General features: G+C 41.4%; 2 protein-coding genes across 3 annotated transcripts; one reads left to right on the top strand and one right to left on the bottom strand.

Annotated features, from left to right (window-relative positions):
• Positions 1 to 28,494: 28,494 nt before the first annotated feature.
• Positions 28,495 to 94,569, top strand: CPXM2 (carboxypeptidase X, M14 family member 2). Its single transcript, XM_083439628.1, has 14 exons — positions 28,495 to 29,138; positions 38,346 to 38,447; positions 53,081 to 53,190; positions 57,397 to 57,536; positions 70,530 to 70,614; positions 71,647 to 71,797; positions 73,551 to 73,639; positions 77,758 to 77,881; positions 80,166 to 80,362; positions 81,544 to 81,723; positions 82,055 to 82,352; positions 86,799 to 86,938; positions 88,921 to 89,020; positions 92,479 to 94,569. The coding sequence occupies exons 1-14, from the start codon at positions 28,814 to 28,816 to the stop codon at positions 92,748 to 92,750; spliced, it is 2,313 nt and encodes a 770-aa protein (XP_083295754.1). The 5' UTR covers positions 28,495 to 28,813; the 3' UTR covers positions 92,751 to 94,569.
• A 10,825-nt stretch (positions 94,570 to 105,394) lies between these two features.
• Positions 105,395 to 143,509, bottom strand: GPR26 (G protein-coupled receptor 26). Of its 2 annotated transcripts, XR_014511332.1 has the most exons (4): positions 142,399 to 143,509; positions 132,561 to 132,674; positions 122,867 to 126,780; positions 105,395 to 105,648 (listed from the first exon to the last, which is right to left on the bottom strand). XR_014511332.1 is itself a non-coding variant. In XM_083440690.1 (3 exons), the coding sequence occupies exons 1-3, from the start codon at positions 143,115 to 143,117 to the stop codon at positions 126,549 to 126,551; spliced, it is 1,065 nt and encodes a 354-aa protein (XP_083296816.1). In that variant the 5' UTR covers positions 143,118 to 143,509; the 3' UTR covers positions 122,679 to 126,548. The 2 variants fall into 2 exon arrangements, 1 of the variants encoding a protein (XP_083296816.1); XM_083440690.1 differs by lacking the exon at positions 105,395 to 105,648 and having other exon boundaries at positions 122,679 to 126,780.
• Positions 143,510 to 144,179: the final 670 nt, after the last annotated feature.

The following is a 144,179-nucleotide window of genomic DNA, read 5'->3' as shown; positions in this document are numbered from 1 at the left end:
GTGGTGTAGTGGTTAAGAGCGGTAGTCTCCTAATCTGGTGAACTGGGTTTGTGTCTCCGCTCCTCCACATGCAGCTGCTGGGTGACCTTGGGCCAGTCATACATCTTTGAAGTCTCTCAGCCCCACTCACCTCACAGAGTGTTTGTTGTGAGGAAGGAAGGGAAAGGAGAATGTTAGCCGCTTTGAGACTCCTTAAAGGGAGTGAAAGGCGGGATATCAAATCCAAACTCCTCCTCTTCTTCTTCTTCTTCTTCTTCTTCTTCTTCTTCTTCTTCTTCTTCTTCTTCTTCTGTAATGCTGGCATTTTCATCCAAACGGCATGACATTTGCACACTTCATCTTATTCCCTGAGGGGATAATGCCTGGCAACTTTCAGACATGCTTGACATACAAAGGATGTGACAAAAGAAGACCACCATGAAAATCAAAGTGCCCACCTTGGTTGCTATTACATTAAAACAAATGTCTATTTAATTTTTCAGTCACTTCAGACTATTTGTGTGTGGAGCCTATGTACACAGAACAGGTTTCCAGACCTTTTGGCAACAGTGTGTGAAATGCAGCTGGGCTGGACATCTGGGACATGATATATGTGTGGGAGGGGATTTATGTATTTATGTATGTATTTATTTATTATTTGCATATCTATAAACCACTTCACAACCAAAAGCCACCAAAGTGGTGTAAACAAGATAAAATATAAAAGATTACTCAATAAATCAAAAACAAGAAAACAAATTCTACAGCTGTGCAATTAATATTCTATAAGATAACTGGGTGACACGTTCTTAAACATAAATGTCTTCAATGGCTACTGAAATGTCCATTGATAACTGATTCCAGAGGGTTGGAGCTGCAACACTAAAATCCCAATTTATAGCACACAATAAAGCATACCTCTGGGGCCTGCGATTATCTCAACAATGCCTGCTCTGAGGAGTGCAATTGTCAGGCAGGGATACATAGAACAAGGCGGTTCCTGAATAGCAGGATTCTGATAAGTAGATGAGTGGTTTTAAACTTTGGGAATGCCATTGCTAACAGGTTGCATGTACACAACACAATGAAAACATTAGGCGATGAATTATGTACTCAGAATTTTTATTTAAAAAATCAACGATTTTATGGTGTTTTCTGTCAAATCACATTGATTAATAATGTATGTTTACTATTTTCCCTTGGTTGTTTCCCATTATGATATATAATGAAATTTTAATACGTCTTAGCGGAAGAATCTCCTAATTTAAAACACATTGAATATCTCACCCACCCTAAAAATCCATTAATTTGAAATGTTTGGCAGTACTGGGAATTCATTCCAAAGAATTAACCTCTAGTTTAAAGGCTGTCACACATGACAAGAGCAAATCCATCCCGTTCATTATTTGCTTTAGAAATGTAAATTCAAACAGTTGAGGTGATTACAGTTTAGAACAATTCAAAATGCTTTTCTTTTTAAAAAAGGAATGACTCCCACATGTTGGACAATAGTGCTAATATAGTTCACAGAGGTTCTGTAATGTGTTTTCATTCTGAGAGTGACTCTTACAAAGGAAGGAAGTCTCCAGCTTCTGTGAAGAACTTAGGAGCACATTTCAAAAGGATAAAAGGTTTTCCTGGGGCATATGATCAGCTGAAAGTGATTTTTTTGCTTCTTCTTAAACTTTGCACACAGATCAAGGAGAGGCAAGAGAAGGTGCAGGCCAGGTTAGGAGCTGCAGCGCAACATCAGATAAAAGATGCAGCCACAAAGGAAAAAGGAAAAGCTTTGAGTGAGCTCCCCACTGGGGAGTTGGCTCACTTTATCCATTTAGAAGAAGCATTTTAGATTCAGCTGATTGGTGGTTACACTAACCTTTTTGACACATGTGCCAATCACCTGGTGTCAGTATGGATTGCCCCACCCACCTGTCAAAGTTGGCCAATGGGATTATGTATGTGAAACAACTAGGGGTCGAGTTTCCTGCCCCATTTCCCACCTCTGGCAGAGAAAAGTGGCTCCCAGGATTTCAGACAAGATTTCTTTCAACAAAGGATGGAGAATAAATTTGATTCAGCATGCATTTAGAGCTGAAACTATCACATCTGCATTTTCCAAAACAAAATGTGAACTAAAACACAGCTATCCTTAGCTGAATTTTGCAATGCAGTTCTCTAACCAAACCATGCTTACAAAAATGCAGATATTCAGGTAAAAGGTGCATGGAAATAAAGAGATTAGTGAAACAAACAAAAATGAGTTGAATTAGGGGAAAATTCTTGCAAAAATGTGTACTTGAGTCAAAATAGTATATAAAATGTGTTTAGGGGAAATTCACACTAAAATGCTTATGAATTTTCATGAGTTGTTTTTTAAAAAATCACAAATTTCTGCAAAATGTGGGGAACTGAATTTAAGATTGGAAAAATGAGAAACAGAGGGAACTGCAATTGACAGATTCTTCCAACCCTAGCTGGAAAGTAGCAAACTTAAGTTTGATCGTTCATGTCATGTTGCAGCACAGTATATTTTGATACCCTTTATAGCAGGACTGGGGACGCGGGTGGCACTGTGGGTAAAAGCCTCAGCGCCTAGGGCTTGCCGATCAAAAGGTCGGCAGTTCGAATCCCCACGGCGGGGTGCGCTCCCGTCGTTCGGTCCCAGCGCCTGCCAACCTAGCAGTTCGAAAGCACCCTCGGGTGCAAGTAGATAAATAGGGACCGCTTACTGGCGGGAAGGTAAACGGCGTTCCGTGTGCTGCGCTGGCTCACCAGATGCAGCTTGTCACGCTGGCCACGTGACCTGGAAGTGTCTCTGGACAGCGCTGGCCCTCGGCCTCTTAAGTGAGATGAGCGTACAACCCTAGAGTCTGTCAAGACTGGCCCGTACGGGCAGGGGTACCTTTACCTTTACCTTATAACAGGACAGGTAGAAATACTTTCTGTCTAAGATGAGCTTTAACTATAAAGCAAAGTAACTATAAAACTATAAGAAATAAATTACACATTCAAAAACATCATGTGGCACATTCCCTCCTGGGACCTTTCGGATACAGAAGAATGCAATCATGTTTTGTTCCTTCGTGTCAAAAACACCTTCCTTGAGCCAAATTAGCACAATAGGGAGATTTTTTCTAGGTGTCGCTTTTGCCCTGACACTGTTGTTGTGGATATGCAGCGAGGTTGTTTTAACTGGTGTGGCCATTCAAGCATAAAACATCAAGTCTGCATTTTGAAGCATTCTGATCCCAGGAGATGGGTAGCTATTATTTGTTTTATAGCAAGTTATTGCACAGTTTCTTTTCTATCTCAAAATTGCAGATAAACTGAGGTTTCTGTTAATATGCAATGAATCATTTAAACAATCAGATGTTTGCAAACTAAGGCTGGAATCCTAACTCTTCTTCTTGTTGTTGTTTAGTCATTTAGTAGTGTCCAACTCTTCATGACCCCATGGACCAGAGCACACCAGGCACTCCTGTCTTCCACTGCCTCCTGCAGTTTGGTCAAACTCATGTTTGTAGCTTCAAGAACACTGTCCAACCATCTCATCCTCTGTCATCCCTTCTCCTTCTGCCCTCAATCTTTCCCAACATTAGGGTCTTTTCCAGGGAATCTTCTCTTCTGATGAGGTGGCCAAAGTATTGGAGCCTCAGCTTCACGATCTGTCCATCCACTGAGCACTCAGGGTTGATTTCCTTCAGAATGGAGAGGTTTGATCTTCCTGCAGTCCATGGGACTCTCAAGAGTCTCCTCCAGCACCATAATTCAACAGCATGAATTCTTCGGCGATCAGCCTTCTTTATGGTCCAGCTCTCACTTCCATACATCACTACTGGGAAAACCATAGCTTTAATTATACGGACCTTTGTTGGCAAGATGATGTCTCTGCTTACCTGTAAATAAGCCCCACTGAATTCAATGGAACTTACATTTGGGTAGGCATGGTTAGCATTAGGAATACTGAGGTCTTGTGATAGGGCACTTCTGGTGCCTCTGAAGTTTTGGCAACTCTTACCAGGGACTGAGCTATTAGTGTGGCTGGCCTTAACCTTTGGCACTCCTTGCAGGAGTCACTCTTTCTCGTGTTTAGATGTCTCCTAAAATTGTATCATTCAGACAGGCCTTTCACACCTGAGATTCTTTGTGGACCAGTTTTTACTCATTTGAAATTTTAAAATTGAGTTTCCTGGGGGATTGGTTAGGCTGTATACCAACTTGTGGCATTTCAAACAAAGTTATAAATATTCATTTGAATAAATAATGCCATAATTCACCTAATCAGCCTTCCACAACAGAACAAGGGATTGTGTTGAAATGGACACAGGCTGGATCTCGACACATCAAAGAAGCTTTCAGTTTAAAGTAACGTAAATTTAAACAGGGAAAACAGGTAAAGAAAAACGGGACTCCACATCGCCATCTGGTGGCACAATGTTAGACCACACATACAATGCCTGTAAATTGCTTTTTCTTTACCAGTCTAGCTGAGTTGTACGATCTAATACAAATCTGTGCATTTAAAAGCAGCAGTCCAGTGCATTCACCTGTACACCTGATGAAAATCAATGCAAATACAAATTGTTGAAATGTGCAATTAAGGAAAAACAGAATGATAATGAAATGCTGCAAAACATCAAGGTTTGTTATAATGATTTGGGGTGAGGGTGCCAGAGAACAGAATTACTACTGGATGAGGCTAAAAATATCATCACATTATTTCTGGAGGTTTAGACTTCACTTTCGTACAAAATCCCATACAAGAAACAAACCGTAATTGCTTTTGACGTTTCCCTTGGTATGTGAAGTGGAAATTCACAAGGAACTGCCAAAAGACAGAAATGATAAGGAACCAATCTTTGTAGATTCTCTCCTTCAGTAACCTAGTTTACCCCCTCCTCCCCCCTGTTTAAATGACCTGGAGGAAGGAGGCAGACACATAGCTAATTTTATTAGAAGAAGGCACAACAGTGGGAGAGTTCAGATTATTGAGTGAATGGATTACATATTTGTGGATTGTGGACGATCTCAGCCTTCTGCTTGCACAAGTGAGTAGAGAGATCAGGGATAAACATGCTAAGTCTGCCACCCATCACTAACCCCATTGCCCTCCAAATTGTGGATTTGGATTTAGAAAGATGCATAACTGGCATTCAAAATCACATGTGGAGCCTTCACAATTAGAGGCTCCTTGCTTCAGACCTTCACCCTTTACGTGCTGGAGGGCAATAGGGTGGTGGTGATAATTGGGGTGTGTGGGAAGGGGAAATCAGTCCTTCAGTCCCCAGCCACAGGCTCTCCAGCCAAGGTTCCCAAGCCACAAATAGGCTTGCATGTGTGGGTTTGTAAAGGGGGAGGGGGGTATTACACTGGCTCCAATGGAAGGATTTTGTTCAGATCTAATTGCAGCAGGGGAAGAGTGGGCCAAGGAATCCAGATGTGGAGGCCCAAGGCTTACATCTCACCCAGTTTCCTATCTTTGCAGTAAAAAAAGGGAAAGCTAAACCCAGACAGGATCAGCTACAGCAAGAGTTTATGCATGTCTGAAGCGTGAGTGGACAATTCCACGAGCGCTTGCACAAGCGTTTCTGGAACAGCAGCACAAGTGGCCATTTACCAGATTATTTCTACAAAACACTCAGTTTTTACATGGAAAAGCTCTTTCATCTTACATTTGAAAAGACTGTATAATTATATTGAAAATGCTTCTAATTAATTTCTTCCCTTTTGTTTCTTTTGATTGCATCTGTGGTTAATATAACACATAGCCACAGATGATGAAAGAAGATTAAAAAACATAACGTAAAGCATTTATTGGGCCTGTTGCTCATAAAAAGGCTTATGCTTTTACGAAGTGTAAAAATATGACAGGAAATATAGTAATACCACATGTTATCGGTAAAAAGGCAACAGCTGTATTTTAAGCCAGTTTTGCTTTGGGATCCAGATGGAAATCCAAAGATCTAGGCTTGTTTATGGGTTTGTGTGTGTGTTTGTGTACGCACGCATGTGTGTGAGAATGAGAGTTAGAGAGAAAATGAATGTGCGCACACCCATACCCTCAAGAAAGAATTTATTTCTTAAAGGGGAAGCAATTATATGACCTTAGTCTTTTGCAGATCCATCTGGATAATTTTAATCACTCAGACAGCATGAACGAGTCTAGTCAAATCTTTTTACAGTCAACCAGTCCCTTAAGAGTATATGTAGTTTCTTCACTCAGCCTGAGCTGCTTAGGAAGACATACTGAGAGAAGCCATAATTGCATATGCTCAGGTTGTTATTAATATAATTTTGATTTGAATTCCTACTTCTTTTTCTTCCTTGTTCAGAGAACTGGAGGAGTTGCAAGTCTAAGCTGCAGACGGGCACCACAAAAAACCCTTTTCACAAAAGCAGAAAATGTTGATACTGATAACCTCCCCTCCCCCCCCAAAAAAATCCAGGCAAGGTTCTTACATCTCTAAAAATTGATTAAAATGTAAACTACTCCCCAAACCATGCATCCCTCAGCCAAATCACATGCCCCCTCAGCACTCAATTTAAATAAAAATAAATATGGGAGGGGCAGGGGGCCTTGGCAGGTGCCAAGGGTGGTGGGTTAGAGGGTGTCATGGTGCCTACCTGCCCCATGGTGTGAAGACCAGAGGCCTAATAGCTGAATGTGAGCTGCTGCTGCTGCTGTCAGCCTGATGGCTGCATACTTAAACTTTTGATGCACACCTGTTTGGGTTTTTTTTTTTGGGGGGGGGGTCGTATGCCTTGGTGTTCTCTCTCATTCACAGGCACTCTCAATGGCTCTGACCCTTTCCTCAGCTAACTAGCAAACCTCTACAGGGGACTCCCACCTTACAGGTAGGGGAAAGAGAATGTCACTTCCAGGTCCACGCAAAATTATTCCACCAATCATTCCCCTGAAAAGATCTTTATACTAGCTTATTCTGCCTTGGCAATCACTATAGTCACTTGAGAGTATTGAATCCTAGTGGGTATTATAGAACAGGAAAGGTGTCTCCTGTAATCCTAAAGATTTCCTTTCTTTCTCTGTTCTGTGCTGTTTGTGTTATAGAGGAACCGGAACAAAAGGTGTCTTAAGGTAAATTGTCAACATAGATGTGCTGCCAGGGGTATCGTTGATTTAAGAAGCGCAGGAACAGAGGGAGTGACAATGCACAGAGAGATGCAAATTCAAAATGTAGAGGAATGTAATGAAATTGATTTAGTATTTTTTTAAAAATGACATAAGAAAATAATAAACTGATGCCATTATAGCACGGGCAATTTACTGCAGAGATAAGCATACATAAGCCCCTTTATTTCAGTGAGATTCAAACATTCCTAACAGTGCACTGGATTGAGCCATTGGGTATGTACTTTAGCTTCTCCCTGAAACTCTAAATACATCAACTGAACCTACTGATCTTCTCACCCTACAAACCTCTTTAGATTGGCTTCATAGATTCTTCCCAAGAGCTTCTTCAGCCATCTTTCTGTCATTTCCTTTCTTAAATTAGGTAAGGGTGTTGTCTCAGGTTTTTCCTTCTATAATTTGATACTCTGTTTTCAACATATTGACAGTATTGCTTCTACCAATGAACCCCCAAATGCACTTGAGTAATCCCCCCCATTCTGTTGACACTCCTTGTGATTTTTCTAATCTCTCTCTCCCCCCCCCCCATTTTCTCCTATTTTTGCCCACCCCCAAGTGCTCAATTGCTTGACTGCATTGCAAAGAGAGAATTTAATCCCTGGGCAATTAATGAATTTTTGATTTGTCTCCTAAGTAATGTATTGTTTCACATACATATTTTCTCCCAGTATAATTATATTCTGTGATTTTTCTAATCTGTCCTTTTTTCAACACCCCCTCCACCAATCCTGCTCCAACACTTTATAGCGCAATCCTATACGTACATGCCAACTGAATAGTAACTTGTACTAAATCCAAAGGGATTTAAGGTGGTATTCAACTAATTTTTGCTTGGAGTAGACCCAGTGAAATTAATGGATCTAAATTAGTCATGGATATTCATTTCAGTGGGTCAACTCTGAACAAATGACAGTTGATTTTTAATAAATATTATTTAAAACAAACCTTAATTTCAAGTAAATGTGCATAGTTGCATCTTTAAACTACTATAAGAAGATGGAATTTAAAAGGGCACATCTGTTTATTGTTTTCACATTCACATCTGTTGGAACTCCAAGTGGTTATTGGTATTTTCAGAGTGTTGACACTGAAATACAATAGGGGTTTTATGACATGTTTTAGAACAATAAATTCTGCTTCTATATATAGGGAGCGAGGAAATATTTTTTGCCAATGCTTATCCCAAACATATTTTCAAGGGTCTGAAAGAATAGATGCACTGAAATAAAGTTAGTGGCCCCTGAATTATTGGCGTGTTTCCTTTAAAATCAGCAGCATAACATTCTGCCCTTGGGAGAATTGTGCTTTGGGGTCCGTGTCCCCCATTTGTGTAAAAATGGTAGTGATATTTTAAGTTGGCTGTCCTCCAAACTAGATTCCCTCTGAACGTTTTACAAGTCACTTCCACTTAGGAACAGAGAATGTGTCTCTGCTGTAGCATTTGTGTTGCAATTCATCATAACACACAACCTAACTTCAGTATAAAGTAATGGCTCTTTGCTTTTGAGTTTTCTTGTTTGGTGGACAATATAAATCTGTGACTGGCATTCCCAGGGCTGATGCTAAGAATGAGTGCACTGAAACGATGAGGCCATGATGCTTTCTTTTTCGTTCTGTGCTATCATGTCTTTAAACAACATTTGGAACAATGTCCAGTGTAAAATGCTGCCTTTTGGTGGGGGAAGGATTCAGGGAGAAGCCATGATACCAGTTGTAGCTCACCTGTACTTGTCTTGACCTTTAAAGGACAATATAGGGCTGGTTGTAACTTTTTAAAATGCACCAGGCCTAAATGGCCTGCACCCACCATCACACGGAAAGGAGATCCTCTAAAGTGGCTATGTGGAATATTCCATTATCACTGAGTGATGAAACTATTGACTACTATTGACTACATACTCTGTGGATGTAGTACCACCACTGTGGAATAGCCTCTCCCTAAAGACTCCCTGGGATCGTCTCTTTTTATTATGAGATGCCAAGTTAAAACCTTTCATACTGTTTTTAATTTTTACACTTTCAGACATTTTATTGCATTCCCTTTTGTGCATTTTGTAAACAGTGTGGGGGATAGGACAGACAGGACCATGGTAAAAAAAGGTAAAGGTAAAGGACCCCTGGACGGTTAAGTCCATTCAAAGGCGACTATGGGGTTGTAGCACTCATCTCACTTCAGGTCTGTGTTGTCCACAGACAGCTTTCTGGGTCATGTGGCCAGCATGACTAAACCACTTCTGGCACACGGAACACCATGACAGAAACCAGAGTGCACGAAAACACTGTTTACCTTCCCACCGCAGCGGTACCTATTTATCTACTTGCACAGGCATGCTTTCAAACTGCTAGGTTGGCAGGAGCTGGGACAGAGCAACAGGAGCTCACCCCATCGCGGGAATTCAAACCACCAACCTTCTGATTGGCAAGCTCAAGAGGCTCAATGGTTTAGACCACAGCACCACCAGGGTAAGAGGGAGTAAAACCCTTTCCCTTTTTCATAAAATATCACCAACCTCAAGGGAAGCTCCTGTTGTTAGCCCTCAAGAGCAGCTGGTGTGATATGGTGGTTCCATTGAGCTTCTCTCCCAGCTGCAGCATTACTGCTGCTTCCCTGGATGGTACATGGGCGGCTCAGAGCAGGAACGAGGACAGAGCTGCAGGGGTGCAAAGATGGGAGTGAGCCCCCACAGCCCTGGCCTTGCCTCTGCCCTTCCCTGCCCCTGCACCAGCTAGGTAAAAGGCAGCAAAGCCACAGTCAGGAGGGCAGCTCTACAGCATCTCCTTCTAGCTGCTGCTTGGTGGGAGGAACAGAGCTGAACCTGCACACCATGTTCCTGATTGGGTTTTCCCACTGTAGCTACTTTTTTTTTTTAAGCATGTTAATTTCTTTTAAATCAACATCACATATAGCTGAAGGAGCACTTTATGATATTCCAATGCATGAATTTCGTGTGTGTGTGGTTTTGTGTGAAGTGCTCAGCTGCTGATATCGGAAAGGCACTATAGAAAACTCAAAAATGCACATAGAGAAAAGTTACTCAGAGAAGACACTCTGAGAGGAGACCCAGATGGCAACTGTCTATAGTCTCAGTACTGCCTGGGGCAGTGTCATAATTTCCTTGAGGGCATTCTTGCACATGAAGCAGCAACACAGCAGACAACAACACATAGCCTTTGCTGGGGTTGCAATGTTTAACACATGGTTCCTCAGTATACAAAATAAAATAAAAACATGCATAATTCCTGGCCCACCTTACCCAGGGCATTGAATGTATTATGTGTTTTATCTATCTATCATCTATCCATCAATCCACACACACAACTTTTCACCATGTAGGCTTCAAAGCAGCTTACAACAACAAAACATAGAAATTTAAAACACAGACCTCCAAAATGCTAAGGATAAAATATTAAAAGAGCCCACTGGATCAGACCAATGGCCCATCTAGTCCAACATCCTCTTCTCACAATGGCCAACCACATGCCTATGGGAAGCAAATCTCACAAGCAGGACCCTCAAGTACAAGAGCTCTCTCCCCTCTGTGTAAGCCAGGAGCTCCATATCATGAATCAAACTGATAGGAATATGCCCCAAAAGTACCTATTCCACCCTCAAATGCCAGTTGCTAATTATTATTTAAAACTTGGAAAGGGGGGGGGGAGGGTTGATGAAAGAAATAATGTGACAGATGGCTGATCAAAGAGCTGTCACTGAATAATGTAGCCCAGGAAATTGCTATGAAGGCCCTTCATTTGATCATAGGAGGTCAAATGCATTATTAAATGCTATGATGAAAGAACCACCTGATTGGTACCTAAGAGCAAGTAGCATGAAATCATTTAATGACAAACTGGTCTTTGTTCTTTTAGCTTAAATAAAAAGCAGGCACACCATGTTTGACCTGTAATATTTCCCACTGGAATTCTTTCAGGTCACCTACCCAGGTGCTTGCTATTTCGTTCGGATTTCATTCCTAACACATGTTAACGGGAAGTGAATAGTGACCATGTGTACAGGACTGTGGGTTTAATTCTTTGTGGCCTGATCTTGTGTAGTTTCTTCGCTATCTTAAATAACCATAAACTCTGATTCGTTTTTGTTTCAAGAATCCCAGAAGTTCTACCTTCGAAAGCTACTACTAACTGTAGTAAGGTGCTTGGCTTGTGAATAAATCCATGAATGTGATTAATAACACATTGCTTCTTGTGTCAAATAACTTGATTGGATTCCATTTAAAAGCACAACAAGGGCTCAATGGCCTCTGGCTGCTAATACATAATCACACACATTTAAAAGCATAAGGGATTTCCTATAAAGTGCCTTATGTTTCAAATGGCCTAGTCCTATAAAGAGTAAGATATGCTGATTGCTGAAGCTCCCTGAAATCGCGGAATTTCTGTATGCCTAGGTCAGTGTCAGATTGGTCTATAAATATACAATCTATTATGGTCTCATCCTCAGTACAAATAATACATGTATTTCTTTAACAACTGTGAAGTCCATGGGGGCCAGTGGCGTAGCGTGAGTTGTCAGCACCCGGGGCAAGGCAAGTAATTTGCACCCCCTAACCCGTGGATTTGCGCCCCCTAACCCTACCCCCCAGATGTTGCGGCCGGTGCGGCCGGCCCCCCTTGCACCCCCCACGCTACGCCACTGATGGGGGCTGGTGCCCATTGAGACTGATAGGGAAGACGCAGGGAGGCCAACAGAGCCAAGAACAGAGCCTATTAATTCTGGTTTTGTTCCGCCACCCCAACCATCTTCCTCTTTGCTGAGTTCTAGAAGGGGTACAGGCATTGCTGCCCCCTAGAATGGTTGTAAGTAAGAAGACAGCTGGTGGGGGCTGGGTGAATAACAGCCTCCATTGCAGCAGCAGCCTCTCTCGAGGGCCAGCCCAAGATGCCATTAATAGCCAGCACTTCCAGGCCACAAATTGCATCTGGCACATGGAGAACCTTTCAGATAAGTTTAAAATTAATCACCATTCAGCTGAGACAGGGAAACATCTGGACAACATTTATGATCACTTACCTCATGTTGTATGAATGGCATTTGGCAAAGAGATGCACACCAGGCAACAGCTGAAACTTTAAATATGTTTGTTCAACTATTTTTTAATTTTTACAAAATTGTCTTATTTTGTCACCAAGTGTATGTTTACATGGTTATCCATTTGGAAAGCTGTGTTCACTGGAAGATCAGCCCACAAGACTTGGACAACTTCCTGAAATTAATTGAGAAAGTACATCTTTCCTGAGATGCATTGGCTGCTAAAAAATACACTAGAATGAAAACAAATGTATTTTTCCTGCAATTTCATTGCCACCTTTCTGCCAGAAGATGCCCAAAGCAGTGTACAACCACAGCTCCCTTGAGAAATCATATGCTTGTAATAGGAATATGAAACACAGTAATATTAGATCATAAAGAATGCATAGGACAAGGAGTTCAGGAAACAACTTTAATGTATTAATTTGGAATTAATTGGTATTGTATAGTTTGGTTATAATTGAAAAACCAATAAAAGGAGTTCCTGAGTGTGGCCATTTGGCAATGAGAGTGAGAGAGAAATCATATCCTTGAAGAAAGACTTGGCACACAACAAGGTTCATGGTCCCTGCCGACAAAACCACATGGGTGGCATATCCTCTACCCACCCTGATGCCCACACACTGAGCTGCTCATAGGTAGAGGTTCAGACATGTCATCAGCATCTACTACTTCATGTGTGGGCTAGGGCTACCTAATTCCCACTTCTCAAACCAACACACAAGCTGAAACACAGCTATTCTTCAAAACTCACACCCCTCTGAATTTTGCAATGCAGTTCTCCGACCAAAAAATGTCTACAAAAGTGCACATAAAAGTGCACAGAATGCAGATATAGCCCAAACTAACAAACAAAACCACATTATATTAGGGGGAATTGCTTGCAAAATAATGCATCATTGTCAATGCTGCACACAAAAAAATTGTTTATTGGGAGAAAACCGCTCTGAAATGCTGACAGATTCTCATCAAGATTTTTTTAAAAAAAGATTCACAAGTTGAGGAGATCTGAATTTAAGATTGGAAAAATGAGAAATGGGGAGAACCGAAACTGTCTGATTTGTCCATCTGTATTGTGGACCCCCTTCACCCATGTAATGCACAATGGGGGCTTAAACAGTGAAAATATTGGGGTAATAAAAAATAATAATCCGTGGGGTAAAAGGTTTACAAGTTTTCTAAATTGTAAAATGGAAGCTTCCCTGGGGAGGAGTGGTATTCTACAACTGCCTTGTTGTTGTGGAAAAGATCCTGACAGGATGACAAGGCCTTCTGCTCTTCCCTGCTAAGTGGCACTCTGAGTGAAATAGGACTCCGCTGCAAGAACTTTCCCTCATCAACCTGGCAACTATTGGGTTCTGACCTCCGTGTCACTGCTAGAACCTGACAAAGTTGACTGGCAATTATAACCTCCCAATTGCACATCCTCTCATATCAACCTCTCTGTGAATATGAGAAGCCTCCCTTTTCCCCTGCTGCAAGAGAAGATTGTCTGAGCAATCAAGCGTCTCAGTCCTATCACTGTCGGCATGCTGTCATCTTTTGTGTTCTGTACTGAAATCCTCTTCTGACAGGATGTAACCCTGAATCAAGCAGCATTCAAGCATTTGCCTGAATGTGGGAGCTATAAAACTAGGGGACACTAGCCCCCCCCATGTCCCTGGGTATGCAGTCTGCTCTTTAGACCTTCACATGACTAGCATGAAGGCCTGAAGAAGACTTTTGATGGTGCTTGCCTGAATGCAATAAACCCTCCACTGAGAATCCTTGGAGCTTTAAAGAGCACATTCAAGAGTTTAAATTGTATTTGAAGTTATGCAAGTAGAGGCTCCCTTATTTACATAGTCTCCTCACTCAGGAAGAGCTGAAAAATGGCTAAAGTAGACATGCCAGAGGCTTGCCAGCATCCCTTTCTCACTGTAGCATCTATGTTTACATGTGAGTAGTATAAGACCTTATCCACACCACACCATGCATTTTAAGCAGCATCATACCACTTTAAACAGTCAGGGCTTCCCTCAAAGAATCCTGGGATCTGTGGGATAAATCAGCGTCCTATAACCAACATGCTTAACTCAATGCATGAAGGGGTTAAGACAGTGGTGGCCAAACTCGGCCCTCCAGGTGCTTTGGGACAACAATTCCCACCATCCCTGACCACTGGTGTGCATCTCAGTGAGATTAATCTCATTACAATGGACAATCCTTGGACGTTCATAACTTTTGAAAGGCAATTATTATTTATCAGTTATTTCAAACGCACACAGAACTCAAGGTGTTTACTGACATTCAGTAATAAATGTGGGATCCCTCCAGACACAAGTATAAATTAACATTTATCTAAAGTGCAATTATAATTTATTATGAAGGCAGCTGCATGGCATGTACGTGTGTTCAGTTACCCAGGATACCGCATAGTTCATGCTGGGAACCACCATTTGAGATACATAAGCCCAGACAGCATGCTGCTTTAAATTAATTAGTCCAATATGTGATACCCTCCGATCAGTAAAATAACAGGAAGCAGAAGAATGCAACAGAAAGCTGCTCTTTTTTACATTGTGTTTTACAGAAGGATCTTTTATTGCATATTATATATTTTGTATGCTATTGGCCTTGTTATCCTCAAAGCAGCCCCGTGAGGTAGCCTAGGCTGAGATACAGTGACGAGCCCAAGAACACAGTGAGCTTCATTACTAGGTGGTGATTTTGTCCCTAAACTCCCTGGTCCTAGTCCACCTAATATCCCTCCAACTTATTCCACATTACTAAAAGGTGACATAGAAGTGAATAAGCTGGGAAGAGAGAATAATCTTTTCCCATCGTCTGGAAATTGTTGGGGTCCCTTGTTAACAGTCCTGCATGGCACTTTTAAGACTAACCAGGTAGGTTGCAATCCTGTACATACTAATCAGGAAGAAATCCTAGAATTCAGTGGAACTCACCTCTGAAAAACGAATGGTTACATTGGAATAAATCAGCACTAGAAATCATGACAGTAGGGACCCCTTCTGAACCAAAATAGGACACTTAAACACTGCACTTTTATTAATGTTTATCATTTCAGTGTCCACTGTTTCTTTGCAAAATAGGAGGGCAGAAATAGAACCAGAACACGTTGAAGACACACACACACACACACACACACACCTTTTCTCCCACCAGAGTAGCAGCAGTGACAGTAGAGACCCCATCTGAACCAATGTAAAGATGCTTCTCAATTGGTTTGGGTGCTAAGTATTTATACAACTGCAATCTCAAGTGTCCACAGTATCTTTGCAAGGGAGGAGAATGAAGAGAAAGCCAGAACTAGGGGCGTAGGAAGGGGGGGCGACCCGGGTGTCATCCCTGAGAGGGTGACAAAATGGCACACAATGGGGGGCAGCATTTACCATGGGGCCTGGCCTGCAGCGCGCCCGAGCCATGCGTCTCTCTTGGGAGTAACGTGGTGGCTCGGGGCCCCGCGCTGCCCGAAATGGCAGCTTGGGGCTTGTGTCTGCCAGGTGGACTCCATGGGCAGATCGCCACGGCGCCCTCCTGGGAAGATCACCCCGCCCCCATGGGCGGATCGCCCCACCCCTGCTGCTCTGGGTGCTGGAGCAGCTAGCTACGCCCCTGGCCAGAACAACTTGGCTGCACCTCTGTGACCTCCTAGCAGCCCTACAAGTTCTAGTGGGCACCAACTGTTACCACATATATTGAAATTGTACACAGATATGCTCCACCTTTACCAGAACATAAACAGATTCATACAATAATGCACATACAGTGGTACCTCTACCTGCATTCACCTCCAGTTACGTATCCCTTGGGATACGTACGTGGCAAACCCAGAAGTATGCACTAAACCATGCTGTGCCGCACACATGCGCTGAAGCAACACCTCTGGATACACACACCTCGGGATCCGACCGGAGCTCCAGAACGGATCCCGTGCGCAACCAGAGGTACCACTGTAACTGTATAAAAAGACATAGGTGCTAATGCTTACAAAATTGTGCCACAGAAATAGAGCATTGCATGGGACTTGACTTTTAAAATTCTTATTATGCTTATAGTATACATATTTTGTATTTTGTATTTAGACTTTAAAAAAAGAAAAAAAATCAACAATGTGAAAGTGGCTTAGACAGAAGCTGGCACTCAATGCAAGAGCTGCTCCGACGTAGGCAAGGCTCAGTTGGGTCAGAGCAGGTACAAATGCAAAAATCCATTTGAAACTGATTCTTCCCTCATCTTCACTAACTTTGTCACTATTTGCTCATATGACATAAGATACTTTTTTTTTAGTGCTCTTTCTTCAGTGCCTGCAGGTGTTCAGCCATGCTGGAGCAACTGAGCTATCTCCTGGGGTGCATGGTCTAAAGTTTCTCTGTCAATTGCCTTCTTCAGTTCAGGGGAACACAAGGACAGAATCGGCTCTCTTGAGGTTCCCTCTCCAGGTATCAGCTGTCATGGCCACGTTCCAAGATGAATGCTAGGGCATATTTTGGTGTGGTGAAATGTAATCCCTTTTTGATTTGACAGCTTTGAGTAAACTATCTGAGGAATTAGGCTTGTTAGATCCATGCTTCTGCAAATACAGCAGATGAAAGGCCATTAAAATCCCTTTATAGAGAAATTAATGCACTGGAAGCCACAATGGCAAACATGTCTTTAAGAAGAATGTTTCAGGTTGTGTATTTTCTGGGCTTTTTAATGATATACTCATTATTTTGGCAAATGGAGCTTTGAAAAAGAGCACATGCAGTTAAGGCATGCTCTGTGTTGCAGCTGTGATTCCAGGTTCTCAAGATCCCCATGGATAGGATCACTGTAAAGTGCAAGATTAGTCTAAACTACGCTTCATTAGACTGTTAGAAAGTTAATCCTTGCAATTTAAGGTTTGGAATTTCATGACTCTAATGTTTACAGGTGATGGTGCCACTGGATGACATTGCACTGGCTGCTTAAGCTCCCATGAATCCAGGATAGCCACAAATTGCATTCTACCGATTCTTTCTTCCCTAGCGCCTCCTGCAAAAACTGCTCTGTGGGGCTGGGGGACCCTCTGGAGATGTGGGGGAGGTAGGATGGGGCTGTGGGGAAAGTTGGGGGGGGGAGAATCAGCAAAAATCACTTTCCCCCTCCCTCCAATGGGAGCTTTTGCTGGATCAGAGTCCCTTCTGCAAATGGAAAAACTTCTGTTCAGAGGATGGCATGTCTGGCTGAATCTCGTGACACCTTAAAGACTGTGGTCTGGAGTACACAAAATCTGATAAAAGTGGCCTGCAATCCTCCTTAAATCTTTAAGGTGCCACAATATTCTTGTGTTGTCTTTGCCATTGTGGCTACTGCTCTGGAAGTTCACCTGAAGCTTGTGACACCCCTCCCCAGTACTGATATGTCCAGATGACTGTCAGGACACCAGCTGTTTTAGCTGCTACCAAACCAGGAAAGTTGACAGGGCTTCTGCATAGTAACAATTGAGTGTGCAGCCGTTCAATCCACCCCACTGCTTGTTCAGTTCAGAAAAAGAAGAAGAAGAAACCTATCTAGGGAAGGCTTAATTTGCCTTCACTTTCTGGATAGCATGAATTCTGATACTCAGTGACCCAGAGGAAGATCTGGGGAATAAAATAAGAAAGGAAAAGGTTTAAACAGAAAGAGACAAATGGAAGACCTAGCAATTTGCTGCACTACCCCTGCCAGCATTATTGAATGCTTTCCCCCTTTCCCACAGTTCAACTCCCTCATCTTATATCTGAAATTAAGACATTGTGCGGGAAAGATTTTCTCTGCTACCTAAATTGAACTTGCAGGGAGGTGGGAAGTCTACTGAATCAAGCAATATATCTGTAGCTGCCTTCACCTCTCAACAATTAAGTGTAAAAGAAAGAATCCTTGACAACTGCACAGGGACTGCAGAGGCTAGTGGCTCACAAACCACAAGGAAAGTATTATTGTTGAGCAAAGGCCCTTACGTTCATTGTAGAACCCTTAAATCAGTTGTATAACCTGATGGCACGAGTATTAAAACCACATGGGCCATTATCCAACACAATTAAGTGACAAGCACAATTAATTAAAGCTAAGAGCACATTAAATTGAAATAAATTGTATTAAGCTCATACATTTCTATTCTTGGGACGCGGGTGGCGCTGTGGGTAAAAGCCTCAGTGCCTAGGGCTTGCCGATCGAAAGGTCGGCGGTTCGAATCCCCGCAGCGGGGTGCGCTCCCGTTGTTTGGTCCCAGCGCCTGCCAACCTAGCAGTTCGAAAGCACTCCCGGGTGCAAGTAGATAAATAGGGACCGCTTACTAGCGGGAAGGTAAACGGCGTTTCCGTGTGCAGCTCTGGCTCGCCAGAGCAGCGATGTCACGCTGGCCATGTGACCCGGAAGTGTCTGCGGACAGCGCTGGCCCCCGGCCTCTTGAGTGAGATGGGCGCACAACCCTAGAGTCTGTCAAGACTGGCCCGTACGGGCAGGGGTACCTTTACCTTTACCTTTATTTCTATTCTGGACAATGGCTGTGGACTTGTTTATTGATTGATTAATTTCTATACAGCTTAATATATTAAAATCTCTAAGTGGAATAGTAAACAAAACAAAAAAACCTGAAGCAAAAACAGACAACTTAAAATATTATAAAAATACAGTGTTACATATAATTTTTGGGGTGTGTGTGTTCACTTTCCTTCTGACACATCCTCTCTTTCTGTTCTCATCCAGGCTTCAAACAAACACTCAGCTCATCGACAAAAGTCTCACAATGAGAAGAATTTCTGGAAACAGCAGACATCAGCCTAGTCCAGGCATCCCCAAACTCGGCCCTCCAGATGTTTTCAGGCTACAACTCCCATCATCCCTAGCTAACAGGACCAGTGGTCAGGGATTATGGGAATTGTAGTTCCAAAACATCTGGCGGGCTGAGTTTGGGGGTGCCTAGCCTAGTCTCTCACCCTAGACTTGTTTTATTTATGGGCAGGCTCAAGGTGGTTGGTACTTCCTCAGGCTGCCTACAGATGTGTCCCATTCAGCTGAACACTCCATGCTCATTTGCAGAGATATCCAGTTAAACATTAGGAACATTCAGATATTGGATTTTAGTAGCAGGTACAGCAGAGCCATCAATCATTTGAGCCTCTGCACAGCCACATACGTATGGGGTTCATACGTACAATGGGAAAGTGGGTTTTCATGGGTTTGTACCTTTCTGCCACAATGCCTGCTGGCCTTATGTTTTTCATTGGTGAAAATGGAACATCCCAGGACTTCCTCTGTGGAGGAGCCCTACACAGACACCTAAGAATGGCCACTGGTGCAAATATGTGGCTCTCACATTGACCTTGAACATGTGGTTGATGGGGCTTGTGCAAGGGGAATGGCCAACAGCCCAAACCCTTGCTTCCCTGATATTAATTTGTGAATGCATGAATGGGGGTCATGTGAACCCTCTCATGTGACACCACAATCAGTGACACAATAATCTCAGCTGTGGTCAGGTTCATGCACTCCACATCATAGCTGTCAACTTTTCCCTTTTCTTGCAAGGAATCCTATTCGGAATAAGGGAATTTCCTTTTAAAAAAGGGAAATATTGACAGCTATGCTCCACATTGATCTGCCCATGAGCAAGTTCTGTGACTTGGTCCTAGACAGATAAAAATAAATCGTTCAAGGTTTTCTAGCTCTACATGAAACCATTTTTTTAAAAAAACAAACCCAACCTTAACTAAATCTGCATTTTCTTCTTGGTCATGCTTTGTTCCTCCCATTTCCTCTGTTTTTTCTCACTATGGTATTTCTGGACTTTTATCTACAACTCTTTAGGCTTTGGAAAATGTGATCCAATGTCTCCTGTGGAATCTTGCTACCTCCTTGATGTTCACAGAAACAGCAATCTGACTGTCTTCCAGTGGGTAAATAACAAATAACTGTCAAATTTAGTCCACTAATGGCCTGCATCTGTCACTTACATGGGCCTGCAATGTTTTTGTGTAATTCCTTCTGTATTAAGCATCAAATAATACATTAGGAAATATTTTGTCTTTAATGGACTGAATACGTGTCTGCAATTTCACCTTTTTAAAAACAACTTCATCTGACATGCTGGCACAGGCCCATGTTTAATGATTCTTAAGTCAGGTCTGAGCACATTTGTTACACAGCTGGAAAATTAAATTGTCATATAATTTATTTTGTTGTATGACATGCAAAAGCCTAATTCCCCAACTCCCTCCCACACCGATCACTTGAAAATTTCTGAGGGTCTTGGTGGAACACTTAACAATTATTATTTTTTCTGCCTGTTGTAGCAATTGAAATGTGCTGTACTCAATGTTGGGTGGTTTTAAATTGTATTTTTATTGCTTCTTTTATTTTTATATAGTATCTTATTGTATTACAATTTGAATTCCATGGAATTCAGATTATTGTGTTCTTCGCAGACACTCCATGGACCACCTGCATGAAGCTTGTGGACCATTGATGGTCTGTGAATTACTGTTTGCGAACTCCTGCCCTAATTTGCACTCCCTGCAACAATACATAAATGGAAATGCATCTAGTCTTCAAAATTCGTTCTCTGAATTTTGATATGCAGTTCTGCAACCCCCCCAAAAGTGTTACAAAAATGTCTACATTAGGGGTGTAGTCAAATGCATGTGTTGAAAATGGCATACAAAATGCATTCTATCAAGGAAAGTTACTTGCAAAAATCTGTATATTAGACATTAGGCAGCTGATGATTTTTTGAAAGCTGTGCTGAGATGTAGACAACCTTATCCAACTCAAGGGCCACATTCCCTTCTAAACACCCACCCAAGGGCCACTTGCCAGTGGTGGGCACAGCCAGAGGCAAAAGTGGTAGAGCAATGAATGCAGATTTTACCTTTAGTACAGTAGTCTAGTTCCTTCACACTCATATCCCTCTCTTTCCTCCATCTAGGCAAAAAGCCTTATCAGAATTCAGACAGACATATAAGCCAGACAAAAGCACTCAAGGAGGTTGTCAAGGCGGGAGCTGGTCAGCAACAACTTGCAAGGTGTCAGTGAAGTTAACTCTTTATTCAAAGAAATCGAACAGCTCAAGCCTAGTGAGCACAGCTCCTCTTCCCAGTAGGCCTGGGGGCCAAATCAGCCCTCCAGTGAGGCAGTTGTGGGGACTCAAGTTCCCCACCTTTCCACAGCTCTCTAAGTCTCCTCCTCCCCCAGTTCCATTACAAGCAATCTGATGCTATGTCATCTTGCCTGTCTCTGCTCCACCCTCTTCATACCTCTGTGGGTTCTGAGAGACCAGAGGGGAGGGGAGCTGGTTGCAGCAGGAAGGGGACTTCTTCAGAAGTCTGCCTCATCTCTGCCTCCTGAGACCCCTCCTCTCCAGCCTCTGGACTGCCCTGTTCCTTGTTTCCCAGCCTCTTCCTGCTCCTTAAACCCTGTTACCTCTGCAGCTTCCGACAACTCCTCCTCCTGGCCTGCTGCTCTTCTCCCTCTAGCCACTCATCATCATCCCACCACCAACCCCCTGGCTCTGAACCTTCTTCCATTGGGGGTTCCCCAGCCGATGCCTTCCACCACTCATCTGCATCCAGCCAGTCCATGACAGAGGTTGCATAGTGGGGCTTGATAATGATCGTGGCTTGTCTGTGACCAGATAGTGAGCCTGGAGGGCTGATTTGGCCCCTAGGCCTGAAGATCCCCACTCCCTGTTTGAAAAGGAGTGGGATAAAAATGAAATAAATGTCCAAATGCTTCTAAAGGTATGTTTGCTGTAGGCATACATATATATACACACTACTGTACCACAGGTTTTCCCTCCCTCACGCCTTGCGTTGTGGAAGGAGGTTTTCCCAGGCATTCACTAAGATAGGTCAATTGATTGAGCAGCGTTCAATCTGTGAAGCATACCATTCCATGGAGGAATTTGCTTTTCTCAGGATCCTAAAATAGAAACACTAGATCCCTTCAAATATGCCAGAAGAAATGTTAACTGTGTTCACAGCCTTTGTGAGGTCATCACAGGCACAGTGAGCGGTATAATGTTCCCACTCCCTTAAATGGTTGTTTTTCTTACACAGTTTGTCTAGAATAGTGTGGAATAATTAAATATAAAAATACAGTAGGGCTGTGCTGTGAAATATTCATTCCTGCTCTCCCCCAGCTGCTTGCTGCAGAGAATGACTCAACATCATCTATTAGGGGCCTCTCCATCAGGCCTTCTGGTGTATGAAAAATAATAGCTTAAATTATACAACCCAAACTATCTCTTTAAGAAAGTTTGAAAGTCAGATGGTGATGGCATCCTTGCCTAGGGTGGAGATAAAAGTACCAGGAAGTTTTTTGTTGCCATGGCAATAGGTGCTCCTTCATTATATGAAAGTAGAAAGGCAATATAATGAATTATTTTGTGGGGAAAGGTAAAGACAATGCTATATTTTTACCCAATCCGGAGTTGTGTGTCTCCTTGAATAATTTAAACAAGCTTCAGTATTAACCTAGAGGCTTAATTAAAGCAACATATGCTGCATTTCCCCCCTCAAAGAGTCAGAATTTTAAAAATAGGACTTTTTCACATCTCCTTGATTCAACAAAAGCAAACTTGATTCATGAAATTTTGGAGGATATGGAGTTATGTGATCCCTGAGCCAAGGAGACCTTTGAAGGCAGCCCTGTATAAGGATTTTTTATGCTGATTTTTTTATGTTTTATATATGTTGGAAGCTGCCCAGAGTGGCTGAGGCAACCTAGTCAGATGATGGGGTATAAGTAAAATTATTATTATTGTTGAATAACATATCCCTATTTTAATCAGAGAAATGCTGGAGGATATGAACCCTGCTCCCTTCACTCACCCATCCCAACCCTCTTCACCAAGCCCACAATCTCCTCTCTCTTTTCTCCTTGCTGAAACCTCCTTCTCCCTCTGCCAACCTTCTGTGGCTTGCCTGGACCTTGCTCACCTGGGACAGGCTTGCCAACCCCCCCTCCCCCACCAAACCTTTGCATCTTATCTCTGCAGGCTCCCAAATCCAGCCCCCCCCCCATTCTCCAGGGCCTTGCTAAAACTTTCGCTCCTTCCTACCAAACCTCTGTTGGTGGCGAAAGCACCGTCTTCTGCTGGAGTTTTCCAAAAATACCATCCCCATCACAATACCCCATTGGCTGGCATGCTTTGGCTGCTTAAGCGCCTCTGCTTGATTCCTAACTTCTATTGGCCTGTTCACATACTGATAAAACTGTTTCCTCCACTGGCTTGCTCATTCACTTACTTTCCCCTGATGTCCCCCTCCCCCCCCCCCCCCCCCGCTCTTCAGTGCATTCATATGCTATAAAACCTGCACATTGGTAAAACAGTTCCACTTCAGAAACCAGATCAGATCATGCAAACTCCAAAATCCAATGTAAAAAGTTTGGAAGCATCCCTCACATCAGGGATGAGGGAGCAGTGACATTCCAGATGTTGGATTCCAAGTCCCACCATCACAGGCAACAGTCAGAGTTAATGGGAGCTTTAGTCCAAACATATCCGGAAGTCCATCTCTGTCTAACATGGATTTTATATTACGTTTGTAAAAACTGATTAACTCAGTGATTTTTTCAGACAATTGCTCCCCTAAACCCAGTTTATATTAAAAATTCTGTTTCAATTATATTATGACAGCCTCCTGCTATAGGACATGAGTGAAAGCAACTTGTTAAAGTTTTAACTAATATAACAGCTGAAGGCAGGATTTGAGATGCTCAAAATGAAGGAGATGCTCAGAATGAAAAAGTACTTATAGTCATTTGGATTTTATTTATTAAAAATTATGGTCCCATTGTTTAAACATAGATTATTTTGTATTTTTCAAAAGCACCTTCAAGATTTCCTGGCCTTGTGGTTGGTTGTAAATTCTGATGCCATAGACAGCAGGTATACTGTAAATGGTTTTTGTGAAGGAAAAAAGGGAGTGTTTAAAAAAAATGTAATTCCATTTTTCTGTTCCATTTTATGGTCCACAATTTATCCCAGGTCTTAAGTATTGAGAGACAAAACCCTCCCTGCTTCTTCATGGGTGGTGAAGAGTTGGGTGGGGATAGGCTACATTTAGCAATACTTTATTGCTAAAACATATAGAAACCATATGTGCTCTCTCAAAGAGTTAATGTAGCCACTCTCTCTTTCTAAATCCAGACTTCATCAACTGTGCATTTTCATAACTAAGCTAATCACTGCAATTTTAAATACCTTGGCATTCTATAAGGAAATTAATCATAAACTGTATCAGTAATTTTATTCAGGCATTCATTTTCTGAACCGAAGCTGGCTTTGAGGGACACAATTTATTTTTGGCAAGGAGGGAGTGAATGTTTGAACAACTTTCAGCTATGAATGGGCTACGCATTGCTGAGAGATGTGGACAGTTGGCTCTCACCGAGTGGCCCACCATCTGAGTTTTATCCTTCTATAGCTCACCAAGAAACAAGGCGTCAACACAAAGCCCAGGTATGGCTTCAGCACCCAAGGCTAAAATCTGGTAGAACTCACTTAAATGCACACAAACAGCATGCAGTTCATGCGGAACACTTCTTGGATAATATGATTTTAGATTGCACATGAGGGAAGAAAGGGAAATCCCTCACCCTCCATGTATGTAGAAAGCTACTGTACCAGAATTTTTCTCCCTATGATATAGCACTCTAACAGTGGGGTGGAGAGACTGTGCTAGCTTCATAGCAGTGTTGGTCCTCCACTGCTGGAGAGGAGGAGGGTCAGGAACACTGGATTAGCTCCATCAGCATGCCCACACAGCCACAATCTCCAGGCCACCTCCTACCATGCCCCTTCTACCTCCTTGTACACAGTAGCAACACTTCTGTTGGGAAGCTCCACCCCAATGGGTGAGCTACTGCTGCATATAACCGTCTATATTGGTACAGGTTTTGGGAGGATGTAATTTCTGTATATCTGATTTCTACTCAATGCAGATTATCAATAAATCCAAAAGAAAAGCTGCACAGACACTTAAGTGCCTTGCAAACTTGTCAAAGTGTTGGTGCTGACCTTTAAAGCCCTAAACGGCCTCGGTCCTGTATACCTGAAGGAGCGTCTCCACCCCCATCGTTCAGCCCGGACACTGAGATCCAGTGCTGAGGGCCTTCTGGTGGTTCTGTCATTGCGAGAAGTGAGGTTGCAGGGAACCAGACAGAGGGCCTTCTCGGTGGTGGCGCCCACCCTGTGGAACACCCTCCCTTCAGATGTGAAGGAAATAAGCAGCTATCCTATCTTTAAAAGATATCTGAAGGCAGACCTGTTCAGGGAAGTTTTTAATATTTAATGCTGTACTGTTTTTAACATTTGATTGGAAGCCGCCCAGAGTGGCTGGGGAAACTCAGCCAGATGGGTGGGGTATAAATAATAAATTATTATTATTATTATTATTATTATTATTATTATTATTATTATTATTATAGCAGGGGTTTAAGTGTTCCAGCCTCCCATTGGCTGGGGCCGATAGCAACAAGCCCTTCACTGCTTGAACCAGTTCTAAGGGACAGCTGCTTGAGGGTGGGGTAGAAGCAGAAAAGGAAGACCTATTTGCTGTCTTCACCACCACGTGATAGTGTTCTAACCCATGTCCAATCATCTGATGGATGAGTTATCTGCCATTTGTGATCTGACCGTTATCCAGGTTGCTTCATTGTCCAAAGTTCCATAGAAAACCAGGTGGAATTCTGGGCTTGGCAATGCGGGAGGGAGCACTCAGGAGTGACTGTGCTGGTGCCCTTTTCATCGCACTGTTCCACAGTGAGATCTCCAGCACCCCAACAGGATGGCCACCTTTGTCCAACAGAAACTCACCATAGCATTCAGGAATTTCAGATTTCATAGGTTTTTCAGGGGTGGGTCATCATACTGGGGAACAAAGCTACCACCGCTCCAAACCTTATGAGAAAATGATCTGACTATGATAATGGGGTTGCATCTCTCCCCCCCCACCCCCATCCATGATGGTTTCATCTGGGCTGTCTCTACCACCCTCCCCTCTGGCACCACCCAAGAACATAATTCACTCCAATAAAAATCACAATATCAGACAAACATTTCTCTTACTAGCTGTAAGAGCATCACAAAGTATTTGTGACAATTAAGGTGCTATTAGTAGCAAGCAAGTAATGCACCAGTACCACGATAAAGTGTTCTAGTGCCAGAAGATTGCCGAAGAGCTGCTATATTTAGAAGTAGAGTGGTACCTTGGGTTACAGACGCTTCAGGTTACAGACTCTGCTAACCCAGAAATAGTACCTCGGATTAAGAACTTTGCTTCAGGATGAGAACAGAAATCGTGTGGCGGCAGCAGCAGGAGGCCCCAATAGCTAAAGTGGTACCTCAGGTTAAGAACAGTTTCAGGTTAAGAACGGACCTCCAGAACGAATTAAGTTCTTAACCCGAGGTACCACTGTATAGCTAGTTAGAGATAAGGGATGGGTCCATGCATGTCTCTCTTGTTGCATTTTGTAACAAGGCATTGCAAGATGCCATCTTTCACAGATCAGCTGCAAAAAAACATTTTAGGTCCCATTAGATTCATATCTGTATGCTTTCACAGTCGTGCAACTTCTTGTATGATTTACCTGCTGTTGATATAGATTGATAGAGACCATGAACCTGACAGACCAACCCTGTTACATTCAATTTGGTGGTTATTTTAATGACGGCTGTAAAGAATTTGCTGTCCAAGGTGGAGGTTAAACATGCCTGGAGGAAGGTATGTGTGTCCAGATACAGGCAGGGTGAGCCAACCACTGACATTTTTTGTGCCTACAGCTGAGCTCTGTTATGAAAGCAAGTTATATTCACAATGCACTCAAATCAAGGCAATGAATGCATGGACCAGAAATTGAATTAATCTATGTACAGAAATATGCACTTTATCGCCTCTTATGATTTTCTGGCTCCAGCTGCTGACACACCCTTTTGGCAAGGTGTTTGCTGAATTTTTGTACCTTTAAGCAGTAGCTTTATCATTGTGTTCGTTTTCCAGTTGTAGAGTGGATTGATATACTATTTATAATCTCTATTGTTTGTTTATTCATTCTGCTGCTGCAATGGAGAGCAAGTAATAAAGGGTTTAAGTACATCAACATTTGCATCATATGAAATCATACCAAAATGCATATCCATAAAATTCTGTTCTACAAGAGAGCTGATTGGTGAATTACTGGTTCCATTTTGTATTTCTAGATAAATTCAGGCGCACCCCTGCATTAAAACTCTTTCCCATGCTGTGTGTGACATAGCACAGCCTACTCCCATCACTGACATCTGGTAAGAAGCAAGAGCAAATTTGGGAAGTTGAAAGTTGTCTGTGATTATGCAATTAAAAGCTGATGTCACTTAATTTCTTTGCAAGACCATTTATACAAATTCCATCTGGGCATAGGTGGGGAGGCAGGGAGAAAGCTGAGAATAGTACTTGATTTCTTTTTATTTTGCAATTGATGAAAATGAATGTGAAAATGGGCTTGTCATTTTGGCTCGGGATTAGCAATGACACTGACTTGTGTATGGCAAAAAGTTACATGGGATTTGTAGTACCTTTCTATTACATTGGTACAGATACAGAACTCCAGTAAAGAGAAATGCCAACATTTTATATTTGCTGTTGAAATGTGTTTTGGAAGGTGAGATATCTTTCTGATGCTTTTAACTCATTCCTGTTTTGAAAAACCTTCAAGTGGAACTGTTTTACTTACTTGAAGGAGAATTTAGGCTTTCGGTAACTGATCTCTTATCCAGGGCCACCTGATTAATTGGGCGTTCAGAAAAATAATAATGCCTGAAATAAAATAACGTAAAGTTGAAAATCTACAAAAGAAAGAATCCTGATTATTAACCTTTTAGTCTATCAAGGGATTATAAATGTAAAATGTAAACTTTCTATGCTGTTGATGGTCTGCACCTGTTTTTTATCAAGAGCTGGAAGAGTAGAAGGAATTTTCACAAGCATGTTTTCCTTTCTGTTCCATAGAATCCGAATGCAATCTTAATATTCTGTAAGGGGAAGCAGGAACCCCTAAACCACAGGAGAAAACATTTCCCCCTTCCAAGTTTTCATCCAAACACACCCCACTGCATATAGTCCTGGCAAGAGAATAGAGATACATTTTTTGTACAGGGATTTCGAGAGCGAGGCTCATGGCCAGTTTTTCATTTCTTTGAATACACAGTATTTAGACTGTGTTAATATCAGTTCTCAAAACACAGCATCTTAGGTGCCAAGAGTTGGATTAAAGTTTTTAATTGCCTGGGGAGCGGGGAGGAGCAGGAGGGAAGAGAAAGGAGCAAAGATCTGTAAAGGATTCACAGAGTCCAACACCTGCCAAATGCCAGCTCTCTCTTCTCCCGTATGTCTGCATGTGTGTCTGGCTGGCTGGTGAGCCCCGACGATCACATGGACCTCAGGCAACCACCTCCCTCCCTCTGATTCCAGTCCTCACTCCCACATCATTACTTGCAACTTTTGCAAACTACTCCAAAGCAGAAGTGTTTATCCCAGACTCTGCTCTTGATTCTGGGGTTTGCTAACTGCCAAGATCTCTTTTCCCCTCTCTGCTGATCCTGCACTGGATATTCACAGAGGAGCTTTCTACTGCAAAAAAGCAAAAAATATATAATGACCTCCTTTGTCGAGAAAGCTTCTTTTGCTCAGCTCTGCCTCGCGCTGTGTGCTTTTGATCTGACACTGCTTGGGGATATAACCTGGGCTCTACCTATGGAAGAGCAGGATTACTATCTGCAGGAAATCATCAACAGGGATCATTATTATTCCTTTCCAGATCCTGAAGAGGAGTATTCGCCTTTCACAGAACAGCCAAGGGAGGAAGAAACCGAGCCCCCTTTGGGGACAGAAGAACCCCAAAGATTCAAGCTGGGCAAGAAGGAGTTAAAAATGAAGAAAGCCAACAAAAAAGACAAATCCACTCTCGAGACCCCACCAGGTAACTTTCCTCTTTCACTTCCGAAATTTTGAGATTCCAGATGGGTCTCAAAGGATTTCGCCCCCGTAAGTTAATATCCGAAGCAGAAAAGCAGAAATAGTAATTGCACTGCTAATGACGTTAAACACCCTCATACTAATCACAGCTGTTATACTAACAGAATTAGTGATCACGCTGGTCTGAAAGTCTAATTTTAACCCCTGCCTTCACTCTTTTGGGAAGACTAAAATTTGCTTCCACTTCCTTTTCTCTCTCGCTCTAAAGGTTTTCAGGAAAAGTTTTCTTAAAGTCACACATCCTGTGTGCATCTTTCTTTTTTTCCTTAGTAAAATGGTCATGTTGCCAACAAGGGTAGAGATGGGCTGAATTTTGTTCGCAGGTTGCCCAGGTTCATATAGGGGTTCTGGGATTTGCTTCTAGGAAGTGTGCACTTCTGATTTCATAACAAAGCCCTCCCCGGCAAAAGCCAGATCTCAGTGGATATAAACTAAAATCAATTTGTGATTTTTATTGTGAATCAGGACTTAGTGTAACCCAGTGATTAAAGTCTGGGCCTTGGGGTCAGGACACTGAGGCTGCAGTCCTAACTCCACTTCCCTGTGAGTAAGCCATGCTGGATTCAACAGGACTTATTTCTAAGTAGACATGGTTATGATTGCAAATCTGACCTCAGCAAACACTACTATGATTATATTATTATTACTTTAATTATTTTATAGCACATTATGTAACATAAGTTGCTTATTATTCCTGCATCAATACATAAAGTGTAGTAAGCTAAGGCAGCTGAAATATGGCCCAGAATATTGAAATATGGTCCAAATATTTGTCTAGAACTGCTCAAGGCATTTCATGGCTGAGAGAGAATTTGCACCTGGATTTGTTGCTTTAAAGGTCCAGATTTTGGGAACTGTATCAGTTGTGCCCTTCGTTTATTTGCATTCAAAACATAAGCACAGGTATCTCCCCCCCCCCTTTTTAGGACCATAAAGTGTTTGAATGCTGGACAGGAGACATATTAAGGACCTGTGCAGTTATGATATGGCTTTATGAGATAGAGGGATGTGCTCTGGGAGGAATATGCTGATACAGCATACTCTGCTAGGGAACCCTTGCACCTTAAAGATGTGTCTGCTTGCACCAGTCTCACTTCACTGAACTGTAGCAACATGACGACTACCTTTCTGCATGCCTCTTGATATACGGGACTTTTAGATAGACCTTTGTGAGATTCTTCTATGCAGATTAATTACACAGCATGCCTAGACAAACAACACTATTTTCCTACGGGCAGGACAGCATAGGGCACTACCAATAGGAGATAAGGAACCTTAATTTACAGCTGTGAATCTGCCTGCAGGAACAACAGCCTGCCTCTGTAAAATGGGATTTGAGAAAACAGATTGTGTACAGAAGATGAAAATTCAACTGGCTAGCGTTAAAACCACCTTTTGTCTTCAGTTCGGCAGAACTAAAGGCATGTGGGATTAATTAGGCGTTTGTAGCAAGGAATCAGCTGGGTCTGCACTGGAATGAAGCAAAGCTGACGGACAGGAATTAGGAACATGTGATCTGCCCTTTGGCTGAGCAGCTGGTACCAATCAGTAGTTCCTTTGAATCAGAGTAGGGCTAAAATTCATTGCAGTCTGAACGCTACGAACACTTATACACACGTTTGCCTAATGTAAACTAATGGGGATAGAAAGTTCCAATGCAGCTGTTTCAAACACTGTGCTGGATAGCTTGCCTTCCATTTCCATTGTTTTAAATCAGTTGCATTGGACCAATTCTAAGTTTCACTTAACTACAATGCATAATATGAATTGACAGAACTATTCTTCACCTTCCCACCAATGACACATCGTGGGTCACATCATATTTGATGTGATAAATGCCATACAGCCCCTGCTTCACACACTTCCTATAGTGCCTTCCTCATATTTATACCCTATAATTCACTTCTGGGAATTATACAGACGCAGATACTATAGCAGCCAACGGATTGACCTGGGAAGTTTCAGCTCAGATATTGCTGCTACCATGAACTAAGTAGGTGTCCTTCACTAATTGTGTATCTTTCAGCTTCAACACTCCATGATTTATACAGGATGCATGGAGAATCATTTGGTCTATAAGCAGGCAATCTTATTACAACACCAGCAATTGATGGCTTCAGATAGGTGTAGGTAGAGGTAGAGGTAGAGGTAGAGGTAGGGGTAGGGGTAGAGGTAGGGGTAGGGGTAGGGGTAGGGGTAGGGGTAGGGGTAGGGGTAGGGGTGTGTGTGTGTGTGTGTGTGTGTGAGAGAGAGAGAGAGAGATAGACCAGACAGACAAGGAATACACACATTGGCAAGACCTGTAGTCTGTATATCAGGTCTTCTTAACCTCACATTGCATATGTAGTGCAGAGGTTGAAAGATGGTAGGTCACCTACTAAATTCAGGATAGATGAAAAATCTACCATGGGGGGTGGTGCCTGGAACCCTGGCCCTGACCACAACTCACCTGGCAGCAAGAAAGGTCCCCAAGTGGCAGACAACATCTTTCTCAACCACAACAAAGCAGGCCAGTGCCCAAGTGGCAAGCCAGTGTTGCTACTATCAAAGCAAGGGTAGGTAGCAGGTCAGTAACTAAAGAGAGAATGACGAATGCTATGTTGCTATGGCTTTGACAGGTTTGCCACAACCACCTTCCCAAACCAGGATGTCTTGTGAGAGCCTGCAGGACTTCTGGTGACATGCTCTGCAACAGTGGTTCCCAAACTCCAACCCCATAGACCACCTGAAAATTGTTGAGGGTCCTGGAAGGGCACTTCATTATTTTTCTGCTCATTGCAGCAACTGTGCTAGATGTCTGACTTGCAATTGTTTTTTTCTTTTTATTTATTTTATTTATTTATTTTTATCCCCCTCCCTGCTCTATCTTTCTGGCCTCCTCCCACCCATTAGTGGTCTATCCTGCTCACTTAGGTTCTTTGACTAATGTTTTTCACAAACATGCTGAGTGAAGCTCGAGGACCACTGGTGGTCCATGCTAGCTCAGTTGGCTAGAGGTGTGGTGCTGATAATGCCAAGGTTGCAGGTTTGATCCCCATATTCCTGCTTTGCAGGGAATTGAACTAGATGATTCTCATGGTCATCTACAATTCTATGATTCTATATCCTACAGGGGGAATAGGGCCACTGAGTGGGCTCACATAGCATTTTTGCCCAAGACTCTGGGATGATGTGGGGCAGAGGACGAGGAACCTGGGTGCTCCCTTCAGATCTGAGGCCCTGGCAAGTACTGTGGTGGGAGAAGCCCTATGGGAATTGGGGTGAGTCAGGGTGTGCACAGCCCACTCTCTTCACTGCATCCTGAAAGGAGACTTTCTGGTTCATAGTAGCTGTGTGTGCACTTTATTTACCATTGCTCAGGCTTCCTCAAACTCGGCCCTCCAGATGTTTTGAGACTACAGTTCCCATCATCCCTGACCACTGGGTCCTGCTAGCTAGGGATCATGAGTGTTGTAGGCCGATAACATCTGGAGGGCTGAGTTTGAGGAAGCCTGCCATAGCTGCATGCATTATAAATCTATAGGCAGTGCAATATAGGATGTGAATATGAGGAGTTTGTGATGCATGTGCTTCAGTGGGTGCATGATACTTTTTGCAAACGTGTACAGGATAAGCTTCCTGTATAAATCAAGTGTAAATTAGGTAGTTGCAAGTAAAGTAAAGGTAAAGGTACCCCTGCCCGTACGGGCCAGTATTGACAGACTCTAGGGTTGTGCGCCCATCTCACTCAAGAGGCCGGGGGCCAGTGCTGTCCGGAGACACTTCCAGGTCACGTGGCCAGCGTGACATCGCTGCTCTGGCAAGCCAGAGCCACACATGGAAACGCCGTTTACCTTCCCGCTAGTAAGCGGTCCCTATTTATCTACTTGCACCCGAGAGTGCTTTCAAACTGCTAGGTTGGCAGGCGCTGGGACCGAACAACGGGAGCGCACCCCGCTGCAGGGATTCGAACCGCTGACCTTTCGATCGGCAAGCCCTAGGTGCTGAGGCTTTTACCCACAGCACCACCTGCGTTGCAAGTAGGACTGCGATAATACATGTGAAGCAGCCTTCGCCAACCTGGTGGCCCCCAGAAGTTTTGGACTACAACTCCCATCATCAGCAGTCAGGACATCTGGGCTAGCTGAGGCTGCTAGGAATTGTAGTCCAAAACATCTGGAGGGCACCAGGTTGGTGAAGGCTGATGCAAGACATTAAAGAAAGGCTAAGCATTATTATTTTTCAAATAAATAAATCCTTGTTGCACCAAAATTGTATTCCCTCCACCCCTAATATAAAGATTTTATTGGCAGGGAAAGATTGCATAGAAAGGCTTTTAGGATGAGAACTATGTTTTCCATCTAAGTAAGTCTAGGATAAAAATATCTTGCCGGAGTTGCCAGATGTAATTTATTTAAGGGAACATTCCTTATTCTGAAATGCCTCCATGCCAAACGTCTCTTCTCCATAGCATTCCTGCGAAACACAAGCCTTTCAAACTGCATTATGTTTCTAATTTCTGAAATCTTGATGTGCCAAACCAACAAATCCTGACTGTTCTGCATTTTGTATATACATCAGGAAAAGTTCCTTGGGAATGTATTCATCTTTAAGATGGTTCTGAAAGTGCTTACCTAGTTTTGTGCTCGTTTCCATGAGTGTCAACACGTGCCTCCATTTCTGGTTAATTTCTTATGAATGCTGAGGATGAAATGTACATTTTTAAGCATTTCAGTGATTGCTTGGAATAGGAATCTGCCATGCAGCTAATGCACTGTCACCACCACACACAAGTTATGCAGTCACCTCCCCTCCAGCTAGCGCAGATACTCCTCCTCATATCTATCTTGGATTCTGATCTGCAATGCTTTGTAACTAGACTTTGAAACAGACCCACAATACATTGAGTTGCCACATTATTTGCTCAATCATTCCTCTGTCTTAGCAATGCAAAGCAATTATTTTCAGGGCTGACCCAGGACATGTTGCTGGCTGAGTGGGGGCAGCAAATGGTGCCCCCTTCCTGGTCCAAGTCATGTTGGGTAGCATCCAAGGCTGGTCAAATTATGATATTTCCTCAGGCAGGAAATCCTGCAAGCACCTCCCCCCGCCCCACCACCTCAAAGGAAAAACCTATCATAGATAACAATGATTTCGTGACACCCAAAATCTGCTGTCTGAGGCAGCTACCTCCTTATGCCTAAAGGTAAGGCTGACCTTGACAGCATTGCATACGAGGCAAGCATTTTTGTCAATTTAACCTCTCACTGCTCGCACAGCTATAACTTTTTTCTTTTGACAAAACTGGATGTTTCTCCAAGCACGATACCCTCTAAAAGGTTTTGGATCAAATGTGGCTGTTTTCTGAAGCACTGAGTCAGGTTCTGAACTGAATCTTGTGGTCGGTGTACACTGTCAGTATTTTCTGCTGCTGTGGTACTCTCTTGCTTTGCTGAATGAGTGTGCGTGTGTGTGTGCGCGCACGCACACACTGTTCTTTTACTTCCTCTCTCTTCCCCATCTTGCTTTGAACTAAAGTGTCTGGCTCTGAATCAGGGCTTCCTCCTGCATCTTTTCATCGTCTCACTTTCTTCTTTTTCAGGCTTGCTCAGTGAGAACAGCTGCAGCAATACAGCAAGTGGGGATCTCTCTTCTCTTTCTTGTCTCTCGCTATCTCCCTGCTGCATGTTGTGTGTGCGGTTGGTAGCAGCAGTTCTTTCGAGCAGTAAACCTCAGCACTACAAACCTACATGATGGCAATCTAGGATTGCTGCAGTGGAAAGTATTAGCAGGGAGGCAATAAGACTTTCTAACTTTCCTAATATGGTACAAATGACTAAAGAGAGGGACTCCATTCAGAGGAGAGAGCTTAAACTATACATAAGTTCATTTATGCTCATTTAAGCTCATTCCAGCCCTGTGGGGGGAAATGGTGGAAGGGGAGCCGACGATGTTCTTCAAAAAGAATGTCAATTAGTTCACATGTGATACAAAAGCCACAGGAAACTCAAAAACTGATTGCAAATGCGCCTCCCTGCATGATAACAATTTTTAAGTCTTTTACACACAAGCTGCAGCAGAAAGTGAGAGGCTCCAAAGAGCCTCTACTGAAAGTTGGGCTGAGAGGTGTGACAAAAGTTCACATCCTCAAATTTTTGACTCAGAATTTGAAAGGGGGACAAAAAGAGGGGTGGTTTCAGGAAGCACAAAATAAGACTAAGGGTGCATGGACTGAAAAGTGGCAAAATGGCATATTGCAGACTTCCCTTCTTTTTTGCCATTGTTATTATCAGCTGCATATTCTAGTGGCATGTGTGAAATCAGTATAAATTATTCGAATAGTGGGTAGTCAAGAGGATCCAGAGAAATGGTACTTGATTCAATCTCCATGTTTGTTTCTTATTCATTTAAAATATTTATATCCTGGCGTTCCAACCTGTCATCAGGATGCCTAATATGGTTAAGAACTTGGGATTGATAGACCCATTAAAATCAGGCCCATCCTATTTCTTGGTTACAGAGAAAAGTCTGTTCTGACCTGCTTTGATGCAGATTTTAAAAATCCTTTTAAAAATGCCCAGAAACACACTTAAAACACAAGTACAAGTACTTAAGAGGTGGTACAAAGGTTGTGAGCTGCCTTTGTTCACTCTCAGGTTTTCCCCTTTAAAACATTTGAAATAGTGTATCCAATTGCCCCAAACTTGTGGGGCTAGTGCTACTTGCCGCTTTAAGTATTAAAAGTACATGAAGAAAGATCCCATGAGAATGATGGGATTTGGAGATGCTCTATCCCTCCCCAGGGGAATTATATGAAAAAATGGCTGGCTTCTGGAGCAGACAAAGCCTGCCTGGTGGAGTGGAGCCATTACACCAGCTATCAAACACATGGGTTGTTTTTGCTTATTAGGAGGAAGCAGTCCTTTTCCTAAAAAAAAATGTTTGGGGTGCTCTCATTTTTCTACTCATATTGAAATACTGCCCCTCAATGATGCCAAACTTCGATTCACAAGATGTTTAGGGATATGCGTACCTCTGTGCCCCGCCCCGCCCCAAAAGGACTAGGAGGAAGAGAGACAAGGCATCAGGGAAGTCTGCAAGTAGCAACTGGGAAGCCAGCATGGGACTGCCACTTCTGCACTGGGACTGCCATGCTTTCTTCTGTACAATTGCCCCTTGTAGCAATAGAATGCTATCATGTTCTATGAGCACCTATTTCAAAGGTTTTAAAGGGGGTGGGAATTGGCAGGGGGGCAGTGTGCTATCTTCTGATCACTGATAAAAATACACCAAACTGTGGATTCTGAAGCTGACCACTGATCTCATCTGGGTCAAGATCTATCTTGACTGGACCTGATGAGTCTGCTCTGGAATCCAAGTACGGTGGAGTCCTCCTCCCTAAAAGCAACATAATTTAAAAACAAAAATATCAAGATCAACGGGATTTACTCTCAGCTAAGTGTTTACAAGCCAAAACTTCCTTGAGATCACTAGATGTGAATCATATGCCTGTTCTGAAACTCTGTATTAGGTCGTAAGAACTTAAAAAGGACCCGGCTAGATATGGCCAAGGACTCATCTCATCTAACATTTTGTTCTCAGTCTCCAAACAAATGCTTATAGGAAACTCACAAGCAGCTCATGAGCACAATTGCACTCTCCCAAATATAGTCAAGATCCAATACTTTGGTGAAAGCCAGGATTTAAATTTGCACCTTAAGTTGTCTATGGATAATGCATAACATGTGAAAGACACTGCCTCTTTGTTTTCTGCCCCTGATGGAATTTAAACCAATTCACTGGATGTGTCTGGAAGATAAAATAGGAAGCCTGCCATGTTCCTTTACTTGCCAGTGATGGAAGAGTGTTTCCAGCTCACAGCTTGTTCCACTCTTACAGCCTTTATTAATGCTACTCCCCGACACTCAAGTAGTCAGTACCTTCATATTAAGATTTACAGCGTACTTATGGGAATTTGGGTCATGAACTTCTGCAGGAAATTGTCTGCTCTCTATGAGTCATGTCATGAGTACCAAAATATAAGGCAATGCCTACAAAAACATACTGTAGGTCACAATCAACCCATTGGTCTGTAGGGCTCTTAACTTTGCATCCTCACTGATACAGATACACTTGAAGTCTGGAAACAGAGATTGTCACTGTCAAGAATCCCAATTTCATACAGGAACCAGGTCCTGACATCTGTTGGTAAAACTCTGCCACATAAGTTAAGCAATTGCACACCACTTTGATTTTCATGGAGAAGTGTGTGTTTCTTAAATCTTCAGCTGAAAGTAGACTTAAAATGCTAGACTTGGGCTAGATTGTGCACTGTGCCATTAATCTGTCTGTGTAGATGTTTAGACTGCTGGTTGGAGAAACTGTGCATGCTTCCCAGGGAGCAAGTCCTGTTGCAATCTGTGAAATTCACTTCCAAATAAACACACACAGGATTGCACTGCATGCCCCATGGGAATTCATAAGACACATCTCACTTTTTTTGGAAGTGTATCCAGTATTAGGAACTTAGCAAACAGCCTTAAACTAAGTCAGACCATTGGTCCATCTAGCAGAGTATACTTTATACTGACCAGCAATGGCCCTTCAGACTTCTCTGAATTTTGCAGCCCAGTTTGACAGCCAAGGAATGGGTACGGAAATGCAAAAATAACCTACAGATATGAATTATATGAGGGGGAAGTACTTTGAAGTAAATGTGTATATTAGGCAAATCTGCATGCAAAAAAATGTGTTAGGAGAAATCCACAACGTCCACAATTTGCGAACTGCTTTAAGGTTTCTCTTACAACCAAGTGGTATATCAATTTTATGAAACAGTAAATAAATATGCATGAATTTTCTAGAGGATATTCCCGCCCAAATAAATAAATAAGTGTGGAGAACTGAATTTAAGGGTAGGGAAATGAGAAAGTGAGAAGCCTGTAACTGACAGGCCCATATTACCCCTACATGCAAGGGAGGTGCTGTAACACTGGGCAATGGCCAAGTCATCTGATTTTTGGGGCCCAGAACGATTTTTTGCTGTTGGCAGAAAGAGGAAGGGATTAAAATATGGGGGTCCCCCCTTCATTAAGTGGATTTTGTCTTTTATGTTCCAATAGTCTCTATTTGGGGGGAAACAATACACAATTTTTTTATTTTCTCCTTACAGTTAAAAATGGGAACAAGAAAGGTGAGAAAAACAAGAAAAGCAACGAAAGGACACCAGATGGCGACTATGAAAGACGAAGCACTTATGAGGAGAGCTGGGAAAGTAAGCTTGAATCCTCTCAGATGGCATCTTACTTTTTTCAGTGAACAATTTTGTGAGAGAAATAACAAGGTGAAATGGTACCTCCTCAAGAGAGCTCATTACAAAACACTCGTCAGTTCCAGATGTGTGTTCTGGAACCTTCTTATTAGCTGCTGACTAAAACTACAGGCTTGAAACCTGCAGCTTTTGCTGTTGTGTTTACTTTTAATTTACACCTCAGGCCACGTTGATCAGTCTTGGGAGGGATGGGAAACCTCTTTCAGCCCGAAAGCCACATTCCCTTCCCACATGGAAGTGGTGGGCAGAGCTAAGATGCTAAAGTGGGTGGAGGGGGGGGGAGAGTACTCACCCAGCCCTCTCCACATCACATCCAGACAAGCAACATGAATTATCAGAATTCAAGGACAAATTCCAGTCAGGCAAAAACAAACAAACAAACGGGGGGGGGGGGAGAGAGCTAGTGAGCTAGTGAAGGTGGTCTAGGGAGAGTTCTATGGGTCAGGTAAACAGGGGTGGAGATCCACATTTAACCCTTGAGACTATTTCCCCCACAGTTTTTTCCCATTGAACTCACAAAAAGGGAAAGGGTGGATGAATAAACTGCCTAGTTATTAGCGGCAGCCCTCATTCCTATGAGAGATTTTGTTCAACAAAACTAGTTTTCCACGAATATTGTAAAGGTACTTGATTGGTGGGTTTCTGAAACAGTAGCAGGACCGAATGTTGTCTCCATTGGGCAGTGTGGGACAGATGTAGGTGGTAGCTTTCTGAACTGAACCACTTCATTCAGTAAAGGGAAGGCGTAATATTTTTGAATGATTAAATGAAAAAATTACCTGCTTGTAATAATCCAGCATATCAGGGAGACAGAAATCAAATTGTAAGGGAAGATCATATTTTTGAATTTTTGACTGGATTAAAAGAATCACCCTGCGGGTAGTGAACTGCCGCACAACAGAGAAGAACTTTCTTCCCAAAGCGCTTATTTATTATAAGCAGGGAGGTTCTTTTTATGATGGGAGGGCATTCAAAAATATGGTCCTTCTTGCTGTAGGAAGGAGTCAGGCTCAAAACTACCTCTGTCTAGCACCTCAATCTGCATTATGCACAGAATAGCCCTCAGGAACTAGACAAACTTTTTTAAAAAACATTTGAGGTGTACTTTACATGACACTTGACATGTATTTTTTCACATTCTCCTTAGACTCCTGTAGAAAATTTGCAGAAACACTTCTGCAGCAGTAAAGTTTACTTTTGCATTAAGTAGTTCCATCAAATCTATAGAGTCTTCAAAATAAATGCCACTAGCTCACCCCACAATATAGAGTTGAACTATCTCAAAAGGTAAATTCCAATGGATGTTGTATAACCCTAGAAAAAAATATTATTTAAGTGCCATAGAACAGATGAAAATGAATCATGAAGAAATGATAGGCCACACCAGACCAATTTCAAACTATTCTCCAGAGATTTACACCGTACTGAGCAAACACTACACACTTGTGGACTTCTGAACATTTCCTGGTTGGTTTCCTCTAGGGAGCTGTGCAAAGTTCATCTTTACACAATTGTACATCTGCAGTAAAAATAGGATGAAAAAACTCCCCCCATATGCCGTAGTATTTAAGTGCATGCTTAGTACAATGCAATCTTATGTAAGTTTATTCAGAAATAAGGCTAATGAACTCCATGGGACTTACTTGCATGTATGTGTGTGGGATTGCAGCCATTATCTTAAATATAGGTCAGTCTCAGTTGTATTATCAATATACTTAGACCAACACTTATGTATTTTGATGCTTTTGAATCTCATCAGGAAATGATTAGGAATTAAAGTATTGCTAGGAGGCTGAACCTAAACATTTGCACCATCATGAATATAGTAATTGTGGCTAGCAGCCAGTGCTTTTTTCTGTCCCCTTTTTTGTGGGGGGGAAGGAGGAGGGGGGGCATTTGGATCCTGTCAGAGCATCGTGCCTCCTTCCCAAAACTGGGTAAATGCTTCCCAGGCTTGGGGAAGGCTGTGCAAGCCTGTTTTCTGGCAGCACGTTGAACAGTATGACCCTGTGGTGGGAATAAGCATGCACAGGTGTTGGGTTACCACTCCATCATCCCTGACCAGTGGCTATTCTGGCCAAGACTGATGGGAAATGGAGTCCAACAACACCTGAAGGCCCACATGTTTTCCAACCCTGGGTTAATCCTTACCTCAATTTAGGTCAGGTCGTACAAACCCAAAGATTCTCAACGCCTTTGTTCAGGAGCTTCCTTGGTTAACTTGGGATGCATGGCTCCCTAGAGCCTGAATGGCTGCTTGGATATATTCCTTCTAGTATCCAGGACAATTTTGAAGGATCATTTGAAACAGATGTTAAGGCTCGTTTGTTTGGCAATAGTGAAAGCGAAATCAAATCTGAATGGTTTGCATTTGTTCCACTCTAGCCAAAACAGCCTCACTGTTTATGTTTAAAAATCTGGCAAGAGATTCAAATTATTGCATCCACATGGAAACCAATAAATCAATCAATAATATAGTCTTAAAAATAGCCAAACACATTTTGACAGTCAGACGTCAAATTCTGAATCATGCTTCCATTTGTCACACTTCCTGGGACTATGGAGTGGGGAGAAGGACACTCTGCCCCCATCCATCACCTAGGGGACCAAGGGTCACAGAAAAGTGGTATCTCTTGCCTTCTATGAAGAATATCCACACAAGGGGGGGAGGCAACTTGGCCTCATCCCTCATCCAGAGCAGGAACAGGCATGGCAGATTTCCTTTCCCTCTGCCTGTCAGAAATTATATTTGGTTCTAACTGTCAGTTGCTCTGAGATAACAAAGTAGAAGGGAATCATGCTGTGGCCCAACCATTGGCCAGAACAATCAGGGGTTTTGGGGTTCAGTTACATTCCCTTCTGACTAAGCAAGAGCACCAGCTAGAAAATACTATACTCGTCCCAGTTTGTTTACATCTCACTGCTTTGTTCTTGCCATGTCAAACCAATCAGCCTGAAGGTCCCAGGCTCAATCCCATGAATCTCCAGTTAGGGCAGGGAGAGACTTGTCTACTATTCTGGCACTCCATTGGACACTCTGATCTTGTGACTCATGACCCCCTCCCTCTGGGAGAGACCAAGTTGAGTGTCTTTCTCATGGGGGGGGGGCAGGGGGAGGCAAATCTGCCACTACAGAGAGCAGGTACATCATTCTCAAACAGTCTGATCTTTGGAATGAAGTATTGTAAAGTAGCTACATTATATATTAGGAATAAACCATCAAGGGTTGACTGGAAAAAAGCATTGAAAGGCATGTTTAAACAAGTACAATGAAAAGGAAAAATGAATACTTTGTTGTTCTGGGCTCTGACATGTACCTTAAAAGAGACGGGGTATTGCTTTATGACGGAGAAGGGAAATAAAGTAGAATCAGGTGAACTGGAAACAAAGCTTTCATCTGAAATAATGTTTGACTAATACCTCTACAAAGTTTCTAAGCTTCCTGTTTCAATAACGTTGGCAGATTTTGAGTTAAGGCTATTCATTGCCCCATGAGATGCGAAATAGGATCAGAAGAGGTATTTTCAAAGAAAGCATTTGTTTTATAATGGAAGAAGCCAAACCATATATGACTAATAGTTTGGACTGGAGCTTTAAAGAATTTGGCCTGATAGTCATGTACTGGCACAACTACTGTTATGGAGCATTTTGGCTTTCCAAATTTCATCCTCTAGGGAATCACAAATCTTTGCCAAAGAAACCTCTCACCCAGTATAAAGAGGAATTTCAAAGCTTCTGCTCTCTAGAAAGAAAAAAGGCCATTGTCTTTGGATACGTTGATTCATTTACATGTACTAACACTAGAAAAATAACCTAGCTTCAAGGCTTAGCTAGAGATTGACTGTTCCAGAGGCAAGGGAATTTGTCAGGTTCCTGCCTAACTGAAGTGGCAGACCTCTCGCAGAGTGAGAGGTGTGGTGCAGATCATGAGATTCACCCAGCTAGCTGACCTGTGGTTCTCCAACTGCTATTGCACTACAACTCACATAATTCACAATCGTTGGCTGGGAGTTCAACAGCATAAGCTCAGCTCTATTGCAAAGAGAACACTTAAGCTATTCTTCACTTATCCTGTGTCCTGAACCCCTGGGCCTACCTGGTAGCAAGACAGTAAGCCAAGTCCAAAGTTCATAGTGCAGGAGTCAAGCCACACAAAATCCAAAGGTCAGGAAATGCAGTCCAGGGTCAATCCAAGTAGCCAAGTCTGAAGTCCAGCAGTCAGGATACAGTCCAGTCAAACCCAAAACACAGTCCAATAGAGGTCCAGGAGGATCCAAGTCAAGGCCCCACAACACAAGCAGTTGTGCAGGCACAGCACCTCAGCTCTGCTTCCCTTTTGTACTTTGCAGGCTGATTGCAGCATCTGGGCTTGATGAGGCAGGTGGGCCTCACCTGAGCCTACTTCAGCTGAGGAATCACACATCTCATCCCAGAGCTAACAAGCCCCACCTGGCCAGCTAGAGCTGGGCAGTGGTCCCTTGCCTGCCTCAGCCTCCTGGAGCACCCTGACTGCTGTTCCCTGTGCCTCAGAGCTTGCCTTGTTTGTGGGGACAGGAGTCCCTCTGGCTCTGGTGATGGGTCCTGCTGCTCTGGATTCTGTGCATTGATCCTCATCCCCTTGCCATCCTCCATCATGCTGTGAGCACTTCATTCTCCACCCCCTGTTTGCCCTGGAATGTCCCAGTGTCGGCTGCCCCCCTCACTGGGATACTTTCCCTCATTTCTTTGAAGAGAAACTTACAATTAAATCTTAAGATACAAATTGCATATTGCATTCTAATTGAACTTGATTACTGAACGTAAATCATATTTAACTAGCTATAATAACTGTGTTGGAAAATAATAGACTCCATTCTGACCATGCTATACATGGGAAGACATGAGCCAAAATCTTTGAGCAGGCATAGATATGGGCCTATGCATTTTTATAAAACTTATATAAGTCTCATTTCCTATACTCATGTGGAGGAGAGACACTATCATTCATGAGGGTTCTGTAGGAAAACAAGAATGGTTTTTTTCTTGTTGTGCCTGGCAGAATTGAAGATTTGTTAAAGCAACCTAAAAAAGAAAGCATTTGTTGGCAGAAAGCAAATGGAAATATTTTGGAAGAGGAGAAACGATCCAGTTTTTCAACTGATTGGTATATTGGTTACCTACTTTAAAAAAGCAATTTTCCTTTCCATCTTTTTCTTGCTCTGCCTCCTCATGCAGACCAGACTGCGTAAAAATCTGCTTATTTTGCTCTCCCTATATGTATGTGATTCCTTTTGTCTACTGATATTTATTTGTTTTCAAGAGGATCTTGACTTGTAAACCATTCCATCATTCATTCCATTATGAAAAATGAATATTTGGTGGATTGTTGTATGAAGATTATTATAGTCAGGGTGTCTTGGCAGGAAAAGAAAACCATATATTTAGCAATATGTATATACCACTAAATAAATCATTAACTAGTTTACATGAATGGTGACACATTTAAAAAGCAATAAAAACATATATATATTTTAAAAAGGTGACGTGATAAAATTATCAAAATAGAGATAACTTTGGAAGATTTTTTAATAATACAAAAGCAAAAACATGCATCTAATAAAAATAGCATGCCTGAGTAGATCTGTATTGTGAAAGCAATACAATGATGATACCTGCCTAATACTGTTGTTGTTTAGTCGTTCAGTCGTGTCCGACTCTTCGTGACCCCATGGACCAGAGCACGCCAGGCACTCCTGTCTTCCACTGCCACCCGCAGTTTGGTCAGATTCATGTTTGTAGCTTCGATACTAGTAGTTGCATAGCTTATTACCCCCGGACAGAGGTGCTAGCTTCTCCAGAGGATAGGCGGAGGGGGCGGGAATGAGGTTGCACAATGTCATGTGACATCCCCTGAATATTGAGGGGGCCTGGCCCCCTTATAATTTTTTTTGCGGGGGGTAGACAAAACTGCCTCAGCCCCTAGGAGTCAGTGCCTATGTCCCTGGAATAGCCCATGTGGTGTCCTCTAATGTTATTTATTTATTCAATGTATAATCTATCTTTGATACCAAGGGAACCCATGGTGGCAAACACATCCGTGTTAAGACAATGCATTTTAAAATAAAATAACATATTGAAAATGTCTAAAAACAAAGTCATACACTCTCACAGCTAGTGGTTGCCAGGACTACAGTGCCAATCAGCAGCAGCCAGCATGGCCAATAGAAAGGGATTGTGGGAATTGTAGTCCAGCAATTTCTGGAGGGCACCATTTTGGTTAACCCTGGCTTAACCCACGATTGATCTGATATTTGTCTTTCCTTGGAAAGGATCCAAAGTTCTGGTTTAGGCATGGTTGGATGCATCCAGTGGATTTTATTTTTTAAAAAATCTTTATCATTTGAGCTGTGGGCAAGAAAGTAGAGGTCACTACTATGGATTATGTGAGGATAATTTCTAAGGTGATGAACCACACTACAAGCACATATGGATTTTTGTTTGTTTGTTAATTTTGGAACTGCTCTTAGTCTTCTAACAACCTTAACCTGTCCTTGATCACTAGTGGTAAATGCTTGCTTTTCCAGTTTTATCTCTGAGATGTCCAGGGATTCTCCTAAGGTTAGGCTGCATATATGAACTCTCTTTGTATGAGGGTGTTCCTAGGGATGTCCTCTGTTCCACAGGATCAGATTGCACTGTAGTCTTTTTGTGTTGCATGCCAGTATGGAAACGCAAAATGATTGTGCTGGAAATGTTGTCAAGTTCACTCTGATCTAAAGCATTTCCCACCTCTGGTTCTACAAGGGCTAGAGACTTGGATTTTTTTCAAAAACTGGAAGTTGGAAATTTAGGTCAGCTGCGAGGGCCCAACCCAGGAAGGTCTCAAGAGCTCCAATTGCATTATTATAACCAGGGCCTTGTTAGTGGCATAGCTATTTCTGTCAATTTGTCCCAAGGCTTAGGCTATAACCCTGAAATACATGCACTAGGGAGTGAGCCACAACAAAATCAGACTTACTTCCTATTGTTGACTTAAGAGCAAATGGCTTCCTAGTGAGGAGGACATAGGGGCTCTTATATCAGAATTCTGCCTTCAGTGATAGAATTCCTTCAAGCATAGAGATTTCAGAAAAGAATTCTAAATAATAGTACATGAAAAGATTTGTAGTGGAGTCCCTTTGCTTTATTTTGAAAGCAAAACAGTTTCAAGAGCGGGCTTCTTTTTAAACAAGAAAAGTTATTAGGGAAGGGGCTGCTTACCCCATCCTTTCCTAACATTTCTCTACTCCATATTTATCATTTAGTCAGTGGTGGCCAAACTCAGCCCCCCAGCTGTTTTGGGACTACAACTCCCATCATCCCTAGCTAACAGGACCAGTGGTCAGGGGTGATGGGAAATGTAGTCCCAACACAGCTGGAGGGCCGAGTTTGGCCACCACTGAAGGTGTTCTGCTCCTCCAAGGAGATCATAGTGGTGTAACCTGGTTCTTCTTCTCCCCATTTTATCTTTACAACAATTCTGTGAGGTAGGTTAGTGTGAGATCATGACTGGCCCAAGGTCTCCCAGTGAGTTTAATGGTTGATGGGCATTTGAACCCTGGTCACCCAGATCCTAGTCTAGCACTGTAACTACTCAGCCGCACATTGTATCTACCCACAGTGTCTTTCTTACCACCTGCAATTTCTCTGCTCAAAGAATCTCTTCTGATTCTTGTTTTTTTAATAAATATATTGATGCTCCATTACATTACTGCTTTAGAGATACACATCACAGCAATATACTTGGAGGAACATGATAATAATTTACCTGCATTTTGGTATTGGGTTACCGTGCGTGCAAACAGGAAAGCAACCTCTTCTCAAGCTATGTTTTTAATCATTAGAACAGTTTGAAAACAGGATGTCCACAGGGTCTTTGATATATATACAGCGTTCATTTTATGAGCATCATAAAATTATATTGCTTAAGACAAGATAAGGCAGCAGCAGTAGTTTCAAACATACCCGTTTCAAAGATATCCTGTTGTATGTTATCTAAAGCTTAACTGAACCTCTTCAGTCTGAAAACTTGGAGGGGAAATCTCATGAGAACAGATTTACTGGAAATTCCCACTTTCAAGCCTGCCAAAATAACAGAAGCTCAACGTTAAATGTGCTTTTTAAAAACAAAAAAAGTTGGCAGCCACACAGCCAGCTGGAACCCAGAAGTGCAAAGGAGCACTCCTTTGGAGACTGATGAATAAACAATTCAGCCTTTCTAAATATCCAAAATGTTTGGTTCAACAATTCCATGTTTGGAGTAGAGGGACCACAGTGATAATTATCTCCCTGTTCTTTTGCTATCGTGCAAAGAATGACGAAATGTTCAGTGGGAGGAGAGGGCATTACCCCCAATACTGATACTGAACTCCAAAAATATTTCCAGCAAGCTGAAGCATTCTGATCTGTCTCTGTGAAAGCAACATGATGCAGCTGGTTTCAGAAAAGGGAACGATATCATTAAGCTCTTAAAAGCCATGAGTGAAGACCTATGAAATTCCAAAGACAATGGAGAGCTGAGGGGGCCCCATCCCGCTTTTGAAAATTCACATTTGTGCTTTTCTAGGGAAAGGCTTCCAGAGTGTGGCTGTTTCAGAAATATTTTTATTTAATTTTATTTATTTCAGCAATTTATACATGCCACTTATACCATTGTTTCAAAGCAGTGTACACTGAGGTCACTAAAGAGATACAAAGGAAAAAATCAATTTAAGCCATGGGTGAGCAAACTAAGGCCCACTAAGGAACTAGGGCAAACTAAGGATCCGGCCCGATCGCCTTCTAAATCCGGCCTGCAGACAGTCCAGGAATCAGCGTGTTTTTACATGAGTAGAATGTGCCCTTTTATTTAAAATGCATCTCTGGGTTATTTGTGGGGCATAGGAATTAGTTCATTATTTTTTTTTCAAAATATAGTCCAGCCCCCCACAAGGTCTGAGGGACAGTGGACCAGCCCCCTGCTGAAAGTTTGCTGACCCCTGGTTTAAACTAACCATAAAATCAGGAAAGCTTAGCTAAAATGTCTGCGATAATAAAAAGGTCTTCATCAAGCACCTGAAGTTCAACAGGGAGGGGGCCCTTCTGAACTCAGCTGGGAGCTCCAAAGAAGTTAGCCTACAACTCTAAACACATGGCTGCTGGTTGATGTGAGCCGTAAACTGAAAGCTGTTGAGCTTTTTCTTATGAAACCACCACCAAAGTTGTTGAGCTTTTCTCCCCCCCCCCAAAAGAAAATTCTCCCCATACCTCAATTCCGCCTTTGAAATCCCAGCAATGTCTGGGACAATCCGGATGTATGGCAGCCCTACCATAAACCTGAGCCAAAGGAATCCACGAATAATGACTACCCAAGGCCCTCAGTGATCAGGCAGGGACAAAAGGTATCAAGCAGTACTTAAGGCTATGAGTCCTGGAAAACCTTGCAGGTTTAGGAGGGCAGGGCCCTGACTGACTACAGCTACAAAAGCTGCTGCTGAACACACTCTTGGGCTGGGGTATTGTTTGGCATTGTTGCTGTTTTTTGTTGGGTGGGGGTTGTTGCTGTTGGGTTTTTTTTCTTTTGGCATCTTTGGTATTTTTATTTTAAATCTTGCTGTGATTTATGTGGAAGTAGTTCAGTTTGGTTGTGTATTTTCTAATGATTGTTTACGGCTATTTTTGTTATGTTGCCAATTTATACATTATTTTCATGTTGTAACCCTCCTTGAGCATGATTTGAGCTGTGGAAAGGTGGCATACAAAATTATTTATGCGTATTCATTCATTATTCATTATTATGTATTCATTCATTCAACTCTTAGAAACTGCAGGCAGCTCATTGTGGATGTCATTAAGGCTAGCAAATGGTTTATTGTTGTTGCATTTTTACTTCCAGGAAAAAGAAAAACAGTTTTTTACTCCCAGGGAGAGGCACTTGTCTTAGATACCAAAATAATTTGGCTGGCCTTAGGTATTATGGACCTTGACTTGTGTGTGATGGTGGGCAGCAAGACTGCCATTTGTTGTTCTGCCTCAGGTAGCAAATGTCTTAGGCCAGCCCTGATTACCTCAAGAGTCTCAGAGGTTTAAATTTTCTCAAGTACTTCTCACACTTTTTTGGTTGTTCTGAATTTCTTCACCATAAGGTCCCAGGACAGATTACAACAATGTAAAAAAGACAGTTTAGGGGTGTTCACAGAGAATGCCCTCTCTCCCATACTTCTGATGGTGAAGGAGGGCCTCCTCACCTAATCTTCACCCAAGAAGGGTCTGTAGGGAAGGAGGGTATTTTTTCCTGGTGTGCCATGTCCGCTCACCTTACTTAAAGGCAAAAGTTAGGATTAGGCCAAATTGAAGGTGTTCTAATGAGGATATGTTAAACAGGGTCTCCTTGTGGCTTAAGAAAGATAAAACTGCACACAGAGATCAATTTCTCTTTATTTCCAATGCTGATATTTGGTTGTTGCTTTAAAAATATAAGAAACAAATTAAGTGTTTAACTCTGGCCCATAATACGCAAAACATCATTCCAAAAGTCGACAATGGCTAAGTGTGAAAATGTTAGAACTTGATTCTTTGCTGGTGACTTGTAAGGGGTATTCAAGATGCCCAAACTTCCATGTTCGGAATTTAAGCCCTCAAAACTCTAGATTAATATACCAAGCATCTGGTATAAATTAGGGACAAATGTGGAAATATCATATAAGTGGATCCATCCTCAAGGTGGCAGAATATAGCTGCAATTTATCCTCCGCCCCCTATCAATTGTCTGCAGCTATAAATAAAACAGAATTATTTCAATTGTATGAAGTATGTTGTTCAGTCTCATCCAACCTCCACAAAGCCTGTCCACGGCAATGTTTAACAACACCAAGTGATCAAACCATATTTTCAACTCAAAAAAGCTTCATGGCAGAAAACGGTGCATCTATTGTTTTCAATACTGATAAAATCCTGTGGGTCACATGGCAAGATTCAGATGCATTGCAAGTCAACCTTTTGAGTCCATCACTTTTTTGTGTGTGTGATAGTGATGAGAATAGAGTCAGAGGTTTCAGGAAAGGCAAAGGAAATGGATAAGGATAGACTGTAGGAAGGAAATGGTGTAGGATGAGGGTTTGCAATCAGGGATGTACATTTATGTACAGCTTCTTGTATTTTACAAGAAAAGTGATGCTGCTGATATTATTTGTTTATTTATTTACTTAAAACATTTCTATTATTTCCTTCACCACTGATTCCAGGGAAGTTCACAATAGCACAAATACAGTTCTAATCCGTAACTCAATTCTGGTAATGAACCCTATCTTTTAGTATAGTCAGTAATGTTCTGTTAACTTTATCAAGAAATCTTGTCCATGTTTTCCTTCCTGATATCTATGAAAATATGTCAGCTTAGCCATGCCTGCAAAAACTAATTTTGGACCATGTTTTAGCATAAGGCTGGAAGAAAAGCCTAAAAACTCAGATATTATTCAGGTCTATCTGCAGTGTTCGTATGTTTCTATATTTTCTGCTCTGAATCAGAGCCATGTCTCCAAAACTAAACCCAGTTCCCCCTCTCTTTTTTATTTGTAAATTTGGTAACAATCAAATTTAGATCAATGAATATGGCACATTTCTGCACAACTACAAATCCAAAGTTTGGCTTCATGCTTGAGAACAGAAGGCTGAACACTGCGTTGTATTTTTTTCTAGATATGATACAACATTCAGACCTCTCCTGTCAAAAACAATGCATACTATTAAAACTTCACATCTGTACTTAGCAGAGATGGCCAATATTAGATTTTCCTCACTCTCTGTAACTTGTTCACATCTTTACTCATTGCTGTTAATGTCAATTGCATTTTCTTCTGTCCAGTATCAAAGATCAAGTAGTTAATTACATCAGCATAAAAGCTTTACTATCATTGGATTTAATATTGGCAGACCTAGTCAGATAATCATAATGGAGTTCTTGCAGAGAGTAAAAAATGTCACTGAAATGCAAAGGTGACTTTTGAATTTCTATCACTTTATGCATGTGAAAGACACTGAATAGCAGAAATCTGCAAAAAAAGAAAGAAAAAGATACTCATGATCATTTTTCTGGCACCATCCAGCTTCTATCCCTTGTGTGGCATTGCACATTTTTACTCAGCAGGTTGAATCAATTCTGTTTTTCTTATCTGAAGAGCTTGCAGAGCAATTATAAGTTAACTGTTGTTTTTTTTTTAAAAAAAAACATTGTTTGTCTTTGGGCAGGAAGGGCGGACTAGTAAACAAACAAATTCCCTGTTATGCCATCTAAATCTGGTCAGGGCGGGAGTTGAGGTGGTGGTTTTACTGCTTATTTATTTCAGCAGGTATTTTTTTTTAACCCAATAGTTTCCCATCCGATTGACACCAGTGGGAGAGAAGCTAAGTATTGCCAGCAGCAGGCTAGGTTACTGAGGGACGACAGGGTCCAATCTGTGAGCACAGGGGACTTTTGATCTAGGGCTGGTAACAGCATGGTCATGGAATGCCTTGTTTTGGCCATTACCTCATGTGGGAATATCATTGGCAACAGATTTATTCCCATAGAGCTGTCCCAGAGAGGGGCACTTCAGCCCCATCATATTGCTCTGATAGGGGTAGAAATCTCTAAATAATCATAACCCTGGGTTTATACTGCAGTTTGTTTTTAACGAGATTATGTTAACAAGTTTTTCCTCAAAGAAGAGAGGGTCAGTAGTAGATTTTTGGAAATGTAGGTTTAGGAATATGAAGCCCCATCAGTATGTTGCCAGAGTTGCAGCGCTGGCTACAATCTCCCTCCACTGTTGGAGACAATATGGGAATTGCAAATGGGGAAGATGCTCTTGTCCTCAGGTCTTGCTTGTGGGCTTCCCATAGGCATCTGGTTGGCCAGGAGGGGAGCAAGATGCTGTACTGGATTGGATAGTCCCTTGGCCTTATGCTCTGGGCCTTATGCATTTGGAGGTCCAGTCCAACACCACTCTGGTAACATTCAGAATCAGAAGCCATGTGCTTTCTTCATACAGACAACGCTGACATATGAAAGAGCCATGTTATAGCCCAACATCAATGCATATGCTACCAAAATAACATGGGAGGATCATACCACTGAGAAACATCTCTGACTCTACTTCAGCAACATAACAGTTGAGTGCTCCCCACTTCTTTGAACAGTGAGGAGTCCAGAGGTCAGCGCTAGGGTCAGTGTTCCAACTGCTTTCTTTCTTCTCTTGCATCACCGCTTACAGAGTAGACACTACCATACAGATAAATGGCCTATTCAAGAAAACATCTCTAGTCATTTGTTACTTCTTAGGAAACACCAATTGATCATCCTTCCACTGTTTCACCCAGGATGCTTTATGTAGCAACCTCTATGATGCTGGGCTGGTTGACACCTGTCCTGAATCTGTAGAGACAGCAGTGACAACATCCCAGGACGTCTCTGCATGAAGGACCATAAAATCCTCCATTCGGTTTCGCATGTTCAGTTATTTCAGAAAAAAATGGTGATCCACCACACAATCCATTGTATATTGGATTTTACTTACACCAGAGCTATTCAGACATTAGTGCCCTGTGTGGACATCCTAGAACACTGAAGGTAGGACAGGTGTGACAGGTGAGCAGGCAAGGCACTGCCTCCTCTGTCTCCTCCATGTGTATGGGTCAGATGAGAGTTGTTTTCTAAATCCAGCCAAATTAATACAGATCATTCTGCAAGTGGTTTCATTTGCAGAAGGGTGCAATAATGTGGCTGCAGTGGTGCCATGAGACAATTGTGAATAAATTACGGATAATAAAATGGGAGAAAACCTCTGTTATCATCACACTAACTTTGTTGAAAACTGTATCAAACTGTGTCCTTTGTATCTCCAGCATGTTTATATCTACTCAAGGGCTCAACCCTTTCTTTGGAAAACTTTGTGCTTTTCAAGTGGACTCCTGAGAGGTTGTGTCCTCATATGGGACTAATAAAGACATTGCTATGGATTTTAAATAGCTTTTTAGACTGAAGACAACACAGTTCTAAATCATTACTAACTCCTGGCGATTGACCTTAGAGGAATCAGGATGCCGTGGTTACTTTGAACACAGATATTATTCTACTGGTATGTTGACTAAATGCTAACTTAATAGTTGGAAGTGGATGAACTAGAAACAAAGATTAAAGAACTATGATTTGCAGTCTTGCTTATCACTTCCTCAGTTGGCCCAAAAGCCCCAGGAAGGGAGATTGTGAGTGGAAGAACTTGAAATGTTTGGGCTGTGGAAAACATTTTTCAGTCTAAATCTGGATAGATATGACTAAGTTCGTTTCAAAGGAAAAGGGAAAGAAGGATGAAGGACTTGATAATTGGTTTTAATTAAAAACAGTAACCTGGGATGTATGGCAGCTTGCTAAATTGAAATAAAAAAAAAATATGAAGTTGTAGAACTAATTAATCTATCTCTGAGATGCATTTGTCAGAAAATGTGTTTATATTTATACACATAGAACCTGTGCATATACACAATCAAATATAGTGGTTCATACACTGTTTTCTCAACTTAAGATATAAATCCTTGCTTTCCAGGTTGCCCTCCACTTGGTCTTGAAACATTAAAAATTACTGACTTCCAGCTCCATGCTTCTACTGTAAAGCGATATGGCCTTGGGGCCCACAGAGCACGGCTAAATATTCAGGTAAGTTCACCTTTCCAACGGGTCAAGAGGATGGGATTACTCTGCAATTTCCCCCAAAGGACACTTACAGATTTTGACCATACTGATGGCTAACATGTTTTGTTTGTTTTAAAGAATATATGCTAGTTAATTTTGTTTCTTTACTCTGAATGTTCTGGCATTAATGTCCAAAAGAAAATTTAACACAGATGATAAAAAATGACTTTGGGAACTATCAGCAGGGAGGTTTAAAAAAGTTAAGCAAGTTGCTCTTGGCTTCCTGTTTCTGGTGTGCTAAGAACAGAGTTTCTCCTACTAACATGGGAGAGAGACAGATGGAGATAATCAGATAATGATAGGGTTGGAAGAGGAACCAGTCTCTCACCCGCAGTTTGCCTAGTGGTCTGGCACTCAATTCCCCATGGAATGTGAGGGCAGGCAAAGGCACTGGGTGCAAGGAGCACTCTGGCTGCCACGACCCTCACCCCTAGCCTGCTCCCGTTCTTGGAAGCACAGGTCATCCTGTTTAATTGGAGTAAACTACAGGCACGTGCCAGAGACAATGAGATAAGAAACTGCAAAAACAACCCAGCTACAAGGATATGAAAGGTTTGGATTGAGAGCGGATTTCATTTGGTGAAAGAGACGATGTGGGGAAGGGAGCCCATGGTTTGCTTACTTAAGGTTTTTCTTGACATTTATGATATGGTGACAGAATGCCCCCCAGAATGCAAGTTTTATTAAATAATATCTGCACAAGTGAGGATGGCGAAAATTGGAATATTGTATGGATTTTAACAAAACTGGAACTGTGTGTGAAAGAGAAAGGAACTGAGAGGGAAGGGGGGAAGAAATGCTATTCTTTGAAAATATAGAGCAAAATCCCTAACCTCCATTATCCACAAAGGAATGTGTTTGAGATAAATGGCCATAAATGAGCGGCAGGGAGGAAAGGAGTCTACTAGCTGTGAGAGTAAAGGATACAACATTATATATGGATGGGAAAACATCATGAAAAAATTGTCACACACAGGAAAGAATAAGGATTACAGCTAAAGTTCCTCATTTGAAACTTCATAAATTACCTATTATACCAACATGAATTGAAATCACAAGATTGTAGCTGTTCCCATCTGAATGGAATGGAATTATAAAAATTTTGGAATGCAGAAAAAATGTAGAAGAATGAACTCATCAACTCTAGTATGTGAGGGGGTCAGTTGAATTAAATTGTATAATTTGACATTTGAATAATTGACATTAATAATTATACTAATTGGATAAAAATGGTACTGTTATAATGAGGCTATTATTAGAATGATATTGGGGAATTTTTTTTTTTAATTGCTCTTGGCATGAGATTTAAAGTTATACAGGTTTTCTGGTTCCAAAGTGTACTCCCACAATAATGGCAATACCAATATAGCTACTGATAAAAACTTCGAGACTCTATGTAGCCCACATATGCTGTAATAAGCTACAGGTGGGTTAACTCCACCGTCATGTGGACGTCTCAGCTTTAAGTCACTTTTTAGAATGAGGATCCTCAAATCAAAGCCTACTGAAACATTCACATCCTAGACATGACCTGTGTGTGGTCAAAATTCATGTGTCTTTTTGAAAGCCATTAGCCACAACACTATCATTTCCCATAGGATAGAGATTTCATCCAGTCTCTGTTCAGCAGTCTCTGTTGCTTCTGAATTCTAGTTTTATCAGTTTCTCTCTCTCTCTCTATATATATATATTAAATCCCATCACTCAGGAGCAGTGTTTAATCCATGGCAGTGTTTAATCATTTGAGTTTATCTGTTTGGCTTTTCCTGTTCAGACATTGCCTATTTTCTGTGATATAACTTTATCTGCAATGGACATGCCCGGTAATGCTAGAGTCCCACTTTTCCTGCTATATGGCAGCCAGATAACCAGGTGCTAATCTCATAATTCTGATCTCATAATTCATGTGGTGCACCATGACTGACAGTTTGTGTCAATGGGAGGTTTTTTGCTACTCTTTTCTTTATCCTTTCCATTTAAGATCATTCTGGTCTCAAATCAATCATTTCCAAGTCACTTCAAACTGGGGGGGGGGGGGGGGACATTTCTAGATTTTCCATTCCCTTAGGTTTGTCCTTGCCAGTTTTGCCACTTTATGATAGCTGCTATTTTAGAAGCTTAGGAAAAGTGTAATAATATTGCCCAAAGAAGAAATCACTCAAACTCTTTGCATAAACATGATTACAATGTACAGGAAACTTGTGTACATAAAGGAAACCATCATTAAGTCTTTCACTCTACGATTGTCAGCCAAATTTAAAATCAAATACACAGCATTTGTAAAAAGAACAAAGAGCCTGGTAGCACATTAAAGGCCAGCAAATGTATTGTGACACCAGCTTTCATGTGCTCCCAGAGCCCACTTAGTCATATGTATGGAGTGTTGTCCCCAGATGCCAGATACCCAATATACGTACGAAGAAGGGAGAGTGAGCCACTGAGTTGGCTGATTAGGAGGACCAGTTGCAGTATGCTGAGAGACATCCTTAGTTCTTCTTTGCTAATTATATTGACGATGACAGCAAGAAACGTGTAATTTTGCTGAGTGTTTGTGGAGCAAAGACATCTGGCTTGATTAGAAGCTTGGTAGCACCTGAAAACCCCTGCATCAAATCATCTGAGGAGCTAATTGGGATTGTTTCAATCATCACAATTCCATGCCATCAGAGATTGGTGCAATGCTTTAAACTTCTCGCTTTAAACTTCCTTTAGAACTGTCCTGCCTATCAGAGGAGCATTGTGATTTTGATGACACCTTGAGCCATGCAGAGATGATGGTGATGATAATAATTTATTATTTATACCCCGCCCATCTGGCTGGGTTTCCCCAGCCACTCTGGGCGGCTTCCAACAGAATATTAAAATACAATAGTCTATTAAACATTAAAAGCTTCCCTAAACAGCGCTGCCTTCAGGTGTCTTCTAAAAGTCTGGTAGTTGTTTTTCTATTTGACATCTGGTGGGAGGGTGTTCCACAGATGCCACTACCGAGAAGGACCTCTGCCTGGTTCCCTGTAACTTGACTTCTCGGAATGAGGGAACTGCCAGAAGGCCCTCGGCGCCGGACCTCAGTGTCCGGGCCGAACGATGGGGGTGAAGACGCTCCTTCAGGTATACTGGACCGAGGCCATTTAGGGCTTTAAAAGTGAGCACCAACACTTTGACTTGTGCCCAAAAATGTACTGGAAGCCAATGTAGGTCTTTCAAGACCGATGTTATGTGGTCTCGGTGGCCTCTCCCAGTCACCAGTCTAGCTACGGCTAGACTGGGATTGTGGGTCAATGAAGAGGTATTTTTTTGGGCGGCGGCAGATTCTAGTTTATTGTTAAGAAAGCTCAGGATATTGCACAATGCATGGTAGCAACAGCTCTGCATGCTTTAGATTTGCAGGGATCCTCTAAGCACTCCAAAGATGCCTAGTTTTTTGCATAATTGTCCAATACAACATTAGATTAAAAGAGCTCCAGGTAAACAGAGATGCACCATCCATAGTGCATGATAGCTGCCTGTGCCTCAGCCTTCTTCAACCTGGTGCCCTTTACTATGTGTTGTTGAACTATACCTTCCATCAGCCCCAGCCAGTATGGCCACTGGTCAGGGATGATGGAATTGTAGTCCAAGCCATCTGAAGAATGTATTGACCGACTTACATAATTCTGTTCTCATTTCTGTTTTGCATCCCACAAATTTATTATTGTTCTGATTCTTTTAAGTCTAAGGGTATAGCATGGGGGTTTTACTGCTAACTCATTAGCCGGAAAAGATAGGCAGAAATGTGTGTCTAGGGAAAGGAGAATTCTTGCAAAAATGTGTATAATTTGTACAAAAATGTGTTTATTGGGATAAATTAGCACTAAAATACTGGCAGATTTTAATCAGGATTTTTCTTTCCCTCCCTTTTTTAAAAAAAGCGAGTTGCTGAGAAAATACAGAAAACTGAATTTAACTTTGAAAAATGTGAGAAAAAGGCAGTTCTAACTCTCCAGTCTTGACAACTGTCTTAAACATGGCTCCATGTTCCCAGCCTTGACTTATCAGTCTTGACAAAAAATGAAGTGAGAGTAAACAATATTTTCATGTTCTCATTGTTTGTGTATTTTTTTTAAAAAACAACAACAATTCGAAATGTATCTATTCATATTTATCAAGACAGCTTTGCCTTCTTTTCAGGCAGGTGTTAATGAAAATGATTTTTATGATGGTGCTTGGTGTGCAGGACGAAATGATCCGTACCAGTGGATTGAAGTCGATGCTCGGAGGCTAACAAAGTTCACAGGAGTTATCACGCAAGGAAGGAATTCTCTCTGGCTGTAAGTGCATGGATTCTTTCTGACTTTCTACGGAAAACCCAGAAATTTGGGTGATAGTTTTGTGCTATATAAAAACAGGGCTGGAGGAGAAATTAGATTCAGAACCTATAAAGGCAAATCTACCACATTCATACTTTCTGGAGCAAGATGCAAATTGAAATACTGCCATCATTCGAAATTCACACTTCTCTGAATGTTGCAATGCAGTTCTCTCACCAAGTAATGTGTACAAAAATCCTTATACTGTATACTGTGTCCTTATACTGTACTGTAAGGTTTGCATTAAAATTCATAAAGTGAAAATAACACAGAAAATGCATTGCTTTAGAAAGAATGGCTTTGCAAAAATGTGTGTATTAGGCAAAATTGCAAACAAAAATGTGGATATTAGGAGAAATGAAAATGCTGGTAAATATTCCCAAGAACTTTTAAAATGGGGGTGGGAGTGGGAATCACAAGCTGATGCAGCAATAAACTGAGAGAAACTGAAATTGACAGATTCGCAAACCTAATAAAAAGTCAATAGCGTGCATAATAAGGATACCAACATAATTAAACACAAGAGAAATAAGCCTTGTTCGTAATGTGCAAGGGAAAGACAATATTTTAAAACAACCAACACTACTTCCCATCATGTACAGAAGTTCCCCAACTCTGGCTTCTGGGATTTGTTAGCAAATGCTCTTGGCAGGTTGCTAAGTTGGGACTGATTATTCTCTTTCACTCATGTTGACTGGAGCTTAACTTGAGAGAAATAGGAAGGACAGACAGGGCTAATTTAGCCTGTTGGCTGGAGATTGCCCACCACTGCTCTGTCTCTTTGGGAAAGTACATTTAATTGATATTAATTAATATTCTGGCAATGTGGTTGTCACCATGATTTTAGGCTGCATTTGCAGTAAGTAAACTTTCATAGGCACCATACAAACACAAAAGCACCTTCACTCACTCACTCACTCAATCACTCAATCAATCAATCACACACACCTCTTTTGCTACTGGCTACAACAGAATGCCTCTTCCAGTCTTATTTCAGTTGGCGAAGGGCAGAGGAAAGGTGTCTGTGGCTGCATGTGCAACCATGGGCCTTACATTGGTGACCCTTGTAGTGAAGCGCACCACTGCCAGGTGCTTCAAATGGGAGGAAGGCAGTGTTGGCTCCATTGTAGGCATCTGACTTCAGGGCGCTGAACCTTTCCCAGTTGCTGTAGAAAGAGAAGGAGGAGGCAGCAGGAGCGTTCATAAGCAAATGAGTAAGTAGAAAGATGGGCAGGGAAGGGCAAGATCTTTCTCTGAACCACTGTTCGATTGGCTGGTGAGTCTGTCCATCTGTTCAGTGGTGAACTGTGCTTACAGTTCACTGACCCTACCTTTTGTGATGCAGCTGACTTCACCCTTAGTCAATCGAGTTTGTATACACAGAACAAGGGATTTCAATTCATGTTTAACTCTTATTCTTCTGCAAACTTTTCTCTCACTACTTTTCTGATGTGGATAATTCACAGGCCACACAATGAAGTTCCTACCTGCCATGTATTTATGGAACAAGCCTGGACTCCCGGTAAACAAAAGATCCTGAGTCTGTAGCCAAACTGCTTCTACCAGCCTGCTCTAGGCATGATCACGGCTTACTTTCCTGTTTTAGAAGGCAGGGACGTTTTGCACTACTTGTGGCAATTGGGATACATTCCGCTTTTTGAGAAACATTTTCATAGCTTGGTGTTTGTGTACAATCTTGTGCTTTTAGGATAAGCCCTCAAGTGCTTAGCACTATCTAGTTAGCATTTGCTAGCAAGCATCACACAGATCTTCCTGACTTTCTTCTAGGCCAAGAATCAGATTACCATTTTCATCTAATGTTATTACTATTAATGCTGTCAATACACTTTCAAAGCTAGTTGCCTTTGCTGTTGAGTTGAAGAGTCATGCACTGTACCCTTATCTTGTGAGCCTGCTCCAGTGAAACTAAAACAAAGTCAAGAGAAAGGTCTGGATGATATATTCTAACTGTTTCCCCAGAGCAGATGTTGTTGCTTACTGTCAAGCAGAGCTGTTAAGATCTGTCATGTCAGTGCAAGTGGTTATTTATTATGACTCCTGCTCTGGACCATGAGTACCAAAAAAGCGAAGACATCCATGATATGAAGTGCTCAGAAGTTGTTTGTGTTATCCTTCCACAAGAATTTGTTAGGGTTTGGTAACACAAACATTCCTGGGAATTGGTTATATTTTTTTCTCTGCGCCCAATAGCATTTTAAAAGAGACATTCATCTTGTGCAGAGGTGGGGAATGAATGTTTCTCTAGTGCAGGGATAGACCACAACTCCCATCATTCCTGGCATTGACTGTGGCTGTCCTGAAGCACCTGGAAGGTGAAGGGTCAGTCACCTAACCTACTTCTCATTGCCAGCTGGTGCAAGAGGATGTGCCCTTTGGGTGCTGGAGCCCTTGTGCCCCTAAATACAGATCAACTCAACCAGTGGGGGATTCTTTTTGGTGAGTAAGTGATGAAAGGCATGGATTGGTGCTCTTCGATCTAGCTCTTTTGAGCCAGGCCGGTATTTTTCAGGCAGAAAGCAGGGAGGCTGTTCCTATGTCTTCTTTCAGGATAGTTACATTTGTCAGTGTTTGGTGCAGATCGCCAAGTTAGTGTGCATGGCCCCTTTAGATTTATTTGAAATAAGTACAAACCAGGAAATATTTAGAGCTATCATAGCACAAAAAAATAGACCAACCTACATCAAAATGCAGAAAATGTGGTGCTGTGGTCACCAACTCTTAGCCTAACCTACCTCACAGGGTTCTTCGAAGGATAAAACAGGGAGAGGAAGAATGAAGTATTCCACCTTGAGCCCCTTGGAAGGAAGTTGGAATATAAGTGTACCAAGAAATCAAACTAAAATAAAAAACATTTTCTTTCCTTTTTTAAAAAAATCTGACAACAAATTCCTATCAGGGAATAGGCTCCTCTTTCTAGGAAAACTGCAGAAAGAAAGAAAAATATTTCAGCATACAATGGAAAGTCCTGGTCATTGGTGTCTTATTTTTCAGGGGAGGCATGTTCAACAGCTCAGATGCCACTGCACTAAAGGCTCTGGGGCAAAGAGTCACAGAGGAAACCTCTGGCACATGCAGTACCAGAAGGAGGGCCTGCAGAGATGACCATAGTGATTGAGCAGGGAGACAGGGAATCTTGCTCTTGATTACTTTAGGGCTCTGTACACCAACAACAGAATCCTGAACTTGGTCTGGTGGCATATTGGCAGCCAGTGCAGTTTCCTCACCACCAGTGTCATGTGCTGACAGAAGGCCGTGCCAGCCACAAGTGGCATTGCCCAGTTCTGCACTAGCTGCAGCTTCTGGACATAAAGGTAGCCCAACATAGAGTACATAGAAATAATCCATTGTCAAGGTCACCTGTGCATGGGCCCCTGTAGACAAACTATCTCTTTCCAGGAATGGTCATCGCTTGCATATCAGCTGAAGCTGGTAAAAAGCATCTCTAGCCCCTGAGGCCACTTGAGCATCCAAGGAAAACAGTGGGTTGTGGATTACTCTCAAACTATGTACTTATCCCTTCAGAGGGAGTGTAACCCCCTCAGAATGGGTAATCGGCTTATATACTAGACTGTGGAACCACTCACCTACAGGGCCTTTCTCTTGACAGGATTTGGTTTCAGTTTATTGGCCCTCATCAGTTTATTGGCCCTCATAGTCAAGACATTTTATAACCATAACTCTGCCTCATGTCTTCACTCTAATGTGTGTGTTGGGCCGGGAGGAGCAAAACTATATATTTGGCTGGGGAAAGAAGCTTTGTTTCACGTATTATAACTTTCCAAGCATAGATTAGAGCTTTCTTTCCTATTATTGCACTCACCCAAAACATATTTTCCCAGATGCAAGTTGCTGATTTCAGTTTTATTCCAAGTAAGTATGTTTAGCATTGTAGCCTCAATCAAAATACTAATTTAAGATGCTTAAACAAAAACACTTATGGTCTATAGAGTGCTGATTAAAATGAAGCTTGTTTTATTCAGACTAATGAACAATAATGGGAAATCTTCCTGATTAGACCTGGAGAATTATGTTGTGTGCTGGTTTGGCTTCAACAGCCACATGTCAGGAGACATTTTCCCTGAGATGTAGTTAAATGTCCTGTTAAAACACCATGCCTGACATCCAATTGTTAAAGGAGCTATAAGCCATTTAAGAGGCTATGTTCTGCCTCCATGGTCAGAGGCAGTATTCTTCTGAATACTAGTTTATGAGAAAGTTGGGAGGGGGGACTATTGACGTAACACAAATACCAGCTGACAGTTTTAATTAAGAGCTGAAACTATTCATCACCACCTATGCTGGGGTTATTACCTAGGTAAGAAGAGCTTTTACTGGTCTTGTCTGTGTGGTGCTTCTGCTTTTTCCCTTTAGGGATGCATTTGTGCAACAGTAGATATAAAGAGGAGAGCGCAAAATATGGTCTGAAGCTCAACATTAAAAAAACTAAGATCATGGCCACTGGTCCCATCAGCTCCTGGCAAATAGAAGGGGAGGAAATGGAGGCAGTGAGAGATTTTACTTTCTTGGGCTCAATGATCACTGCAGATGGTGACAGCACTCACAAAATTAAAAGATGCCTGCTTCTTGTGAGAAAAGCAATGACAAACCTAGACAGCATCTTAAAAAGCACAGACATCACCTTGCCAACAAAGGTCCGTATAGCTAAAGCTATGGTTTTCCCAGTAGTGATGTATGGAAGTGAGAGCTGGACCATAAAGAAGGCTGATGGCCGAAGAATTGATGCTTTTGAATTATGGTGCTGGAGGAGACTCTTGAGAGTTCCATGGACTGCAAGAAGATCAAACCTCTCCATCCTTAAGGAAATCAGTCCTGAGTGCTCACTGGAAGGACAGATCCTGAAGCTGAGGCTCCAATACTTTGGCCACCTCATGAGAAGAGAAGACTCCCTGGAAAAGACCCTGATGTTGGGAAAGATGGAGGGCACAAGGAGAAGGGGACGGCAGAGGACGAAATGGTTGGACAGTGTTCTCGAAGCTACGAATATGAGTTTGACCAAACTGCAGGAGGCAGTGGAAGACAGGAGTGCCTGGTGTGCTCTGGTCCATGGGGTCACGAAGAGTCAGACACGACTAAACAACAAGACATAAAGCATTGCAACAGCCAAAGTATTACTTCATTTGACTTGAATGCTGAGGCCTTTATTTTCACCATAATTCAGTGGTGATTTAATTCAGTGCTCATATATTGCACACTGGCTGTTCCTTTTTTTCCTTTTCTTTTTTAAAAATCTGTCTGGAAGTGCCATGCTAGAGCTGGCACAGGGGAGCTGCCTTTCCAGCAGCTGCATCACTGCTGCTTATGGGGATGGAACAAAGGAAACTCCCTGTGTTGCAAGAACAGACTACCTATAAACAATCACAGGCATATTGCCTGTGATTGTTTATAGCTTATGCGGATGGTGCAGGATCAGGTCAAAGGATGGGCAAGGCATGGGACTGTGCAGTAGCACTGGACTGGCTCTGGCAGTGTGCCTGCGCAGCTCCAACCTTGACCCTCCCTTGGTCCTGCCCTGTCCAGGTAAGCATCCTTCTGTCAGGAGGACATTTGTGCAACCCTTCCCTTCCTTCCCATTGCCAGCCGCTCCTGAGCCTGAGAGATAATTGGACACTTATTGTTTAAATAAGTTGGCTTTGGGATGAGGTTTTTCTATAGGTTATTCAGTGCTGCAACATTGGAAAGAAAACTGGATGCCATCCAAATATTGTATTATGCAGCAATTGCTTTCTTTCTTTCTTTCTTTCTTTCTTTCTTTCTTTCTTTCTTTCTTTCTTTCTTTCTTTCTTTCTCTCTCTCTCTCTCTCTCTCTCTCTCCCCTTCCTTCCTTCCCTTCTTCTTTCTTTTCTTTCTTTCTTCAAATATATGTGTTTACTTGAAAACTTTAAGAAATTCTGCACACACACACACACACACACACACACACACGGTTTCTATTGTCTTTCCACCAATGGCACTTTGCACTTTCCTACATTCTTTTATAAGAGGCATTCATTTCCCAGTCAGATACTCAATGCTTGCTGGTGGCTCCACGAAGCTGCTAACAGACATCAATACTGGCCATGTGCCAAAAAGCCTTTCCAGCAGGAGGTTAAACCTGAGGAGGCTGTCTAGAAAAATAAAAAGAAGGCACCAATGAGAACCAGACATGCAACCTGGCTTGCAGAAATGAATGCATTTTAAACTTGGAAGGGATTACCAACCATGCCTTGAAGATTTACTAAGTCTCGAGTCTCTAACATGGTGCCCTTGGGCACCATAGTGCCCTGAGGCTCCCTTCTTGGCACCCTACCCATATGTGCCCTTTTTCTTAATTTTATGTGCAACTAGAAAAATAGGTTGTGTCCCCTTTGCTTTTTTAAAAAAATTGACAAAGCAAAACACAATTGCCCAAGAGGACCAACTTCATTTCAGGCACAAATTTATTTAAATCCCTCAGCCTATAGAGCGAGATGAGCACGCAACCCCAGAGTCATCCGCGACTGGACCTAACGGTCAGGGCTACCTTTATCTGTACCTTTATACTATAGGGATGCGGGTGGCACTGTGGTTTAAACCACAGAGCCTAGGGGTTGCCGATCAGAAGGTTGGCGGTTCAAATCCCTGCGACGGGGTGAGCTTCCCTTGTTCGGTCCCAGCTCCTGCCAACATAGCAGTTCAAAAGAACGTCAAAGTGCAAGTAGATAAATAGGTACCACTCTGGTGGGAAGGTAAACGGCATTTCTGTGCACTGCTCTGGTTGCGCCATGCTGGCCACATGACCAGGAAAAACTGTCTGTGGGCAAACGTCGGCTCCTTCAGCCTATAGAGCAAGATGAGCGCTGCAACCCCAGAGCCGTCCGTGCCTGGACCTAACGGTCAGGGGTACCTTTAACTTTATACCTTTTTCTTGTCATTTGGCTGTGCATAGGAGACAACTACCAAATTAAAGTATTAGAGAGAGAAAATCTCAACCTGGTCTTTGAGTGTGATTTGCTTCAAAGCGTTCTAGTTGTAAATGTTAGGAAGGTTATGATTAAGGTGAAAACCTGTTCTTTTGACTATTTAGAATTTCCATTCATTCTTTATGGCTTTGTGTAATGTAGTTAAATTGGGTTTCTGCGGCAATGAAAGGCGAATTCTATCTGCAGGTGCTGCATATATTGCGAAGAGCGTTTCCCTGAACTTCCCCAATGAATAATCTCCAGTATTGCTATTCGAGACTTGACCCTCTGTTGAAGAGAAACTGCCAATCATGTTGAATTGCATTGAAGTATGAGGTTATGTGGTAATAGGGACAAATCCTTTAAGTGCTTTGGGGATTAGAGCTAGTCTGACAAACTCATGAAGGCAGAAGCTTTGCTTGGGTATTCATCTCTGGAAATTCCAACATTGAAACTTCCCATGTTTTCAAATGAAGGCCCTCTTGAGAAGTTATTGTGAGCACACACAGAGGAAGAAGAAGCAGGATCATGACCCCATGCATGCTCATCATAAGGTCTAAAGGCATACAAACTATACAGGTGTGTGTTGTGCCTATGTGAACTGGAGCCCTGCCTTCTCTAGGGGGTAGACCAGTAGTGGATGTGATTGTGTTCGGAATATTGTATCAAGTGCATGACAGCATTTAATGTGTTTGTTTCTTATTTTAAAAATAGCAGCTGTGGGGAAAGGGGGCAACTGGGATGGGAACTGCAGTATGCAGGGAAGGGTATTAGTCCTCCTCTTCTGCATATCCTATGATTCTGACAACCCTCTCCACCAGAGCTGTTTTCCAGAAGGTATAGGAAGCTGCTGCATTTGACAGCCACACCACCTGAGGCAACATGGAATTTAATGACTTTATTGTCAAAGTGCCATGCAAACTGGTCACAGCATGCCTGTGAGTACACCAGAGGCCCATCTACCACTGTGACCGCCCAAAACAACTCTTTGAGGCTTCAACACAATAGCAAAGTAGTTCTCCTTTGCCATCTTCCCTGTCATTTGGTAGGCAGAATTATGTAGCCTAACAAGTGTTCAACCAGCTTTGGTGTGAATTTTCCACCACCTGAGTTCCAGTTGTCTCCCAGTTTGCTTCATTGTCTGAAGTGTGGGTTCTGCGACACCAGAGAGGACCCTTGGGAATGATCATGTCAACAGCACAGGTTCAATCCCTGGGATCTCCTGGTAGGGTGGAAACTCACTGCCAGTCTGTGTGGATATTACTCAGGTAGATAGGCCATTGGTATGACACAGTGTCAGGCAACTCCTTTTGTTCTATGTACTGAAGCTAAGCCAATTGACAAAAAAGGGACTCAAACGGAAAATAGAACTTATTCGTATCACGTATCTGAATCTAACAGGATTCCAAATGACCCCAATGGGTCAAATAGCTAAATATTTAAATATTTTTTTCTTTTTAGATTCACCTTTTTGTGCAGAATTATGAAAGTTCATGCTTGCACAAATATATTTGTGACAACATTGCTTTTTAAGCTTTTAAAAATTCAGATTTGAACTGTCTGTTCTAAGCTCAAAAATAGCCTTGATAATGAATTCATTATTCTTATGCAGATGGTTGATTTTCCCTCCTATATTTTTATATAGCCATAAATGGGATGCATATCCCTAATTTTGCATGCTACAGGCATATAGTAGTTTTGAACTAATTTAGTTCAGCCCCTCAGCATGTTTTCGGTGATTAAAAAACATCTTTCATTTTTGAAAATTACATGAAAAATCTCTTTCAGATTTTATTTATTGCAGCTTATTTACATAAACACGGGTGAGCTATTTTTGATATAGAAGACAATTGCAATCAGAGCTGGGTCAAAACCTCTCAAAATACATCCCACCCCCCTCAAAACATTCGAATGATTTATCTTTTTCGCCCTCCCCCTCAATAAAGAAAGAAAATTTTCTCTGAATATTCTCCACCATGTTTCTGTGCAATATCTCCCAAATGCCTATGGATGACATTAAGTCCTAGAGCATTGTTGAAGATCCAAGACGTTGCTCATTATGGAGAAAGCCAACACAGTACTTCTTGCTACCACTTTCAGAAGAGGCAAGACAAATAAACAGAAAATGAAAAACCAAGGAGGTGGAAAAAGCTGTCCTAATGGTAAATCCCACTCCTGATAAATTGTTGGAGAAATTATCTTCCCCCCTGAGAAAATCAGTGAAATGGTCCTCACAATTTCTCTGCCCAAAAAAGGAAGGAGATTTTTTTGGGGGGGGAGGGGTGATCTGTACACAGTTTGATGTACTTCACTGTGTGTATATGTATTGTACTTTACAAACTACATTTTTAACCATAAGCCAAACCCAAGATCCACCAGAATGGGCAAGTTTGGAATAAGCAGATCTCTGGCTGAGGTGGAAAAAGCTTGGTTCAGCTGAGGCTACACCAGCTGAAGTCCCTCATCCTGGTTCAGATGGATTTGTATTTCAGTTCAACAATTACTTTGATAAAATACATGTTTTGTTATGTACAAATGGCTTTAGATACCTATTAGGTGAATTACCATATAGCATATATTCAACACAAAAAACAGTGGCAATTTGTTGTTGACAAAGCACAGCTGGACATATAAAGGGCCCCATTACCTTCAGTAGTTTAGGGCCTCATCAAACTCAGTCTGGACTCGGCAGAATCTGATTGAACCAAGGCTGGTGTAATTCCTGAAATGGGTGTTCTGGGGCCATGGGGGGAGCTCTCATTGCTGGGAACAAGACAAGAGCAGATTTACACCCAGTCCAACCACCTTTCAGCTCAGTTACATGATCTAGCAACCCAGCAGAACATATGAAAATGGTGGTGTAAGTCAAAATAAAGACTTATTTTCCCTCTGCCAGCCTAAAGCTTGATCAACTGGCAGTAGCCCTGCTCCTGCTGGGAGTTTGGATCTGGAGCAACTTTTTCCAGCTTAGCTTAAGACAATGAAACTTCTGCTAGCTTCCTATAGTTAGGATTTTTTTTTTGCCTGCTGCATACGTGACACATTTTACATTTTGTATGTGCATTTCCAAAAGTATTTTTGGCCATACCCAATGTGTGTTTGGAAACATGGAGAGCATGCATCTGTTTTCTAATAGGTAAATCTGACCACAGATTTATAGGAAGAAGGGAGAAATAAATGAGAAGACATGATAGTGCTTACTTTTCTTTCCAAAATGCTTCACCGCGAAATATGCTATCAATCTCATGCTTTTTTCCTGATGGGATATTCAGACCTGCACTCTGATACATACACGTATTTAGGAGTAAGCTAAAGGGACCCCTGACCATTAGGTCCAGTCGTGACCGATTCTGGGGTTGCGGCGCTCATCTCCCTTTACTGGCCGAGGGAGCTGGCGTACAGTTTCCGAGTCATGTGGCCAGCATGACTAAACCGCTTCTGGTGAACCAGAGCAGCGCACGGAAACGCCGTTTACCTTCCCGCCAGAGCGGTACCTATTTATCTACTTGGATTTTAACGTCCTTTCGAACTGCTAGGTTGGCAGGAGCAACGTCGGAGCAACGGGAGCTCACCCTGTCACGGGGATTCAACCCGCCGACCTTCTGATCGGCAAGTCCTAGGCTCTATGGTTTAACCCACAGCGCCACCCGCGGCCCATTTAGGAGTAGGCCCCATCAAACTCAGCAGGACTTCCTTCAGAACTGTTATTCTGAGGATGCCTGACTCCAAAATAGACATACCTAAGACTGATGAACAACATGGCCAGATGCTTTTTACATGTTCCTGGTAATTCTAAGTTGCGTTGAACTGATATCATTGTGAGGAATGCTTATATAAGGTAAACTAAAAATCTGGACTGGCCACTGCTTATAGAGTTTTAAAAATTCCAGTTGCCCTGCTTTTAACTGATTAGGCAATTTCATTCATTAACAAATTCAGTAGTGCTGCATCTCATTAGTGGTTTTATTTTGAATGTTTAGGATAAGGTATTTGTCTGCTTTTTCTTTTCTCCTTTGCACTCTTCTACTGGCTTTCTCTTTAATTGGCATTTGGCTTGGGTTCCTCTTCTCTAACACTGCTAGATGGAATATTGTCTCCAAAGCAATATTCACCTTTCCACTAGGATCAGGTAGGACAATAATTTTCATTAATATGGTTGGGGAGCAGGGAAGGATAAACAAAGTGAGATTAGTTACTGAAGTTGTATGAAGCTTTGAAATTGCTCGTACTTGCATTGTTTTGGATCACTTTACATCTAGAAAGACTTGAGACGCCACTCTGTTTCGCCCCCTGAGCTAATACTCTATCAAAGTTCAGCCCTTAGAGATTTCTAAACAGATAGAAGATTAGGAAACTGTTTAAAGGGCTTTGGGGCTATTGATGTCAAAAGATTGTGTGACAAGCATTAAACCAGTGTATAAAAAGCCCTCGGATTCCAGCTTTTAAATACAAACATAATCCACAAATCTGTCCCCCCCCCCCCGAGTATCTTCAGCAGATTTCTTTTTTAAATACCAGATTGTTGAAATAATGGTGAAATTACCTATTCATTTAAGTGCGATCAATCTTGCTACGTTAGTCCAATGTGATATGTCAAGAAAGAGACCAAACTCGGTCACACAATAGAAAGCAGAGAATATATCTATGTTCAAAACTTACATTAATTTTATATCATTTATCCTTACTACCTGCCCCTCAGTAACCTAAGGGTCGTGTTATACTGAGAGACAAATTAGATGGCATAGTTCTGTCCTTGAGTGAACAAGATTTTTTGCTTTTGTTTCCACAGACTGTCAGTGTGGGTGGGTGACGGGTACACAATCGATAGGTAGGAGACTTTAACTCATTGCATCCTACTATGGTTCCAATTTGCATCAGGGGATCTACTGCCTGCAAATTGCATTGCAAAAAGGTTCACATTAATTTCCGAGTGTACGATTTTTTTTTGTTTGTTAGTGATTCCTTTCCTGTAGAACTACAAGGGGTGATATGGCTATGTGCTATCCAATTGTAAAATAGCAGCCAAACCATAGTATCCCAGGACCATCTCACTTTTGCAGTGTAGATGACAGATGCACATATAAGTAAATGGCATATCTGTTTGCTACCCAGGGCTCCTTGGGAAGGAATGACGGGATATAAATATGCCTACGAGCCTTTACTGGGTATGGGGAAATGTGTACATGGGGATGATTGCATTGGTGGCTGCCCTCTGTGAGTTAAAGTGTGTTCTACACCATGTGGAGAATCTACTTATTTGTGGTCATAATGCCTGAATAGAGCTTTAAAATAAGGGAAATGGTGGATGAAGGAAAGAGCGCTGATTCAGTTCAAACCCCACCCCTGTTGCTTTTATTTAAATAAAAAGATTTTGGAAGACCTAATCATGGACCTTTCCCATTCCATTTGATTGGGAGCAGGGTGTCGTTCGAAAACAGAATGATGGACGTGATGCATTTTGATCTGATTTGGAAAAGCGATTTTGATCCTGTGGATCTTTAAATGTAGTTCATTTAGAGTTTAGCACCATTAAATTCAAATAGTGTGCAAGCAAGACCATGTTCCGGTGAACAACTCATTGAACACATCAACACTTCATCTGCAAGCCATTAGTATATAAGTAAGCAGAGTTATCTACTTTATGTTGACATGCATAGTTTTTGTTGCAGTAAAGATAAAGGAAAAGATGAGAAACAAGAATGGGCAAAAATTTCTCCAGGGAGTTCTCCCACTGAAATGAATTTAAACTCTGCAAGCACTCTTGTACAGCTCCCATTTATGTTGAAGGTGCTTCAGCATGAGAATTTCCTTAAGGGATTTGTTCACATTTACTTTTCTTACTCCATGCTTCTCATAAGCTTAGGTTTTCTTGCATTGTCTGCTAAATTTACATTTCTATAACTTCCCTTGTTTGGATTTATTTTACTAGAATATTGTGTGAGTCAGTAAATCAATATTCATTATTTAACAAAGAAAACCTTTTGATTCTTTCTAGGAGTGACTGGGTAACATCTTACAAAGTCATGGTGAGCAATGACAGCCATGCATGGATCACTGTCAAAAATGGTTCTGGAGACATGGTTAGTATCGCAAAACATAATATTTTTTCCCATCACACTTGTTTATCACAGCTCCATTTTGATAAAATGTCTCAAGGGTAACACTCACTCCCTCAATTTCAGTGGAGGCTTTTCTTGTCAAGTTCTCATGAGCAGAATAACTGAAATTGGCAAAAGGCATATCTGATAGTTGATACTGGATTCCAGTTACATATCCTGTGCTTCTGGTTTCTTCATTCTGTTGGGCCAGATTTAATGATAAGAACGTCAGATGAGTCTGCTGGATCACGCCAATGGCCCATCGAAGTCCAGCATCCTGTTCTAACAGTGGCCCATTGGAAACCAGCAAGCAGGATTTGAGCACAAGAACACTCTCCCCTTCTGTGATTTCCAGCAGCTGACATTGAGAAGCATTACTGCCTCCATCTGTGGAAGCAGAACATAGCCATTGTGGTTAGTAGCCATCAATAGCTGCCTTCTTGGGTGGCGCTGTGGGTTAAACCACAGAGCCTAGGGCTTGGCGATCAGAAGGTCGGTGGTTCAAATCCCCGCGACAGGGTGAGCTCCCGTTGCTCGGTCCCAGCTCCTGCCAACCTAGCAGTTCGAAAGCACATCAGAGTGCAAGTAGATAAATAGGTACTGCTCTGGCGGGAAGGTAAACGGTGTTTCTATGCGCTGCTCTGGTTCGCCAGAAGCGGCTTAGTCATGCTGGCCACATGACCCGGAAGCTGTATGCCGGCACCTTGGGCAATAAAGCGAGATGAGCACCGCAACCCCACAGTCGGCCACAACTAATGGTCAGGGGTTCCTTTCTCTTTATCTTACTTTAAAGCCATCCAAATTGATGGTCATCACTGCCTGCCATGGGAGACAGTTCTATAGTTTAACTATGTGTTGTGTGAAGAAATACTTCCTTTTATCCGTCCTGAAAATTCCAGCACACAGCTTCATTGGGTGTCCACGAGTCCCAGTGTTATGAAAGAGGGAGAAAACGTTTTGATTTATTCCAGGTGTTGTGACTAACGATGCTCACTTACTTGTATGCTGAAATAGATTTTTGAAGGCAACAGTGAAAAGGAGATCCCAGTCCTCAATGAGCTGCCAGTACCTCTTGTTGCACGTTACATTCGGATAAACCCTAGGACGTGGTATGAAGATGGAAGCATATGCATGAGGCTGGAAATCCTAGGCTGCCCTCTCCCAGGTAAGTGACAAGCTTAAGACCAGGCTTGGCATAATAGCAAAGTTCCTGGACCAGTTCCAGTGGGAATTGCCTGAATTGTTTATGAAAACAACTGTGCCTGATGGCAAGCATCCTGCCTGTCTCCCTTGGTTCAGGGGATGTGCTGGATATGTTTTTTCAGAGCACAGAATAATTCTTCTGTATTACTCTGGGATAAAGTTAATGAAACATCCTTATTGAATAGCCCCAGAATCCCCAGAAAGTTTTCTGGAATTCCTTAGCGAATCACCGAGCTAGTTAAAAGCAGGCAATTAATGTTTGAGGTTTCTTGGGGGGCGGGGTGTGCTTCAACCAGTTCATAGTCCCAGCAGTGGAGAATCAGCAAAACGGTCTTCAAAAAGGAAAGAGGAAATATGACAGGCACAGACTGAAGAGGAAGGTAATGAAGGCTCAGAGGAGAAAGCTAAAGCTCTTCAGATTCTTCTCTGGTTTCCAGAATATTGCTGTGCAGATGGATACAGAATGACATACAGAGATTTGCAATTGCCTGAAAGGGATCAATGTACTTTTATTTCTAGTTCTCTCACAAATTGAACACAAAGGGAAAAAAGAGGGGGGAGGGAACCACCCGGAAATTACTTTCAAAAAAGAAAGTATCTTGATATAAGCAGAGAAGGAAATGTCTTTGAGCACACACATTTATTTATTTATGAGTATGTCATAGAATTGGTAGCTTCAAGGCAGGATGACATTTTTTGCAGAATGAGAATCATTATGCACCTGTAGGCACTTGGTAATGTAGCAGATAGCAATGTAGATCCAGATCGTACTTTAGCTCAGGACTCACTGGGTGGTCTTGGGCAAGCTGTGGTTTCCGTAACAATATAGTCACACAGCCTGCTACTTGTCTGAATCAGAAGATCAGAAGATGACTACTAGCATCTGTTCCTCCTCCGTAACCACATTGAAGTGCATAAGTGCCAACTCACTGGGGCCCTGGGTGCCCAAACACCCACAAAATTCCCCATGAAGGGGTCAGGCACTCACAGTTGCAGGGCCAAGTTGGCACTTCTTCTGAAATGGTACTTGGGGAATTCTCCAGTACATGTCTTGACTGCTGCATTGGCTGAAGGTGCCTATTCACTCTTGGAAAGTCAATGCAGAATTCAACCTCCCCCCTGCCCCCAAATCAGCAGTTATCGTAAGTAATACCAGCTGATTAACAGGTGAGCCTATTCTGGAGGAAAAGGCCCTGCGGGTCAAATTGCTTGCTCCAAGGGGCCTGTGGGCTACAGGTTCTCCATTTTTGTTTTTTGGTTTGTTTGTTTTTTGTTAAAAAAAACACCCTCAACCTTTTTGGGCCTGGTACACATTTGGATTCAGGTACCCATTTCACAGAAGAGAAACTGATGATGCTTATATACCCTTCCCTCCCCAAAAAAGCAGGCAAAACACTTATATCCCCATCAAAATAAGTACACCACAGACAATAAAGTAGGCAACACTTCTCTGGTATCCCCATTGGTATCTGCCATCAACTAACATCTCCTCAAGCTAAAATGTCTGGATATCTTTTAAAAAACAAAGAAATGGAAAGGGAGGGGTTTTTAGTGGGTTTCAAGGGTACCATGGTAGAGTTCAGTTTTAGAGGGGGTGGCAATGTGGGTGTCTGAGAGTCGCATCGGGGACCCCAATTTTAGATTAAAAGTATTTTACTTTTAAATTGTTTTGTGGTTCTTCATTGTATCCTCCTGGTTTTTTTTATTTATCATAGACCCGAATAATTATTACCACAGAAGAAATGAAATGACAACAACAGACAACCTTGATTTTAAGCACCACAACTACAAAGAAATGAGGCAGGTAGGACACAACAAATAGAGGTTCTGGTGCAAATGTCTTTGTGTGGTGACCTTTAAAAGACTGGATCATTACCACTGCAATAATAGGCCACCTGAATCACTTTTCAAATTCAGCATGTTCTGAAACAATATGTGGGTTTCAGAGCACGCTACATAAAAACTATTTCTGCTGAATCTTATCCCACTGAAATTTACTTATATTCATATAAAGATTCATACTGCGGCTGTCCAAATAATTTAATTTTTTGCATTATGGCTGGAGTGTGAGGTAATTACTTGTTTAAGAAGAAAAAAGCTATGTGTGCTTGCAGATTCCTCAGTTGTGAACTTTGGGTTGGATACCTATGCATGGATCTAGACTTCCATGAGCAGAATGTGGGTTAAAGGACCCTCCAGAATGCCATGCGTCTTAGTGTATGTGAATGAGAGAGAAAGGCAGAGATTGAACTGGGCCGAGGCACTTTGCGTAAGTGGTTGAAGACAAGAACACAAGTCCTCACCTCCACAAGTGGAGAACTCTCCTCACTCCACAAAATTTTTGAAACTGCTCTATCTGAAAGACTTTTGTCAGGTTGGTTCTGCACATGTGAATGGGGGATATTCATCCCACTTGTATGAGATAAAAGGAAAGTCTGCTGGCGCCAAAACCACTTAGATGTAGACCCTTGTGCTCCACACAAGTCCACTGATGAGTATTAAAGAAGAGAAGGGCCTACAATCAGAAGTATCATTTTGGAGTGGATGGGACTTCCTGTATGTCCCACACCCCAAGAACATAGCTATCCATTGGACTTCACACTACCCAAATGTTCTGATGTAGTTATTGGCTCCCAAAAATAAACAAACAAATAAATAAATAAAAATCAACTTTGAGATAAATATATACATTAACACCTGTATTTTCATGTAGTTCTTTTAAGTAGCAAATTAATGCAGAAACATGATGGAACATACTTTGGATGAACACATGAAATAGATCAGAAAAGACTGATTCATCCATCCCTTCTCTCCTTGTAATACAACACAATGTTGACCATTTATGTGAATTTGTGGCATGGATTTGGGTTAATGTGTGGAGCATCTTAGGCATATGTATTTCAGGAAGGTCCCAGCCCTACAGTTCTATAGCTATAATTTTATACCACTGTAGACATGAACAGTATTTCATCTAGAGTTGACAGGTACTGTGACTGGCAACAGAAGGCTTGTGCCACACAAATGACCAAGATTCACATAGGCATTAATCCCTGCCAGTCTAAGTTTAGACCTACCAGCTATAATTATGCTCCTTTAGCTTCAAGCACATGGCACTGTGGACAGATTTATATCACCACAGATGTAGGTGTAGAATGCGTTAAAGATATTTCTTCCTATCTTTTTCTTCAAATATATAAAGGTAATATGTTTGGACAAGAAGTATGTGAATCATTTTTAGTGTGCTGAATCTTCAGCGTATTTATACTGAATGAGTCATCATTCATTTTTTATTGAGCAATTGTGTACTGAGTCACATACTGCGCTCACAAGAGATTTCATGGCCTATATTTTCAGCAGACAGATTAGATGAGTAGAAATGCAATTGGCATAATTAGTGTCAAGAACAATAAAGTTAAATGCATTTTAGATCCTAATTGTGCAAAGACAGGTTGGTCAGGTTTGAAATATATTTGGGGAAAACTAATAGCTTAAAGCAGGAGAAAATTATTTCCTCTGGTCTTATATAATGAGCAAAAAGATATGTGATTAAATGGTAGCAGCAGCTTAACTGGTCAGTGGAGAGCAAAATCCTTCATCAGAGCCTTCCACATTCTCTGCCTCTCTGATCACAGAGCCTTTGGAGAGTATTATTATAATTGGGCCATTAAGCAGCATTTAGTTGTCTGTTTTCACTGATATTGATTCTGCACAATCCAAATATTAGCTACGGTGTAATCAAAAAGTGATTCGCTAATTGTAAGAAATGTGTGTGTTTAGAGGTAATATTTGCTTGTTTTGATTTTTAGGGCAGAACTAGATATCTCAAAGAGGCTAAAATATGTCCCACAATTGACTTAATGTTCACCTTTGTCACTTGCTAGCATTGATTTTCCTTTTGCTGATATCTAGGTGCCATTCCCACCACCACCTCTCAAAAAAGAAAGAAAATAATTGGGTCCTTTTCTTCCTTCTTTGATCACGTGGGTGATACCAGCCATTCTAGGATCACATACTCAATATGATGCGAGATTAATGTTACATAATCACTTTTGGCTAGGTGATATTTTATTTTACTTAATATATTAGTTATTATCAAAATGTCTCAACCAGCCTTCAAAAACTACCTTAAAGTGCAATCCTATCCATCAGGGATAGAAAACCTGTGGCTCTCCAGATGTTGTTGCACTACAGTTGCCATCATCCCTGACCATGCTGGTTGGGGTTGATGGATGTGGGAGTCCAACAACATTTGGAGGGCCAGAGATTTATTCAAATGTGTGCCCAGAAGCAAGCTCTATTGAGTTCAATGGAACTTACTTCCAGGCAATTATGAATATAGGTTTAGTAGGTCTCTTTCGTAGACTTGTTATAGTCTGTGTGCAGGTTCCAGGAAGCAATGCAATGGGGGGACGGGACACACCAAACAGTTTCCCACTGTATATCTAACTATATCTAAATAAATTGTCATAACAAAAATGAAAAAGAAACCCTGAGCCAAGAGAAGCCGTGTTGTGTTTTGCGACCACAATTGAATGTCAGCATGTGCTGCACGTTGCAGGGAAGAGATATTGAAATGATCTCTGCATTAGTCTCATATGGTTTGTAACAGATAATGTTGGGCTTCTTGAAAGAGAAAGAGATAAATATATGGAATGAGTCTGGCTAAGGACCTAGTCAACAACCTGAAAGAGAATTCGTCATAAATTGGCCCCACAGCACTACATTCTCCTCAAAGGTTGCGACAACTGGCTTAGATTTGCTCTCAAAATCCTTCTGCAGCCTTGGGCACCGCATGAGCTGAGATTGAAACTAATGGGTTCTCTGAGGGAATTTATGCAGCTTTTTTGCCAGAAAGTTAATAGAAGAAATAATTGCTGCATACAACTCATAATAATTGTCTATTAGCAAATTTACTCTGGGCATGATTTATAGTCTTCTGGTTGTTAATAGCTTTGACGGCATATTATCAGAGGCTTCTCTGTTTCTGCAAACACAAGCAAAAGGTGGAGGGGGAGGCAGGCATTAACATATCACATTGCCAAATATGCAATTTGTACTGCACAGCTTTGGAAACGAGAGGGAAATAGGGCAAAAAAAATGCTTTCTCTTATTTACTGCATTTCTGGAAAAAAACGGAAAAGTCATTTTACCATAAGACCAAACAATTGCTATTGTCATTTAATTTAAACATCATATATCTATATATCACCCATGTCAAAAGGTCACCCACATTTTGGCCCTGTGGGTACACTTTCAAACTGGAGAAATTGTTATGTAGAGTACACACATGGTGGAAACTGTTGTATATACTATACACACAGCCCAACCAACCACATATTTAGTCTATTAGCTAAGAATCAACCCTGAAAAAGTGGTAAGAGAACATGAGAAGAGTTGGCTGGATCAGGCCAATAGCCCATCTAGTCCAGAATTCTGTTATCACAGTGGCCAACAAGATGCTTGTGGGAAGCCCCAAAGCAGCACCTGTATGATTAATCAACGAAGCACAAAGTTTCTTGAATAATGTTAAAAACCCTGCATCCTTCTTATTGGACTATTCCTCCCTTTTACATAATTATTTCATTTTCATAGACATTAAACATAATCCTACACCAGAGGGCAATTTTTTAAATTGCATACTGCCTCAAGCTCTGGGGAACCCACACCCCTCTCAGATTAAGTTGAATTCCAGCTCCCATCAGCCTCAGCCAACATGGCTTATAGTCAAGGATGTTGACAATAGAGTCTCTCAGCATCTGTAGGGCTACTAGTTTCCCATCCCTGTCTAGTCCTATCTGTGATACTCATTGTCCCCACGTCTTACAACATGGAAACAATCATGGGGTGAGGTACACGCTTTTATCTATATCACACCTCTCTTTAATTTGTACAAATGTCTTTCTTTCTTTGATTATTTTACAGCTGATGAAAGTGGTGAATGAGATGTGTCCAAATATCACAAGAATTTACAATATTGGGAAAAGCCACCAAGGGCTAAAGCTGTATGCTGTTGAAATCTCAGACAACCCAGGAGAACACGAAGTTGGTTAGGACGATATATTCTGACCAGATAAAATCCCGGCTGGCGGACTGGTGGATGAAGTGGTTTAGAATGTTTAAATTTTTAACATTCCACATGTCTGCAGCACTTCGCAGTGGAGGCATGTGCCTACAAGCAGTCATGGTGTTGAGTACATGTGGGAGGAATTTTGATTATACTTCTTCTAATTAGAGAAGAAGAGGAATATAAATAGAAGCCATCCAAAGAGTGGGATCAAACTCCTTTATGCTAATCATATATTCTTCTTTTGCAATAATAAAAAAATGGAGCCAACTTTAATGATGAAAAGTATGCACTGACAGTCATTGTCAGAATAGACAGCAAGAGCTAGAAGACAATCTGGTTAACAATTTCTGTGTATCCGAGGGCCTTCTTAATGTTACACTTTTATGCTGCATGGTCCCAATGGGAGCTTCCCTCTAATTGCATATAGCAAATATGGGGCTACCAGATTTTGATCAGAACCATGGTGTTAAACACCACCCTACCAGGTTATGGGTCTGAGCCACCCCACCCCAATTTCTGCTTTTGATTGAAAACAGATCAGCATAGAAGGGCTATTTTTTTGAATAACATCATGTTTCGTTCTGCCTTTGAACAAAGGTATATCAAATATGTGAAAAGTAGTAATGTTGGTGTATTTGTCTCCTGTGTAGACAACAAATGTAAGTCAGTCCTGTAACAAGGAAATGACTTGTGGTTCCACTCTTGGAAGCAAAAGCATTTACCTGTGTTCTCTCTCCCAGCCTAGCCAAAACAGAATTACCATTGACAGGATTGATATTTCAAATATGGCTACACCAACTGAGTAAAGTATCCTAGCCTTTCCTCGCCCCTCCCAATATTTTTCATAGAGAACTTGTATCATCAGAGAGAGAGAGAAAAAAGAGAGAGATGGTTGCTTAATGTGATTTTTTCAAGTTTAGCGCTCTGAACTGAGAAATTCTATTATATATGCACATACATATATTCATGAATATGGATGTATTTGACTTCATGGTTTGAGATGATCACATATTTTAATGAATTTTATGTGCATATATGCAGACACACACACACACTGTATAAGGTAACTTGGCGGTTTTGTAGACTAATAAATAAAATCTAGATTATGAATGTTTGCTGGTCATATTGTACTATAATTAAAAAACTATTAATGATAATGAGGTAGTTATTAGTAACCAAATTGTTACAGTGATGTAAGAAGAAAACATTTGCCCCAGTATTTGTGTGCTTTGTAGTGGTTCAAATTGCATAATCATGTAGGGGGAATACATAAATGTGGAGAGAAAGAGTTTGTGGTCCTAGTCAGCAATGATTTTGACTGTGCAAGGCAGCAACACTGTCTGCCAATTGACTTACCAACAAACAGCCCTTTAGCCTGTTCCTCCATGTGAAGAGCAGCGGAGGCTTTAGTGGACTCAATTTGTACCACACAGAAATTTCCCTGCCTTGTGCATAGGTGTGGGTGAGAAACCTGATTCAGTTTGCATTTAAAGGTGAACCCACCCAGGTTGCCCTTTGTGAAACAATATGCCAACCAAAACACAGCCAGCCTTTGAAATTTGTGATTCTCTGAATTTTGCAGTTCAGTTCTCTAGCCAAGTAATCTGTACAAAAGTGCATAAACTAAAAGTGTGCATAAAAATGTGTATATTTAGGAAAATAACACAAAAAAGCATTATATTGGGAGAAATTGTTTTGCAAAAAATTGCATATTGGGGACAAATGTATACAGAGACAATTACCCTAGAAGAAATTTTTGCTAATTTGCGCTGAAATTTGCAATAATAATCGCAAACTGATAGGGAAATATGGAGAACTGAGTTTAAGATTGAGAAAACGTGAAGCTGAGGGAAATCAAAATTGACAGATCTCTCTTTGTGCATTGGAAAGAGCAGCTGATATATGTAATAAGGCATGACTCTGCTAAAGCTTCTCTCCTACTGTCCAAAGCGCAGGAGAGGGAATTAAAGAGACCCCTTTGCCTCCATTGCACATTTAGAGAAAAGTCACCGAGATACGCTTGGGAGATGAAGTTTCCTTGGAAACATAGCTTTGCTGGTTATAAAACTATTAGGGACTGGATTTGTTTCTTGGCCATGAAGTTTCCTGTCCCAATCATATGGTATTGAAGAGGCATGAATGATATGCTGGAATATACCAAGTTTTGTTGTGTCTTCCTTCTGTGCCAGACCCTCCAAATCCCATTCCCTTAGTTGGATTCTGTTTTTTGGTGTGCTCACATCTTCCTTTGTTTTTTGAACAGGTGAGCCAGAATTTCGGTACATGGCAGGGGCTCATGGGAATGAGGTGCTTGGACGCGAGTTACTGCTTTTGTTAATGCAGTTTATGTGCCAGGAATATCTGGCTGGGAACCCACGTATTGTACGCCTCATTAAGGATACCAGAATCCACCTTCTACCTTCAATCAACCCAGACGGATATGAAAAGGCCTATGAAGTGGTAAGGAAGAACTGCGCTGAGATGCAGCTGATCGATTAATAGAAAAGACATATGCTGCCTTTTGAGGCATATAAACATGGGCATTGCAGAACTTTCAGTTGGAGTTTTGAGTCAGAAGATTGTTTCCTGGTATTTGGTAGGATTACATGAAAAAAATAAAATGGAAGATATTAGAATAATATGTAATTCATGTTGATACAGTTTCAAGAAGTATGAGAGTATAGATACTACAAGAATACGCAATAGTGGTCATAAACTGGATTGAGTTGAAATGTTCTCCACCCCCACCTTTCTTCATCCTGTTCATGGGCAGTCAAATTCAATGCCATTCTGATAACGTTTTAAGGGAGTGCAGTGCAAGCAAGAATACTGGCAGCAGCACTTTACAGTATATGATAGGTGGCATGCAACAGAACTTGGTTAATGTTATATTATGACTTTATTTAGATAAGCAGAATGTGTGATTTCCGGTGCCAGATTTAGAACCTGTACTTCCAGCGTCATATTTTAAGGTAGAATGTCCACACCAAAATTCAGTTTTCAAAATATGAACACCCTGAAACTTTGAGAGATTTTGTTTCGGCTCTGATTTGATATTACCTCCTCGACTTGCCTTTCTTCCAGTAATTCACTTAACGTGACATCTTGATCAAAGCAGCAACATTTCTTAAGACCTAAAAGTGCCTTGGTGGCATAGTGTGCAATTTAAAAGAGTGGTCAGGAGAAGCAATAAAGAGTCTTTAGATAGATTTCAGCAGTTAAGTGATATTGAATTTATTTCTTCTCCTGCTTGCAATTAAGTTAATAACTGAAGCTGTATATAAACAATGCTTTATTGCACCAGAGTAATTTTTTAAAAAATTATGGCTCAGCACTGATTCTTTCTACAAATTAATTAGTGTTTTCTCTGAATATTATTCACTTTCAGCTTTTATAAATCTCCACACAGCAAACCACAATCTTTGGCCATAAGCCACGCAGTGGGATACATTTTACAAAGGAAACAGGAGTGCCATAAAAATTTTTTTAGAGGAAGCTTTCTAGAAAAGGGGAATACACCAAGGTCCTGAAAACGCTGCAGCTCTGCCATAATCGTAGGCATTCAGGAGACTTGTGTTATTACTATAAGAAAGGCACACAGACTTTGTCACTATAATACAACCTAACCTAATTTGTTCCAGGGTTCAGAATTAGGAGGCTGGTCTTTAGGAAGATGGACTCAAGATGGCATTGACATCAACAATAACTTCCCTGACTTAAATACTCTGCTTTGGGAATCTGAAGATCGTAAAAGGGTTATGAGAAAGGTCCCAAATCATCACATACCAATACCAGAATGGTACCTGTCTGAAAACGCTACAGTGAGTAGGATCAGTGCTACTGGGAAGGAAACTCACCTTCTGTGTTTGAAACGGTTTAAAGCAGGTCAAATGCGGCCATCCATGTTTCCCTATCTGGCCCTTGGGACTCTTTCCCATCCATACCTCTCCCATTTACACCCCTCAATGGGCCAAGAAAAAACTACAGTGTTTAAACTGGGACTACTTTCTTCTTCTGTAGATGTGCTATAAATGGCTGCCATTTGTTTAAAAATGACTTTGGTTTAAAAAAATAAATAAATGTAGCAATTGTTCCAAGATGAGTTTCTCATATCTCTTGAACTGATTTTATTTTTGTTCCTTCACTTCCCAGGTAGCAGTTGAAACACGAGCAGTGATTGCCTGGATGGAGAAAAACCCTTTTGTGCTTGGTGGCAACTTACAAGGTGGAGAACTTGTTGTTGCCTACCCCTATGATATGGTCCGGTCGACGTGGAAAACCCAGGAGCACACGCCTACCCCAGATGACCATGTTTTTAGGTGGCTGGCATATTCTTATGCCTCCACCCATCGGCTGATGACAGATGCTCGCCGGAGAGTGTGCCATACGGAGGACTTCCAGAAGGAAGACGGGACTGTAAATGGAGCTTCATGGCATACTGTTGCAGGAAGTAAGTGTCTGTAAAGCAGAACACCCCTAAACTTTCCAAAATAAAGAAGGCCGCCTGTACTATTTGTTCTAGCACCTTAACTTAAATTGAATGGCTGTCACCCACCTACGCAGCACAGAAACAATACTTTACTAACTTTTCCTCTTTGTGTTTTACAATGCATCCTGGATTGATGCAGAGCTGTCAGATTTTCACCACGGAGGTTTTGGTTTCTGTTGCTGATCTCAACAGCTGTGCATACTACTCTGCCTTTATAGTGCAACGAATTTAAATGGTACCTGTCAAAGCGATTTAATAGAGTAGGGACTACGCATCTGTTTAAGCAACCGGCAATTGATAGGAAACTAAGGGCTTGGCTACATGTTAACCATGTGACTTGCAACCAAGTTGCAAGGTTCATTCAAGGTGCGGGGGCACATTTTCCATCACAACTGCCATGTAGAGAGGGTGATGTTTAATCCTTTTCTCCTTAAACACAATCCGAATGGAATCTTTCCCCCATTTGCAATTATCTATTTTAAAAGGCCCCATTTGCGACAATGGGAAGTTGTTGATGTTTCTCAACCACTACTTATGGTGTGGGACTAATTTCCAACTGAATAATTGAGGGAGATGGAAGAGTCAAATCTCCCATCATTACTTGCTCCTGTATTGATAGAAATCAAGGAGGAGGATGCACCTAGGATGATGATGATTATTATTTTAAAAAAGGTTCCTACATATGGCCGCAAACCTTGCAATTAATGTAATATATAGCAAAGCCCTAAAGTACCTAGTTGATAAGCCATATATTCAGGGATCAGAAGCTATTTGCCTTAGGTGTATACTACTGCAGTTTATTTCTTCTCTAATTACAGTTGTACCTTGAAAGTTGAACGGAATCCATTCTGGAAGTCTGTTCGACTTCCAAAATGTTTGAAAACCAAATGCGGCTTCTGATTAGCTGCAGGAAGTGCCTGCAGCCAATCAGAAGCCACGGAAGCCCTGTCAGATGTTCGGGTTTTAAAAGAATGTTAAAAGAATGTTAAAAGAACAATCACTTCCAGGTTTGGGCCATATGGGAGCCAAAACATCCGAGTTCCAGGGCATTTGGGATCCAAGATACAAGTGTGTTATAGAATCATAGAATTGTAGAGTTGGAAGGGACCCTGAGGGTCACCAATCTAAACCCTGCAATGCAGGAATCTTTTGCCCAATATAATCTTGCCTTGCAGTGGAGGAATTTGGTGTTTAAAGCATTAAATGATATAACTAACACATACAAGTCTGGGAAGAAACCTCTCTTCTTGAAACCTGACAATACATTGAAAATCATGCACCCAACAACTAGCTGCACATATGCACCTGCTTTTGCTACCAGTAAATAAATATTCAGTTATCTTATATTAAGAAAAGAATAATATATTTATGAATTCTAACTGCATCATCATTCTGGAAGGCATTTAATATATTTTGGGATGCTTCTGTGTTGGGTATAAAGGCCTTTCCTCTCCTTGTGCTCTCCTGGAGTGTCCTTGTGATGTACTCAGAGACCAGAAATGATCAGTCACATCCAACTCTCTTGTTTCCGCCTAACAGCGAAAGAGAGAAGAGACGTTCTGTTATGCCTTTGCCTACAGATCAGTTGGGTACCCAATTAGAAGCACATGAGACTACTAACTGGCTTCCATGGATATTGTGTGCAAAGCAGAGGATTCAGGGTGGGCAAGATCTCAGTTGCTTTCAAAGCTCCTGCTTGAACATTTGCTTGGCATGAATCTCATCAAGATGAACCTTGGTAAAAACATGCTAAAAACACCTCAAGCGAATTGTGTGTGTTGGGCACAGAGTAATGAATGGCTCCATAGCATTGTATCTTTAGCAGTAATAAGGATAACAGTTCCTGCAGTCCTTTTGTTGGCCTGTTTCGTTGCTACAAGCTGCGCTTTCACGGAACAAACAGTGCACAACTTGTAAGCTAATTTTATAATATTTGCATTGGACCACATGAAGTTAATCTTGGCCTGGACATAATGATTCACATGCCAGCATACAGAATATTTCTTTTGCTGTCTGCAAAAACTCTTTGAACTCAGGAAATGGAGATAGTTTCATATGTTTGTGGTACAGCATAAATATTTTTTTTGAATAAGTTGGCCCAATACATGTCCTATTCCCCCCCCATACAATATGCATTTTAAATTCAGAATTGACTGCTTCATTAATTGATGACTTTCATTTTTTTAAGTGCTGTGCAAACTTGATAATGAATTGATCCAGAATGCTAGGGGCTTTAACCACAAAAATAAGTACTACCTGGTTTCTTAGCAGCAATTATTGCTTTGGATTTAGTTCATCAAATTCATTTTTTACAGCTATATTATACTCTGATGTTTTTTTAATAATAATAATAATAATATGCATCCTAATGCAATGATAAGTTTTGGATCATTGTGTGATGATTCTCAAATATTGACTTAAAATTCCATCTACTTACTCTTGACATACAAGAGGAATTGTCTCAGATTAATGAACATAAAGTGGAATTAGCTAAAAGGTGTTAATTGAATGAGAGCAGCTTTTACACAGCATGTGTTCAATAAATATCTGACTCTATTACAGTACTTCGCAGAATTCCTGCTACATTTTAATTATGATCTTCTTAGCAGTAATGTTTATCCAAGCTGCCCATGCAGCTTGCTCTGCCACTGGATCAGGTTTCCCAAACTTGGGTCTCCCTCTGTTTTGGACTACAGTTCCCATCATCCCTGACCACTGGTCCTGCTAGGTAGGGATGATGGGAACTGTAGTCCAAAACAGCTGGAAACTGAGGTTTTGGGGAACCCTGCTCTAGATGTTGGTAGACTTCAACTCCCATCAGGTTGATCCAGGATGGTCAGGATGTAGTCCAACAACACTAGGAGGGTCAGAGGTGCCCCATCTCTGGGTTAAAGAAAGGTAAAGGGACCCCTGACCATTAGGTCCAGTTGTGGCCAACTGTGGGGTTGCAGCGCTCATCTCGCTTTATTGGCCAAGGGAGCTGCTGTACAGCTTTCGGGTCATGTGGACAGCATGACTAAGCCACTTCTGGCAAACCAGAGCAGTGCATGGAAACACTGTTTACCTTCCTGCCGGAGCGGTACCTATTTATCTACTTGCACTTTGACATGCTTTTGAACTACTATGTTGGCAGGAGCTGGGACCGAGCAACAGGAGCTCACCCCGTCGCGGGGATTCAAACCGCCGACCTTCTGATCGGCAAGTCCTATGCTCTGTGATTTAACCCACGGCGCCACCCGTGCACCTATCTCTGGGTTAGGACAGTCTAAAAAACTGAATGAAACTTTGTAGATAAAACATCTTTGGAAAAATATTAATTCAGACTGAATAAAAATGTTTCTTACTCTTAATTGGGAAGGAGAAAAGCTTTAGCATACCAGCAGAACCCGACACTGTGATATTTTAATCTTTCCCTATCGACAAGCTTAACATCTGCATTACATAATCCTCCTACAGAGAAACCAGAAGGTGTTTTCAGGCTCATTAAGTGCTCGGTAGCAGCTGTATAGTAGATTCCTGCCCCCCACCCTCTTTTCACTTAGTTCCCTCCATGTTCTTCTATATTTGGTCATTATAAAGTAAATGAATTAAAACAATTAAAATTCATCTATAAGCTTAAAACTTGCCATATAATTTGAAATTCAGTTTGCTCATGAACAAAGTATTCCTATTCCCACTAAGAGAAATAAAGAGACAAAACTACATATATATATATATATATATATATGCATGCAAAATAATAATAATAAAAAATGAATTTTCCAGATACAGTAACAATTGTTTAAGGAATAGTACACATACCTTTGGCATCAGCAATTTAGTTGCATTTTTGTGAATAATACTTATAAATTAATTTCAGTTTGACAGTAGCAAGTGTTTCAGGAACAATGCACTTTTTTTTTTTAACCAACCATTTAACATTATCCTGATGACCTGCAGACTAAGTTGTGGTGGCCTGACATTATCCTCTTTGGATGAGAAAGTAATAATATTTACAATTTAATCACATGCATGTCAAGACTTTTGAAACTAAAGACTTTTGTAACATTGCCATCTTAAAATTCATGACTTTCTAAAAAGTTCCTGGAAGTCCATCCAGATTCTGAAACCCCGACAGAATACAAGGCCAGGCTAAATTTCAAGATGTCTGCTATATTTTTAAAAATGAATATAAATCTCCACATTTTACTAGCAGAATGTTTTATGAGTTCATTTTAATTAAATTATTGATATCATTACAAAATGCATGCATTTCCATAAAAGCTTTTTTATTGAATCTATTTTAACACAACTATTAGGAAAATTTAATTATTTAAAATGATTGTGTCTAGTTCCTAGATTAAATAAAAGCTGTATTTTCTTTTTTTATTACATTATTTTTATTTATTCTTTTCATTGCATTGACAGGTATAAATGACTTCAGCTACCTACATACAAATTGTTTTGAACTATCCATATATGTTGGCTGTGATAAATATCCCCACGAAAGTGAATTACCTGAAGAGTGGGAAAATAACAGGGAGTCCCTTATTGTTTTCATGGAGCAGGTATGAAATAAGAACACTTGGGCTGATTCAAAACTGGTTTTGTTCCAAGTTTTCTTTAATTGGGGTGTTTTACATCTGGTTACCACAACACTGTTTTCCATTACTTGCCTATGAGTTTATCAAGGGGGAGAACAGAATGCAAAGTCTTTCCAAAGACACTGGCAGTTGAGTCAAAATCTGGGTCATGCTCCACTAACTCAGAACAGAAAGGTATACATCTGGCACATCACGTTCCGAAAAGTCAAAACAAATTACTTCCGTGGGGCCTGCCCCGTGAAACTTGAGGTTGTGTCCAGTGATGTGCAAATGGAGCTCCACTCATGCAATGGGAATTCCACTTCCTCTCCACTCCCGGTGTGTCCCCAGAATCAGCTTCAGAGCATATTTAGAAGGTGTTCGGAGGCTGCAGGGTTGAGGAGAAAGTTACATTGCACAAGCAGAAGTCTGATACGTGAGCAAGATGGCAGCACTGGATCCAAGACTTAGAGCTTTCAACGTTGCTTTTGAAAAACATGCGCCACCATTTCCCTATCTTAGAACAGAAATAACTGGTAATGTATGTGTCTCTTTCTGAGAGAAGTAGACAGAGACATACGTACATGTCAGAAATAGACATACGTACATGTTGCCATCTCCATGAATCTCATGCCACCGGAACATGTTTCTAAATGTAAACAAAATACAGGGTCTTTGATTTTCTCCTTATGCTATTAAATGTGGATTTGGATGAGATGCAAAGTACATTTGGATAAACAATGACTGCTGAAAATTCTGTGAGACTCTACGCACCTATGCATGTGTCCTCGGCATTAACTTTGCCTTCCTCTTTTTCTACACATCAGCAACTCTTTCCCCCACTTGACGTATCTGCACTGCTTTTATCTTTTCTGCCCATCTACACGTAACCCTCACCCTTCTTATATAAATGATACAAATACCCATGGCCACCAGGTGCACAGGTCATGTTGTGTGCTTGGATTATTTAATGCAATCTTGCTAGAGCCATCTCCTATCCATCCGACAGCTCAAGAGGCCATGGGAAGATCTTGAACGATATGCGTATCATGCAAACCTAGTCGCTGTGTGCAAGTGCTAAATGCTTTGTGGCATTTCACCTGCCATAAAGAGTGGTCGTGTCATGCCATGTGAGATCTCCAGGGGAGGAGGACTGTGTGAAAGAAGGACACACTGTCTTTTGGGTCATGGTACCAAGGCTGTGGAACAACTTGCCTATCACGTTCCATCTGAGCCCTTCGCTGAAGGTTTTAAAACAAAGCTTTTATGGGCATTCAAGGTGAGGTAATTCCTTGCTATGGGAGGAGTTTAGGAACATAGGAAGTTGGCTTACATCAAGTCATTCCATTGGCAGCAGCTCTTTGGGATTTCGGTTGGGGATGGGCCTTCCCAGCCCTACTGGGAGATGCCATGGATTGTATCTGAGAGCTTCTGCATGCAAAGCAATTGCTCTGCTTCTGAGCTATGGTCTTTTTTCAAGTTTGTGTGTGTTTGTGCTAAATACACTTTTGGGAATGATTTTTATGTGCTTTAGTAGATATCATTTTAATAACATTTGTAGGGTTTAAGGTGTCATATTTTGAAGGAGAAAAAAGCATAAACACACGCAGTCAATAAATACCAACTGAATACATCCCACAAGATCCATGTCATGTTTGATGCTGGAAATATGGCACCACCCAATACTGATAGAAAATGATCTCATTCATAAACTTACAGTAAAATATCATTCATGGGCACCTCTGACATTCATCACTTTACTTGTTTCTTGTTTCTAAGAGCATATGTTTCTTTTCAGGCTTGTGGCCTGACGTGAATTACATAGTTTTGGAACAGCATATATATCATGCAAAAATACCATTCTCTATGATTTAGCTGACATCATTTGGTTCATCATGACTGCCATGTCTTCTCTTTTTCTGTCAATGCCTAATTTTTCACTTCCATGTACTTGCTTCTACTGACAGGTGCACCGAGGCATTAAAGGCATGGTGAGGGATCTACATGGCAAGGGGATTCCAAATGCTATTATTTCTGTAGAAGGCGTTAACCACGACATTCGCACAGGTAATTGCATGCCTCTGTGTCAGAAGAGAAGGGCTGGAAGGAGGGCTGGAACACACAATGCCAAGTTAATTAGCTGGCAACTTTATTAATGAGGCACTTTGTTGAGTTGAGCATGGGCTTTGGTACAACATCTGCACAGCATTATTGTGGTCTAAATTTGTCATGTTGGTGGAGCTGCCCACTTAACATCACAATGGGGGGAGGTATTGGTTTATTCTAGTTCCTATTTTTGTTATGGATTTTGTTTTGTTTTTATCTTGTATTTTTATGTTGGGAACCACCCTGAGAACTTTGGATGAAGGGTGGTATACAATTATTATTATTATTATTATTATTATTATTATTATTATTACCTTGCCCATTTGACTGGGTTGCCCCAACCACTCCGGGCAGCTTCCAACATAATAAAAGCACAGCAAAACATCAAACATCAAAGAACAAGGATTCCTGCAGATGTGTTCAGAAAGTGGTGTAGTTGTTAATCTCTTTTACATCTGATTGGGAAGCTGGTGGGTGCCAGTGCTGAGAAGGCCCTCTGTCTGGTTCCCTGTAACTTCACTTCTTCCAGTGAGAGAACCACCTGAATACCCTTGGAGCTTGACCTCAGTGTCTGGGCAGAATGATGTGGGTGGAGACACTCCAGGTATACAGGGCCAAGGCTGCTGCATGATGGACCCATATTTTATGCCATATGGCATAAAATAACTTGTCTAAGTATGCATGTCAGTTATCTACTGTCTTGAAAAATCAGGTTTTGCTTGTTTGTTGTTGTTTTAAAAAATGAAGCATATCTTTACAGTGCAATCCTATGCATGTCTACTCAGAAGTAGAACCCATTGAATTCAGTGAACAGCAAAACCAGGCTTTCTTGACACCCTACTTTGGACAATGTATAGCTTGTGACACCATAGCAAGGGAAGAAGTCAAGCATTCCCTGAGGCAGCCTATATTTACAGTTGCTATGTATATCACTATCTCAGAAGCATCACTGTTGCCCAGAAAGCAAAGTCTCTTCCTGAAGCCCAGACTAGAAAAATAAAAGAGGGCAGGATAACTGACCTACTGAGAGGAATTGGGGGTGGAGGCAGAATGTTTGCCAGTTGCTGCAGATCAAAAAAATACCTAGAATATTTTCCAAGTGGAAGACTGACATGTGCCTCCAGTTTTAATCTGGAAACAAAACCCCTGTGCTTCAGGTATCAAATATTTGGGCAAGCTTTGTTTGGAATGTTTACCTGCTTGCTGTGTGCCATTCTTAAGCAAATAGGTTTTGAGGGTCAGTATGAAAAGTGAGGTGAGCTGAATACCAATCAGCCTGCTCTGTGTGTTCTATTGCATTTCAACAATTTAGTATAATTTGCCAAGGTCTTTCAGGTTCACTGCTATAGTATAGATGGTTTAGTCTCAACTCTCAGCTGCTCACAGGAAGTGGTGGAGAAGTTACCCTGGATATTTGCTGGTTAAAGGTACCCCTGCCCGTTTTTCGGGCCAGTTGTGTCCAACTCTAGGGTTGTGCACCCATCTCATTTAAGAGGCCAGGGGCCAGCGCTGTCCGGAGACACTTCCGGGTCACGTGGGCAGCGTGACGAAACTGCTCTGGCGAGCCGGCACCAGCGCAGCACACAGAAACACCATTTACCTTCCCGCTATAAAGCGGTACCTATTTATCTACTTGCACTTAGGGGTGCTTTCGAACTGCTAGGTGGGCAGGAGCTGGGACCGAACGACGGGAGCTCACCCCGCTGCGGGGATTCGTACCGCCGATGATAGGATCGGCAAGTCCTAGGCACTGAGGTTTTACCCACAGCACCACCCACGTCCCCATTTGCTGGTTAGGTTAGGCTTAAGCTTTTTGTGTGTGTGTGTGTGTGCTACTCATGACCCACTTATCTTCTGGGGCACAATTCATATCCTCTTAAATATGAGCAGAACCAGCCCAACAATGATCAACATGCATTCCATTAATGTAACTTGTCTTTTTAGTATAGTATTTCAGGGCATTGTAAGTTACCCACGGGCAAGACAAATAATAGTAACGGTGTCATTTTGCATTAGTGTGAAAACAGGGAGCTGTTTTGTGTATTTATGTTTTTATGTTGCATTACATGCTCAGAAACATGGAGAAAGGCTCTCAGCGGGCTACAGGTAATCTGCGGGAGAAGTCACTGCCTTCACAGGGAATAACCCAGATTCAGCATGTTGACAATACTTCAAAACAAAGTGCAGGCAATTTACCTTTCGAAATGCCCTGCATCGTGCAAGAAATGTCAACTGCAAGAGACTTTCTACATTCTTCATAGGAACTGTTTATAGGAAACTTGAAAATATGTTCAAATATTTGCCTACCTCTTTCCCTTGTAAGCTAGTATTTTGATGGCAACCCCTCCAGAAGAAGTGCAGCTTGTATTAAGTGTTGGGAGAAAAGGCAGCTCAGTAGTAGTGAACTTGACTTTTATGCAGAATGTCAAAGGTTTGATCCCTGGCGTCTTCAGATAGGGACTGGAGAAAAAGTTGTGGCCTAAAACCATGGAAAGCCACTGCCAGACTGTAGACAATACTGAGATAGCTGAACCCACGGTCGGACCCAGTATAAGGTAGCTTCCTGTGTTCCTATTATGCACTTAGAAAAATAAAGGAGACTCTGCAGGATGCACAGATTAGGTCCTCATACGCAATAATTTATCTTATTTTCTAACAGTTAACATTCTCTTATACCGCAAAGCTCATGGTAGTTAAATCATGCATATACTGTACTAACTCCACCCCAAAAGAACCCCCGTGTGTGTATGTGTGTTGCTGTGATCCACAACAGGTTCCCAGCCTGCTAATTAGCAGCCCAATTCACAATATTTAGATTTCAGCCAATTGAGTCTCATTGGAATCAATGGGTTTGAAACAAAATTTAATCATACGCTTTCGTTTCCCAGGCAGAAGAATCACTATTGTGGAAGGATAGAATGAGACATAAACACTGTAATGGTGGCTATGTTCACATCAGTGACTTAAAACACAGCAAAGTCCTCCCCCCCCCCTGCTGAATTTCAAGCTGCATTTGCATGGTGTTGTTTACATCAAAGAGGGGGCAGGGAAGTCTTCTCCTGATGCACCTGACCTTTTTGGCTTCCCTGCCCCTGCAACTTCGACTGGAACTGTTGCAAACCTAGGTGGACTGGTGCGAAATATAGACTGGACTCCCCAGCATTACAAATTGGAAACAATAAATTGAATAACTCAAGCCTATATAACTAGAACATGAAAATGGTAGCTAAATCCCCAAGGTTACAAGCGACAAGTCTTGGAGATAATTAAGTTTTTTCCTATACCAATCCCCAAATCCCCATCCTAGAGCAGTAATTTCACGTGCAAGGATGGATAAGCTCCTTGATACTAAATAGAAAGATGGAAGTTAAGGCCAAACAAAAATGTATCACAATATTTATTCTTTCCTTCTTCAACAGCAAGCGATGGAGATTATTGGCGCCTTCTAAACCCTGGAGAATACGTCGTCACTGCAAAAGCGGAGGGCTATACTGCTGCCACCAAAAACTGTGCTGTGGGTTATGACATGGGTGCGACCCGGTGTGACTTCACCATCAGCAAAACCAACTTGGCCCGAATCAAAGAGATCATGGAGAAATTTGGGAAACAGCCCATTAGTCTGTCACTTCGGCGGAACAGACAGCGAGCAAGGCAGAGGCGCCAGCAGTATAGACAACTTTCTACAGTGTAACAAATTATGCTATCATGCTCTGCATCTAAACTGAGACCTACTCCCGTAGTAGAATGTAATATCAACCCTGTGTGACAGTATTCTAATTAGGGATCTTTTATTATAGAATATCTTGGGATTCCACTACTTAATGTTAGATTTATATTATCATCTGAAAAATGTGGAATAAAATATTGTCTTCTAAAAAGATCTGATGCGTAACAATTGCATGTGGCACCGGTATTCTCTGACCCAGAGGAGAGGCTTTATAACCAGAAGAAATTCCACACATACACAACCTCAGACCATGTACTTCCTTGAAACCATGAACTAAAGATTCTGTGAATACAAGGATTGGGTTTGGGGTTGGAAATGAGACTTCAAGATTCAGCACTGAAATACTTTTAAGCTGGGAGACAAAATTCAGATTCTGTCCAAGATACTATCTGTGGCACCTGTTCTGTCATTAATCCAACAAACAAAATGCAAAAGTGAACAAAGATGTCTAAAGCAAAATGGTGCCCATTTTTCATGGAGGAATGAAACATTAGATCGGGGTGGGTTCTTTCAAGAGTTATTTCAGATACCACCTTTGTGGTGCCAGATCAGTCCAACTTGGGGCCATGTTGGAACAGATTTCAGCATGATTTCATGAAGGCAACAGCTTGGTGGGCAAATAGCTCTGCAAAAGTGACCACTGAGCTTCACCTCTTACCCATCACCAGTCACCATATTGTTGTTGAATATTTAACAAATGCACCACCCTTGCAAATGTGTTAAAAGTGACCTTAATATTTGGTCTCACTATAAAGTTAACATCATCTTTAAACTAGTGTTCCATATTCTTGCTACTTCCAGGTTCACTGGACAAGTGAGAGGGAGAAATCTTTAGCAGATAGAATACCAGGGAAACTTCCATTCTCTAACATTAATAGTAGCTTGAGTATCCTCCTAGTGATTTGCAGGACATAAACAAGTTAAAATGATTGAAAAGCAGGCTTCTTTATAGTTAGATTGTGATGGGCCAGAAAGATGAGGAGGTTTGGAGCACAGCAACTGGGCTCTGAATCAAGACATCGCTGCCATGAACTCAACAGGTGAGCTTAGAAAATTGATTCTTTTTCATCTCTGCGTCACACCTGCAACACAGAAATAACAGTATTTACCTGCCTTGCAGAGATATAAGGATAATGTATGTGAAAATGGTGTGTTGCTACTGTCTTTATAAATGAATGAGATCAGCTTGTAAAACAACCAACCAGTCAGTACTGGACATTTTCTTCAACTTGTGTAACTTGATGTAAGCTTGTATCAGTTATATAGGGTTTGAACATTATTATGCCATTCAATGGCAAAACCTCAACTCTTCTCTTATGTCTGAAAATAAGCCAGTTGTGGTGTCACATATAGAATCATGCATGACAACAAGACTTTACTGAGCCCTCCTAAGTACAGTGGTACCTCGGGTTAAGAACTTAATTCATTCTGGAGGTCCATTCTTAACCTGAAACTGTTCTTAACCTGAGGTACCACTTTAGCTAATGGGGCCTCCCGCTGCTGCTGCGCCCCCTCCGTGTAATTTCTGTTCTCATTCTGAAGCCAAGTTCTTAACCCGAGGTACTATTTCTGGGTTAGCGGAGTCTGTAACCTGAAGCGTCTGTAACCTGAAGCATCTGTAACCCAAGGTACTACTGTACACTGTTTGTTAACCGTTATGATTTTTAATTGCAGTGGTTGTCTTACTCAGTATATACTTGTGAGACGTGTAAAAAAATAATAATGATTGTCTCAGTCACATTCAGAACTAAAGAAAATAAAACTGCTGCAAGTAGGAAATTGACAGTGGATGTGCAACATACTTGTTATATTCAATTTATTAACACTAACCAACATATCCTCTGTGATGAACAGAAGCCACAAAATGTGCAGAGTGACTAAGTCTCATTAAAAGCAAGCAGCACGTACATTCCAACCACTGCAAATCTTCACGCTGCAGCCAACTGATGATAGTGCTTGCTTACAGGTAATGAGGCTGAAGAATGTGTGCATGTATGTCATAGGATCACAAAATTGTAGAGGTGGAAGGGATCCTAAGGGGCATCTATTCCAACCCCTCGCGGTGCAGGAATCTCAACGAAAGCATCTATGACAGATGAGCATCCAACCTCTGCTGTGTGTATGTGTGCATCAAGATACCAGCACAAAGCATTGATTATGAAGGGCACATATATGCAAATTCCATTTCTTTCCCTTTAGATTACAAGGAAACCGGAAGCTTAAAAAAGGATTGTCTTCCCTTTCATATATTACTGCATGGTGAACATACCTTATACCAGGTGAGTATTTTTGTCAATCAACACCAATGTTGTCTGCTGCTGACTAGTTGTGGCTTTGCAGGACTTCACATCACCAGCTACCTACTCCTTTTAACTGAAGATACCAGGGATTGAATCTAGAACCAGTGCTGGATATAGGGTTGTGTGGGGAAGGGGGTACAAAATTGAGAAGATCCATAATGGAGAAAATCCATTTGGGTTGCCAAATTTTAGCCTTGCTCAGGGCACCATATTACCGAAGGTTACCAAACTACACCCCTGCTGGGACCTTGTGTATGTGCTGGACCACTGAGTGATGATGCCATCCCCAAAGGGTTATCTTTATACAAAATAACTGTGCTCTCCATAATGGATGGCATCTATTAGGGCTGTGAATTGGGATCCAAGATCCCAAATGAAATCAGACAGGTTTGGGTCAATCCATGGGTTGGCTGGAGCAGGTTGAGACAGCCTTGGATCACAGCAGGTCCACCTGGGGAGATCTTCTCCCCCAGCCTTCTCAACAACTCATTATATGCATGAAACTTCCCCTAGTCCCACTGACTTCTCACTGGGGTTGCCGGCTTTTCAACTGGCATCCATAGCTGTGCCTTTAATGAGAGTGTAACATAAACCCCTGGCCACATCAGGGTACTATCAAGCACTGTTCCTACCTCCTGGTCAGTTGTCAATCCTAACTTCCAGTAGTGCATAGAGTGAAAATGTTCCCATCACCCCATATCTCTCTCCCTAAGCCCTCTGCTTATCGGAGAAAGCATGCTCACATGACTGACACAGAGCAGAACTGCCACCTTCTAAGGAGGCAGCAGGACAGAAAAAATGGTGGGTTGCTAAGGAACAGCCAGCATGCTCTCCCAGAAGACTGTTCATGATGGCTTAATTTTAATCTCTCCTCTAACAACCAAGTAGCAAGTGGCATGTCCTGTGAACCAGAAGAGATTTGGCACAGGAGGAGCAGATAGAGAAACTGCTGGGCACTGACCAATGAATTGCAGAAGATTGGAATGGTTGTTGTGGTAATTAAACATGTGGTCAGAAATGGGAAGTACATCTCTCTCCCCCCCCCCCCCCAATTTGACTGCATGACTGTGCAAATCCCTCAAATTTGTTTGGGTCTTGGATCTCTCCTGCATCACCATTATTATTTATTAAATTTGTATATCGCCCTTCATCCGAAGATCACAGCACAGTTCACAACTGAAAAAACAAACAAATGGGAATACAAAATACATAATAAAATAAAAACAAGCCGATAAACCCACTCCCACAAGCACATTTAAAAGGACATAGAATGATAATCATCCAAAAGCCTGGTTATAGAGAAACATTTTCTCCTGGCACCTAAAGATATGTAATGAAGGTGCCAGAATTTCCAGAATTTCCCAGACATACCCAGAATACTGCAGTTGGAAGCAGTGTCCTGTTGGAAATCAGCAAAATGTTTTGGAAAATCCAGATGTATGGCAACCCATGTCGGTAATGTCGCTTTGGCCGTCCCCCACCCCCACCCTCAATAGCTGAAAAACATAATTTTTTGTAATTTTGCCAAGAAAGCTCAACAACATCTGTGTCTGGATTTTCATTTCTTGGGATATGGCAACCCTAATGTAGACCAAAGCATGGAGTTTAAATCTTTTAAGTACAATGCTGTCTCATGAAGTACCCATGTGGGTAGGCGCTTTTTGTGTAGTTTTTGTCATATATGAATCATTCTGAAGCCCTGGCAGAATAAGACAATGCTTTTGTTAAATGGATCTCAGTTCTCAGGATTAGGGACTTAAGGCACAGTCTTGTTCTGAACATAATGTAAATTATTGTATTGATATTTCATGAAAAGGCTGGAATCTGGAATAGGATTGTTCCACTTTGCTTTGACACAGCAAGAGAGTTTCTGAGCAATAAAACTGTGCCCAGAGGCAGTGAATCCATCACGTTTAATGCAATCTTGTGGCGGTTCAGCTATGAGACAAAAATTCAAAATGTCCAAAGACTTGCTCTCATTCAGGCATATACTTCGTCACCTGAACTGACTAGCATTTGTCAGGATGTATTATTGCTTGACGTCACTCTAGGTTTTGAATTAGATATTTATAGAAGAGTGTGGCGTGCGAATTTTGATTTATCTACAAGTGGCTGCTTAATCCACTTCTGCTTGTTGCTCTGATCTGCTAGAATGGCTAGATCTACTGTGAATCTGTTGACGGCTCTTGCTGAAGGAAAGGTATGTTTCCGTTGTGTAAATCTAAGGCTGTTTTCAGTTTTACCTCATCCGCTGACTCAAGAAGCAGGGGGAATTGAAAACTGGGACTCTAGAGGATGACACCTTATTTACACTAATGGGTGAACTTTCAATTATTATTTTTACTGAAAGTGGCATCCCTTTTGCTACGTAGGCCAAACCTCAGAGGCTCTTTCAATTTTTCACCTCACAAAAGGGGCCTTTTCCTCCTTTCCTTACTCCTACGTACAAAATAAGTCCATATTTGCTCTCTCTGCCTAGTGCCACTTTGTGGAGTACTTTAGAACAACTTTCTGATGGTAAGAGTGGAACAGACTACTTTGGAAGGTAGTGGACTTTCATGCACTGGAGCTTTTTAAACAGAGGTTGAATGACCACCTGTCAGGGATTATTTAGCTGTGATTCCTGCATTGCAGGGGGTTGGACTAGATGACCCTTTGGTCCCTTTCCAACCATACATTTCTGTGATTCTATTATAAGAAGCAATGCAAATACAATAAAAACCATCCAGCATCCAGCCCAATGCACCACAATTTCTACAACAATTTTCAAGTGATCTATGGTAAAAAAAATCTTTAGAAGCTGGCTCATGAGTGCACATAAAATTCCTCCCTAGCCCCATCAGCCAAGTCGTGCAGTGTCTAGAGGATCACTGAGTGCTGGGAGGGGTGCAGAGAGCACAACTGGATGCCTTCATCTGCCACAACTGCAGCAAAACATGTCTCTCACCTATCGGTCTCTACAGCCACAGCAGGTACTGTAGCTCTTCAACAGTTTGACTTCAGCCCTGAAGGAGCCGTTTACCATTGCCTCCCAAAACTGATGGATGGCAAGCAAAGCCCCACCAACCAGTGGTGCTAACCTTTGTCCATAGAAATGACAAACATGGTTGGGCGGAGAAGTCAATTTCTCCAGTCCTGGAGTTCTAGATAAGGCCAGTAGTGGACAGCATGGTGGGGCGGTGGGACTTACCTGACCTCCAGGCGGCTGAATTTCTGCTGCTTATGGGGAAAGAGAGGGGAGGGGATGGGCATTGGTGCGGTTAGCACAGTGCAAACACAGCAGCAGAAACACTGGTTGGGCTCCACTTGTGTGTGTGCACTTCGCTGACCTCCCTACCAACTTGGTCCTCTGCTTCTTCTCAGTAAGCGGCAGCAATTCTGTGCCCTGGAGGTCAGGTGAGGGCAGCCCCATCACACCATCTGCTACTAGGTAAGGCCTCAATGATAGCCTGGGAGTGAATCTTAAGGAAGAAGTTGCATCCACTCCAGTGTCTCACCCCTAGAGGCCTTCCGGCACAGCCAATTTGCTCTGGAGGAGAGGTATGACTTGCCAACAGATACCCTAGTTCATCACCAGCAGCGCCAGGGGCAGGATTATCTCCTCGCTCTTTTCCTCAACTGCCTCCCATGGTGAACACAATAAGGAACCCTTGGAAAGCCAGGACCAATGGTTTGATGTAAGTCAAGAAGTTCAGTTTGTGAATATGCTTAAACCCCAGGCATTAAAGTCAAATTATCTGTAAAGTACTTAACATTCCAATTTTTAAAGTGGAATATTCCTTTCAAATTGCCAGTAATTTCCAGAATCTTTTTCTGTGGATGAATTGCCTGCATTTTATTCCTGCACTTTGATTGCATACATTAAGCTCTGATTCAAAACAGATCTGCTATATTTGCAGGTGATCTAGATTCAAGAATAGGGTTTGAGAATCAGTTAATGTGAACTGCCAGTGTAAAGACTATAGGGAATCCACAAAGCATTTAGATGTGACCGCTGTGGCATCTCGTCTACTCTTGCTTACGTTGTTATGCTTCATTAAACCCATCAGTATACTTGGAGCCAATAGGTTTGAGTGAGTCATAGGAAGCCTGAGGTATTATATAATTGGAATGTGCTGTGTTCTTCTCTTAATTGAATTTTTTTGCTGAGAATAAACAATATTTGTACTTCTAATACAGTCCTGGGAAAACATTTTTTATATAATTGCATCAGGATCAGAACTAATCAACTCAGATTTAATGAGAAGCACAGTAAGTCTTTTGTGGAGAAATTTGCATATTTGAACCCACCTGAACCCTAGGCATTTGGAAGCAGTGACACTTACTTCCTAGTAAACATGTTTTGCACTGGGAAGGACTGATCCTGAAGAGAGCATACCAAGTGTTCATGGAACAGAAGATTTAGGCACTGGCCCCACCCCCCATTTCCTTGTCTTTATCCAACCTTCCCTTAGCTGTGATTCCTCCATTGCAGGCAGTTGAGGTAGCCCTTGAGGTCCCTTCCAACTCTACAATTATACGACTTCATATTGTGTGGAAAAATATGAAGGAAGATTCTAACAGTTTGTGGGAACACACATAGAAGCCTCCCCACAATTGGAAATCCTGCATTATCAGGCTTACTTGTGGGAGTCCTGAAAGTACATTCACTCAAATGCACCCCTTCAGATCTTCCTAGTTGGGGGTAGAACAGGCAGTGGGGATATTTGGGGCAGGGCTGGCTTTCATTACCCCTCACCCTCTGTTCACGGTGAAGATACATTGACTTGTGGCCAATGCTGGTCTTACTCAGAGTAGGCCCATTGAAGTTTAGAGGCATGGTCTAGATGGGCTACCTTCCCTGGTTGATAAGCCCCATCTGCCACTCACTTACCTCCACAGCACATGCAGACCATTGGACCTACTATTGGTTTCGTCTGCTCAATCTGCCAGAGCATATCTTTGCATGCAGGGGAAGTCCTTAACTCAACGAGGGCTTGACACCCATCGGCTCTCCTCACCTGGTTTAGTCGTTCAGTCGAAGCAGTTCCTGGGTGTGGCCGCTGTTGCATGGTAACAGCTTCTAGGAGCCACAGGTAGGAGCTGAGTGCAGGGTAAGTGGAATAGGGGCAGTGCTCTTGGGCCCATAAAATTATCACAAGTAGATGAAACTTAATTAAAAGCAAATGGTGTTTGTGGTTTGGCCAACAAGCAGTATATTCATAAAGCAACAGTGATATTTCATGTTCAGTGATGTAAAGGACAATGGGATGATAATAACCTGAATCTTTGTTTCTCAAAAATGACAAGTGGGTAATGGGTATTTTTCTCTCTCAGTTATTACTTATGCTGAATGTTGCAGAACATCTAGGCAGTCTGATGGTGACTTACATCTTACTTGACACCTGGTTATCTGAAACTTCCTGTTAGATGTGGTAAAGAAACTATCCAACTATGAGATACAGGTGGAAATTGCCACTGTTAATTAAGTCAGTAGCTAAAATAATTAATGCGCTGTGTGAAATATGAAATAGATTATGAAAAAAATCCTTCTTCATCCATGCCTAAATATAAACTCCCAACACTTCCTTTTCCACAGAATAAAAATGTAATCAGGGACAAAACTGTTGATTGTATGAAAAGAGCTATTATCTGGGAAGACAAAATGACTGCACAACTAGAGTAGATATTGCTTATTCCGTATATTAAACAAGAAAAATATCAAGGATTTTTCCCCCCAGTGGCATGTGGAATAAACATGTTGCAAACAAATGTCAGGGCTGTATTTTATATATATATAAAACAGACAACAGTTACACTGGGGAAATATAACTTTAAACATTATTTTCTCAATAAACCTTGATGTATCGCTTCTTGGATTTCATCATGGCGACCTCACTTTACTGCAAGGCTGGGGAATCTGCATCAGCTAAGAAAATGGGGCAGGGATGAGATCATGTGACAGGCTGGGCTTTTGGTGAGTGAGGTCCAAAGGAAGAAGAGAGGATTTTCAGCAAGGTGGTAAATGGTTTGGGTGAGGTGATAAGACAGGTTCTTTTGGGTGAGGTATCAAGGGAGGGAGGTTTGGTCAGGCATAAAGGGAGACAGGTAAGCAAGGGGTTGGTGGGTAGATGGGGTTGGCGAGTGAACAGGGGCAGCAGCTGTAGTGTAATAATACTATGTGCCCCTGCATAATCTCTCCTTTTCAGATGTGGGTGAAGCTGGTAGGCAAAGTTGGAGGTGTGGCCAGAAGGTGCAGTCTTCCTCCCCCTCCATGCGCACTGTGCGCAGTGAAGCAACATGCAAGGCTAACGTACTCTGCTAGTTATTCGCAGATAACAAATCTCCATTCAAAGAGGGGAAACAGAAGATGTTGCAGATATTAGCGACTTGGCAAAAGCAAGGCTCTTCCCTCACCTCTGCCATCATTGGGAAGTGAAAAGTATGGCTTCGACAGCAGCGTTGCTATCTCTGATTTGTGGACTATTGTGCATTGAGAAACACAGCAGATAATCAGAAATAACTGCTAAGAGGTTATAACCAAAACATCCTGGAATGACCTGTTTGCATAGCTGTCTCTAAATCATGATTACTGAAACTAAACTCAAGCCTATATTGGGCTTAAATGAAATTGCATTGGCCAGAATGATCAGAACGCAACTAGTCAATACAGCATTGTGAAATGGTTGTCATTGGTAAATAACAGCCCTTTGTATATTGTTTGGGATACTTCATGGAAAGTAATTCATACATGAAATTAATAATGATGACAACAGCAGCAGCAGCAGTAGCAGCAGCAACAGCAACATGAAATGTGTGGTGTAAGTGTTGGCAAATCTCAAGTACAACATCTGTTTCTTCATATTTAATGTTGTATTCAGAAGTACACTTTCAGCCTGAAGAAACGTAGTCTTTATTATTAATGATACCTGAAAAGTTCATTGAAAATACAGTGGTGACCTATGCTATGTTCTAGACGAAGTCTAACATGAAATATTTTAAATCTGGGCTGTAAATTTGATCGGCTCCCTTGAAAGCCATTCCTTTACAGAGAAGCTGGGGTATGTTGCGCTGGGGTGCTTAAGCAGAGCAGTGAAGAAAAAAACCTCAGAGATGTGCACCAGTGTCAGGGATAAACCATCTTCAGTGGAAAGTTATAGAATTGCCCCATTAAGGAACTTTATTTATTCATTAATTTCTACCCCATTTTCTACAAATCTAACCAAACCAGAATGCAATATAAACAACAATAATATATTAATATACAAGAACAGGACAAATCAAACTAGAAATATATATAGCGGGAGGAGGCGCATTCACACTTTTCTTTTGCCTATGCTTTGTAGGTACAGGTCAGCACTTTGTCTGAGCCCCCCCCCTTCTTTTGGCCACACCACTTTCCCCCAAGAAAACCCACTCTTTAACACTGAATCGGAACAAACAGCAATTCAAGTTTTATGTGGTTTGCCGTTTACTCCAATTCTGTGATAGCAGGTCTTCATAGGAAAAGCACCCAAAAAGGTGATGGGCTCAGATACAGAGCTTTAAAGTGCTGACCTGTGCCTAGAATATTAAGTATAATTGTTTAATTGACACTGAAATGGAGAATGGCTAAATGTGTATTGCTAACATTGGGGTTTTTCCATGGCAGCATACTAAAGGGCTCTGAGCTTCAATAGGTTGATAATAAACTGTAAATGTTATCTGTTCTAAAACTGAATGTTTACCTTTGAACATGTGATGTGGGTATTTGGTTGCACATCTCCATTTCGAAAGGGAGCTGTCTTTACACTGTGAGAGTAAGAATGTGTAAAAGACCCTCTCCAGAGAGTGAATACAGCTCCAGGCAAAATGGAGGCTGTAAAGAGAGACAGACCTTTGCTTCTAGGTTTGTTCAAAACTATATTTTATTTCTTATAAGATGCCGAGCCTGTGCTGGACATGAACAATATATTGTACGGAATTATTTGGATGTATCTTTGATGTTTTTGTTCTGTTTTGAATGAAGTTCTGCAACTAAAGTTTTGAATAACAATTTATGGGTCTGAACAATGCTTTATTCCAGAAAGAGTCAGTTTTTATGCCTCCAGTTGCTTTAAGCTGCAATATAGAAACATGAAACAAAAGAAAGTATGTGTTTGGTTGAAATAGTCGACAGACGAGTAGCTGGTGTCATGTGGGAGGCATCTCCTCGACCAAGTCTCGGAGATGTATCTATAGGAGCTGTACACGCCATGCTTTCTCAAGCAAGGCAGCAGGGACACCTCTCTTTAGAGGACGAGGCTGATTGGCTGGGGAAAATGCCGTCTGCATTTCCTATTACCTACCTGAACCCCGGCACCACACAACAACAGGTTATGTATGAAACCCTGCCCTATTCTATACTGAGAGAATTAAGGAGAGGCTTTATATAGATATAGCATCTACCTAGCTAGCTATACAGGAAACTGTTCAGATGATACAATTCTCCTCTTGCAGGATGAAGTGGCAAAGTCCAGGTACACAATTTACCCAATTATCCACTGTCTGCGTAGTTCAGGTTCAGACGTTTATCCTCTGAATAGGAATGGAAGCAAGAGCAGGTTTGTAGCCTATTAAATAGAGAAGACACAGCAAAGGGAATTTACTGGATTTAAAAAAAAATCCTCTGTCACAGTGCTTTTTGTTGTTGTTTAGTCATTTAGTCGTGTCCGACTCTTTGTGACCCCATGGAGCAGAGCACACCAGGAACTCTTGTCTTCCACTACCTCCCGCAGTTTGCGGGAGTGCTTCTTACAAACCTGCAAAAATGTTTGTGGAGTCAGAGCAGACTCCTCCCCTCCATTCACTACCCTAACTTCTACAGCGATGCCAGTGCAATGATCTTGTGTATGTAATCATTTCCACCTCTTAGTGCCCTTTAGAAAGCCTTTGTTGCCCTGTAGAACCATGGCTTATGGGTTGTCGTTTTTTTTAAAAAAATCTCATAATTTTCTTTTCTATTGTCTACATTTGTCCACGTTGTATTTTCTTTTAGATGTCGACACCATCTGCTGCTCTGTTTCACTTTGCCTGCCTTTAGAGGGATGCAATTACCATACTCCCACTCATTTCCCCCCTTGTTCCTTTTCACTGCATGCTTAATTCTTGCGAAAGTTGATGTCTCCAGCTTGCTTAAAACCTGCAATTATTAGAAGACACCAAATGAGATCAGCAGTGATATTCCATGCTGGGCAGAGAAGAGGCTCCCCCCTCCGCCCTTTCCCCCTTTTTTTCCTTTAATGGAATAAACAAAGGCAAATGATAGCTAAAGTACTGAAAGCAAATCTCCACATCACACAACTGGAAGGAAAGGTCAATCTTCTAAAAATGAACATGCAATCAATTATTATGCAGCCTGCTCCTTCCAAGGGGTTTAAACAGGCTATTTTTATTTGTCGCTTTCAAACTTTAATTGTTAAAGATCCTGTGTCGATTTTCAAGTGGTGATTACAGGTGATTTCAGTGTTGGTTTTCTGCTTCCCTGCCCTACATTCAAAGCAAGCTCACACCACACGATGAGGTGCAGAATGCTGTCGTGTTTTATCACTAGCTTCTAATTGAAACATACAGCTCTATTTTTAGAAGGTCACAAGCGGCGGGGGGGGGGGGGGGGTTTGGCTTTCTGCAGATTGTGCGGTGAAATCCAGTGACTTTTCTGCTTTCTATAATATGGTATTGTAGGATGACCTGGAAATCTGAAAAGTGCATTTATTTCTGGGAATCCCTTTGGAATATATTTCTAAAACTGCCTTTGCCAATTAGCACCACACCATATAATGTCAAGAGTTTGGCAGCTTTTGACACCAGCATAAAGCAACAGGCAGTCTTTATATATGTAAGTTACAAAAAGCTTCACTTGTAAATTTTTGTCTATTACGCAGCTGCTCAGGACACAGATTTTCAGTCCATTGAAAAAGCAAAAGTTGGGGCCATGACAAACGTTTAAGGATCTAATATCTGTGGCATGAAAGGTGGGTTTGAAGGAATTGAAATGTGCATTCCAGACTCCCTTTTCTTTCTTGATTGCCATTGTTTATGAAGCTATCTCTCTTGGTGGCAATTTTGGTGCTACATTTTGGCAGGGATGGTTCTTAGGTATAAGCCTTCATGGATGAACCTTACAACCCCCTTTGCTCTTTCACAAGAGGCCTACATTGGCATTGGGACACACTGTCTCCTTTATAAACTGCCTCTACCCTACGCAGGTGGCGCTGTGGGTAAAAGCCTCAGCGCCTAGGGCTTGCCGATCGAAAGGTCGGTGGTTCGAATCCCTGCGGCGGGGTGCGCTCCCGTTCTTCGGTCCCAGCGCCTGCCAACCTAGCAGTTCGAAAGCACTCCCGGGTGCAAGTAGATAAATAGGGACCGCTTACTAGCGGGAAGGTAAACGGCGTTTCCGTGTGCGGCTCTGGCTTGCCAAAGCAGCGATGTCATGCTGGCCACGTGACCCGGAAGTGTCTCTGGACAGCGCTGGCCCCCGGCCTCTTGAGTGAGATGGGCGCACAACCCTAGAGTCTGTCAAGACTGGCCCGTACGGGCAGGGGTACCTTTACCTTTACCTTACCCTATGCCTGGCCTCTTCTTTTGCACTTTCATGACAAATTATAGTGTCAGAGCCATGCACAATAGTCAAACAGGAAACTCACAACATATTTCCTACCTGGATGCAGTGGGGTGATGACAGGTTGGAGCTGCACAGTTGGAGTGCTGGATTGGTACCAAGAGTGCACCTGCGCTGCCCCAACCTTATCACTGCCTAGCCTTGGCCCATCCAGGTGAGTAACAGTGACACCTCTGCTGGAATGGAGACTCCACCTCACCACACACACCACTACAGGGGATGATATCACTAACATCAAGAAGCCATTCAGATATGGGTATATGACGAAAACACAAAGTCAGTTCAAAGTGGGAGCAAGGCTTCCAGCTCTCATTCTGAACTGGCTTTGTGGTAACACTATATTGCCAGTCATTTTTGGCTACATTAAATAACAAAGCCAGTTCAGAAATAGAAGGTGTTGTTCTTCTCACTCTCAGAAGCTATTTGAAGGGAACCATGTTACGAAGACTTTTACCCTTCCTTTTAACGTACCTACATCATTTTATCTGTACACTGCCTTTCCATCGTTATATAGCCTTGCTCAAGGCAGCTTACAATATGACAAAATACATATTTACAGCATAACCAATAGTAATAAACAATAAAACATCAAAAAGAACACAACCAAATCAAACAATTTCCACACATATATCATTATAAAATCTAAAATAAAGATATTAAAAATTATAACAACAACAGCCCCCCCCCATACAAAACCCTCTAAACAAAACCCTAGCCCCAAAGCCTCAGCTTTTGCAGCTGGAGTCAGTCAGGGCTCTGCTTTCCCAACCCTAGTAGAAAAAGGCCTTCCAAATGAATTGCAGAAAGGGGTGGCTTTCAAAGGTGGTGCAAATGTTTTCAGAAAGCATCCTGACTTCAGTCTCCTCAGCCGTAATGGAAGCCTTATCTCTAAAGAGTGTATGTATACGTAGATGGATATTTAGATTGTGACCTTGCCTGGGTTTTGTCTTTTTAAAGAAACATTGCATGCTGAGCCATGTTGATGGCAAAGCCCGTCCCCCCCAATTGTGAAACTTTTTAAAACACTTGGGATGCTGAGGGCTACACTTTCAATTACCCTCTGATTTGTTTAAACTTTCAAGAGGTGAATCAGAGGCTGAAATTAAATATGTTGAAAGACCATCAACAACTGCTGGCAGATCAAGGGCTCTTGACTTAGCTTTACTGAAGTAAGTAATCATGTAAATGTGAACTGGGCTTTTATCTGTGGTGGGTGGAATTCACTGTTTTACAAAGATGCGAAAACTGCAGAATAAACAACTCGAGGTTCCTGCTAGTGTATTCTATCCAAAACAGTGTGCAGTTCAAAATTTAGGGTACAACAAAACAGAAAAATGACTTACCACAGGTTGTCTTACCCAAACCGGTGTTATTTTGGACTGTGTGCTGCATTTTCAGCAGTATTCTGTTACTGGTACCAGCTCATTCCTGTGGTACCTTTATTCTCCGGATATGTCAACCCCTACATATTCCAAAGAGACCACTTCCTATAAGGATACACTGATGAGAAATATTTACAGCTTGTGATTTTTTTTAGCCCCAACATTACAAAACCAACAATGCATTGCAACTGCGTAACATTACCGTCACCTGAAAGAAAGCCAGGTCTCATCACGGACCACTGGTGAGATCAGAAATGTACCAGGATGCTTTGAAGTACCCATGTGCATATGCTGAGGTAGGAAGAAAAAGAAACAAAGCTCTATTGAGTCTTAGAGGATATTTCCATGCACAACCTACCTGCCTCAGTAAGGTGCACCCCATTATTTTTGAAAGGAACAGTAAAAACAAGAAGGCAAAGATTTTGTTTGTCTGGAAAGTCCAGGTTGCGATTGGTGTTAACATTTTCAGTGGCAGAAAATGGTTATGCAAAAGCTACATGACACTGTGATTTTTACTGAATAGAACCTAACAAAGTGATTATGCTCAACAAGTTTTCGAGCTTCAGATTATTATAATCACACACCTAGGAGGCAGGTGTCTAAAGAGAAAGTGACTCACCAGTAGCCATAGCAAAATGACAAATGATGCCCTAAAGAGCATAATTGCACCTTTTAAAAATAAAACAAAACAATATAATGTCCCAGAAATACGCACAAGGACTGTTCAGAGTGCCTGCTGAATGCATGTGCAGCATGTGGCATAATTTCCAGGTTAACCACAGAAAAACTTTAATTAACAGTGTACATTCACAACATTTCAGAAGGAAATGGGCAACCAAAGAGCTTGGATAAATGTATTTTTCCTTCCGTAGATCTCTGGTTATCATAATTCTCACAATTTATCAATCACATTTGGATGCTGCTCTTTTAATGGAAGTCCAGGACAACCTACAGATGTTATTAATGAATACTGAAAATTAAGATAGGGTGAAAGCCTTCACCCTCCAACTGCCTATGTGAGAGATGGGTGGTACCTAGAGACAGGGCTTGCTCTGCCATGATGCTTCAGATATTATTGTCCTCACACCATCTTTCTTATCTTTTTGATGCCAAAGATGTCATCTTTGTTGTTGTTCAAGTTATGATGCTGTTCACTTCCTCTGGCATGCTCACATAAGCCCTTGCTCAGCACAGTCATATGCCAAGCAGAGCTTCAGGAGTCTAGGCACTGTCTTTACATGTGCATAGTATTCCAAGCATCCTGATGACTGCGCAAAGAGGATGAAGGTGGTCACATGTGGATAAGATCTTGTGCCCCACCATGCTAGGGTTCAACATAATGTTTAAATAAAAGGCCTGCAGTTTTGAGAGTACATTCTTTAGGACATCTGAAATCTCAAGGCTTTGCCGTTTGATCATGATCATGGCCATACATGAAGTGGCTTGACCAATCTTGAACAATTTAATTGGAAGACTTCCAAACTGTTCATTTTCAATATATTTTACCTAATTGAATCTTCTTTAATTCTCAGTCTGTCATTTGATTCTGCTTCCATTCAAAGTTGGTTTTATTCAAAGCTATGGATGTGGTTAATACAGTGTTTTTCAACCTTTTTTGGGCAAAGGCACACTTATTTCATGAAAAAAATCACGAGGCACACCACCATTAGAAAATGTTTAAAAATTTAACTCTGTGCTCGGGCGGGAAGGAAGTCGGAAGATGATGTCCTACTGTGATAGGTCCAGGCTGGAGTCTGGACCAATCACAGCCCGGACATCAGAAAAGTGGAGGCTGTCCCCCTGAGGAGCGCCAATCGGCGCCCCTGCTGGCCAAGGGTGGGGTCAAACCCCCCCATACCCAGGACACAGTCCGGCGCCCGCCTAGTGGGCGAAAATTTGAAAAACACTGGGTTAATACACATCCCCAAGTATGGCAATGGAAATGTTCACACTGTTAATGATTGCAGATGTTCATGGCTGCGAGCCTGTTTACCTAACTTGATTGGCTACATCTCCTTTCCTTTCCAGTTTGGGAAAAGTGAAAAGTTTAAAAGATCTAGCTCTCACTGGCAAAGAGAAAAATTTAAAGAGCCTTATTAAACATGGCTCTCTGTAGAGTAAAATCAAAGCTTAGCTAAAGTCCTTGCAGATTTGCCATTGCTTTCATTAGAGATTGGATTACAGCCAGATGATAGTGTGATCTGCTATGAAAAGCCAGAAGATGTAATCTTTAGCACTGAATAGAAATTAGATATAATACAGAAAAGAAAAATATCACCCCAAGGCAGAAACTGAAGAATACTTTGGAATAGCAGCTTTAATTAGGGAGGAATGGGATCCATCATAACTAAATGCATTACATGCAAATGCAAATGGGGGGGAAACCAAAACCCTCTGCAGAATTAATTTGCAAAAGCTTAAGTACGCTTTAATGATGGCATCTATATGAATATTCACCAGGAAATCCTTTGTCAGTATTGAAATTTACATAAGCGATGGCAGGTTCAGTGACAGTAATGTTTTACCAGGAAGATACAAAAGGCAAAATGAAATGAAAAGGGGAGATGTTATCTCTATGAAGTGACAGACTGAGAATTAAAGAAGATTCAATTAGGTGAAATATATTGAAAATGAACAGTTTGGAAGTCTTCCAATTAAATTGTTCAAGATTGGTCAAATCGGATGTCAGACTTCATAACAAAGCTGGAATTTGGACCTTTCCTCCCCACATCCAGAACCAGCACTCCAGTAGCAGCCTCTCTAGAACACAGTTTCTCAATGCTGGGTCCCCAGATGTTGTTGGACCACATCTCCCATCAGGGATGATGAGAGTGGTAGTGCAAGAAGAGAAACAATGAAAATCCTTGCCCATTGATATTGGGCTGGCACATTCACTGTACTCTTTTGGGAACCTGCTAGAAATAATAATAATAATAATAATAATAATAATAATAATAATAATAATGTATTTGTACCCCACCCATCTGGCTGGGTTTCCCCAGCCACTCTGGGCGGCTTCCACAAAGACCAAAAATACACTAATATGTCATACATTAAAAACTTCCCTGAACAGGGCTGCCTTTGTTCAGACAAGCCTATCCAGATATTTAGAAAGTGTAGGAAAGTTTCAATCTATACTGAATTTATCATTATTTTAACTTTTTGAAGTCTTATTGGTGTTAATTCTTCTTATTGAAATTTTTATTGTTTTACCTTTTGTAAACTGCTTTGAGGTTTTCTCACGATCAAGGGGTATATAATTTTTGTATGAAACAAACAATAAATGTATATTTTGGCAACCACCTTTTCAAGGAGCATAGGATAGCTCCCTTCACCTATTAACCCTGAATCAGCATGGTTGTGGGCCATGTGAGGATTTATTTGCGTCTTCAAAGGCCTCCTCTGTCTTCCAGTGCGGCCATTCTTTTATCATATTTCGTTAGGAAACACCTCCTGAATGTCTCTCACTTGTCAAAGCCACTTATATTTTGTGACAAGCAGAATAGTTAATATATTTTAATCCTGTTTTCCTCTCAAGCATCATTTCTGTCTGCTGACAAAGTGCTAAACATGAATAAGCTTTTGTTTACTGCCACATAATTAATTTTGATTTCCTTCCTCTAATGTTCTCTGTCGTTACAGCTTGGCTGCCAAGAAAATATGAATAAATGAAAAGAAATACAAATGGTTTTGAACTGGGGTGGGGGGATGCAGAACTGTGTGTGAGAGTGTGTCTTTGGGGTGGCGGTTAATCTATCCTTCCCTTCAGACTGATTTCCACTCAAGTTGCGCATAAATCTGATTGTTGTGCCTGAGTTTCTTTCTTAACTTATTGCACTATTCTTGACATTGCGAGCTTTGGATTTTTAAAGACTCTGGAATATTCATTAGACAGCTATATCAGTGTTCTTCAACCTTGCTTGCTCAAGATGTTGTTGGACTATAACTCCCATCATCCCTAAGCATTGGCTAAAATGGCTAGAGTTTATGAGATTTATAGTCCAATAACATCTGGAGACCCAAGTTTGGAGAACAGTGGTTTAGATGCTGCTAAGCAAAATTTGGGGGAAAGTTGGCTGCTTTCAAGAATGAGCAGCTGCCTGGGCTACCTAGATAGGGATGGGAGAAACATCATGATGAATGGATTCCTTGAGAGACATACTGGATGCATAAATTGAAAGCTTTGGCAAGAGATGTAGACATATAAACAGGTAGCAATAACAAACAGGAGGAGCATTAGGGGCCTAGGTGTGTGTGGGGGTGTGTGTGTGATCTGTTGTGGGCCCCATGCAGAGAGGTGGAACTTAAGAGGTGCCCAGTGATGCCAAGCTCTGACACCATCCCTTATCTAAATGACATGGCAAGCAGAAGCAGGAGAAGGAGACACTGGTCCTCATGGTGAGCAATCTGATGTGAATGCAACCACTCTCTCCCAGCTGCTGGTAGTGAACTCTGGTGGGGAAAAAACCTTCTTCAGTTTACACAGTATCAGAGAGCTTCATATGCCAGCCACTTTGCTTTTAGAGTTGTGACATTTGGGAGATATTTGGTGAAAGCCAGCTGTTTAGTGTTCTGCCCACAGTAATTGGAAGCTGTTTTGTTTGCTTACTACAGTGAAATGAGAAAATAAACAAAGTGTGGAAAGATGCTTGTTAACGATCTTCTCCCATAGATGCTGATGGTTCCCAAGGTGCCAGCTACCAATTAGTCATTTTGCAATTAGTCATTTCATCTACCTCAGATAGTAGCTGGAGAGGAAAATATTAACCATGCCCTCCCTTCTGCTGTCATCCCCATTTGAATTAGGTTCCCCCAGTTTAGTATTGCATTTTTTATACCAAAGGGGGAGTAAAAAAAATAAAAATAGTTCCACTTCCTGTGCCAGATCTCACACAGCAAGAGATACTCAGGAAGATGTGGTTCTCTACAGGGTGGAGAAATAAATCATAGTTCACAGTTTCAACACGTGGTGTTAGTAGAACCTGAGATAAGAGCTAAAATGAACAGGCACTATCCCTCTCGTTTTGAGTGAGAAACTAACTTTCACCCTTTTTCAGTATTTTACTCCATCCACCCCCAGAAAAATTCACCCATGAAAAATTATTATAAATGTATTACTCCACCACTTTGAAAACCACTGAAGGCACCTTAGATAGTGGGATTACAGGAGAACAAATGATCACATGAAAATGAAGGTGGGATTTTGGTCTACCACTAGTTTCCAGCCCAGAATCAACCCCCTCCCTCCCACTGAGCTGTTCTTTGCTCATGAAGGTTTTGTCTGTAGTAAACAGTGCCACATTGCCCTCCCCTGAGTCTGTATTTATTTGTGTTTATTTATTCAAAACAAAAGAGGCCAGGTTTAAGCATAGTGGCTGCTTAAAAAACAAATGTCAAGGGCTAATTATGTGCTTGATCTCACATCGAGTCTGGCCCTTAATATGACATTGGTGATGATTGCCAGTCCCCACACAGGTCTGATCTATCAATCATTTCATATTTGCAATTGTGTTCTAATGGTTAATTAATAATGATATAAACTGACCCAGCATGGTTGTTGATTTTTAATGTAAACTTTTATGATAAAAATTTATCACAGAAGTTCATGTAGTTAGAACCACATTTTTATACCAGTAGAGTTTAACAAAATCCCAATACACACACACATACACACACATACATTTATATGGTCTTTTCAGCGTGAATTTTACATAAGAAAAATATCATACAACAGTTGATATGCCTTCACACAACACAAGCCATTGTAAACAGAACAGGCAACACAGGCCCCTTATTGATTTATTTTTTAAAAAATACATAATCAGGTAAATGTACAAAACAATCACTTCTTATCGTTGTGGAATCCAAGAATGACTGGAAATCAAAATAAGGATGATAATGGAAATCTATATATGCAGAAGATTCTATATATCTGAAATACAGAAGAATAGGAGAAATAATGTTGGCATAAGCTGTTTGGCCAATACCTGAAAATGAGTTGCATCTAGACTTTTCTTCCTCCAAGAGCAGCATCCCCAGAGCAGAATTCAACTCAGACAGACTCTTTAACTGGTGCAGGGTGGTGAGAGAAACTCTACTACAGTCCACACCGCTACCTCCCGCATAGTTCCAGACCATTGGCTCATAAACTGTTTCATTGAGGGAAGGAATATTTCTGCCTGAAGAAGGCAAAGTCTGATTCCAACCCGTAACTTTAGTTCTGCAACCAGAATTTTCTTATCACGTGAGGTAGGCTCCCATAAATGCTGTTCCCTTGATATGCAGAACTATGCCAGATAGTTATGGTTTCTCAAACTTTATAGGTTTAAATGTAAGAATGGAACTGAGAAATGTAATCTCATGGGATTCGAAAGATACAGCAGTAAAGTGTGGGTGGGTGGGGGGACCGGACCTCAAAGTTGCATCCTCCCCTTCAACCACCTTCTGTTTCTATACATCCTTGGAATTTGCCATATTTGGTTCCCAATAGTTTCTGAACTCATTTTCATTTCCAAACTACTGAGAAATTGATCACTTAATTTCATTATTGACAAGCTGTGATAAATGCTAGGTTGTCATAAAAGGCATTATTGGTCTAGTTGAGTGATTGACAGAGGAAGTCCAAATAAAGGCCACATTACACTGATGGATCTCTAATGTTTGGACACTTCTTTCAGAGCCTTGTCCTGCCTTTTGCTTTGCAACAACTTTCCGGAGGATATGCTGCTACTCACCACTTGCCTAGGAGCCAACACCTCACCACATGAAAATGGCATGTAAATTAGCTCCAAGATTCCTCATACCATTGACACTCACACTTGCAGAAAAAGAAGAAAATACTAGAGCAGGCATGGCCAAACGTGGCCCTCCAGCTGTTTTGGGACTACAACTCCCTTCATCCCAAGCTGTCAGGGAACAGCCATCAGAGCTGGAGGCGGAGAGAAGGCTCCAGAGGGATGCTGGAGAGGGTCCCAGCAGGGAGAGAGGCAGCCCATCCGCTGGGGAAGGAAATCAGCGTAACACCAGTGGAGAAGGGGGGCAGATGGGGGAATCGGAGAGGTGGCTCCAGGACTCCTCGCCGGAGACCAGCGGAGAGAGCACGGGTACTCCGCTGCCCACACCCACCCTGCGCAGAAGACTTCCGCGCAGGGAGAGTAGGAGAAGACTGGGTGTCAAACAGCTTTTATGCTGGAAGAGGTTCAAGAAACACCCACTGACGGATTCTGCCAGCGACTGAGGCAGCCACGAAACTTGAGGCTGTCCAGACAGAAAGGGTTCAACCAGGTAACCTAGCCAGGAGTGGCGGCAACTTATGCACAAGCAACCCCTAGAACCATTGCACTAGCTAACAGGACCAGTGGTCAGGGATGATGGAAATTGTAGTCCCAAAACAGCTGGAAGACCAAGTTTGGCCATGCCTGTACTAGAGTATTAATTATGCCAATAAATGCTGAATGAATGAATGAGTACTAGGGTATTAGTAACACATAAAGTGGGATCTTAAATCCTAGGCATGAAAGCCTTCAGTGAAATACAATTGTATTTGACTGGGACAATATATATCAAATATCACTAGAATAAATATTAAATGTTACATTCCTTTGAGAATTCTGATACGTAACTCACAAAGATATGAGTATTTCACCCTGAAATCGTCTTTACAAAAATAGCCATAGAAGTAAATGCCTTAGGTTTATAAATACAGTTTGCAAATCAAGGCACCGATCCATTATCCCCACCCCCTTTACTTTCAAGGCAATTTGTGATCAATAAATGTTTTCCTACAGGGAAGCTCACTTTGTTCTGCTCTAGCAGTTGTGCACCAATTTACTTTGTGGTTATTATGAAGGACAACTTCATAACAGTACAATGATTTCATTAAGGTCTGACCACTTAGTATCTCTTTATATCTACCACTGACGTGATACAGAAAAATGTGCCATTCTGAAGCCAGTTACCTCCTAAACAGAATCCACTCCTATAGCCTTTCCTTGCCATTGAAGCTTATAGAGCAGGCCCTATAGATGTTATTGGATTCCATCTCCCTTTCAGCACCCATTGGCCATGCTGGGGTTGACGTGAGTTTGAATCCAAATTCCAATCCCTGCAATATTTGCACCCCAGAGCTTACACAATGAAGTCCACTTAAAAAGGGATAGGCTTGGGTTTTATTCAATTTTTTGAGTCCACAGTCATGCCATCAACACAGCATTATGCTATCATGATGGTGTGTAGCATATGCCAGAACCACAAGAGCCAATTCACTATAGCCCTTTCCAGAAAATCTCTTCCATGCATTCACTTAACACAAGACGGGGGAATGGAACATAGGAAACAGACTTATACTCAGTCAGCCTGTTAGTTCAACTAGATTAGTGTTAGGTATGCTGACTGGCAGTGGCTCTCCAGGGTTTCAGACCAGAGACATTCCCTTCTGCATGCAAAGCAGATGTTCTTCACGGAGCTATCAACCTTCCCTAGCTGGGTTTGGGCCTGCTACTCATGTGCACTATCCATGCCCCCAGGAGCTGTGTGTCTGATGGGAGTGTGAAAGGGGGGTCTAGGTGCAAAGAGTCTCTGAAAAGGGCTCTTCTTTGCAAGTAGAAGCCCTGTGGGGTCAGCAGGTGTGCTCACTGGACATGTGAGGCAGGCAGTTGTCTGATGAGGGCTTGCGTCTTTAATTTTTACCTGTCATTCCCAAACTGGAGTATCCAACAGCTTATGGAGCAGGGAGTGTGGTCTGGGAATTGAGAGATCCACTACTGCCCCAGAAATAGCTCACACAGCTCTTCCTTAACCTGGAGTCCTCCAGATGTTTTCGACCACAACTCATATCATTCCTAACCATTCGCCCTGCTAGCTGGTGCCAATGAGAGATTCCAAAACATTTAGAGGGCACTACATGGAGGAATACTGCCTACCTGGCATGACTGAAGCTCTGGTGCAAGGATAGGAAGCCTGTGGCCCTACAGGTGCTGTTGGACTCCAACTCTCATCAGCCCCAGCCAGGATGTCTAATGGTCAGGGATGATGGGACAGGGAGTCCAGCAACATCTGGAGGGCCCCAGGTTCCCCATGCCTGCGCTAAGAAATTGCTTTTGCCTTTCTATGTTTTCTCCAAAACTAGGTCCTAGCATTTATATTTATCAAGGTACAATGCCAAGATTTTGGCTGCAAATGCTCCAAATAGATGTGCTTGGCAAACATATTAACAGGAGGCTTTCTGCTGATTTCAGGAAGCTGTGAACCAGAATCAATAAATCGATCAACGGCAGAAAATATAATAGATGCTAGTACATTTAGCAAAGTGAATATAGTAATTCCACTTAATTGGTCATTCTCTTTTGTTTGTTTTTTTCATTATTGAAATGTTCCAGTGAAACCAGAAAGGTTTTTATGCTTTTAATGTTTGCACATTTGGGGGATGAATCCCCTTCCTTTCAAACACAGATAGCTTTAAACTCTATGAAGAAAGACAATATTTTTCTAGCACCCCAAGAAGAACATTGACAAAACAAACTTTTTCATATAATTTTTTTTTCAGTACGTACGTCAACATATTGACTCGAGCCTTTGGGTATACAGTAGCTATGTGCAATAACATGTCTGTTTTACTACACAGAGTTACTTGCACTGGCATGCATGGCATCAGACTCATGTTATAATATCACCTGTGGATCTGCTTTTCAATACAATACAACCATGGCCCATTAGGATGACAACCTGCTGCATAAATATAGACATACTCATGACAAATGGTCACAAATATTATAGCTCATTAGCTCAATATTATTCCTCTTTCTCTCTTTTTAAAAATAATTTTATAATATACAAAATCCATAAACAAGAATTTACATGTACTCAACAATTATTATGGTGAACAGAAAATCACACTTATATATATTTTAAAAAGTCTAAAGCTGCTAAAAAAAGCTTCACCCTGCTCTTTCCTTCCACACACCCATCCATCAATGAACATATAACATAAAAAATATTGAGACTAACACAAATTATATTAATCATATATTGAACAAGGAACAGTTAAGGCTGAATTATTATTCTGCTTAGCCCACTCATATGGGCTTAAATATTCAGTTATCCCAAAGGAATTATCTCCTGATCCTCCAAACACATTGCTTACAAGTACTCTAAATATTATGGGTAATCTTATTAAAGCTCAGCTACAGTTGATCACAGAATCAGTGTCACTGACTTATAGCATTGAAAAGAGATTTTTTTTATATTTCATCTTCTATGTCTTCTGTTTGACTGTCAATACAATACTAAATATTGCATAAGCAAAGTTGACTAAAATACCATTGGTTTCTGAATATTTGGCCGAGGCTATTGTCCTCCTATTTTTCTAGTAACTATCAGGGAAAGCCAAAGTATTTTCAAAAAATGAAAACTTAAATGCTTAAGGACTGCACATCACCCACCATTTGTGATCTGCACCATCCAGGAAGCAATAGCAAAAACACCTTGATCCTGTATCACTAGAAGAATTTTAGACCCTACAAAGCATTGTAGGCATGGAACAGCAGCATGATTACTGTATCCAGGGATTTTGTGTTGGTTGGAAATTCCAATGTACTCACAGAGCTCATGATGTGCTCACTAGAATTTACCCAGTGACCACTTGAATGGAAAAGCCAATACAACACACCCATCAGGGATTATGGGACAGGGAGTCCAGAGTCAAGCTCTGGATATAGGTACAAATAATAAAACCATATATTTTCTTAAGTAATTTTAACTTGTGTTAATAAGCCAATGAGCCAAGCTACAAGAAATGTGGACAGAGACATCTTATAACACATTGCTCCTGAAAAGCTTTGCCATCAGTGGTGTACACATCAGAAAGGACATAGAGGGAAGGATGGAGAAACAAACAGACAGACAAAGAGATACCATGTGGAAAGGTAAGATGGAAGAGATGGAGAGAGCTGGGATAGAAGAGGAAATAAAAGAGTGGGATTTGTGATTAAAATCTTTGGGGGGAAAGCGGGTTGAAGGGAGATATGAAGGGTGTTGATTGGGGAGTCAGTACTGGAGGAAAGTGAATTCTTAAAAATGAGACCAGCAGATAAACGCTATTCTTCCATGAATTGCTGATGAATTTGGGAAATATTGTGTACAAAGGTGTTATGAGTCAAAACCTTGGTTGCAAGCACCTACTCGCATGTGCGAACTCTTTAAGAAAATTCCTATCCATTCACAGGAAATGGGTGCTGTTGTTTTAAAAGGGGAGCATTCAAATACTTAACCACCCACCCCAGGCTGAAATGGTATAGTTGCAGATGAGCTGCACAATGTGATTCTCCTGGTTACATAGCTCAGCTAGAAATCTACTGGAGTTAGAAGATATATCTGATTCTGTTTTTTAACATATTAATGCACAATATTCACCCACAGCTTAATTTGAAAAACACAAGTAGGAAAGTACACACCTAATTGAGTTTGACTATAGAATTAAGACATGAATATTCAAATATCTCATCAGTGTGTTTTTCTTAAAGCTGCAAGGTTGCTAGGGGCTAATATCCAGATCTATTTACACATTGCATGCAAGATGCAGCAATGGATGCCCAAAATGTGTTAACTGCACAATGTGGTAACAGATAACAAAATTACATATTACAGGCTGTTATCTACTTTGTGTCATGTGTTGTGCATTATTAAAATAGTTCAGTCTAACTAATGGATGTAACTGGCATTAATATAACAATAAATCAATTTACATACAATGTACAAAATTTTCATAAAATGTGCACATTTTATGTATCAGTTCATGAACGTACAGGTCCTGGCATTTAGTTCTCATGGTGCAGGGAAGTCTAAGGTAAGGTAAAGGTAAAGGAACCCTGGACAGTTAAGTCCAGTCAAAGGTGACTATGGGCTTGCAGTGCTCATCTCGCTTTCAGGCCGAGGGAGCCGGCGTTTGTCCACAGACAGCTTTCTGGGTCATGTGGCCAGCATGACTAAACTGCTTCTGGTGCAACAGAACACCGTGACAGAAGCCAGAGAGCACGAAAATGCTGTTTACCTTCCCATCACAGCGGTACCTATTTATCTACTTTCACTGGCATGCTTTTGAACTGCTAGGCAGGAGCTGGGACAGAGCAACAGGAGCTTACCCCATTGTGCGGATTCAAACCGCTAACCTTCTGAACAGCAAGTCCAAGAGGCTCAGTGGTTTAGACCACAGTGCCACCCTCATGAAGACAAACCACACAGAGGCTGGTATGTCTGATGCTCTAATGGCTAATTTACTCATTTAATGAGCCTTAGTATACTTGTCTCCAATGTTTTCTCTGCTTGACTATATTCTGCCAAAGAGGCAGAGGCTCTTTGGGGATTCAGAACAGAATCAACACACAAATGGGGTGAAGGTTAAATATTTTATTAAACAGCCCAAATAAATCTACAAAGAGTTGCCATTATCTTAAGGCCCTCTGGTGGTTTGGGGTGTCAGTCAGCAATGGACACGACTCTTGAGGCTGAGCTGGTGGCCAGTATGCATCACTATCCAGATAGCCTCACATAGGAACTCAACCAACTTCTGTGCTCTTGGGACTTATATATTATTGGGGTTACGTAAGCCACAGCTAACATTCACAGGTGGGGTTTGGGTGACACCTCTGTTCTCACCCAAGATAAAAGCTACTTCGTTCTTGGGAGACAGATAACGTAAACAACTTCTAAGGCTAGCCAATACTGTATGAAACCTATCCGAAAGACTAAAATATCCTCATGGTGCCACCTCAACATAACCAGCTGTAAGAAACTACTATTATATGGAATAATAGGAAACAAACAGAATTAGCTTCTTAAAGATCCCAATCCCACAAGATCTTAAGGCATTAGCTGCTCAGGAGAGGGGCTATTGCTGGGCACTATCTCCTCAAAATCATAACGGCCTTCCACAATGTGGAAATACAGACTGTAAGTAGAACCCAGGGTTGTGCATTTCATTTTGGGAGGAGAAATGGGGGGGACAGGAATGCCAACTTGACTAAAATATTGGGGAGCAGATAAGCCTCGCCTCACATAATCAACCACAAGATACGCAAACACACACCCTTTGAACGGCAATGCCCATCAACTTGGGGGGGGGGGTCAATCCACTTCAAATATTTTATTGAGGGAATCAAAGGGATCTCAGCCCTTAGGAGTTGGCTCCTGTGCAGGGGGAACCAAAAGAAAAGCGCAGTGCTTTTTTTTCCCTAAAAAAAAATGTTTAGGGTTACTCTCATTTTCCTACTCATATTGAAATACTGCCCCTCAATGAGGCCAAACTTAGATTCACAAAATGTTTAGGGGTATGCGAAAAAAGCACTGTTTAGGCACATTCTGAGCTTTATGCTGAGTCTGATATTCTACGGCAAATAGTTTAGTTACCCAGCCGTTTGTTAACAATATATCAGCCCTGAAATTAAACCATACATATGACAGGAAACCTAGACTACTTGCCATAGAATATTAGCAACAATACTCCAGAGACGAACCCCTATCTCCCCCAACCACTTAGATGCTTAATTTTAAAATGCTGCTTATAATTTATTTCAGCTTGCATAAAAGGGAAGGGGCTACATAACCATATTTGTTTTCTAGCACCCTCCAAAATGTGATCAGCAAAATGTTGAAATATTACTTTCCCCTGAATTTCAGCAGTTGGGTGTGTCCGTGGTATTGTGTTTCAGGCAGCCTGAAGAATTAGAACAATATGTTGGATATTCACACACACACACCTACACACACCTTTCTGTAAAGAAATTAAAATATTTTTCTCTCCTATAGGGATAATTGGCGGATACATGAACCCTAAAAGAGCTACAAGCTACAAGGGAGATATACTGCTCAAAATAACACATTCAACCAACATATGATTGAATAGGAAAATGTTTCTATTCCTTCTACCTTTTATCACTCTTAAGGTGAATCCATGCCAAAGGATCACTCTGTTGGGAACAGCCTGCATCCTATGCCTGGTGCGTGTCCACTACAGTAAAAATTGTAATTTATGCTTAGTTTCAAAGTTCCTTGAGATAGGGATCTTTAATTTTTTGGTTTTATTTTTGAGAGTTTGCTTATGTGTCTTACAATTTTTTTTAAATCTCTCTCTCTTCCCCCCTCCCATATATACATATGAGTACTGGGGACTCAGAGAATAGATTTTGCCATGCCAATGGCATGCTTGGATTTGTCTTATAGACATAGTCACCTCCTATGAGGACAGGCAGATATAAGTGCATGTTGAACTCCTACAAGCACGAGCCATTGGCAGGACACTAGAGCACATTTGTGCGACTTCAAAGTGGCCACACAGATGCAAGAAGACATCACAGACCCTCCAAGTGTCCCTGTTTTCCAGGGACGTCCCTGATTGAGAGAAGCCATCCCGATTTTTGGTTTGATCCAGGAATGCCCCACTTTTTATTAGGATGTCCCTATTTTCATTGAAGAAATGTTGGAGGGTACGAAGTTATCTGAACCCTGAGCCATCTGACGGCAGTCCTGTATAGGGAAGTTTTTTAAAAAATGTTTAATGTTTTTTTATATATGTTGCCAAGAGTGGCTGAGTCAACCCAGTAAGGTGTTCGGGGTATAAATAGTAAAATTATCATTATGGAGGGTATGACATCATGTTATTAAGTCTGAGTGTAAACACACCCATAGGTTCTTTTCCGTTCTCTGATAAGTCTTTCAATTATTTGTAAATCATCTCACCTCAGATAGAAGGTCCTCCAGTAAAGAATCAGAGCATGATGGTTCATCAGAATACAGAACTCCACATGACATATCCTGGGCAATGCAATTGAAGAGGGTGATGTCATCACATAGCAGAGGATGAAGTTCACCACTCCCTGACATGGCTATAATGCTGTACATGAACCAGGATTTCCATCGGCATGCCATTATGCATGAAGGCCCAGTTTTTGTGATTCTTCCCCCTGTTTTCTTTGGCCACCAGGACTTTAACAAAAATGACACCCACCTAATATATATATATATTCTGGACATGATTCAAAAATCATTGATTAAATTAACTGTGATCAATTTTTGGATCCGGTTTCTCTGAGGTCAGCGTTAGCAGTAGCAACAAACATTTTGGAATACTCAGCTGATCACAAACAAATAACATGGTTAAAACATTAAGGGAATGTTTGGGGATTGTATTCAACTAAGCTCTGCTCAGAGTATACCTATAGAAGTTAATTGATATAAGTAACTTAGGCCCATTAATTTCCGTGGATGTACTCAGAGTAGAACTTAGTTGGATACAACCATTTGACTTTGCACAATTTAGGAAGCATTTTAATACCACCTAGTTCAAAATTAGGGTTTAAGGACTGTCTAGTCCTCTTGATTTCTAAATCAACGTCATACAGTTCAGCCAAAGTTAGTTTTGGCTTGGCTTGAGATCTTGTACTTAGCTGTGAATGCCACACCTCAGAAAACAATCGTATGTGGGATTTTCCCTGCATAAGCTATTTTAACTCATTGGGATTTGTTCATGAGTAAACATAAAAGCCACTCCTTCTAGGTGCTGCTACCAAGCTACCAAGCTTTTGGTGCTTTTAGCACCAAAACCATGTGCTAAAAACAAGTGCTTTCTTAAGTGCTAAGATGCTTTTTGTTTTACTCCAAAGGCTGCCTTTCTGTTTCAGTAGAGGAAACTGCTCTGAATAGGCCCTTCTTTTTGAACCCATGAATTTAGTCCCCACCCCATGAAATTAAAGGGGCACATTTAACAGCTTTATATGTACAGTGGTATACATACAGGATTCTGAACTGAGGCATTAATAAGCAACAATTCTATCCCAATAAGCTTAACAAAACATAGTATCAGTCATACATCTCCTCCCAGTGTAGGTCTCATTGTTTCAGTGCTGAGGGTCTGGCTGACAAAACCCTATTCTTCCTTTATATTTGTAGACCCCATATATATCTGTAGACCCCAACCAGAATAAACATTTTCAGTGTTGTGAGCTTGAAAAATAGTTTAGGGGAAGTGTTTCAGCAGTGTTTTGTTTGCCACATGCTATCTTTGCTTAGGTATACATGCAATTCATCAAACATACTAAAACCAAAGCAAAATGTTAGTTTTCTGGAACACAGAAAGTACAGAAACCAGGATCCAGCCTAAGTGATACACTTCTAATGTCATTTTGATTTCAGTGGGATATCATTAAATGGGCTCTGAAAGGGCTTCACTTTAGCTGGATCAAAAATTCCCAATATTATTTCTTGAATCTCATATCTTTATTCACTTTTAAGTTTTTCACTATGCCAGATTTGAAGATTTGTAAACCACATCCTAATGTTATAACAGGCAAAGCCTGGGGAAATGATTGGCCTATTTAATGTTATTATCCTTTGATCTTGGTAGCAGACAATTTGGGTGAGTGGCAAAAAGGGTAAATTTGAGAAGGAGGAGACGAAGGAGGAGGAGGAAGTATGGCTCTCAAGAAATTGTACTGTGGCAGATTGTTGAAACCAAATAGGTTTTGCAGTGTAATCCTATGTATGCCTACAGAGAAGTAAATACAGGACTGGATTCTTCAATTATTATCTGGAACCGACCACAGCAAAAATGATTTGCTCAAAAGTGCAATCCTTGGGCTTTCCCCTACTTCTATATGACTTTCTGGCTTGTACTGAGTGCTATTAATAAGCTACAGCGTCAAAATAATCAGTGAAGCTACTTTTGTATGAATCACTGGAAGATGGCCTTGTAGGTCAAATATATAAAACCATTTAATTATGAAGTGGTAAGTATGCCAAACAAATACTGAAAGAAAAATGGGATTTACATGGTGGAATATCAGATGAACAGTGGGCAGTACTTGTTTTGATTAAATACTAAGTTGGTTGCAAGAGAACATTTAAGAAATCTTGTTACTAGTATCTTTAGCAGTTTAGCATTAGAAGCAACTTATAACACCAATGAAATCAATTATTCAGTTACAACCATCCTCTTACTTACTTTCATTGAAGCTGGAGATATCCCCATGACAGGCTCAGAGATACGAATTCAGCTTACAGTTGGTAATTAATTGAACAGCTTTGAAAGTGACCACAATAAAACACTTCCATCCACAGCACTGCCATTGTGCTCACAATTCATTTCAAAGGAAGAAGAAGATCATTATGCCATTAAACGGGGCAATTCATGTTTGCAAACGCTTCTTTGAGCACTGCAGTTTGTAGGAGTTGTGGATTGAGGCAACATTTTTCAGATCAGACTTCAGCAGTTGAACGATGCATTTTGGAGAAAAGAAATTCATAAACGTTCATGGAAATTATTTAGGTGCATCAGTTCAGATCAGGACATTCATATGTACAATGTGTGTGTGTGTGTGTGTGCGCACATGTGCACCCACAATGCCACTGAAGAATATACTTAGCATCTCCCTTGAAATCAATTATGGATTAAGAAAAAATAGCCCACACAATTGCCGTTTGTCTAATTCTAAGAGAAAATGATTTTCTTCCTTCCAACTCAACACAAAGCATAAAGGCAAATAGCCTATGCATCTTTGACAGAGAAGTCCCTTGTATGCTAATGCTTGAAAAAATCAATAGGAAATATGGATACTAAACAAAATTAGCAGAACTAGAAAATGGAAGGGAAACTCTCTTACAAATCCTATAGCATTTTTGTAGGGTGGGTGTTATTTGCTTGCTTTAAAATAAATTGTCCATCATGGTTACAGAAGGCATAGAAGGTAAACAGAGGCTTTTTTTTAGGCGTAGTGTTTTTATTTCATCTGAGGCCTGACCCAGCCCCTTCTTTATACACACCACTGGGTACACACAGCAATATGTGTACAGGGGTGGGATCAGTAATTAAGGGGATTCTCACACTGAAAGCAAACTATGCACAAGAGGAAAGAGAAGATGGGGCTGATGCCTGAATTATCCCTTTTCCTTCTGCATTTCTCGAAACTGAGTTTCTATTTTTAGAAACAAACTTTTAGAAAAGTAATTCCCAACATTCTTTAGTTTTGGAGTACTGCGTTCACTGGAAACAAAATATTTCCAGAGATTTTTCAAAAAAATAAATTTGGCTATAAGTGTCATACTTATTATTTTTATAACAAGCATTTTTTAAAAACAAACAAACAAACTTCTTACGTAAGTCTTTCTTCCTTTAAAAAAAATAGATTTAGCTAATCCTATCCTTATGGCATCTGTGCAAACACTTATATCTAGTTCTGAGCATTGATTAAGGAAACCTATGCAACATTTCTGTACATGTTCTTGAAGCAACCAACCAGGGCGTCACGATCAGACAGAAAACAAAGTTAGCTATTGCATTGTGAAGAGCATTACATTCTAGACTGCCAGCAGCCTACGCAAGCCAGAGCACTGCGGACATTAGACACTGACACTTTAAATGCAACAACACTTTAGGTATTTTCACAGTCAGGAAACCATTACAACATGGAAACATTTTGGGCAAAATGAGACACAGCTTCCTACTGTTTTGTTATAGTTTTGTTAACACACAACTGAGGAGGATCAGAAGTGTCTTGTGAAAATACTTGTACTCCTTCTGCAAGTATATCCCATTTCCCCCCAAACAGATGCAGACTATGGACTATATAGTCTAATCTATTGGTGGTCAACCATTTGAATGGTGGGTCACCAAGACCCATAAGTCTGCAGACTGGAAGCAGTGCAATCAGTAGCTGAAATTAAGAGTCACCCAGCTATGTCTCTTTTGATGTATGAAAGCAATTGTTCTGCAGCCTACCACAGGCAAGAGCATCATTTGACAAATGTAAATGCAACCATGGCTCAATAGTAGTTTCCTTCTGCACATAGAAAACCAGTGCAAACCTAGAGGGTGTGGATGAAACACCAACAGTGCAATCCTATGTATCACTACTCGGAAATAAATCCTATTATGTTCAGTGAGACTTACTCCCAGGTAAGTGTGTATAGGATTGCAGCCTAACAGTTTTATCTTAACAGGTTTATGTGTAGTTAGGTATGTGTGACTAAGTAGGGGCAATCTCAGGAAAAACTAGGAGTGATTGTCTTCACCTGATCACATAGTTGGCACGGTCACAGATGTCAATTTGCTGCCACACATCAAAACTGGCACAAATATTATCCAGTTTTTTGTTTGTTTGGGTGGTGGTGGGGAAATATGTAAACACAATCTCTTATCATTATCCATATCTAAACCCCCTTGAGGTTAGAATGTTGCTTTTTCCACACATTTTGTGAAATTGGTGGGGATCTTTGCAAACAAGATACTATCAGTACTAAAGATATCAGTACTAAAAGGCAGCCAACCTTGCTATGAAATTCGTTACCTAAGTTGCTGAAGACTTAAAAGGCAGGCTTTCCAAAATATTGTCAGCTGATCATCCTAATGGCACCAGCTATTGTTCCTTGACTGTTCCAGCATTAGGCTACATTGAATAAATAGTTTAACCTCAGCTCTTCAATCAGTTGCTTGCAAAATGTTTCGACTCTGTGATTCACTTGTGAGGGCTGATGAATTTATTGAGCTCCTTTTCAGCATCTTGTTTATTATGTCCTTCCATGTCTTCTTGTACTGGTGTCGTAACAAAGAGTACACAAAGGGATCTGAAACAGCTTTGCTGTAAGCCAGACACTTGGAAATAACTCCCCAGTGTGCGTTGATGGGGACTATGGATGATAATTCTACCAGTCTGTCAAGAAAAGAGTAAATATGATTGTCAGATAAGCATATCAAGGACCAGAGCCTCCTAATTAGACCAAAATTCAAACATTCTATTCCCACCAGCATTAAAGCCTCAGAGAATACTACAATTGTCCACAGTTATTGCTTGTCCACGGCATCTGGTATATGATGATGATAATAATAATAATAATAATAATAATAATAAAACTACTTATACTCCGCTCGTCTGACTGGGCCTCTGGGCGGCTTCCAAGACGATATGAAAAGCACAATAAAAGATCAAACATTAAAAATTTCCCTAAACAAGGCTGCCTTCATATGTCTTCTATAAGTCAGATAGTTGTTTATTTCCTTGACATCTGATGGCAGGGTGTTCCACAGGGAGGGCGCTGATACCGAGAAAGCCCTTTGCCTGGTTCCCTGTAACCTCACTTCTCTCAGGGAGGCAACCAGCAGAAGGCCCTCGGAGCTGGACCTCAATGTCCGGGCTGAATGATGGGGGTGGAGATGCTCCTTCAGGTATACTGGGCCAAGGCTATTTTGGGGTTTAAGGGTCAGCACTAACACTTTGAATTGTGCTTGGAAACCTACTGGGAGCCAATGTAGGTCTTTCAGGACTGGTGTTATATGGTCTCGGTGGCCACTCCAGGACACCAGTCTAGCTAAATTGCTTCTGAAAATACAGGAGACACCCCCAACGTGGTGCCCTCTGGATGCTTTGGACTACAATTCCCTTAATCCCTGACTATTTACCATACTGTCTGGGTTTTGATGGGACTCAACAACTGGAGGACATGAGGTTGTGGAAAGCTGACATAGAGGTTCCCATTTAGTTAACTTGACTGTATATGTACAGATACAAAAAACCAAAAAACTACCCATACTTTTATATCTGAATACCTATATCACCAACATGATATAGTTAGCACATACAAACAAATTGTGCTTATTGTCTCTGTATCTACTAAAGTACACAATTGCAGAGGAAAACCATACTGGGGACTGGCCTTTTTAAGGGAGATAGTTGCAGCCATCTCTATAAATGTACCTTTCCTTATTTCAAGAAAAAGATTATCCAGAGAAATGGGTATAGCTGACTCAATTGCATTTGAAATAATTCCCATGTGAAGGAGCACATTTATTATTCATTTAAAATATGCTGCTTATCTTTGTAAAACCAAGACAGCTTCAGTTAATTAAAACACTATACAAGATACCAAAAACATATAATAAAAATGAGACTAAAACAAAACAATTTCTGTTGGAGATGGGGGGGGGGAGTTTTTGCTTGTCTCTGAAAAGGCAAGCTAGCACGAAGAGCAGTGAATTTCAGAAATGGTATTTTGAAACTAGTAATCCATATGCAATTTTCAGGATTGGCTTCAGGACCTGTGGGGAAGCAGGTATGTGAAACACCCCACCTCCTAATACTTCCTGAAAAATCCCCATAGCAATGTTGTCTCTGTGAACATTGTCAGTCAAGGAATAATTCTGCAGACCCTCTGAACTGGACAATGTTCTCTATCCTGGCTGACCTAGTGAATTGCTGGAGTGTGCACTTGCCTACATAAACTACAGTGGCCAGATACAAACAAGGGCAGGGTTCTGCTGTTTTAATAGTTTGTATGGCAAGGTGTGCCTGTTAAATTTCTTCTTCTTCACAAGCATTTAAGGGGTGGGAGCCTGATGCTTTTTTCCCTATCTTAATATAAACTGAGAGTGGGGAGGAGAGATGAGAACAGGACACTTTTGAACCCTTGTGGATCCTTCCCCTACATAGATGTTTCACCTGTGTAGGGAAGAGTCATGCCCTAGGTGAACACTAGTCCCCTTGCACACCATTACTGCTATTGCAGAGGTAAATCAGAATGGACGCAGGAGCTGAGCTTATTTATAGGCACTGTTACCCAAGGGGAACATTTGAAGGTAATGGTATACTATTGATTTTAAAGTGAACAGTTAGTTCCACTTTCTTATAATTACTTTCTGTCAGATTCCAGATGGGATTTTTCTGTCACATGCTATGAGTGCCACTCTTGTGTGTAAGATCTCCATTAAGAAGCATTTCAATTTATGCAGGACATTCTGTGGTTTTTTTTTCTAGAAAGGCTTTCACTGAATAGGTTAAGGAAGTCACAATGTAGGAAAAAGCATAATTCATACTCTCATTGCTATCTGAATACTTTCCCCGCTCGAAAGGTAGAGTTATTGATATTCTGATGGAAGTTGATGAAAGCTCTGTGAATACCCTGAAACACTAAGATGCAAAGTGGTTTATATCTTACTTGCTATCAATCAATGTTATGAATTCCAGCTAACCTTTTATAAAAGAACATCGAGAAGAAATGGCCTTCAAAGGCGAGGGAGAGTTTAGACACTTATTACTACATTTCCTTGAGTGCCTTTCCTTTCCCCTCAAATTTTCATACCATACATACAACACTTGGAAATACAACTGATAATGTTTTTATTTTTAAATTGTGTCTGTGTCTTATATCCCACTGGATATAATTTATATATTTGCACTCTAATTGAGATAATTAGCTCTACGTGCAGAAGCATATGCTCATGGACTTAAATTAGATGCTTATCCAAATGCAGGTGTCATTTACGGAACCAGGCACAGTGTGCCCAGGCCATCAGGATGGGGAGAGGGAATGAGAAATAAGGAGAAATAATGACAAGGGATCACAAGCACGGGATCAAAATGGCCCCAACATTGTTGATTGCAGATATCAGTAGGTTTTGGCATAAGCATTAGGTGTATATCCTGAACCAGCTAACCTACTTGTTGGTGATTTCCCTTCAGGGTCAATCCCTATGGTGCTAATCAATTCTGGGTAATCCCTCTGGAACGCAAATTTGGGGATTCTATGGCCCATTAGCCCTTGTCTGGGCATCCACCCCCCTGGACTCTTTTAACTGGGTATCCTGAAACTTTGACCAATGAAACGGGGGTTAATGAAATGGGGCTGAATGAAGCCAGGTTTGGGGAGGCTTCTCCCAGGTCTGCCCTGACCTTCCCACCCCTAAACTTGCATGCAGTTGGGCAATTAAAATTTTAAAGTTTCACGGTGGGACCTGCCCTCCCATGCAACCAGTGGAGGAGTTTTGTGGGCTGTCAGGTCTTGTGAGGGCAAGCAGATGCCGCTCTGTAATACCTGCGGCCACACTGGGCCACAACTGACACACACACACACTTGTTGGAACTGGTAAGCAGGCTTTATTCACCCTATATTGTTTTCAGTCAGGTGTATGCTCAGATCCACATCAAAATGCACATTTCCATCCATATTCTGATGCAATTGATCCTGTATGATTCCAGCTGAATAACTCCAGTTAAATGTGAAATATCCCTATTTTCCCCATACATCCATACAAATAGTTTTTAAAGCAGTTTTTCAGCTAATAGTAGATTTGGGGCAGGTTCATTGCTCAATGGTAGAGAATCTGCCTCGCATGCAGAAGGTTTTAAGTTTAGTCCCTGGCATCTCCAGGTAGGGCTTTTAAAAATGCTTTTTAAAACAAACATTTTGAAAAATACATTGAAATTGCCATAACTCACCATTGCCATCTAGTGTCACATTTGTATGCTGCAGTTTACAACACACTTAAAACGTTTATTTGCAGCTGTATAGCTGAGTCCTCAGTTCTGGCACCTCTCAGGTGACTGCCATGTCCATTATAAGAGAACAAGGGAGGCATTGATGGTGAGTTACGGCACCTCTTTTTCTAGAAAAATGGCACTGCATATATGTATTGGATTTCACTACCAGTAACGCTACCTAGTTTGTAAAATCAGTAGCAACTTACATGTAAACTTAAAGGTGGCTGAAATTTAATAAACACTTATTTAATAAGCACCTATAACACTGACGTTTAACAATGGATTGCATGGGGGGGGCAGTCTTTCACACTAGAATCAATGGACCTTGAATGTGGACATATTAAGCATATATTGAGTCAGACTGTGAGTTCATCTAACCCAGTATCATCTATACTGCCTAGACTGACTGTCAGTGGCTGTTTAGGGTCTCAGACAGGGATCTTTCTTAGCCCAACCTGAAGATACCAAAGATTGAATCTAGGTCCTCTTGGGTACAAAGCATTATTATTTATTAAATTGTTTATTAAAAGTGTTAGCTGCTTTATCTTGCCCAAGGCAACCCAAAGCGCTTTCAACCAGACAAGCACATGCTGTATTGCTGAACTACATCCCCCCTCCAAGTATTTGATTTTTATTTAATAAGCACTTCTGAGTATCCATCCACTAAAAAAAAATAAAAAATGGAAGTGGAAGAAAGGTGAGTGACAAGCTGCCTACAGTCTTGACTTTTATCAGGGCGCTGAACATTGCTGTTAATCCCACTCCAAGTTTAATGGGTGCCAAGATATTATCATTTTTTCCATGAAGCGCTTGGTCAAAAATAAATCAACACATTCCAAATGTTCAGAGAAGCTAACATAGCCTTTTAGCTCATTCCCTCTTATGTTGCTTCTGAAGCACAGTAATCCACATTTCAATAATTCATTTCCACCTGGCCAATTTTGAGTGAGGTTTATAAATGCAGAGGGTTTTTTCCCCCTTTTCTTTCTTGCTTCTTGCCTGCAACATAGCAACAAAGCAGGGGTTTCTGTGAACCTTTCTGATACTGGATGCAAAAATGTTCATAATTCAATAAGGAATGTCATAATATCTATTATTTATTTATTTCACAATTGTCATTCAAAATTAACATCGTTGTGCATCTTCTAGCACTTATTAATCAGGAATAAGCTGTGAACAGCAATACTGGTTTGTAGCTCCAGGTCTGAAAAACTGTGATATGACCTGTTTGTGGTGAACTTTTCCCATAAGACTGATGCATTTTAAGAATATGGAGAGGCAACCTCAAATGTTATTCCACAATGGCTTCTAAATGTTGGGGTGGTGTGCAAAAAAGGGGGTATCACCAGTTATAGCTGAAGGGGGCCAAGAAACATTGTGGAAGAGAGCAGATACAGTAAATGACAAAATTCAAAGGGCTCTTGGATATTATCAGAATTAAATTGTCCAAACAGTCTTTTCTGTGCATGGGTGTCTTTTTAAAGAAAAATGTGTTGGGATTACATTTTTCTACCTCATAGTAATCAGATACCGTGGGTCCTGAATGAAAACCCATGCAGTAAGCTCTTCTCCTATTCAGTATATTCCATCCATCCATCCATCATATACCGTGGAACAAGTCATTAGTATTCTGTCACTACTAAGGGCATTTTGGGCTGTTTTTGTACTTTGGCAAAACTTTGAGTTTCTTTAAACTGATGCTATCTCCCCCTTATGCATGGAGGATGCCATTTTGATAATAAGGACCAGGACTCAGTAACTGCTGGCAGTCCCTTCATTCAAATGCTCGCTGTAAACTTGGCACATCTGTGTGCATTAATTTAAAGTAGCCACCATGTGTCCCAGAACATCTGCTCTGCATCGCACAGCGCAACATACCCACTGAAATGTGCGGACAACATTCTGAATTCTATGTGATCTTCTTTGATGAGAGTCTCACTGTATTCTCCTTAATCCATATCAAAGACTTTCCCATTGGGATGCTGGATTTGATCCTTTTCGCTTACAAATCTTTGGCCACAGTGGGGACCATAAAATGTGGGCACCTAAGATGGCAACGCTTTTCAGCACAGTGAAAAATGCTTAGCATAATTTTGACAAGCAGAAGTTTAATCGTCTGCTGATACAAATAACAGGAGTGCGCTGCGGATGGAAATGAGAAAAGACGAGCTTAAACCTACCTTGTGATTACATATGGCGCAAAACAGAGTATAAAAGTGCCAATGAATGTACTGATCTTCTTGGTTGCTCGTTGTCTCCGCCTCTTCTGTTCTTCTAGGCATCGCTCTCTTACACTGTTTTTTGACATAAAAACATGAACGCAAATTATCATTTCAAACAGCATTTCATCACCTTGGCTTAGAAGCCATGCTCAGGCGTTTGCCTGAAGATGCACAAAAACAAAGAGTGCTGACACGGTAAAAGGGGCTGAGGGGGAGCAAAGTAGCTGCGAGCTCCTTTTTGGGAGCCCACATACTCACATGGCCTTGCTGAGTCAGGGGTGGGGGAAACCAAGCCTGAAAGCTGACTTTAACCCTCCAGACTTCTCTGTCTCATCCTTGGAATTCTTCCCAAGCCACACCATTCACTCATACACATTTAATGTCACATGAATTTTGACCTTAACGCAAAGTATTGAATGAGGTTTAGGGGTTAAAGATGTGGAGACCATAACCCCAACCAGCTGTATTTTGTGCTGTCCTTGCCTACATGCTTGCTTTGCAGTCTGCAAAATCTGAACATTTATCCAGCTCCCCTCAGGCTGTCATACATAGCTGGAAGGCCGTGGCCAGGTTGATAGGTTAGAAATTGCACAGGCCTGACAAAAGAAGAGACTTGGCTGTGAGCAGAGCACTGTGGATTTTGAATACTTAAATAATAAATGATCATATATTATTGTGCTGTCCAAATGAACTGGGGTTTTTAATGCTTTCATTTAATATTTCTGTTAATAATTGCTCAATGAACACTACCATGTCTGACTTCTTTCTTTGGGATGTTATTTGAAGAGCCATGAGGGGCAAAAACACCTTGGAGATTGAATAGTGTATATGATTTCTATGTTGCTACATTTGGTGCAGGAATATTGAATATACATGGCATGCAATTGGCCTGAGGTGGTCCAGAGTTGAGCCAATTCTGGGCTGTTTTCAGCCATGTGAAAAGCTATTAGGGTCTTAAAATAGCCACGATGTCCTGATAAAACACTTGACTGAAATCAGTGCTATTTCTGTACGCAGAGTAAAAAGGTAGCTGAAGAGAAAAACAAGCCTCTTAGTTCAGGTTGCCTTTGACATTTAAATAGGGTTAAATGCAACTCTTTAAATCAGTCACACATATCACATTAGTCATTTCTTTAGGTGTGATGTCATAATAGATTGCTGCCCCCGAGCTGCTCCTTTCAGAATTGGATCTCAGTACATTTTGAGTAGGTTTGCAGGAAGACTGTGGACACTTGCAACATATGCCTGGGCAATGTGTAGGGCCAAAATCTTACTCCGCTGATTAAATCAAGAAATGTCTACATGACTGATGATGCACATTGATGATGCACATTGATGGAAAGAGGTAGAAAAAAATATATATGCTATGCTTATTATTCCCAAGCCAGTCTCCATGCAATAGATAATTTAACAGATCACATTTTGCCTGATTGACGTAGCTTTTCTTGGAATGAGCTGGAACAGACTTGTTAATTTGGGGTAAATTATGAATGCTTGGGCCAGGTTTAAGAGCAGATGACCCAGGCGTTACCTGTTTCAGAATATGACTCCTGTAAACATGTATATATTGCTCCTGAAAGGGACATGCCTGCATAGATGATTTGGTTCGCTATTTACTATTTTGTCCATAGCAAAAATATTTGTTCAAAGCAAATGTGTGCCTGCAATATTGACTGGGCGGTTCATATAGTGGTTCATATTCTGAGGAATCTAAGCATAGATCTTGCCAAGCTGCCTTATTTGCGAGTATCTTGCCTGTGCAATGGACTCATGGGAAAAATAGCTGTCCCATGAGCCCTTGCAAAAGGAAGGGAAAGACTATATAAGGCTGCTTCCTCTGGTGCTCAGGGCCATGTTGCCTTGAGAGCTTCCTGCCCACCTCCCCTCGAGCTAGAGCCTTCCCAGAACAATTTTGGGTTGCCGGTTGTCAGGGCCAGAAAGGATTTGTTTTCCCTCTCAACCTGATTGGCACCTCCATGCTTGGTTTGGGGTATCTACCTGATTGGAATCTGCACCTTGGTCGCCCAGTGAGACCTTGCTTTTTTGGCGTACGTTTTGGCAAGGTTCAGCACTGGCCAACTCCAATGGAACGTGAGTGGCGCTGTGGGTTAAACCACAGAGCCTAGAACTTGCCGATCAGAAGGTCGGCGGTTCGAATCCCCGCGACGGGGTGAGCTCCCGTTGCTCGGTCCCTGCTTCTGCCAACCTAGCAGTTCAAAAGCACGTCAAAGTGCAAGTAAATAATTTGGTCTCTGGCGGGAAGGTAAATGGTGTTTCCGTGCACTGCTCTGGTTCTCCAGAAGCAGCTTAGTCATGCTGGCCACATGACCCTAAAGCTGTACGCCGCCTCCCTCGGCCAATAAAGAGAGATGAGCACCGCAACCCCAGAGTCGGTCACAACTGGACCTAATGGTCGGGGGTCCCTTTACCTTTACCTTTGGTAAGGTTCAGCACTGGCCAACTCCAATGGAACGGGTTTGGGGTGGTGCAAGCCTAACGGACCCATCAATGTGGGTTTTGCGGAATGATGAACCAATCCTGGCCTCAATGCCATGCCAACCTATGCCTGATCCAGCAGGCTTATGACTTCTTATGAGAAAGACCAGAGATTGCATGATCTCCAATGCACTTTTAGTGAGTGCAGCAGCTCCCATCCCTACACCAGCAGAACGCTGTGAAGGTGCCCTCAACTAACTCCAAGCAGCCGCACAGATCAGGGGTTAGGGTTGTTCTGCACCTCTCTAAAGAGCGATGCAACCATTTTCATTTTTTCCTGCATCTCCTTGAAATCTATGCTGCGTAAATGTTCAAAGGGGGGTAAGGTTCATAGACTTTCCTTTTTAGGCCTGGAATAGTTTAAGATGCTATCATCTCTTGGACCAATAGGTCTGTGTAACAAAAATAAAACGAACCTTTGAGATGGCCACAGATTTCTTTTTTTCTGTCTAAAATAGGAAGTACAAAATGCAGAAGAGCTGTTGTGGCAGCTGAGGTCACTTGGCTAGCCGGAGCACACTGAAAACTCCGATAAATGAAGTTAGTTCAAGAAGGAGGTTACAAGATCATGGCAATTAGCATCCATGTTTTGCTCCTTAGACTGGCTAGAGAACATAATCTTGTTAATATGTGACATTTCTTTCCTTTTGCTCTGCTCAAGCTGCACAAAATGCCTGTATTTTGGCAGTGCCGTAAACATAACTAGAAAAAGAAAAAGGAAACCACACAAGTGTTAATTGGATAGCCAAGTCTTTGCAGGTGTTTTCCTCGCAAGAACTCTTAGTGGCCGGGCATAACATGTTTAAATATTGTGCAATTGGCTTCAACACCCAGTTAGAACTACTGTAATGTGCTCTCTGTGGGCTTGCCCTTTAAGATAGCTTGTAAACTGCTGGTGGAAAGCAAGACAAGGCTCCTGTGCCTTTCATAGTTGCGTAGCACAAAGAATTTCATCAGGTGTAATGAAAGTGCCTCGTTGAACAAAAGTGAGTGTGTACATGGTAAAGTCTGCATGTGGCTGCTGTGTCTTCAGCTAGCTTTTATGTATGAGAGATTGTTTAACACAGGAACCACACCCATGAAGGCTTTCATTGGTGCCTCTGGGCAAGTGCCTCAGACCCAGGACTCAGCTACACAGCAGCAAATACAACGTCTTAGATGTGTTGTAAAGTGCAGTGTACAAATGTGACACTAGATGGCGAAAGTGAGCTATGGAAAATTCAATGTATTTTTCAAAACATTTTTTAAAAAAGCATTTTCACAGCGTTCAGATCAACTGTTAGTTCTCTGTTTCATATCATGAATGAATTTAGTTCTCTGTCTTCTGGTAAAACTAAATTCTCAACTTCTCATTTGGCCAGCTAGAAAGTTTATTCGCCGGAGATCATGAGTAATTGCTTCTGTTTCATGAACTACTTCTATCAAGAAAATTCTGAGTTTCGTACACAGCTCTAAGGTTGCATCTCCAGCATAAATTCTCTGGGCACCTAATGAAGTTTTATAAAGTAATCTTTACAGCTGCATTGGAACTATTTTTGCTTGTTTATACATATGGATTATTTTGTTTGTTTGTTTGTTTGCTTATTATTTATTATTATTCTTACATATAGATTATTTATTTATTTATTTATTTTTGTATGGAACTGTTTTTAATTGTTTCTATACTTTTCTTGTTTTGTAACAGTTTTACTTCATTATTTCTTTTATAATGATATATTTTATTTTTGTAAGCTGCTCTGGGATCTTATGGTTAAGGATGGTAAGAAATAAAATAAATAAATAAATAAATAAATAAATAAGAACGCAGGAACATAACAAGAACCTGCTGCATCAGTCCAAAGACCCATTTAGTCCAGCACTCTGTTCTTACAGTGACCACCCAAGATATCCATGGGAAGAAGCTTTCAGGTAACAGACTTTCCCAACCCTATACAGACACATCACGAAATTGAACCTAGGATCTATTCATAAGCAAAACATGTCCTCTACTATTGAGCCACAGCCCTTTTCTGAAGCTCGCTGCTTTTCAACATTACCCAAGTTCTTTTCCAGACATATTGGAAGAGCCCAGGATCTTTTATCCTTGAACCATTCTGAAGCCTTGGAAAAGCTATCTCCTGCTTTCTTCCATTCTTTCTACCCACCCCTAAGTTGTTCCCTTAGCATTGGGGTACAAAGCAATCTGCAGGGGCAAAATAAGAGGGTAGGTAAAGTCTAGCTCAAACAGTTTCTCCCGCTTAGATTTCTTTGAAAAAAGAAGAAAGAAAATGCAAAATCTAACAGATTAGCCAAATTGATTTACTCCATAAGATTGTGTGTGTATGTGTAAAAGACCAGATGGAAACAAATTCCAGGGGAAGTAGATGCCCACCACTCATGGCTTCCCCACACCGTCAGATTTTGCTCAAATGCAAATCTAATAGATTCAAACTATTGCTTTATTTAAATACCGCAGAACTTCTACTGTTCAAAACCATGTTTATCTGAATTCATGGTGTTCCTTATGTATAATCCTTATAATTAGCTGTCTATACAGTTCTGTGTCTGCATGTTCCTGTGAAATCAAAGCTCCCGTTTGAACAAACTTTAGATAGTGTTATTGAACGCCTCCCAAATCATATGGAGAAGGAAGTCTGCATTATACTGCAAAATGTCAACGATCCAATCCAACCTTTGCAAAACCTAAATCCATAAGGGTTTTTTTATTTCTCAGTTATCTCATTTATATACTTTGTTCTCACTTCCCTTCTAGGTGTGGACTGAAAATGTGCCTAAGAGGCACAGAAATGCTGTGAAATATGATTGGTTATGAAAAACATATGGATTTCAGTGGCATTTATGCCACCACATAACAAAGAAGGTTAGTCCTACTGATCAGCTTTGATTTAAGCTTCATAATGTGGAGGGGGTACAGAAGGTGGAGACAACTAGTGCTTTTTTCTGGGGGTACACATACCCCTAAACATTTTGTGAATCTAAGTTTGGCCTCATTGAGGAGCAGTATTTCAATATGAGTAGGAAAATGAGAGTACCCCTAAACTTTTTTAAAAAAAGAGGGGAAAAAGCACTGGAGACAACCCAAGTCCATTTAAACCCCACCTGTCCAAACTTGCTAGCTTGAAGAAGTGAGTATTGGAAAGCAAAAATAAGGGCATAATCATCTAAGACTTGTGTACGTGGGCCCATACACACTGATGAGCACTGTGGCTTTGTTGACTTTTATGCAGCGTGGGCTATGGAGTCATGCATTCAGAGGACAACTAACCTGCTTATCCTTAATGTGATCACTAAAGACCCCATGCTGTGGCTGAAGAAGACCATAAGTAAGGCTTCACTCATCTGGTGCCTTCTATATGTTTTGGGCTCCAACACCCATCAGACCCAACCAGCGTGGCCACTGGGCAGGGATGATGGGAGTTGTAGTCCCTAATGTTTGATGGGCACTAGGCTGGAAAGGGTTGATATAGGAGTTTTTGATAAGGTGATGCCGTCGAGCTTAGCTGCAAAGCTACAAGTGAGAGAGATCTGAGTTTGGAAAGTCAGAAGGATCAGTTTTCTTCCATTTCCCTCTGATCATAAACCAAAGAGTGGGAGACAGAAGTGTTGAGTGAACCTAGATCTGCCTGAGTCCTTCCATATGCCTCCCAGTCATACTGAACGGAACTCCTTTGACCATTCCAATTTTAGGCACCATAAGGCATCTTCCTACTTAACATTGCTCAACTGCCGGTTGCTGCATAGCCCTAAACAAAAGGCTTGTAAATGACTTTGCACCATGACGTACAACCAATTCTGGAGGCGGGGCAGGGGGAGACATATCCTGACATCTGGCATAACATCATTCATTCTGGCTGCACAAATTTGGTCAATGTTTCCTTTATAAAAACGACTTTTGGAAAGGATTTACAACTTACCTTAGGTTGTATGCATGGAGTCTGGTATTACAGAAAGACTATAATTAAGGACATTTACGGTGATATAGTGCATATTAGCCTCCCATATTAACAAGAGAAGGAATATAAAATTTATAACACCTGGAATTAACCATGGTTACCAGAAGTCACACTTTGAGCTGAATGCTACACTTCAAAAATAAACTCCCATTATCCATGTAAAAATAAGATCCACTAGGAAATTAGCATAAGGAATGATTTGGTTTTTCAGAGACTTGATTATTTATCACTTTGCTCTATCCATTTGCTGTTTTGATACTGACACCCAGTTTTATTTTCAAGCTAAATGTAATATATATATCAAATATCAGTGAATGTATTTGATATATATTCGATATCAGCTCTTTAAAAAGTACAATCTGATATGCATTTACTAAAAAATAAGCTCCTCTCTTCCTCTAGTGCAGCCAGAGGGGGCGGATTTAGAAGCTTACACTTCTACTTTAGACTAGCTGCACCTATGTGCTATTTCTGAATCCAGGCAAATTGCAGTTTGTCCTATGGTTAGTTGAAACATGCTATTGTCCTGATTTAAATTGGCAACTGCTTTTAGCCACAGTGAAGACAGGTGCTCATATTAATTTGTAGCTTTCACTCCCTCTCCCTCAGTGAGGCTAATAGTGATTTAAACTGGAGAAATGACCCTGAAGGGATGGATACAACTACCCCCTGCTGTGCTACAGCGTTTGTATCTCACCTCTGCCCTTTTAAGCCCCCACAGCTATTTCCAAGTAAATTTGAATCCATTCACTGGTCTGCAATGCCATGCATAGATGGGCCATAAGATATTGGGATATGGATAAAGCAACTCCCAGTTTGCATCTCATCTCTGTCACAAACTCACTACAGTGGTACCTCGGGTTACAGACAGCTCGGGTTACAGACACTTCAGGTTACAGACTATGCTAACCCGGAAGTAGTACCTCGGGTTGAGAACTTTACCTCAGGATAAGAACAGAAATCGTGCGGCGGTGGCGCAACGGCAGCGGGAGGCCCCATTAGCTAAAGTGGTACCTCAGGTTAAGAATGCTTTCAGGTTAAGAACAGACCTCCAGAACAAATTAAGTTCTTAACAGAGGTACCACTGTACACAGACTTAGGTAAACCACTGCCACGCAACCAGGGGATATAGGGGTGATTATGCTGGTCTGCCTTACTAGGCTGATATTAAGGTTATGAAGTAATGTTTTGAAGACCTTTGAGCTCTAAAGTGTTATGTGAATACTATTACCTTCTATTTCTTTCATCTGACTGTGCACTTTTTTCCTTTTTTCCCCTTTCTTGAGACCACACTGATTCCATTATTAATATTATTTTTATATATGAACATGAAGAATCCTGCTAGATCAGATCAAAAGCCTCTCCGGTTCAGCATTCTGTTTCTTACAGATGCCAACCAGATGCCCTTCAGTAGCCCAAAGTTGAAAATGAGCACAGTTGCTCTCTGCGCACTCCTGAGTACCAGCTCCTGGTATCCAGAGACATGATAATATAGCCATTACGACTAGTAGCCCTTGGTAGCTTTATCCTCCAACAATTTGCTGAATCCCCCTTTAAAGCAAATCTAAGTTAGTGGACTTGCCTACTTCATGTGATAGTTTAACCATGTGCTAGTTGAAGAAGTACTTCCATGCCAAATCTCCCATAATTCTTGTTCAGTGGATGACTCTGGGTTCTAGTATTATGAAATAAGATAAATACTTATCTCTATTCACTTTCTCTATACCTTCATTGTATACTTTTCAACGCCTGCTGAAGAAATTCTTATTTAGGCAAGGTTATTCAGATGTTTCAAAAGTTTGTATGAGCTTATTTTTTTAAAAAAAATAGACTACTGTATTCTGGTTTCAACTTTCTGTATGCTTCAAATTATGGCTGTATTCGTTTTTAGTGATAGTTTTATTGTTTCAACTTATTGCACACTGCTTTGAGGGGGGTTTTTTTTGTACAATCAAGTGGTATGTAAGTTTTATGAAATAAAAAGAAAAGAAAATAGCATGCAAAATTATATATATTCCCATCAAGTCCTTGCCTCCCCGCCTCCTCTCCCTTGACCAGCTGCTATTACTCACAGTGAAGGGAAAAGATAGGCAGCTACGTTACTTTGTTCCTGTCTTCCACAGGTTCTAAATGATCGAAATTTAACTCAGCCTTTTTAGGAAGCCACCACACCGCATTACTATTGCCTCATCAATGTATAGATACAGAGAGGGGGGTGGGGGAGACAGAGAGAAAAATAATGAATAGCTGCGTAGCTGGGACCTTCATTAAACCCATCTCTCTTTCCTATATTCTTCCGGTGAGGTTTCCCCCCCCCACCCCCCACATCCATGCATTCCCACTCACACCAGAATCCTTTTTTCTCCCTGTCACATACTTGGTTACACTTCTCCCTTCTTTTTTCTCCCCCAACTGAAAATCTCAACAAACTCATTGTACCTTCATCTCCCACAAGCAAAATCTACTCTAGCAAAGTCAGTCAGATGACATTCCACCTGTCAAATCTTCTCACATCTGATATCTAAACCTCCACTACAAAGATCCCCTGGTTATATTTCTTCTTCATTCTCTGTGACATTCCCTTTTGTACCTCCCCCTAGTTATCCCTCCCCATCCTAGTCATTGCTTGCTTCCTCTCCCCTCCCTTGTCTCGAGACTCCCATACCTAGAAAATATGGGTTGATTTAAGGTCTCTCGAACAAGTCTCAAGTCTCCTTTGCTTGTCAGTACTAATTTGAATCTCAATGCTATTTTGGATGTATTTGTACCTAGTTGGTTGTTCATGCTTCTTTTGGAAATATTATTTCTCTGGGCATCCTTCCTTCAAGGAAAATAAAGTTATTGACTCCAAAGTGACATTCACAAAGTCACAGAAAGCAGAATGGTATTCAGTGTGCTATCTCCCCACTGCAGTTTTAAGGAACACAAGGAATTTCAGCCTGAACCAGTTCATCAAACACCCATGGACGTTACTGATTAACTTTAATGAACAGGCATGATGAATCTGTTCATGGTAAGTGAAAACAGCAAAGATTCAAGCACACTACCTGAAAGGACATGTATGCACATGCAAACCTTTTGATTCCACTATAGCCCTCAAACACAGCCAAGGATTCCTAGATGACATATTTTGCTCTTTGCAGGATATAATTGGCAATTAATTTTGTAGCTACAAGGAGACCTGAGAATATAAGCATGCAGATTAGAATTAGGCAAGTGCTACATTAAAAAAATAATAATTACAGATGGATGGCAATTGCGTCTGCTAATAAACATAATCTTGCCTCTCCGCAGGTATCCTCAGAAGTGTGTGCCCTTGGCAGTCAAGGACACGGGTATCTCCTTACCTGGGATGGATGTCCACCAGCAGCACGAGGGTCTGCATAGTGATCACGTCAATCCTTTTACAGTGAAAGCGTGCCACCTTCAGCACTTTTAGATATGTGAAACACAAGACTACGAGGGAGAGGAGGAAGCTGAGAGAGTGAAAGACCCCTGTGAAAACCACAAACTGTGTCCTGTCCTCCAGTTTCTTGTTGTAGAGGGTGCAGGAGGCATAAAGGTGATGGAAACCCACCCAAGAAAGAGAAGTTGCCACTATAGGAAAAGACACTGAATGCAACCATGTATAGCTCAGTATGAGAGCAGCATCTTTGTAACGCATCTTGGAATGGTAGTTGAGAGGAAACACCACCGCTATCCACCTGTCTATGCTTAGAGCTGCCATGCTCAGCATGGAGCTGGTGGTCAAGAAAGTCTCTAAAAAACCCACGATGTGGCAGAGCTGGTCTCCTCCAGGCGGCTTCTTGTAAATGATTCCAGCCAGGGTCAGGGGCATGTTCAAAACAGTCATCAACAAGTTGCAGAAGGTCAGGTTGAGGATAAACAATCCTGGGACTTGCTTGCGGATATCTGCGCTGTACAGAAAGCAGATCAGCACCAGCACGTTGGACAGCAGTGAGACAAGGATGAGTACCACAATCAAGAAAGCCAGGATCACTTCCCAAATGTTCATGGTGCCTCCATTCACAGGAGGAACATTTCCAAAACTGCACCCAGCTGGCATCCAGAAAACATGGTGTGAGGCACTCTCACACCCTCCTCCTCCTCCCCAGCCTGCTCACACTCCTGCATGCCCTCAGTATTTTTAGAAGAGCTGCAGTTTTTTCCTCTCTGCTGCTGCTACTGCTGCTACTGCTGCTGCTGCTTCTTTCCACGTCAACGCTTTTTAGAGACATGCACAAAAAGCATTGGGAATGCCTATCAAACTATGAGGAGGGTTTTAAGAAATATGTATCTCAGCAGCACCAAGCCACAGTCTCCTTCTAAAGAAAGCAGGATGTTCACAGGAGCAGTTCGTCCGAGATCCCTGATTATAGGTCCTAAAGCTTCCCAGCAATTCAACCAGTGTATTTATTCTCTTTACCTCTTTTCCTCTGTCTCTCTCTTGCTCTCTCCACGCTCTCTCTCTCCCCCTCCCACCTACACGCTTCCAGGCTGACTAACCTGCTTTTATGATCACAGATAAATCCCCCATTAATGGATTAAAGCATGCACACTGCTGGTGATTTGCTGGTGTGATTGACATACCAGCTTCCTTTCCCTTTCCCCTTTTGCATCCCTCAGATGATATCCCCCTGATATCTGGGGATCTTGGAAGTCTGAATAAAAATCCCACCCATCCATTTGATATCTTTAGCAGTTACTTTTCAAACAACAGATGCCAAAGACCCATCTTTCAGCCTTTTTTATATTTTTTAAAATATATTTCAGTGCATCCTTAACAGGAATGATTCTTCTTTTATTTACGTTGACTAGCTTGGCTCCGGAGGATGGTGTTATTTTATCTTATTCATTTATGTTTACAGGATTTCTATTATGTGAATTTGAAAGTTTTCTCAGACTCCTTTAGAGAATGAAAGAAAGAAAACACAAATATTCAGAGAATAAATATACTTTCTTTGTAACTCCCCAGCCCAGCCCAAAGTCTGAAATAAAGAGAATCCATTTACAGTCCTCTTATATACATGCAGATTAATATGTATTTGCTTTATTTGCACGTATGAATGGTTTCACAGAAATCAGCATCTTTTGTGAAGGACTGTGGTTATGGAGGAGATAAAAGAAC

Source organism: Podarcis tiliguerta (assembly GCF_965153285.1).
Source record: "Podarcis tiliguerta genome assembly, chromosome: 5".
NCBI lineage: Eukaryota > Metazoa > Chordata > Lepidosauria > Squamata > Lacertidae > Podarcis > Podarcis tiliguerta.
Note: the sequence above shows the minus strand (reverse complement) of the source record. Positions and strands in the feature narration are given on the sequence as shown.

Excerpts from the sequence above, each read along its gene's own strand:
- CPXM2 (XM_083439628.1), top strand. The coding sequence starts at position 28,814 with ATGACCTCCTTTGTCGAGAAAGCTTCTTTTGCTCAGCTCTGCCTCGCG. Across the intron at positions 77,882-80,165 it reads CCCAGGAGAACACGAAGTTG|GTGAGCCAGAATTTCGGTAC; the intron begins GTTAGGACGATA and ends TTTTTTGAACAG. Across the intron at positions 80,363-81,543 it reads ATGAAAAGGCCTATGAAGTG|GGTTCAGAATTAGGAGGCTG; the intron begins GTAAGGAAGAAC and ends AATTTGTTCCAG.
- GPR26 (XM_083440690.1), bottom strand. The coding sequence starts at position 143,117 with ATGCCAGCTGGGTGCAGTTTTGGAAATGTTCCTCCTGTGAATGGAGGC. Across the intron at positions 132,675-142,398 it reads CTGGTGGACATCCATCCCAG|TGTAAGAGAGCGATGCCTAG; the intron begins GTAAGGAGATAC and ends GTCAAAAAACAG. Across the intron at positions 126,781-132,560 it reads GCGCCATATGTAATCACAAG|ACTGGTAGAATTATCATCCA; the intron begins GTAGGTTTAAGC and ends TTTTCTTGACAG.